General features: G+C 37.0%; 7 protein-coding genes across 9 annotated transcripts in view; 4 read left to right on the forward strand and 3 right to left on the reverse strand.

Moving 5' to 3' along the window:
* pdgfrb (platelet-derived growth factor receptor, beta polypeptide) overlaps positions 1 to 9,419 on the forward strand; it is a 43,941-nt gene extending 34,522 nt beyond the window's left edge. Inside the window, exons 15-23 of the mRNA XM_056252605.1 lie at positions 40 to 196; positions 840 to 1,006; positions 3,935 to 4,050; positions 4,684 to 4,806; positions 4,901 to 5,012; positions 6,399 to 6,498; positions 6,724 to 6,829; positions 7,590 to 7,843; positions 9,116 to 9,419. Of these exons, the coding sequence (XP_056108580.1) occupies positions 40 to 196; positions 840 to 1,006; positions 3,935 to 4,050; positions 4,684 to 4,806; positions 4,901 to 5,012; positions 6,399 to 6,498; positions 6,724 to 6,829; positions 7,590 to 7,843; positions 9,116 to 9,233 (1,253 nt within the window). The 3' untranslated portion in view covers positions 9,234 to 9,419. The remainder of the gene's footprint in view (positions 1 to 39; positions 197 to 839; positions 1,007 to 3,934; positions 4,051 to 4,683; positions 4,807 to 4,900; positions 5,013 to 6,398; positions 6,499 to 6,723; positions 6,830 to 7,589; positions 7,844 to 9,115) is intronic.
* An 8,358-nt stretch (positions 9,420 to 17,777) lies between these two features.
* csf1ra (colony stimulating factor 1 receptor, a) lies at positions 17,778 to 39,568 on the forward strand. The gene is made up of 21 exons (XM_056252606.1): positions 17,778 to 17,945; positions 20,016 to 20,297; positions 20,786 to 21,073; positions 24,241 to 24,377; positions 24,819 to 24,981; positions 25,555 to 25,756; positions 26,043 to 26,158; positions 26,798 to 26,909; positions 27,804 to 27,991; positions 28,073 to 28,164; positions 29,354 to 29,480; positions 29,852 to 29,956; positions 31,002 to 31,112; positions 32,169 to 32,331; positions 33,102 to 33,184; positions 33,624 to 33,733; positions 33,868 to 33,990; positions 34,101 to 34,212; positions 35,366 to 35,465; positions 38,183 to 38,291; positions 39,296 to 39,568. Exons 1-21 carry the CDS (start codon positions 17,897 to 17,899, stop codon positions 39,452 to 39,454), a joined length of 2,931 nt encoding a protein of 976 aa, XP_056108581.1. The 5' UTR covers positions 17,778 to 17,896; the 3' UTR covers positions 39,455 to 39,568.
* A 3,385-nt stretch (positions 39,569 to 42,953) lies between these two features.
* On the reverse strand, positions 42,954 to 97,695 carry hmgxb3 (HMG box domain containing 3). The gene is made up of 21 exons (XM_056252607.1): positions 97,296 to 97,695; positions 95,964 to 96,090; positions 95,717 to 95,891; positions 59,552 to 60,019; positions 59,309 to 59,404; positions 58,367 to 58,498; positions 57,317 to 57,591; positions 56,546 to 56,649; positions 56,381 to 56,464; positions 56,187 to 56,278; positions 54,611 to 54,709; positions 54,231 to 54,377; positions 52,113 to 52,387; positions 51,896 to 52,023; positions 50,294 to 50,425; positions 50,028 to 50,212; positions 49,528 to 49,747; positions 46,339 to 46,472; positions 45,921 to 46,040; positions 45,636 to 45,845; positions 42,954 to 43,620 (listed from the first exon to the last, which is right to left on the reverse strand). The coding sequence occupies exons 2-21, from the start codon at positions 96,086 to 96,088 to the stop codon at positions 43,123 to 43,125; spliced, it is 3,699 nt and encodes a 1,232-aa protein (XP_056108582.1). The 5' UTR covers positions 96,089 to 96,090; positions 97,296 to 97,695; the 3' UTR covers positions 42,954 to 43,122.
* An 826-nt stretch (positions 97,696 to 98,521) lies between these two features.
* LOC130086547 (SLC35A4 upstream open reading frame protein-like) lies at positions 98,522 to 101,236 on the forward strand. Its single transcript, XM_056252608.1, has 3 exons — positions 98,522 to 98,637; positions 99,794 to 99,892; positions 100,829 to 101,236. Exons 1-3 carry the CDS (start codon positions 98,623 to 98,625, stop codon positions 101,027 to 101,029), a joined length of 315 nt encoding a protein of 104 aa, XP_056108583.1. The 5' UTR covers positions 98,522 to 98,622; the 3' UTR covers positions 101,030 to 101,236.
* A 671-nt stretch (positions 101,237 to 101,907) lies between these two features.
* Positions 101,908 to 103,054, forward strand: slc35a4 (solute carrier family 35 member A4). Its single transcript, XM_056252596.1, has one exon. It carries the CDS (start codon positions 101,955 to 101,957, stop codon positions 102,906 to 102,908), a length of 954 nt encoding a protein of 317 aa, XP_056108571.1. The 5' UTR covers positions 101,908 to 101,954; the 3' UTR covers positions 102,909 to 103,054.
* A 4,045-nt stretch (positions 103,055 to 107,099) lies between these two features.
* Positions 107,100 to 112,189, reverse strand: si:dkey-201i24.3 (trichohyalin). Of its 3 annotated transcripts, none has more exons than XM_056252598.1 (6): positions 112,045 to 112,164; positions 111,833 to 111,932; positions 108,635 to 108,750; positions 108,310 to 108,417; positions 108,058 to 108,231; positions 107,100 to 107,309 (listed from the first exon to the last, which is right to left on the reverse strand). In XM_056252598.1, exons 1-6 carry the CDS (start codon positions 112,054 to 112,056, stop codon positions 107,139 to 107,141), a joined length of 681 nt encoding a protein of 226 aa, XP_056108573.1. In that variant the 5' UTR covers positions 112,057 to 112,164; the 3' UTR covers positions 107,100 to 107,138. The 3 variants fall into 3 exon arrangements, with proteins under 3 accessions (XP_056108573.1, XP_056108572.1, XP_056108574.1); XM_056252597.1 differs by having other exon boundaries at positions 108,635 to 108,753; positions 112,045 to 112,160; XM_056252599.1 differs by having other exon boundaries at positions 107,134 to 107,338; positions 108,635 to 108,753; positions 112,045 to 112,189.
* A 4,030-nt stretch (positions 112,190 to 116,219) lies between these two features.
* cd74a (CD74 molecule, major histocompatibility complex, class II invariant chain a) lies at positions 116,220 to 120,203 on the reverse strand. Its single transcript, XM_056252600.1, has 6 exons — positions 119,994 to 120,203; positions 118,345 to 118,514; positions 118,053 to 118,165; positions 117,908 to 117,959; positions 116,593 to 116,688; positions 116,220 to 116,509 (listed from the first exon to the last, which is right to left on the reverse strand). The coding sequence occupies exons 1-6, from the start codon at positions 120,071 to 120,073 to the stop codon at positions 116,235 to 116,237; spliced, it is 786 nt and encodes a 261-aa protein (XP_056108575.1). The 5' UTR covers positions 120,074 to 120,203; the 3' UTR covers positions 116,220 to 116,234.
* Between the last annotated feature and the right edge of the window lie 23,976 nt (positions 120,204 to 144,179).

The following is a 144,179-nucleotide window of genomic DNA, read 5'->3' on the forward strand; positions in this document are numbered from 1 at the left end:
GAGATGTCTTTTCAGACTGTATCTTAATTGTTTACGCAGGTCCATTATACCTGGTGACAGAATACTGTCGCTATGGCGATCTGGTGGACTACCTGCACAGGAACAAGCACAGCTTCCTCCAGTCCTACGCCGACAAGAACCACATCACCAACGGCAGCCTGATCTGTAACGATAGTGACGTGCCAACCGGGAAAGAGTACGAGAATTACAGCCGGATTAACTGCTGTTTTATTTCTCAAATCAATATGTGATTTCATTATTCTACACATAGACACTAACTGTCAAAAGATTGGAATAATTAAGAATTGTTCATGTTTTAGTCTCTTCTGCTCACCAAAGCTACATTCATTTGATCAAAAATACAGTGAAACACTAATACTGTGAAATATTATTACAATTTAAAATATATTTTTTAAATATATTCAGATATAAAACAGTTAATTTATTCACAAATCCAAAGTGACAGTAAAGACATTTCTTCACAAAAGATGTTTATCCCGAAAACACTGAAAAAATGCATCGGTTTCCACTAAAAGGCTTAACGTTGATAATAATAAGAACCATTATTAATAATTAAGCACCAATGATAATTGATCATTATTGAGCACCCGATTAGAAATCAGTTCTTTAAAATTGTAATAATATTTTATAGTGTTATTGTTTTTACTGTACATATAAATGCAGCCTTAGTGAACCTACGAGACTTCTTTCAAAAGCATTAACAAATGTTAATTATTCCAAACTTTTGACCGATTGTGTACATTTAAAAATAACTTAACTCTAACTTAACTTGACTGTAACATTAGATCATGTAAGACAGATGTAAACTTGCTGTGCAGATATGTGTCGTTCGGCAGCGAGTGTGATGGAGGATATATGGACATGACTAAAGACGAGCAGATGGAGTATGTGCCGATGCAGGAGCTCGCAGACTCTATCAAGTATGCAGATATACAGCCATCACCCTACGAGTCCCCATACCAGCAGGACATCTACCAGGAGCAAGGTACACGCCAACACCCATTGTCTACTAGGGTTGGGTAACGAAACCGGGCACCGATATGGAACCGGTACCCAAGTAACCGGTATGTAACCGGTTGATCCTGAGCGCTCATTGTCACAGTTGTAAACATGACGGCGTTCTTCTTCCACGAGGGGTTTCGCGTAAGGCATTTAAAGTGATGCGTTCTAAAATAACGCTCACCTTGTGCAGGACATGCAATAAGTCAGGAGAGGTGTTGTATTTGGCCAGAGAAGGCAAAAAATGTGGAAGAATTGCTGAAATTTAAAGCTGGTTTGTAGCAGAACAAGAATACAGACTGCTTTGCTGTTGTTACTGTAGTGTTAGATTATTGTATTTGGGTAAGGTGGCTTAGATTTTATTGTGAATTTGTTATGTACGTTTTTTGTGTTTTGTATTTAGACTACTTGTATTTATATATTTACTTTACAATTTTAATATATATCAAATTTTAAGAATTTTTTTATTTATTTATTTTTTCAATAAAAAGGCCGTTCTTTAATGTCATTTACCATCGTTTTGAGGCTCTATTTTTTTTTTTAAGTATCGGTTCAGGCACTGTTTAAGGCACCGGTACCGTTTTAAAAGTATCGAAAAAACCCAAAACGATACCCATTCATTCCCAAACCTCGCTGTCAGCTCAACCCCTTAGATGTCAAATATTTATTACAATACCTGTTGAGTTTTAAGGTCATATTTAAATCATTTTACAACACATTTGCATGTTCAGGGTTCTCTGATGTTGGTTAATGGTCACATGACAGATAAAATATTTTATATTTTTTCTGTAAAAGTTTTATTTTGATTTGTTTTTTATTTTAAAAATGATTTAGGGTGGCACAACTCGGACAAAAATATTATTATTATTATTATTATTTTACATAAATGTCAATTTTAACAATGATGTAATATTTAATCTCATATGAAAATGAGACCTTTTCATGTGATATTGCTGTTGCTGATACCAACTAAGACCTCTCTCAGAGTCTTTATTATTATTAGTTTGAACTCTAATAAAAATGAAGACATAAATATTTTACTGTTGTACATTACATTTGGACTGTAAAAAGAAAGATAATTATATTAAAACAAATATTGTACGCTATGTTAACAATATTTTTGTCTTAAATCCTTCACTTTAAAATGTTCAAACCCTCAAGTTTTTTAACATTTCAAATTCTATAGCTTTTAATTTGGGAGAAATATTGGTAAAAATATATATATATTATGTTATATAAAATTGTATATACTGTGTATGTATATATATATATATATATATATATATATATATATATACACACACAGTATATATATTAATTGCATTTTTGCACTTAATTGCACTTTTGCATTTTTAATTGTATTGCATTTATTAATAATGCTAATAATCACAATAAACAATTATTTCAATATTTGCTGAAATGCCAAATGTCGATCACAGGATTTATTAGCAGCACTGCCACATCTGGTTAATCTTCATGACTTTGCATATAATTCATGTAATTAGTTGCATGAAATGTAACAGTTCAGTATGTTTAAACAGTCCTTATTTATACTTTAATTTTAATATTGTAATATTGTGGTGATTCAGAAAGAGGAAGTTCACATCATAATGTAAGACTGTAAGGTTTTGTCTTGTTGTGCAGATGCTGAAACCTTCTATCCTAAAACTCCCATCATGCCTCTGTGCTCGCTGTGTGGTCTTTGGCTCTGTGATGCTGCGAGGCCTTCAGGTTGAGCACAGACAGAGTCTGTGTGACATAGAGATCTCTTTCATAATGCTCATTAATGCTTCACTTCCTCATCTGACAGGATATCCGAAGAACTTAATGAAAGTGAAACGCTTGAGGTTTCTGCGCTATTTAAATCAAGACTAAAAAGTCTCCTTGTATATTTTTATATATATATATATATATATATATATATATATATATATATATATATATATATATATATATATATATATATATATGTATATTTATTAATTGTTTGAGTATTTCTTGAGACGTGTTTTAATTTGAGCTGAGAGGATGAGGTCAGGATGAGTTCAGCTTCTCTTGGACATAGAAAAACCTGATAAAACAGTACAATTTCAAAACTAAGAGTTTATGCTTAAACCAAGAAAAATTTGTATTTTTTATATTTTTTAAAAAAAAATCTTGTTTTAGGCATAAAGTCAAAGTTATCAAAACTTAATTTAGATTTTTCAGCTATTTTTCTTCTCAAGTACCGGTAAATGTATATTGATTTAAAGTGGCCCTGTTATGCTTTTTTTCTGATATTACCTATATTACCTAGAATGTAATAACTGTTTGTGAATGTAAAATGTCTGCAAAGTTTCAAAGATCAAAGTGCAGAAACTAGTCGTCAGTTATTCCAGTCTTACATCCCGCTCAAACATAGGATTGTTACAAATGTGCACATTTATACTGTAGTTGTAGCCGAGACCGGAAGAGTTTGGTTCATGTTGTTGACATGTCGAGAAGACGCTGAGAAAAGTAAATCAACTTTGATGCACTTCCTAATGATGAGGACTTGCATACGGTAAAACCTATGCAGTCGGAAACGAGAGCTTTAGAGAGACTGAATCCTTTATTGAACAGTTTCAGACACTGTGAGAAAAGAGCTGATGCTGCACTGTATATTAGGAGAAAACAAAAGTGTTTTTTGACCTTGAATGCATGTAAACCTATTGTAGGAGACTCCAGAACAAAATTAGGAGCCTTTAAAAAGCAGAATAGGGGCACTTTAAGAATAATTCGATATTTGTACTAGAAAAAAAGACAAAATCCTAAGGAAGAAAATCATTTTTTTGCAGTGATGCTAGAAGCTAATACCATGGTAATGCCATGGCACTACATGTTTGTATTTGCATCATCAAATGAGGCTGTGTGATTTATGTTGTGTGTTTCACAGGTCACAGGGTGGATCATTCTCTGGTCATCAGCGATTCTCCGGTTCTGAGCTACGGTGACCTTGTTGGTTTTAGTTACCAGGTGGCCAAAGGCATGGAGTTCCTGGCCTCAAAGAACGTGAGTATCTGTAATAGTTACAGTACTAAAGCTGTTGACCTGCAAAACATTAGACCTAACATGATAAAATGACATCAGTCCAATTACTCACCGTTCCACTCGGAAGAATCGGTCAAGCATGTTTTAATATGCAAGTAGCATGTTATTTTAGTAGCATTGAGATACTCTTACACATTTTATTAATATTTTGACTTATTTTAATTTGAAATTTTCTTTAATTTTGTAGAGTTTTGGCATTTGTATTAGTTGTTTTTTATGTCTATATAGTTTAACCTTTTTATTCATTTTATATTTCATCAAGTACATCAAGTTAAACTAAATGAAAATGAGAATGTTGCTCTGAGAACTAGCTGACATAACCTTTTTTTTTAAACTTAAACTTAAATTTTAAGTATTTAAAGTATTTCAGTTAGTTATTAAAGTTTTTGCTTGGTTTTAGTTAAATATATTAACCCTGGCCAGTATGAAAACATACATCACCATCTACTGTTGTAAATGGGAAATGCATCCCGTCTGTAAAACAATGTCTTGATAAAGCTTCAACCTGCTGAGTATTTCTTTTTGCTGATCTAGAGAAAGTGTCTCATTTTTTTTCTTTGCAAAGTAAAGCACATCTTTCTGTGTCTCTGTCAGTGTGTCCATCGAGATCTGGCAGCAAGAAATGTTTTGATCTGTGAGGGCAAACTGGCCAAGATCTGTGACTTTGGACTGGCCAGAGACATCATGCACGACAACAACTACATCTCCAAAGGCAGCGTGCGTAGATCCCTCAACACATTCATTCAAACATGCAGTGAATCACTGAAGTCGTAGTTGTGCTTTTAAAATGAAACGGTGTGTTTCTCTGCAGACGTTTCTTCCTCTGAAGTGGATGGCGCCGGAGAGCATCTTTCATAACCTGTACACCACTCTGAGTGACGTCTGGTCTTACGGCATCTTACTGTGGGAGATTTTCACTCTGGGTGAGTCCGTTCACTTATTCTTTCTCCTGACGGTCTATGCAGTCATGTTATTTGTGTAAATAAACATTAAATGTTAATCCCCAAATAGAAATGAACATTGATGAGGTTTCTTATATTATATATTGTACCTGAAATGTGTATTGTGTGAAAAAGCATGGTGTGGCAACGCCACGGTCATGGGTTTGATCAGAGACAATTTATATAAAGACATGCCACTTCCTCAATCCTCAATACAACTATATAGGGAAAACCTGTAACGCCAAAGATGGCGGTTGTATGCACATGCCCCGCCCCTCCCGCTGGAAAGCCAATCGTCTGCTTTTAACGGTCAAGCCGGGAAACATGTAAGCCTATCGTCTGGTTCCACTGACGCATGCACACAGTTGAGGTTTGCGACAGCGGAGACGAGAACCCTTGCGCATGCGTAGTAAACGTATAACCTGTGGGGAAAAAGACCTTTTAAACCTTATTTTGGGGCAAAGTCATCAAACTTTTTCAGCGATTTTTATCATATTTTACTGCTGTTTCTATACAAGCAGTTTTTATGTCCCGGTGACCAGTGAAAGTGCAGTTCTGACTCTCTGCCCATTCATTTAGATAGGAGCCTGGTCTTGTTAGTCCAAAATAGCTGCCCGAGATGGCGGCCGAGTGGCATGACTTGCCTAAAAGGACTTGATTCCCAAGGAAAAAAAATCTAGCTTGAATGCAAGCTTTGGATAAAAGCATCTTCCAAATGCATAAATCTGATGCAATAGTGACTTTTACTTTTGGGCAGCCAGTATCCTAACATAGATATTGTATAAACGTATATTTCCTATAAACAGAAGAAATTTGTCTTATTACTACTTATTCAGGTCTGTGTTTAAAGTGTTTAAACCTATACACAATTGATACTGTATACATGTCACTATTAGCAATGACATCCATTTTATATGATTATAAGAATTCTTTGGCAACACTTTTATTATCCAGTAGGGTCCTATTAGTTAATGTGACTTAATGCATTAACTAACAATTGAGCAATGCATTTGTCATTAGTATTTATTAATCTTTATTAATGTTAGTTAATACAAATTCAACTTTTCATTGTTAGTTCGTCTTATCATTAAATAATATTAACAGATACTTTTGATTTGAAGATTAAAAAAAGCTTTAGAATAATTTTCAGTGTTAGTTCATTCAATGCATTAACTAACAAGACTTTATTGTAAAGTGTTAGCAATTCTTTCATAAGGCATGTTTGCTTTTCTTTTATTAGAGATTTAAAACGATCAATTTTAAGCACATAACTGCTCACTGATGAATTAGCAAAAACTGCTTTGAGTTTTCCTCTTTTATGTGAGTGAAATGTGGAATAATAAGCTCTCTTTATGGCTGATTCTGCAGGAGGAACCCCGTATCCAGACCTGCCGATGAACGAGTTGTTTTACAGCGCTCTGAAGAGAGGTTTCCGCATGGCCAAACCCTCATACGCCAACGAGGACATGTACGTTTGCACCGCTCAATACTGCCGTGAATGGCAATTACATATAGGCTTGCATGCTTATTATTGCATTTATCCTTGTTTTGTATATTCATAGAGTCAATAAGATTGTGCTCAGTAACAGGATAGGTTGTCTGTTTAAATCACAGCCATTGTGCTTGTGGCATCTCTAAATAAATGTGATGATGGTGGGTTCGGATTGAAGGCTGATGGTTTGTTCCTCTGCAGTTATGAGGTCATGAGGAAATGTTGGGATGAGAAGTTCGAGAAGCGTCCAGAGTTCTCCTTTCTGGTGCACACGATGGGGAACATGCTCTCAGACGGATATAAAAAGGTTTCCTTTATGTTCCTTGTTTCGTTTCCATGGTTCAATCATAGATTGCAAAGAAATTCTAATTGTAATATTCCTAAAATGATTTTCTCTGTCATTTTGTGGTAAAGCCCTTCACGCAAGTACTCTAAAATCACACAAAGAAAAGGAACATGCAGAGAATCGCAAAATTTAAGCATTCCTTCAAACTCAAATGCAGAAATAATCCATTTAAATGGGAGCAATTTGTAACTTAAGAATGAGAGAACTTTTCGATACATTTTAAACAAACCATCTTTTAACCTCTTGGATTGCAAATGAATTGTGATTGCAATATTCCTAAATGTCTTTTCTCCATCATTCTGTGGTCACAACTTTTGCTAAAGTACTTTCAAGCATAAAGCAGAATTTAAGCATTCCATCAAACTCAGATGTATGAATAATCTGTTCGAATGGGAGCCATTTTTAAACTTAGAATGAGAGCAAATATTGATACATTTTCAACAAACCTTTGAGTTTTAAGAAATGTTTCTTGAGCAGCAAATCCTCATATTAGAATGATTTCTGAAGGATCATGTGGAGGAACGATGCTGAAAATTCAGATTTGATCACAGGAATAAATGACATTTTAAGATTTAGTCAAATTGTAATAATCCGTAATAATATGTCACTGCTTTTACTGTATTTTTGGCATCATTGGTGAGCATTAGGCGCTTTTAATAATTAAAATATCTTAATTATTCCAAACTTTTTCATGAAAGCATCATCATCATCTCTCCCTCAGAAATACTCTCAGGTGAGCGACAGCTTTCTGAAGAGCGATCACCCTGCGGTGGCTCGTGTGAAGCCGCTGGTCCCCTCTCCGTTCCCGGGTGCCTTCTCTCTTGAGTCTCCCACCTCAGATGAAACCCCAAACCCGAGCCCGCGCCCGCAGGCCGACGGAGAGGCTCCACACAACGAGTACATCATCCCCATCCCCGACCCCAAGCCAGAGGAGGAGCCCCAGTACGAGCCTGTGCTGACGGAAACCCCCTCGAGGTAACGCTGGCTTCCTGTGTGATCACAAATAAATCAGACATTATAAACCACAGAGGATGAAGGAACGATGAGACATTACCTCTTCCTCTTTCATACGGAGAGGATCACTTCTCTTTTTATTTAAAAAAAAACTGCATGAATAATCTATTAATCTATTAATCATCTAAAAATTTTACATTTAAAATAAATACATGCTAGCTAGATGAATACATAAAATTATTTTATATATATAAATACACACACATGCTTGTATATATTTAAGAAATATTTTCATGTATATACTGTATATAGATTTATATATAATTTATATTATATATTAATATAAATATTTTATATATAAATTATATATTTTTCTTAAATATACATGCATGTGTGTGTATTTATATATATATATACAAAATAATTATACACAGTGCACCCACATATATTATGTAAAAAAAACTTTTATTTTGGATGTGATTAATCGTGATTAATCATTTGACAGCCCTAATATATATATATATATATATACAGTATATATATACGCACACACACACACACACATATATATATATATATTAAATGTAAAATAAATACATGCTAGCTAGATGAATGCATAAATAAATGTGTATATATACTGTATATACACATGCACACACACATTTATTATATATAAATATATATATATATTATAATAAATATGTATATGTAATATCATTTAATTTAATAAAATATAAAGGATATATAAAAAATATGAAGGATACATATAATATAATATAAATAATATATAATTTTAATGTGGAGTGTTTATTTATTTATTTATTTTACATATATTCACTTGGCCAAGCCGACATCTGCATTCATGGTATAAATTGGATCAGTATGTTTGTAAATAGTTATATAATATATGATCAAATATAAAGCATATATAATATAAATAATATATAATAGTTTGATGAATTGTATATTTATTTGTGTATTTATTTATTTTACATTTATTACTCGACATATGCATTCATGATATACATTTGTTCAATGTGTATTTAAGATTTTTAATAATTATAATAATATCTATGCATATAATGTGATAATATAATACGATAAAATATAAAGGATTTATAATGTATATAACACAATACAAAACTAATAATTCTTACCTAAAGAATTTCCAAATTGTTAACAGCACCCCCTGGAGGTTCAAACTTATGTGATGTTAATGTCTCTCTCTCTGTCTCTCTCTCTCGCTGTCTCTCTCTCTCTCTCTCTGTCTCTCTCTCTCTCTATCTTCAAAAGCTCTTTAAGTTCTGATGATGAGACGGTCTCCATGGAAACCCCGAGTACTGAACCCGAGCGAGAGGAACTCCTGCCGGAACATTCTGGAAGTCCAGAAGTGGAGGAGAGCTTCCTGTGACACATTCCTACTTCCTGTCACATGAAGTAATTTTAATGTACATTTTGAGCAGATTTTTTTACAAATTGTATGCATCAATTCAAAAGAAATGTTCATAAATACATCAGAATGATATGCTAGATTTCCTCGTGTGCTTTTAAAGGACCGTCTGTGAAGGTTGAGGCTTGAACCAGATCAGTTTTTCATTTTTTTATATTTTTTTTTATGGTACAATGCAGTATTATAAACTGCAGAAGGCAAAGCTGATACTGTACATTAGTTGTGTTATTCAGAAGGTACACAGTTTCAAATCAAACACTTCAGAGATATGATGTTTTACATTATAGATGGTTTTTAATTTTTACTTTGTGTTTAAATCATTCTCAGCCTATTTTGAACATTATTGAAAAAATTAAGTGCATATTTCATTTCTGTATTCAGGCAGCGGCCTGTGACTTTTGATTAACTTTCTTTTTTGTAAAGATTCTTGTAGCAAACTTGCACTTTAATGTTTATGAGTATATTTACACACACGTGATTGTTTATGATTCTGTAAAGTGAAAACAACACAGAACACAAGACTACACTGCAAAAATGATTTTCTTACTTAGTATATTTTCCAGTACAAATATCTAAACATTCTTAAATCAACATTTACTTGAGAAGCAAAATGACTAAAGATATTAAGTCTTGTTTATTTGAGAAGCAAAAAGACATTGTGTCTTATTTTCTGAAAAAATGTATCAGGTGAGTTTATGCTTAAAACAGGAAGAAATAAAATGTGATAAGAAATATAAACTTAAAGGGATAGTTCACTTTGAAATAAATTTTTGGTATGTTTTAGCTTACCTCAAGGGCATCCAAGATGTAGGTGTCTTTGTTTCCGCAGTAGTTTCAATTTTGATATTTTTAGGTCAAACCGTTCTTGTCTGTCAGTCATATAATGCAGGTCTATGGTCACCACCTTAAAGAGCATGCACAGAGAAGTCCAAATTAAACATGATTTAATGACTCGTAAATGTAAGTACACATTGATGGCCTAAGACACGAAACGAGCGGTTTGTGTGAGAAAACGAACAGTATTTATATAGTTTTTACCTCTTGTAACCACAGCCACGTCCAAGTGATCTGAGGGCGCGGGCGCTTCGGTCTGCGCTAGCGCCGGAAGTGATCTCTGGCGCGGTTGCGAAAAAAAATTCAACGTTGTCTGTTGTTGATATATCGAAATTGTCTTCCATTGCGATTTCCTGTATATCTAAATATGTTTAGATCTTCACAGTGAAAGGTAACACTTTCGAAATCTCTGTGTAAACAATGAGTGACGTACACGCGCGAGAGATCACTGCCGCCGCTAGCCCAGACCGAAGCGCCCGCGCCCTCAGATCACTTGGACGTGGCTGTGGTTACAAGAGGTAAAAACGATATAAATACTGTTCGTTTTCTCACACAAACCGCTCGTTTCGTGTCTTAGGCCATCAATGTGTACTTACATTTACGAGTCATTAAATCATGTTTAATTTGGACTTCTCTGTGCATGCTCTTTGAGGTGGTGACCATAGACCTGCATTATATGACTGACAGACAAGAACGGTTTGACCTAAAAATATCAAAAATTTAAACTACTGCGGAAACAAAGACACCTACATCTTGGATGCCCTTGAGGTAAGCCAAAACATACCAAAAATTTATTTCAAAGTGAACTATCCCTTTAATTTAAAGGGAAAGCAAGTTTATTCTGATCCCATTGGCAGATATTTTGTCTTGGTTTCCAGCAAAAGCTTGCTTAATTTTTCATAAAACAAGACTTAAGTCTAGTAATTTTGCTTCTCCAGTGAATGCATCTTGATTTGGGAATGTTTAGATATTTGTACTGGAAAACAAGTCAACAATACTGAAGAAGAACATAATTATTTTTGTACAGAATCAAGCCGTTCAATGTGTCATTGATAATAACAGTATATCTGAATGACTCACGGTACATTAGAATAAAAAAAATAGTCTGTTCATCAAATTAGTACCAGTCCAATAACTCTTCCACACAATGTTTGAGTATGTAGATTTTCCTGCAAACACGTTTAAGAAGGTGTTTGTGTGGCTTCATCTAGTTTATTCTTCATTGTCTTTGTCATTATAGCAATTTAAGTGTTTTTATGTATGCACAAGGCCTTATTAAATTGCACATTTCAACACATATATCACATAGTAAAGTTACACACTCTAAGGTACCAAAGCTATATGTATGTTTACAAGTATATTTTTGTATAGATATTTTGTACATTGCTCTTTTACACAGTCTATGTATGATAAACAATAAAAGCTGTGATAAAGTCTTTAATAATATGTCTGTTGTTCTTTTAAGCCCCAGAACAACAATATAAGCGGTTGCTCTTTCACGGCTCAGGAGAGCTAATGGAGATATTAGTTACACACTAAAGTATCAACTTTGCCCTAGAAACAACAGACTTCAGCAGAAGTGTCCATTCACTCTTAATTTAGTGTTATTACCGTCTCTGAAAAAATAGTTTACCGTAACTCTTTACTCAACATCAGGGTTGTTCAAATTAAACTATTAGAAGTATTTTTGTTAATTGAAACGAAGTTGAAATGTTGCCTTTGCAGCTAACTGAAATAAGTTTCACTTAAATTACTACCTGGAAATAACTGTGGTCATGAAGGGATGGATATGGTCAGCAACAACACTCAGGTCGGCTGTGGCGTTTAATGATGCTCAATTGGTCCTAAGAGGCTCAAAGTGTGCCAAGAAAATATCTCCAAACCATTACACTACTAACAGCCTGAGCCGCTGATCCATGGCAGGATCCGTGCTTTAGTGTTGTTTACGCCAGATTCTGACCCGACCATCTGAATGCTGAAGCAGAAATCAAGACTCATCCGACCAGGCAACGCTTTTCCAATCTTCTATTGTCTAATGTTGTTGAGCCCGTGTGAATCGCAGCCTCAGTTTGCTGTTGGTCTTCTGCTGCTGTAGCTCTTCTGCTTCAAGCTTCAACATGGTGTGTGTTCAGAGATGCTCAGAGTGGTTTTTTGAGTCACTGTGGCCTTTATCAGCTGAACTAGTCTGGTCATTCTCCTCTTAAATTAACAAGTCATTTTCACATACAGAACTGAAGCTCACTGGATATTTTCTCTTTTTCTGGCCATTCTCTGTAAACCGAGATGATGATTGTGTGTGAAAATCCCAGTAGATCAGCAGTTTCTGAAACACTCAGACCAGCCCGTCTGGCACCAACAGTCATGTTCAAAGTCACTAAAATCAGCTTTCTTCCCCATTCTGATGCTCAGATTGAACTTCAGCAGATAATCTTGATCATGTCTACATGCCTAAGTGCATTGAGTTGCTGCAATGCAATTGGCTTATTAGATATTTGCGTTAAAGGGTTAGTTCACCCCAAAAATGAAAATTCTGTCAGTAATTACTCGCCCTCATGTTGTTCCAACCCCGTAAGACTTTCGTTCATCTTCGGAACACAAATTAAGATATTTTTGATTAAATCTGAGCGCTGGATCACTCCTCCATAGGCTTCTTAAGGGATCGAAACTGGCCGGCCCAAAAGTTATGAAAGACATCGTTAAAATAGTCAGAGTGACTACAGTGGCTCAATCTTAAGTTTATCAAGCGACGAGAATACTTTTTATGCGCAAAAAAACAAACAAAAATAACGACTTTATTCAACTATTCATTTCCTTCTCTGTTGGCCTCGAGTGAGTTCACGTAGTGTAACAGCGCGGCGCTTCTGTGTCGAAGGTCACACGCAGGCTCACTATTGGCCGACGCTGGTCATGTGTGATGCGTGTGACGTACAACCTAGAAGCTTTGCGTAGTTTCACTACGTGTATTAAAGACGCCTGATGATGTTTTTTAGATTAGCAGGTGTAGGTGTACACCATAGATATATACACTAGATGTCGCCTTGGCTACGGCAGTTCATTGGAACGAATGCGTCAATAGAGCCGCCATCTTGGAACAGGGGAGCCCGTCCTCTATAATGCATCAGCGTCAATGTAGGAAATAAAATCACCATAAATCGTCATGAATGCGATATTCTAGTTTTTATGGTTCGTTCCAATGGTTAGACATGTATTTATCATTGAGTCCAGAGAAAAAAACAAAACAAAACAAAACAAAACAAAACAAAACACATTCTTTCGTTCGTGTGAACATCCATACGCAGCACAAAAGTCCGAAAATCCATGAATTCGAAGTACAGGCGGAGATAGCAGCGTTACCAAGCTACTTCCTATGCCAAGACCCCTGTTCCAAGATGGCGGCGGTTTTGACGCATGGTTAGAACCCCAAGGCGACATCTAGTGTATATATCTATGGGTGTACACTATGTAAAACTAAGTAAAAAACAGGTGTACACTATGTAAAACAAATCAGGTAAAAACAAGAAAGCTTTAACATTAATAGTTCTCACACATTATAAATAAACAGACAAACAGACAATCATGAGAGCATATGATTTTAAAACTATTCTAAGTAGGCCTATTGTAAGTATTTTTTTTACACATTAAAAAAAAAGAATTTAACATTTTAAACAGCGTTTAATAAATGTATAGCTCAAACAGTAGAGCATGACGCTCGCAACGCCAAGACCATGGGTTCAATTCCCCGTGAAATGAACAGGTAACTGATAACAATATATGCCATCAAAGCAGAAAAATATTTGGATGAAAGCTCCTGCCGAATGCATAAGTGTAGTTTTTTGGTTCTCTGCAGCTCCCTTAATTAAGGAAATTAGTGGGTCAAAGTGACCCAGGAACATCATAATCATAACAGAAATATGGTACGCACATTCCATAACATATCAGAGTGCTGATGCATGTTCATGACACTAAATGAGACCAAAAAAGGTCAGAAAATATAAATCATAGGTTAACCATTATTTCCATATGTGGGTCAAACTGACTCGCCAAATAATAAAAAGGTTAAGTTCTGTGTGTCTGTCTCACCCAGTGAAAAGATCTCCCACAGCAGGATGCCGTAAGACCAGACGTCACTCTGAACCGTATAAACACACTCGAAAATACTCTCTGGAGCCATCCACTTCACTGGAAGACGGGCCTACACACACAGAGAGAGAGAGACACACACATTTGTATTTGATTTAAACTGAACTTGATTTGTAGGTCTATCACAGTGTTTGTGTTGTCTGTTCCCTCACGTTTCCTTTGACCACGTAGTTGGAGTCGTTCATGATGTCTCGTGCCAGTCCGAAATCACAGATCTTGGCCACTCGGCTGTTGGTGAGGAGAACGTTTCTGGCCGCCACATCTCGGTGAATGCACTGTGAAGATTTACAGTCAATCCATCAGATCAACTGATTAACTGTCAGGGGTTTATATATAATATTATATTAAATAATACAAAAAGTATTCTCGTCGCTTGATAAACTTAAGATTGAGCCACTGTAGTCACTCTGACTATTTTAACGATGTCTTTCATAACTTTTGGGCCGGCCAGTTTCGATCCCATAAGAAGCCTAAGGAGGAGTGATCCAGCTCTCAGATTTAATCAAAAATATCGGTAACGCTTTCGATTACAGCCCGGAAAGTACTGTGTAATTAAGAGGAATTTACAGTGTAACTTTCTGTAATTATAGTGTACCTATAAAGTACCTACATGTAAGTATAAGGGAACAATATGTAAAGTTTGGGGAATAAAGGGGTAACAACCAGGAGAATTAAACAAATATTTATACTGTAAGTATTATAGAACTAAGGGGTACTTATTGTTGATATTACTATTATCACTATATTACTATCTAATATTACTTACTATTATGATACAACAATCTTACATTTGGGAGCGATTTAGCAAGAACATACACTGCGTACCTTTTTGTAATAATTGTGTACCAAGGCAACACATACTGTAAAGGCTTTTTTAAAATGATAGGGTACATATCTATGCATTTATATAAAAAAAATATATATATACATTTTTTTATAGCAAAAGTGCAGATGTTTGGGCTAACATGTTTCAATGCAAGAAAAGCTAAGACTATTGCAATATTTTTTATATACTGGGAAATATATCTGGTTTCATGTGGTTACAGGGTAAGTGGTGCTTGTATAATAAATAAAGGTTTCCGAGTCAGTGATATAAGATTGTGTAAGCATTTTTATTGTACTTACCCTGTAACTATGGAACAAGAGGGTAACAAGCACTACTTTAATTTACAGCCCGCAATGTCACACTTACCCTGTAACTACATGAAACAAGAGGGTAACAAGCACCACTACATGAAACAAGAGTATCTTTCCCCAATATTTAAGCAAAAGTTTCAATAGTTTTCGTTTCAGTGCACTTTTGTTAAAAATATTACTTTATAAATGCATAGATATGTACCCTGCAATTTTTAAAAAGCCCATAAAGTATGTACTTGTTCACCATTATTTCAAAAAGGTATGTTCTTGCTAAATTGCTCCCAAATGTAAGACTGTTATATCATAAAAGTAGAATAAGTAGAATAAGTATTATAGAACTAAGGCTACCCCTTAGTTCTATAATACTTACAGTATAAATATTTTTATGTTACCCCTTTATTCTCCAAATTTAAAATATTCTTCCCTTATAGGCCTACTTATATTGTAAGTACGTTATAGGTACACTATAATTACCGAAGGTTACACTGTAAAATCGCTTTAATTACGCAGTAGCCTACTTTCCGGGCTGTAATCTAAAGCGTTACCAAAATATCTTAATTTGTGTTCAGAAGATGAACGAAAGTCTTACGGGGTTGGAACAACATGAGGGCGAGTAATTACTGACAGAATTTTCATTTTTGGGTGAACTATCCCTTTAACAAGCAGTTGAACAGATGTACACAAACTGGCCGGTGGGTGTATATTAGTGGGGGGGGGGGGGGGGGGGGGGTAGAGACGAGTGAGATTTGTTGACGGGGGGGTGGGGGGGCGGGCGGGGGGCGGTCTCGCTCGCGCAAGGTCTCTCGCTCGCTCTACGCGGTTTGGAGCACAATCTCTGTCTCGCATGCACGCTCGCTCTAGATAACGGGAGATTTTTAACGAATTTGCGGTATAACTAGTCGATCAAGAGTGGCTCAACAGGTAGATATATAGATAAACTCATCTTCCAGGCATTTGACCGCCCGGGTTGACACTTCAGCGTAAGAAATCGGGAGTGTGGCGTGTGAGCGTGTGAAACCAATCAAATGCGGGTGTCTCACGGCCAATGCGTGAGAGTTGGCAGCTATGATATTAATAATATATTATGTAATATAGAGTATACTAAAATAACTGCTGGACATTTCCCGAAATTAACAAAACCTGTCAAACTAATACTGTAATGTTTTAGGCAGATATCAGAGGGCAAATACTGGTTTGTCATCAGATTTCAGTAGCCTACATCACACTGAAGAGCTTTCAGTAGCCTACTAAGATATGAGTAACTGAGTGCACTAGAAAATCGTGTAGGCCTTTTTCCTTCTTCAAACCCTCGTAGTCCAAACAAAAGCAACATAAAAAAGCCATAAAGTGAACAAAATCAATTATCCACTCATCTCAGGCAAATACAGCTGCAGTCTTTCTTCATGTGATATTAAAAGAAGCTGTTGATGGCCTGTTTTTCACATGTAAACACTGATGTTCACCGCGCTGATCATGAGGCTGTCTGAACACAGGATGGTTTTGTTCAAGAGGTCACGGACAGATTTCAATAACTCCCGCAGTTCGCAGTGTTCAGGACCCGCATTCGTTTCAGTTGAGTAACGTTACCGCAGTGCTGACGCTGGAGGAGTGTGTGACCGTTCGAGGCCTGTTGAGCTTCAGATTGGAGATTATCAGGACACGCAGCAGAAGGTTTGGTGAAGATCTTCTCATCTGGGTCTTTAGAGCTTCACTGACACTCAGGTAAACGATCCTTTGTTTTTTGTTGCACTTCAAAAAATAAAATCTTAGTATTTTTGTATCTTGTTTTTGTCTTTTTCAGTAAAAATATCTATAGCACAATACGATGTTAAGTCGCGTTTTCCGATAAAATTGTCAAAATTAAGTGAGTTTATGCTTAAAAGATTACGTTTATTTTAAAACAAGAAAAATATCTGTCCATAGGGTAAGAAAAATAAACTTGCTTTCCTTTTTAAACTTTAAATTTATATTTCTTACCCACGTATTTTAAGCATGAACTTAATTCATTTTGATAAATCTAAAAACAAAATGAACATATCTGCCAGTGAGGTCCGTTTAAATTAAGTTTATTTTTTAACCCCATTGGCAGATATTTTTAGAATTGTTTGAAGCATAAACTCACTCAAATTTACCACATTTTTTTGAAAATAATACTTAAAATCTTAAGTTATTTTGCTTCTCAAATAAATGCATCTTGATTTAAAAATGTGTAGATATTTGTACTGGAAAACGAAAAATCTTTTTTTGCAGTGCATGATTTTGATTTTGCGTAATTGGTTTATTTAGATTTTGATGAATGATCAACATTGTTTTTGTACACACCAATAGACTTTATCTTCACAAAATGTTTATTTTTAATACTGTTTCTAAGGATTATCACTTCGGTCAGCTCATTTCCCTCTGTTGTCATATCCTGTGAGACAGAAATGAGAAGTCTGTGTTGAAGGACCAAAGTCCTTATTTCCTCTGAGACACTGAAGACTGATAAACTGCTGAACAGGAGTCGCTCTGAGATGTTTGCGGTCCTGTTCGTCTGTGGGATCCTGTTCGCTCGAGCTCAGGGTAAGAGTCTCAACATTTACAGTATGGTAATCCAGCAGGGAAGAAAAAAAATCAGTTATTTCTCTTACTTATCAGATGTTTCTCCTGTCAAAAGTCAGAGTAATCTCACATTTGTTTCAGAGGAGATCTGATCTCAAATATACAGAGATACCAAACTCTGTATTCAGAAGTCATAATATGAACTCATACATTCCTCATCAATTGATCTGATATGCTTTCTCCACTCATTTAATATCTCTTATACTCATGCTTTTGACTCGTGTTTGTTTCTTATAAGCAATTTTAGTAGAAACATCTGAGACAAATTTGATGAAATGAGACGGAACTGAGATAGATCTCCATTAAATCCTCAGGATTATGAAAAGGCAGCTCTTTTCCCAAAATGTTTGATGCCGTATGAAGAATCTTGGATTGTTTTTGTATTGATGTGAACCGGTTCTTGATCTGGTTCTTGTGTTTTTCACACAATTGTGGATGAAGTCGGTTTTGAGGTGGATTTGAAATGTTGTCTATGGATTGACTCTGTTTATGGTGTCATGTGACCAGCGCTGATGGAGTTTGGTTTACTGTAGCTTTTGAGAATTAGACTTACTCAGTATTTTTGTATTTTTCCCCCAGTACAAATATTCAAAAACATTCTTAAATCAAGATCAATTTACTTGGGATGCAAAAAAAAATTTATTTAATTTTTTTATAAATGTATCAAAATTAAATGAGGTTTATGATTAATTAAGAACAAATATCTAAAAGAATCAGGGGAAAAAAGTGTTTTCCCTTTGAATTGACATTTATTTTTCTTTGTATTTGTTCTCGTTTTAAGCATAAACTCTTAAAAATAATGGCTCTTTATTGGCATTGATGGTTCCATGAAGAACGTTTAACCTCCATGGAATCTTACTATTCAACAAAAGATTCTTCAGATTACTAAAATATATTTTTTAGAACATTTCACCAAAAGATTCTTTGGTGAACCAAAGCACCTTATATCTGAAGTCATTTTGCATCTCAAGTAAATGTTTCTTGATTCAAACTGTTTTGATATTTGCGCTAGAAAACAAGACAAAAAAAACAGTGAACTCCAAAACAACTGGTTTTCAAGAAGATGCAGATGGTAAATTACAAGTTGTTAATTGATGTTAAATTCTCATTGGAATGAGTTTGAATAAAACACACAAAACACAAATATAAGGCTTGTGCCATTAAATGATGGAAAGAGACCGTTTTTCAGTTTTATTGTTAGACCTGAAGATCTTTAACACTCCAGTTCATGTGTCAATGAGGAAAGCAGAAGTGAGAGAAGGATCGGGATGTTTCAGGCCGATTGCGCGATCACTGACTCTTCATCATGTTCTCTCACTGAACACACACACACACACACACTGCTTTCATTTCTCTTCTCATTACTTCACCCCTCATATCAAAAAGGCCTTGTGCTAAGTTCAAATCAAGTCACCTTTATTTCTTTCTGTAGTGCTTTAAACAATACAGATTGTTTCAGCAGCTTCACAGAAATAAACAGTGAATTATTGTGAGTCGTGAAACATCCATTGTTGCAATATGATGAGAGAAGCTCTCGGTTGTTTATTTCTATAGATCGAAATATATAAATCTTATTTTCTCTTCTAAGGGTTTTTGGAGTAACATCTGAAACAAACTTGAAACTCTATAGAGCCATATTTGATACACAATTTTCTAAGGCCTCTAAATGATCAACATGATCAAAACTTTGCTGAAAAACCTGTTGCACACGATCTACTACACGCCTTCTGTCGTCTGAGTGATAGTTTAAACTCATTATTGGAGATATAGAGTGACGACTGATATTTATATGATTGTATGTAGGTAGTTGGTTATTCTGTTATAAAGATCTCATTGATTTACATTACAAGCTATCAGAATTTCATCTTAATTTTGCACTAAATTGTCTTTTCAATAGTCTTTTTCTCCTCAAGTATGAGCTTCGTGTTCTCACTATCATACTATATGAGCCATAAAAGCTTGATGTATCAAAGAGGTTTATTAAACTGTTCCATTTTGAATATTATTTGTCTTCTGCATTTTGATTGGCAGGTTTGTCTGAACCGCGGATCAGACTGAACTCTGGCGCTCTGGCCGGTTCTGATGTGATTCTCAGCTCCGGTTCTCTTCTTCATTTGATCTGTGAGGGCGACGGCCCGGTGACGTGGCATCCCCGACTGGCCAAATTCAAACGTTACATCTCCAAAGATGTCGGAAACATCCGGAGTTTCCGTGTGGATAAAGCCACGCGGGATATTACAGGAACATACAAGTGCAATTATACGAACGGAAATTACACAAACGTGTCGTCTTCTGTTCATGTGTTTGTCAGGGGTGAGTGAACAATCTCTTTCCTTTCTAGTTCTCAACTTAACACTTTATAAATGGACACTGAAGAAAAAAAAAAGAAAAAAAAAAAAAATATATATAAGGGATAGTTGACCATATATAGAACAACTTGAGGGTGAGTAAATTCTGAAAGAATTGTCATTTTTGGGTGAACTATCCCTTTAAATCAAGATACATTTACTTGAGAAGCAAAATTACTTATTTAATTAAGGCTTTGTAAAAATTTTATCAAAATTAAGTGAGTTTATGCTTGAAACAAGAAACAAATTCTGCCAATGGTATCATAAAAGTAAACCTAAATTCAAAGGGAAAACGAGATTATTGGCAGATTTTTAATGGAAAACAAGACAAAAAAAAATGTTTGCAGTGCAGAAGCACGTCATGAGAGTAGTTGTGGTGTAGTGGTTAAAGATCTGGTCACTGGTGAAGTTGAATGTTCAATAACATGTGAAACCGCATCTGTGTTGTTACAGATCCCCAAGTTCTGTTCGTGTCACCGGGTTTCACTCAGACACTGGTGCGGAAAGAAGGTGAAGATCTGTTGCTCCCGTGTCTTCTGACCGACCCCGACGCCACGGACTTCACGTTCCGCATGGATAACGGCTCAGCGATACCTTACGGCATGAACGTGACCTTTGACCCCAGGAAAGGTGTCCTGATTCGCAACGTTCAGCCTGGATTCACCGCCGACTACATTTGCAGCGCTAAAATTGGAGGGGTTGAGAAAGTGTCAAAGATATTCAAAATAAACATCAGGCAAAGTGAGTTTTATTTAATATTATATTTTAAGTGTTATTGTTGTTTTTCAGTCCAATTATCAAGATACATTGATTTGAAAAGCAAAATGATGTGGCAAATTAACTCTATGAAATATTAATGATCAATAATAACTGGTTATAATTGATTATGAAAATTTGGATCAGTTAATATAATTAACTTAATGTAGTAAAATTAATATTACAATCAACCCACCTGTTTGTCCCATTAATTGTTTATTAAATCTAAGAAATATTCATTTCCGGGGAAGGGAAATGTCTTTCTTACTGTACAGTACTAAGAGCCTGTAGTCAAAATCTAAATCGTAAAGTAAACTTAGTTGAAAGCAGAGAATCAGAACCAAATACGTATTTTGCACAAGTTTTATTAACTAATCTACACATATGCATACATGGGTAAAAGGGTGAGTGGAAGAATGGAATCGGAAGCAGGAAATGGAACTATGGGAAAGATCCATTTAACAATGAAAAGAACCATCAGCTTATCATTTTCAGAGCTCCTCATTAAATTGATACTTGCATGGCATTTGCAGTGGAAACAATTCTTGAAGTTCTTGGGAAAGGATGTTGATGGCTCCGAGAGTGTCAAACATTGAAGTTGCAATCGTTTTCTTCTCCGTTGGATGAAGAAGATATGATGAACTTGCCTGGTTAGTTCGACTCTGTTCTGGTTGAAAGCTCTCTCTCTCCATGAGAACATGGCTGGGCACATGCAGCTTGTGACCTGCCGGCCCTGGGCCGGAGAGGCCACGAAGGCAACCAAGAAGCGAGGAAGTCGGAAGAGTTGATGGTTGCACATTCAGTAATGGCAAAGTTGCAGTTTTCCTCTGAGTTGGATTGAAGAAACTACAGTCTGAGTGAAAGCATAGCAAGTGAAAGCATAGCAGACTGTGGTCCCCACAGACATCAACCAGCAGTCGAGAAGCAGAAAACAAGAGAGGGAAGGGCTTGTGGAGGTGCAATTTAAAGCCTGAGAAAGGTCCCACCTCTCAGGATTGGCTCGACCAATAAGAAAGGTGGAGTTTCAAAGGGGGAGAATTTGATTCATGGATCTTTTGTTTTAAGCGTGCTCATTTGCATGTTCAGCTGGATTGGTTGCTGATGAAGAAACTATGAAAGATTATTGTAATACTAATATGTTGTTGTTATCGACATATCATGTACACAGTCATTTCGATCTTCAAAGTACCAATTTATAGAGACCAAACATGGTGTAGGTGAGGCTACAATGACCGTTGGATGTACACTCACCTAAAGGATTATTAGGAACACCTGTTCAATTTCTCATTAACCTAATCAACCAATCACATGGCAGTTGCTTCAATGCATTTAGGGGTGTGGTCCTGGTCAAGACAATCTCCTGAACTCCAAACTGAATGTCAGAAAGGGAAAAAAAAGGTGATTTAAGCAATTTTTAGCGTGGCATGGTTTTTGGTGCCAGACGGGCCGGTCTGAGTATTTCACAATCTGCTCAGTGACTGGGATTTTCACGCACAACCATTTCTAGGGTTTACAAAGAATGGTGTGAAAAGGGAAAAACATCCAGTATGCGGCAGTCCTGTGGGAGAAAATGCCTTGTTGATGCTAGAGGTCAGAGGAGAATGGGCCGACTGATTCAAGCTGATAGAAGAGCAACTTTGACTGAAATAACCACTCGTTACAACCGAGGTGTGCAGCAAAGCATTTGTGAAGCCACAACACGCAAAACCTTGAGGCGGATGGGCTACAACAGCAGAAGACCCCACCGGGTACCACTCATCTCCACTACAAATACAGAATGAGAACATGGATCCATCATGCCTTGTTACCACTGTGCAGGCTGGTGGTGGTGGTGTAATGGTGTGGGGAATGTTTTCTTGGCACACTTTAGGCCCCTTAGTGCCAATTGGGCATCGTTTAAATGCCACGGCCTACCTGAGCATTGTTTCTGACCATGACCATCCCTTTATGGCCACCATGTACCCATCCTCTGATGGCTACTTCCAGCAGGATAATGCACCATGTCACAAAGCTCGAATCATTTCAAATTGGTTTCTTGAACATGACAATGAGTTCACTGCACTAAAATGGCCCCCACAGTCACCAGATCTCAAGCCAATAGAGCATCTGTGGGATGTGGTGGAACGGGAGCTTCGTGCCCTGGATGTGCATCCCACAAATCTCCATCAACTGCAAGATGCTATCCTATCAATATGGGCCAACATTTCTAAAGAATGCTTTCAGCACCTTGTTGAATCAATACCACGTAGAATTAAGGCAGTTCTGAAGGCGAAAGGGGGTCAAACACAGTATTAGTATGGTGTTCCTAATAATCCTTTAGGTGAGTGTATAATAAAATACATACCGTAGTATCAAATACATAATATACATAAAATACAAGACAGTAAATCATTCACAAAAATGTTCTGGGATGCATGTTCATATATAGATCCGTTCATCGATAAATGAAGGCAGGGAAGTCTGTTTGAATGTCTGTAGGTTTTAATGGCAGGGGCCCTGACCACATTATTAACAGCAATAAAACCAACTTATCTGATCGTAGTCATGGTTACTAAGACCTTCTTGCCCTCACTGGGGGATAGACCCACAGATCCCAGAGTGAGTTTTAAAGATTGTTTGGTACATATACCAAATAATTGTCTGATTTGTCTCAGTCGTTACAATGACTTCAAAAATATTACATCTTGCTAGGTCCATATTTTAAGAATAAGAATAAATTGATACATTTTGGAGTTTTGTGATTTCGCAAACTGTTCCAAAGATGAAAAGTTTGTAAAAATCACAAAATTCCAAAATGTTTCAATTTATTCTTAATGCTGAATGAATAATGTAAAACAGGGTTTCCCAACCTGGAGTTGACAAAAAGCTAATAATTAATTAAATCATAAAAATGTAAATAAATAAATTAACTAAAAATGTATAATTTGAAAAAAAAATTTATAGATACATATTATACATGTAGTCTGCTATAATGTTAAAAATCTCTCAGTGATTTACATTAAAAGCTATCAAAATTTCATCTTTATCTGCTCCAAATTGCTAAAGCGTATGGGAATCCCTGATGTGCAACATTCAGTACATCAAAATTGTAACAAAATATCAAAGTTAATAAAAGCTACTCATTTACTATCTCTACTGTATTTTTTAAACAGGGTTACATTTTCCACCGTACGTGTTCCTGAGGAGAAACGAGTATGTGAAACTGGTGGGAGAGAGCTTTCAGATCAGTTGCACCACAAATAACCCAGACTTTTACTACAACGTCACATGGACACACTCCACTAGAAAGGTACAAACTTTGACCTCTGGACTCATGCCTGATTCTGGGTTAAATATTTTCAATAATATATATATATATATACATCAGGCCTCTTTCAATAGACTAAAAATAGTCAATAGTCAATTCTAACACATTTTTGGGAAACGATTGTATTATTCAAAAACCACAGTAAAGACATTTATAATGTTGCAAAATATTTCCATATCAAATAAATGCTGTTCTTTTGAACTTTCTATTCATCAAAGAATCCTGAAAAATCTTGCTGTATCTTGGTTTCCACAACACAATTAAGCATCACAACTGTCTTTAACATTGATAATAATAAGAAATGTTATGATCACAGGAATATTAATTTATTAATAGTAATTTTGATCAAATAAATGAAGCCTTGGTGAGCAGAAGAGACTTCTTCAAGCATGTAAAGCCAGTAATGTTGTTCTTCTCATTCAGCTGCCTCGAGCAGAAGAGAAATCAAAGATGCAGGGGGATCGTTTGGCCATCGAGAGCATCCTCAGCATACCGGCTGTTCAGCTGTCTGATTCTGGCAACATCACGTGTACGGGCCAGAACGAGGCCGGAGCCAACAGCTCCACCACACAACTGCTGGTCGTGGGTGAGAATCATGCTTGTTCAGTCATCGTTTTCAGTCATGTGACTGACACAGAGACCTGGAGGGCACAACATCCATAGAACTGAAGCACGGGCCGGTTCATTTTCATTTTGAATATTTAGATCACCTCTCAAAAGAAAAAAACGAAAATATGTGAACAGTATTGGGCACTTCATCAGATCCATATAAAGCACCAGCTGCAGTATTTCAACTGTTCTGCATTCTTAAAGGCTTAACTTGAAAAACACTTGAAGTGCCTTAATGTAAAGTGATATTAAACGATCAAATTCAGTATACAGCTTATTGATGTTGCACACTATATACAGGCTTGCAGATGAGCCCAGAATGTGAACGACACGCTAAAGGGTTAAGCGTTTTCTTTATAATGCTTTTCTATGGAAAGGCACTTAACGAGAAACTGCGTGATGAGATCACTGACTTTGTGATAGTACAAACCTAATGAAAATAATAGGCGGGCACTGGAGGAAAGCCTTGTTTTTCCCTGCAGGTGGTTGTTTCTATAAGGGTGTAACTGGTGTTTTTAAAACTATTAAAGCACTTTTTGATTTGTGACAGACGAGCCGTACATTCGTCTCTCCCCGAAGCTCTCTTCTAAACTCACTCACCGCGGTCTGTCCATCGAGGTCAGCGAAGGGGACGATGTGGATCTTTCAGTTCTGATCGAAGCGTATCCTCCTCTGACCTCACACCAGTGGGAGACTCCAACATCCCACAATGCCTCGCTCCCAGAGAACAGGTTTTACAACTACAACGACAGGTCAGTAGAAAGCACACATTTAGTGAATAAATGATCTGAATGAATTCTGACTATGTTGTTTCCCACCAGTCACTATTGGGACCGAGTGGATTTATAAATGACAATATATTTATAAAGAATATATTTATAATAGATTTATAAATGACAATATATAGCCAAATGCAATTATCAACCATTGCAAGCAAGATGAATTTTCACACATGCCAGATTCATAGGCCGACTGTGATGTGTGTGTGTGTGTGTGTTTTGTTGGGATATATTGAGCTCAGGGTTTGTGAATGTGTAGGTACGAGGCGCTGCTGTTCCTCAGGAGACTGAACTTCCAGGAGATCGGCAGCTACACACTTCGTGTGAACAGCAGCATGAAAAATGCCTCCATTACTTTTGATATCAAAATGTACAGTAAGTACAGTTAGTCTGTTTACGTCTGCACATCATCCAAATGTGTGTGTTTGTATATATACAGTATATAGTAGAAGTGTGTGTGTATAAAAAAAAAAATCCCCCATTCAGTACCAAATGTCCATGCAAATGCTTGTGGCAGGAGTTAATATACACTACCGGTCAAACATTTGGAATAATTATGATTTTTTTATAAAAAATTTAGCAGAAGGATTTCTGAAGGATCACTTAAGACTGGAGTAATGATGCTGAAAATTCAGCAAAGAATAAATTACATTTTTAAAATATATTGTATTATTAAATTGTAATAATATTTCACGATATTCACATTTTTACTGTATTTTTCATCAAATTTGGTAAGGAATAAATGTGGCAGCTTTGGTGAGCATCAAGAGACTTCTTTCAAAAACATTAGAAGTAAAAGTATTTCATATAACTTTGCACAGGAAAGGACTGTATTTTCAGTGCTGGCCATTTACTTCAATCACAAGCGCAACACAAAAAAACCTGAGGAATGAAATCATTTTCTGTGTAATCAACGCTACTGATAGAACTGAAGTTTATTGAACCCAGAAGAAATCAAGTCAGAGCAGCAACAAAACTCGCGTCTGAGATATTCAAGCTCATTTTGTTTGACAGAGAAACCTGTTGCGACGGTGAGATGGGAGAATGTCACAACTCTGACATGCAGATCTTATGGATATCCAGCTCCCAGCATCCTCTGGTACCAGTGCGCAGGAAGCAGAACCACGTGCGTGTTTGCCTCTTTACTACACGTCGGAAAATACTGACACTGTTATGAGCTCAGAGTGGACGTGATATTAAAATCAAGCCATTTTGCCTACTAAATATATACATTTGGGATTTCATTGTGAATGATTCATTAGTTATCTTCAACAAGAAACTCATAAATACATCCAATTACAGAAGTGAAACTTGCTACTAAATTTTGCTGCCTAAATGTAAGATTTTTTTTTTTTTTTGAGTTGCATGTATTGGAGGTTGTTGAGGAGATTCCCCTCTTCTATGTAAAGTGAGAAGAGTGCCAAGAAAAGCACTATATAAATGTAACAAATTATTAATTATTATTATTTAATCTATTTGGAGTATACAGTTTTAACATAAACTAATAAACTTAATGTGATGCATATTTGTCAGTCATATATAAATAAAACGGGTTTCATATATAAATGAAACACAACATTCATCATTGATAAATGCTCATCATTTTTCATCTCATATACAGTAGTCAACATTTGAAGTGGATCAAAAAAAGTTCATCAAAGCTGTCCTAAGACAAGAATGGGTGTTGTTCAAAATTCATGTATAACTTTGAAGAAAGGTTTTGATCAAATGTTGACTACTGTATTTTAACTAATTGAAAATTGACTGACAAATATGCATCACATTACATATATTAAATCAGTTTTTATTAAACAATAATTGATTCAGATTAAATATTCGAAATAGCCTGCAGCAATTAACATGTTGCCAGAGCCTCTAGTAAATGACATGTTATTTTGTTTAGTTGTCTGTTAAAACGGTGTAATGGATGGACATGTTAGATGCACTTTAAATGGAGAGGTTCTAGTGCCAGTCCTGTGATGATGATGATGATGATGATGGCAGTGTTTGTGTTGAACAGTTGTCCAGAGAACACCACAGACCTTCAGCCGATCCAGACTCAGACGGTGGAGGTCCAGAAGGAGCCGTACGGGTCGGTGGGAGTGGAGAGTGTCCTGACCGTGGGCCCGAACCGCAGGATGACCGTGGTGTGTGTGGCCTTTAATCTGGCCGGTCAGGGCAGTGACGTCTTCTCCATGGACGGCTCTGGTAAGTGTGTTTCTGGAAGGTTCCGGTAGAAACGCCCCAGATTCTCCTGGTTTAGTGGTGATGTGTTTGTTCTGGTCTCAGATCAGCTGTTCACCAGTGCGATGTACGGATGTGGAGTCTCCATGCTGGTCCTGGCGCTGCTGCTCGCCCTCATGTTCTACAAGTACAGACAGGTGAGTTTCGGGATCAGTGAGATCTCTGCTGTCCTGCTGATGGACGTCATCAGAGGATCATGAAGGAGAAAACTCAGCTCCTCAATTCAGTAGAAAACTATAGTTCTCCTACTTGTTTTCATTGTTAGATCTTTCTTTCACTCTTTGCTTTTTTGCTCTTTTTTTACTCTTTCTTTATCTTTCTGTATTTCGCTGTCTCTCTTTCGCTCTTTTGCAAATATATTCTTTCTTTCGCTCTTTCTGTGCTTTTTGCGCTTTCTTTCTGTCTTTCACTTTCGCTTTTTCTTTTCTTTTTTGCTCTATCTTTCTTTTTCTTTCTTTCACTCTAGCTATCTTGTCTTTCACTCTTTCTTTCGCTTTTTCACAAATACAAACTTTCTTTCTTTTGCTCTTTCTGTGCTTTTTTGCTATTTTGTCTCTCTGTCTTTCTTTCGCTCTTTTTTTCTTTATTTCTTTTGCTCTTTCTTTGCTGTTTTGCTTTTTATTTCTTTCGCTCTTTCTTTCGCAAAAATATTCTTTCACTCTTTCTGTGCTTTTTTGCCTTTTTTCTGTTTTTCGTTTTGTCTCTCGCTCTTTTTATTCATTCCTTTCTTTCTTCTTGCTTCCTTTCTTTTTTTTCGTTCTTTTTTGGTTGGTCTATTTGTTTGGTCTATTTCACAAAAATATAATTTTTCGAAAAATATTCTGTCTTGCTTTCTTTCTTTGGCAAACATATCATTCTTTATATGTCTAATTTAATTCTTTATTACCGTATATCTAATTTAAACCAAGTATTCTGAAGATATATGATAGATTTTTAAGGAATAGACAATTTATTATTGAAATTGCTTGTAAATTTCACAATTAATTACAAGGAAACAGCAAGTAACATTGAATTAAATTTGAAATTTTGAAGTTGAAAGAATATAATAGTATTTTCTCTTGTAAAACATACTCCAATAATCTTTGTTTTATTTTCAAGTGTACAGAGCTTGGGTGTGTTTAATATTCTCTTTTGAGTGGTGTGCTTTGTTTAAAACTGTTCCTATTGACTCTATTCATTTATATCCCTGCTCTCATAAACAATTTATCATGTTCTTTTGAAGATTTTAAACCTGTTGATTTCACACACTTTGACTTGCCCGTCAGTATCATGTTTATGTGTATAAAGCCCTTGACTCTAGTTTATGCCTCTCTTGTCTGTTGGTAGAAACCCAGATTTGAGATCCGCTGGAAAATCATTGAAGCCACAAATGGAAACAACTACACCTTCATAGACCCGACACAACTTCCATACAATGAGAAATGGGAGTTTCCTCGAGACAAATTAAAACTAGGTCTGTACTGGGTCACCGACCTCCAACACGCTCATATCATGAAGTTTCATGTGACACCATTAACCTCAGCTATCTTTTCTAGGTCATAAAAGTCAAATAATCTGACATTTTTCAGACACAGTTTTCTCTCTGACGCCATTTTATTTCCTTTATTTATTTATTTATGTATTTATTATCAGTTTGTTAACATTAGTTAACATGAATAAAGAATGAACAACACTTCTACAGCATTTATTAATCTTAGTTAACGATTTTAATTTACTAAAACATTGTTAGTTCATGTGAGTTGATGCATTAAGAAATGAGAGCGTGAAGTGTTTGTTGATGTATTGAGCTGTAAGTGGTGTGTGTGTGTGTGTGTGTGTGTGTAGGGAAGACTCTGGGCGCAGGAGCGTTTGGGAAGGTGGTGGAGGCCACGGCGTACGGCCTGGGGAAGGATGACAACGTCACGCGTGTTGCTGTGAAAATGCTGAAAGGTCAGAAAACATTACAATTACAAAGAGCACTACATTGTTACTATGTTTTTAGTCATTTAGTACAGTGCTAATACTATGGTATGACTATTACTTGTACTTTATACCTTGGAACACCATTTCTTTTCTGAAGCTGCACGATTCACCTTTTTTTGCTTCAAATACAGATCACGATTCTGAACAGACAACTAAACGAAACAATGTCTCATGCCTCATGTCATTTACTAGAGGCTCTGACAGCATGCTAATTGCTGCAGGCTATTTCAACTGTTTAATTAATCTGAAGGAATTATAAAAAATAAAAATAAAAACTGATTGATTCAATCGATTGATTCAAAAATGATGAATTTTGCAACATTCCCAGTTATTTTTCTTCACAGAAATGAACAGAGAAAATAACTGGGAATGTTGCACTATTCATCTCAAGTCAGTTCAATGTTCATTCAGTTCAGTTCAATAACAGTGTTAATATTGCTCCTTAATTATGTAACAAATTATGATTCACCTCTAAAGCAGCTCTACAGAAGACAATAGTCTCGTTGTTCAGCTCAATATTGATTCAGTTCAGTTCAATAAAGGTGTTAATGTTGCAAAGTTCCTTAATTATGAAACAAATTTGATGCAGCTCTACAGAATTATTCCCATCAGCGCCATCTTTGATTTTTAACGGGAATGAAAGTGATGCTGTGAGAGATAGACATATCTCTTCACTGGGTTTGTACTGTTATTTAATGTGTTTTTGGATTGTTCTGTTGCAAAAGAAGAAAACAAGCAATTTCAGTAGACCAAAAAACTTTCCGCTTTATACAGTGGATACCATTGAAAACACAGTCTATCGTTTGAATCCTCGCTTTCATAACCTGAAAAAGGTCTATTCAGTTCAGTAAATACCATTACCATGCATATAATTGGCAACAGCCACTGAAAACCCCATTTTGGTCTAACATTACTTTTCAAATGAACTTCTTGTAATCATGTTTCACTGACAAAACTATTTTACAAAGCCAGTAAGCGTATTGAACTGTGTTGTGTTGCATGCTGGGAGCAGCCAGCGCTCATCGAGACGAGCGGGAGGCCCTGATGTCAGAGCTGAAGATCCTCAGTCATCTGGGACAGCACAAGTACATCGTGAACCTGCTGGGCGCCTGCACACACGGCGGTAAGACCTCTGACAAATAAACCTGCTTCGGATGTCCCATGAAGAACCTTCACATCTATGGAACCTTGGCATTGCACTGAATCTTCTATATAGTGGAAAAAGGTTCTTTAGATTATTGTGATGTTCTTGACACTAAGAGAAAAGGCTTCTTTTAAGAACTGATCACTAAGGGTGTGTTCACACTTTAGTCTTGGTCCACTTAGCGTTCACATTTAAGATACAGAACCTAAAGGCATATAGATGTTCACAACCTGATTGGTCGGCTTTTATTAGGTATGTTTCGCAACGGAACTTACCGAACATTCAAAACAATGCTGATGTGTTCTGGGCTAAGTGCGCTCGCTGTATGTGTGTAGCCTGCATATGATGGTATTTTGACCGTCTGAACTCGTGAAGAAGAGAGAAAATGTGTAAAGGAGTCAAAACAGCGGCAGGAATCCCTCCGTCACACACAAACGAAGATCTTTCACGAGGAGACGCGGTTCTGACACCTAAACTGAACTGATTATGATGAGGAAAAACAGGTATGCTTGAGCATTCTGTCCTTTTTAGAGTTGCGTCTTGTGACATCATGTCCTGTTTTTGGTCGTTTACATGTCTTTGGTCCGTGTTGAGGTCATATTTCATCCGAACCGCACCAGAGTTCGTTTGGAAGCGGATCGAGACTCATCTTTTTAGCTGTGTCAGTCCACTTGTTTGGTGGCACCAGGGTTCACATGGTTCACACTTATTCAAATGAACCGCACTAACAGAGAAAAATCAAACCAGGGTTCGTTTTAATCAAAACAGACATGCCACGTGTGAACACACCCTAAAAGGTTGTTTGGGGAATCAAAAATGGTCTTCTATGGCATCATAGAACCTTTATTTTGAGAGTGGCTGGGAAAAAAATGGTTTTAAATAGTTTTTTAGAGCTCTAATTGGCTTGACCAAGATATTTAAAGCAGGCCTACCAGCCTACCATCCCTAGATAATCAACTACCAGCTCCAAACCATGTAAAGCCATCGAAACTGGTCATGGGTTTGATTTTTGGTTCATTTGCGGTCCATTTGCAGGTCCTGTGCTGGTGATCACGGAGTACTGCTGTCATGGGGATCTTCTGAACTTCCTGCGTAGCAAAGCCGAGAACTTCCTGAACTTCGTCATGACGATTCCGAACTTTCCAGAGCCAACGATGGATTATAAGAATGTGAACACTGAACGAATGTTCATCAGAAGGTCCGTTTAATAAACATACACAAATATATCAATAAAATATCTAAGTAGCTCAAATATATAAATAGATAATAAATGTATATAAATATTCCCATTACTTGCAATAAAATAAATGTAAACTGGATATAGAATAGAAATAAAAATACTTTAAAAGTAAGAATGAACAATATTTCTACAGCATTTATTAATTTTGAACGTTAATTTCAACATTTACTAATACATTAAAGCAAAAGTTGTATTTGTTGACATTAGTTAATGCACTGTGTGAAGTAACATGAACAAACAATGAACTGCTGGATTTTTATTTTCAAAGATTGATAAATGTATATTTCTCATAGTTAGTTAATGTTAGTTTATGCATTAACTACTGTTAACAAATGCAACCTTATTGTAAAGTGTTACCGAATTATTTTATTTTAGCTAGTTGCCAATGCAACATTTCATTTAGTTTAACTTGATGTACTACAATAATTAAACTGGAATAAAGATTAATAAAAACTAGGACATATTTAAGAAAAATGACAAACACAACAAAATTACTAAAAACTTTAGCTAAAATTAGGATGTAAAATACACAAAAAAATGGTAAATGGACTGCATTTATATAGCGCTTTCACAGACCCAATGGCCACCAAAGCGCTTTAAATTTGCCTCACATTCACCCATTCAAAAAATGTTAAAACAAAAACATAATAACATCTCAATGATACTAAAATAACAGTGTTTGTAGTAGCTGTTTTGTTCATTATTTGATCATGTTGATTATATGACAGTGACAGTGGGATTTCCAGCACATGCTCTGATAACTATCTGGACATGAAACCGGTCACATCCAGACCCACAAACTCTGTTCTGGGTGAGTCCACAAACCACTCTCACATCAATTCAAAATTCAATTCAAAATGTATTTGTATAGCAGATTTATTTGTACATCACAGAGAGCTACAAATCTTTAATGAATATCTTATGTTTTGTATGATGCCATATTTCTTTAACCCAATCATTTACTGTAGTTTTTTTTCTTTGTATTTTGTATTTTGTTTCTTCATTTTTGTATTTTCACTTTCTTATTTTTGTGTTGTAATTTATATATATATATTATATTTCCTTTTTGTCATAAATATTCTATATTTTGTATGTATGTATATTTTGTACATACATGTAGAATTATATATCGTGTTTCACAAATGTGTCATGTTACACAAGGGAAATGAGTTGAGAACATAATTTTCATTTTGACTTTAACTCCCATGATAAAAACTGTTGAAATGCATCCGCTTCCTCTTGCGCTCCAGGTTCTTCTTTTGAGATTCAGGCTGAAGATTCGTGGCCAGTCGACATGGACGACTTACTCAGATTCTCCTATCAGGTGGCGCAGGGACTCGACTTCCTCACGGCTAAGAATGTAAATCCCTAAAATAAAAATAGAAAACTAGATCTGTTCAAAGATCTGGAGGAAGTTACGTTCATAAACAATAGATGCAAAAACCCCTGACATTTAATCAGTTGATCTGATGGATTGACTGTAAATCTTCACAGTGCATTCACCGAGATGTGGCGGCCAGAAACGTTCTCCTCACCAACAGCCGAGTGGCCAAGATCTGTGATTTCGGACTGGCACGAGACATCATGAACGACTCCAACTACGTGGTCAAAGGAAACGTGAGGGAACAGACAACACAAACACTGTGATAGACCTACAAATCAAGTTCAGTTTAAATCAAATACAAATGTGTGTGTCTCTCTCTCTCTCTGTGTGTGTGTGTGTGTAGGCCCGTCTTCCAGTGAAGTGGATGGCTCCAGAGAGTATTTTCGAGTGTGTTTATACGGTTCAGAGTGACGTCTGGTCTTACGGCATCCTGCTGTGGGAGATCTTTTCACTGGGTGAGACAGACACACAGAACTTAACCTTTTTATTATTTGGCGAGTCAGTTTGACCCACATATGGAAATAATGGTTAACCTATGATTTATTTCTTGATATTTTCTGACCTTTTTTGGTCTCATTTAGTGTCATGAACATGCATCAACACTCTGATATGTTATGGGATGTGCGTACCATATTTCTGTTATGATTATGATGTTCCTGGGTCACTTTGACCCACTAATTTCCTTAATTAAGGGAGCTGCAGAGAACCAAAAAACTACACTTATGCATTCGGCAGGAGCTTTCATCCAGATCATTTTCTGCTTTGATGGCATATATTGTTATTAGTTCTGTTCATTTCACTGGGAATTGAACCCATGGTCTTGGCGTTGCGAGCGTCATGCGCTACTGTTTGAGCTATACACTTATTAAACGCTGTTTATAATGTTAAATTCTTTTTTTTATGTGTAAAAAAAATACTTACAATACTTAGAATAGTTTTAAAATCATATGCTCTCATGATTGTCTGTTTATTTATAATGTGTGAGAACTATTAATGTTAAAGCTTTCTTGTTTTTACCTGATTTGTTTTACATAGTGTACACCTGTTTTTTACTTAGTTTTACATAGTGTACACCCATAGAAATACACACTAGATGTCGCCTTGGGGTTCTAACCATGCGTCAAAACCGCCGCCATCTTGGAACAGGGGTCTTGGCATAGGAAGTAGCTTGGTAACCCTGCTATCTCCGCCTGTACTTCGAATTCATGGTATTTCCGTTTTTAATTGTTTTTCTCTCTCTCTGGACTCAATGATAAATACATGTCTAACCATTGGAACGAACCATAAAAACTAGAAAATCGCATTCATGACGATTTATGGTGATTTTATTTCCTACATTGACGCTGATGCATTATAGAGGACGGGCTCCCCTGTTCCAAGATGGCGGCTCTATTGACGCATTCGTTCCAATGAACGGCCGTAGCCAAGGCGACATCTAGTGTATATATCTATGGTGTACACCTACACCTGCTAATCTAAAAAACATCATCAGGCGTCTTTAATACATATTAGATGAATATTAAAATAACTTCCAGTCCTGTAGATGTCCAGTCTCATTGCACGCACAGGTCTGGTTTGAGATTTTGACTTGTCTGTGTGTTTCTGCAGGGAAGAGCCCATATCCCAACGTCCTGGTAGACTCCAAGTTCTATAAAATGATCAAATGTGGCTATCAGATGTCCAGACCTGACTTTGCACCTCCAGAGATGTGAGTGAGATGTTCATTATCAGACACAAATATTCATTCTTTATTATGACTATTTCCCACAATTTACAATAATAATAAATCATCAAACCTATGAAATTATACAAATGGAAGTTAGGGAATGACGTAGTGACTTCAACCATCTACGTGAGATCTACATCGTACGTTTAAACTCTTTTAAAGAAGGAATATGTGCAGAAGCCAACTTCTGCCACAAAGAAAAAAAAAAGCATGCTTCAGTAAATCTTAATTATGACATAAAAAAGTAAGATTTATGGCATTCAAAAGCAAAATTATGAGATGAAAAAGTCGAAATTATGACATACTTATTAGTAGTTGTGACTTTTTATGTCACAATGACAAAAGGTTGAAATTATGAGGAAGTCGAAATTATGACATTCTAAATAATACTTATCAGATTAAAAAGTTTAATTTATCAGTTTAAATTTTTAATTGTTCAGATTATAAAGTCAAAATTGTCTTTCTGTAATAATTACGACTTGTCAATTTTGACTTGTTATTATTTTGTCTTTTAATGTCATAATTTTGATTGTCGTAATTGATTGTCATAAAAATAATTTTTATGTCGTAATTATGACTTTTAAGTCAAAATTTCAACATTGTCATACATTTTACTTTTTCATATAATTGTGACTTATCTCATAATTATGAGTTAGAATGTTATAATTTCTACTTTTTATGTAATAATTATAAATGACAAAAGCGTGATTTTTTTTCTTATGTGGCAGAAATGTGCTTCCATAAACATGTGTGATGATGAGGAGGACTTAAATGAGAATGTGTATATTTAATTTTGTATAGACATTCATAACTACAATATTTGTATCCAAAACTAATTTCATGCATTTAATCAAGAAGATTCAGATGAAAATGAACTCAATAGTTGAGGCAGGGTAAAAATAAAGCCATTAAAAATATATATTTTTTCTTTAAAAAAAAAAACCTTAACTAAAATGAAATAAAAGACAAAAAATGTAACTTATTTTATTTCACCTATAGTTGCCAAGGCAATATTTCATATTTCCATTCAGTTTAACTTGATGCACTGCAACAACTGAAACTAAATCTAATAAAAACGACATAGACATATTTTTTTTACAAAAACACACAGCAAAATGACTAAAACTTGAATTAAAATTAAAACCAAAACATAAAATGTACAAATAAAAATCTAATTCAAAATATTAATAAAAACTATAATGATATATCAATGAAATAACAGGAGTTGAGTGTCCAAATCTTTGACTGATCATGTATGTAGTTTTCATTCTCTTGACGTCACGACAAGCTTGAATCTTTCTAGTGACTCGGCACTAAAAATAACGCACAAAAATAGGAAAATAAAACGCATGAAAAATGTGCAATTTTCCGCGAGTGTCTCTGACTCCTCGCCTGCGTATCAGCTCCTGTTTCTGTCGTCCTGCACGGATCTTTAGTGCTAAACACATGATGCGACTGCAAGCCTTTGATTTTACACACATTTCATGCTCGTCTTTTACTCTGCTTCACTGCCAGTGTTCTTACTGGGGACTAAAACTATTACAACTGAAATAAAGCTGGTGGAGAAAAAACTTATTTAAAAATGAACTTATTTAACTTACACTTTTGAAGAATGGAAACGTCTAGGTTACGACTGTAACCTCTGTTCCCTGAGAATGGGGAACGAGACGCTGCGTCGATGACGCTATTGGGGAACGCCCTCCACGTGAACCGGCGTCTGAAAAGCTATCCAATCACGGCAATCTTTTTTTTTTTGATTTTATTGACAAATAATTCCAATTACAGAATTCGGCATACAACAAGAATGCTTCACATGACAAATATCACATGTCCTGAAACAAGGTAAACAAAACAAAACAAAAAGGAACAACAACAAGAGAAGAGAAAAAAGAAAAAGAGAAAAAAAAGCTAAATATTTCTTCCTTTTTCCTATTGACACACTCAATGTTCATAGAGTTTGGTAAACATAGTGGGGGCTCCAATCACGGCAATCGAATTCGACCGGCGACAGTCTATGACGTCACTACTAGTGCGAAATGTTATTTTATTTATTATTCATTTATTTACATTTTTGTTTAAGATTAAGTTTGTTGAAGTACTAAAATTACTAAAACTAAAACAAAAAATGTATTAAAAATATATAGAAATATTCAAAAATCAGAACTTTAGAGCCACAACTATAAACGATGTGTTTATTGCTGAAGTTGGGTGCAAAAAACAATGTGACCCAAAAACAGCAATCAGGAGTTTAGTTCCGCTGAACCGAACCGTGACGAGAGGCAGAACAGCAGAACACACTTCACCTCAAAGTAAAGAGAAAAACTCATGACACTGAAGAAAAAGATTTGCTTTTACATTTTCACTCCGATATTGCTAATCATTTTCACAAATAATTACAAAGAAAAATACTTTCAATTATTTTTTACAAAGTCCACAAGTCTTTTTTACAGTGTATTGTGTGATTTAATCACCATAAAGGCAATATAACACATATAATACAATACATGCGTTATAGTTCATGTCAAATAAGAAATGTGCTAAAATGGCAATAATGTCACAATGCAAAAAAATCAGGATGCCCATAAAAATAAAGGCTTAATTTTCCATATTCCATATTTCATCTTCTGGTTTTGTGGTAAATGTGATTGAGACGTTCCTGACAGGTTTTGTGATGATGAAGCACATGGTCTTGTGTGCAGGTACTCCATCATGAAGATGTGCTGGAACCTGGAGGCCTGTGAGAGACCAACATTCAGTAAGATCGGTCAGCTGATCGAGAGGATGCTGGGAGACACACCTGAGGCGCAGGTAAACTGCAATCATTACATATTCATCACCCGCTACTAGAGGAATAAATAAACCGTACAGCTATTTGCCTGACAAACCAGTGTGCTTATGATTAGGATAATAAATACAATAATATAGGAAGAAATACCAGTTCACAACATCAAGCAGAATAATGGAGTGTTTTTGTTCAGGTAAAATACAAATTATGAATGGCCTCACTTTTTTTGACATTAAAATATGGCCTATTGTTTTTTTAATAGTGAAACAGTACAACACATAACGGTCACATCACATTTATGAGAATACATTTTAATTTTGTATTTTACATTTCAATTTAAAACTAAAATTTAGACACATTTTCGTTTCGTTGCTTGAAATATAATAAACTTTACCTGAAATATAATGTAAAAAAAAAAAAAAAAGTATTTTATTTCAGCTAGTAGCCAAGGCAACATTTCTTATTTTCATTTAGTTTAACTTGATGTTCTAAAATGAATAATAACTGAAATAGAAATGTGTGTGTATATATATATATATATATATATATATATATATATATATATTACAACTTTAAAAGTAAAGTGAGAGTGGAATATACAAAAATAACGATTTCAAAATATATATAAAAAACTATAATAGTGTGTCAATGATACTAAAACAACACTGCATCACCTTAGCACATTATGCATTTCAATTTTGTGTTTTGCATATATTGCATTTTACAACCTTTGCATTTGAATTTTGAATTTCGCATATTTCACATTTTCAAATTTTCTGTAAAAAAAAATCCCTGAACTTTTGTCAGCCTGATCAAATCATGAGATGGGATGTTAAAAATTGAGGTTGATATCACTTCAAGCGCATTAAATCGTGGGTTTCACATATGAAAAATGTAGTCCATCCATGCATATAGTAAAACAGCACACTGTGAGTGTGCACAGTACATACTGCAGTTAAAATAGCATGTTATTTTCAACACAGTCCAGTGTTTGTGAGTAACGAACCAGTCACCTTCTCCTTCACAGGAGACCGAGTACCAAAATGTGCAGTCTGAAGAGCACAGTGACCAAGAACCAGAGTCATGTGACCCTGTGAAGCATGAAGAGGAGTCAAATGAGACGACATGTGACCCGGAAGAAGAAGATCAGCCACTTATGAATGCCAACAACTACCAGTTCTGCTGAGGACATGAACTAACTACTCTCTGTACATCAGACACACACACGTACGCATCATTCATTCATCTTATCTGTGGAAGCTGGTTTCCGTCACAGAATACGAAATAAAAAAGGTAATTGTGACTTCTCACAATTCTGACTTTTCGCGAGTCAATTGTGGGTTTAGATCACACATTTCTGACTTTTCGCGAGTCAATTGTGGGTTTAGATCACACATTTCTGACTTTTCGCGAGTCAATTGTGGGTTTAGATCACACATTTCTGACTTTTCGCGAGTTAATTGTGGGTTTAGATCACACATTTCTGACTTTTTCTGTCGCAATTCCACGTTTATGAGGGAAAAAAGTCTGAATTGTGATCTAAAAAGTCACGATTAACTTTTATTTTTGTATATTCTGTGGCAAAAACAAGCTTCCACAGTTCTCAAACACAGTCCCGGAGTGATTTTACACGCTCTGATTTCGTTGCTCTGCTTCAATGAGGTCTAGTACACTTTGTCTGCTAAGATTAAGAGTGAACCGGTTTCACTTCTCTGCCAAGTGCTCGAGTGGAAAACTCCAAACCTCGGATTGCCTGTTTGGTAAACGTGTGTCTTTTTTTTCCGTTACTTGAACTTCTCGGGCGCCAGGGTTGGAAAGCAGCGTCTTCAGCGTTTTACACGCACTGCATTTGCGAACGCTGCGTGTTTCACTTCCACTTCATTCTTTTGCAATCACTGAAAAACTCACCAAAACAAATAAACAAACATGATGTGCATCTGCATCACACGCACCTCTCCGTATGTCAGCACGGGTTTCATGCAGGACGCAACCAGTGGAGGTCAAAGGTCAGATATGAAATCATTCATCCGCTTTAGTTACTCAATTCTTGTAGGAAAACAGTGTTTTATTGCTTCCCGCAGTGATTACAGGGTTTGGAGTGATAGCGCGAGGTCAGCGCAGGTTTGGAGGACAGATTCACGTCTCCAGCGGGTGAAATATTGACATACTGTTGGCGCAATAATGCAGATAGCTGCGGGTCAAAGGTTAAATGCATTCTCATTAACCCACAACCTTAAATAGCTTTAAAAATAGTGAGGAAAACAACGACTGACCGACCGCACAGAAACCATTTTAGGAAGGAAAACTAACCACTTGCTTTTTCCTGTAACGTAGAATGAAAGGTAGACAAGTTTCATTTCATTTTAATATGCACATTTACACTGCAAAAAAGATTTTCCTCTGTATTTTTGTCTTGTTTACAAGTGCAAACATTCTTAAATCAAGATGCGTTTACTTGAGAAGTTTTTGCTTAAAAAATATCCGTAACACTTTACAGCAAGGTTTCGTTTCTTAACATTAGTATTAGTTAACATAAGAATAAACAATACTTCTACAACATTTTTTCATCTGAACATTTACTACTATATTTTAAAGATCAAAAGTTGTATTATCATTAATGCACCATGAACTAGCATAAACATTTTTAGTAAATGCTATAAAAATATATTGTTCATCGCTAGTTCTTGTTAGTTAATGCATTAATTAACTAGTGTTAACAAATGAGACCTTATTGTAGTGTTTCCGAAATATCCGTCAGTTGGTTCAGAAAAATAATCTTTTCACTTTGAATTAAGTTTATTTTTCTGACCCAAATGGAAGTTATAGACTAATATTTATAGGCATAAACTCACTTCATTTTGATGTTGACATTTTTTCAGAAAGCAAGACTTAATATCATAAATCAAGATCCATTTACCTGTGAATCAAAATGACGTAAGAATTAGATATTTGTAATGGATTTTTTTTTTTCAGTGTAAACTCCTTTTTGATTATTTGGTGTGAATGAAATACATTTATATGGTGGAAATGTTTTAAATTTTCTTACTTTCGTCAAACATTGCGAGTAGTGAAAAATCTGTCGTTTTGTTCTGTAGTTTCTTATTAACGTCTGAATGGTTCTCAGAGCATATATTATCATGGTAGCATCAGACACACACACACTGCCACAGTAACTTCAGGTTGCTTAGAAAATGTGATTAACCTGATGTTTTCTTTCTCAAAGCACAAACTGCCATGTTTATATTATATCTTTTTTTTTACATTTACATAAAGTTGAATTATATGAGATTTCTCAATCAGAATGATGTTTTTTCTCAGTGTTTATCTACATGTATATTATCTAGAAGTATATTAATGGTTCCCTTGATGCTCTCATTAATGAATTCTGCACCTTGGACATCTACAGATCTGTATATTTTTGTTTTGCTACTAATAAAGCAGGAACATGTCAGGTGATCTTGTTTTTATCAGTGAAAATACAGTTTATTGAGAGCGAGTGTGATGTCACTCAATGTCAGCTGCTGCTCCAGTGATCAAGCCAAACACAAACTTCAATATTTGAGTCCGATTCTGTTATGACAGGTCAAAATGCACTCGGAATAAATACTTCAACTTGTCAAAGAGTCTTTCTATGCATGAAAAAAGCTGTCAAAATATGAAATGAAAATAAATACTGTCGGTTTTCCACCTGTAGTGGGTTTCGCTTTTCTGTGGGTAATAAAAAGCTTCTTATTTACAATCATTAACGTGTTAGAAGATCAAGACTCAGAGACACAGTTATTTTTCAGGGAAATTGAAACTGCCGGCATCATTTACTCACCAAACTTGTTTTTTTTAGACAAAAGTACATGTTCACGCTGCTCTTTTCCACACAATGAAATGATTTATATGGGCTTTAAAGCTCTAAAAAGCAACATCCACTGTTATATATGTAGGTGTAAATTTAAGATTATAATTGCATATAAAATATCCATCCATTTGGATTACACCGTTGATCTATTTGATTTGATTTCAATTATCATATTCGCAAAACGCATTTATTAAAATGTATTAGTATCAGCATAAATCTGCTGATTGCGAAAACTATTTAATCCGTTAAAAAGTATCAAGTATAATACGGCAAGCTGTGGAACGAGCAAAATTTAATTAGTTAAAATTTCAGATAGAAACAAACTGTAAACATTGATAATAAATAAATAAATCTTCATATATAAATATGATGATATATAAATACTAATATGGTTATTGTGTATTTAAAATCACATTCACTTACAGAAATGCAGTTTCATTCATGTATGAATGATAAAAATGCATCACATTTTATTAGTTAAACTAATTAACTGCATAAAAAACTATATGTTAAAACTGAAATCCAAATGGATTGAAATTGTATATGTAAATCTTAAAGGGATAGTTCCCCCAAAAGTGAAAAATCTGTATATTTTGAAGAATATGAGTAACTGAACAGTTGTTTGGCCCCATTGACTTATAGTATGGAGAAAAAAAATACAATGAAAGAAGAAATAAACTCATACAGGTTTGAAACAACAGAATTAGCATTTTTGGATGAACTGTCCCTTTAAGATTAGTATCTAGTATCATTACAATACATGAGTGCTATATCAATTTCTTCTGAAATCATAAGAGACTCTTGTTGTATGAAAAAGAGCTGCATGAATCATTTCCAGATTGAACACCAACGACATGTAGGTGAATAAATAAGGACAGAGTTTATTTCTGCATGAATTATTCCTCACAGTTTCTGTTTCTCCCCACACCATCTCTTAAATAAAACCTGAAGTCATTTCCCAGGCACATTTCCAGCTTGTGTTTGTCGAGTAACCCGTCCCTGCTTCAGTCGAGCATCACCTCCTCAAACACAAGTCCATCTGAGTGTTTGTCCAGGCCTTCTTCCTCCGGGTCAGTGTTGATCTGTGCCACTCCGAGCCTGTAGAGGGCGTCCCGGATCATCACCACCTCTCCCGGCTGGCACGCGCTCAACACTTCTGCGATCTGCTGGTTCACGATGTCTCTGCTGCTCAGGAAGTCCAGTAATCTGTTGTAGAGGTAGTAATACGCTGCGTTCTCGAACACTAGAGCCTCACGGCTGTGGTTGTTGCTGGTTTCGCCCTCGGACTGGTCCCACATCTCGGAGACGATGCCGGCGTAGGGCTCGAGCTCTTTGCAGAGGCTCATGGCGTGCTGGGCGTCGTGCTGGGCGTCGTGGGGGGCGTCGGGTCGCACTATCCAGCGAGACGAGGATTTGGTGAGCGGGTGCAGATGAGGGTTTGATTCAGTTGCTGTGAGATCTAAACTGTACGGTTGATCCTGAAGCTCCGAGCACGACACGTACTGAGAAAGAGAAGAAGAACGCTGTGAGACTGACATGTTCAACGCACAATCAGTTGTTTTGAAATCTTTGTACAACAAGTTCACTGCAAGGACAATCTAAATTATGTATAGAAATCAATTACACCTTTTTTTAAGGCATATTTTCATATATTATCAGCACTTATACACTTCCCATCGCCGAAAAACCGCGATACACCCCCCACGATACGTATCGCGATACTCTCATGGCGAACCGAACACGCCCCGCCCCCTGCGGCCCCGCCCAGCCCCGGCTCATTGCACCTCATGTGTTGTGTACACAACGAATACAGGGCTGATGCCTAACCACCCTTAACCACATATAATCCCAATAAGCTCAGTGTTTTGTTACTTTTGATAATAAGCAAGGTGTAATCTTTCAAATTATGTCTATTTGATCACGAAATGCAAACAATAAATGCCGTTTTGGCGCTCTTACATGTGGCGTGACAGATATCACTGTATGCATGCGGCAGCGCGGACCGCGATCATCTCTTCCTCAGTTACAGAATAAACATGAATGGACACCCGAAGGTATGTTGAAAGATACAGTATACTTACTGAAAGGCATCATAACTCGTGTAAACACTCAATCAGTGTTTCAACAGCGGAAATACGTCAATAAAACGCTTAGTTTTTCACATAGCTTTATATTTACCTCAGGCAAGTCATTCAGTGTCCACAGCTTGCTGGTTTGCTAACACTTTCACTAAATAAATGCTATATATTACCCTTTATATTATATTTTACTTAACCTGTTTATGATATCTTGATTATTTAATGTATGTTTAAAATAGTTGTCATGAAAATAACAGCAACTGTGTAAATTATTATATAACAATAACAAATTAGAGTAAAAACATGTTAATGCAAAAATTGCCTTATGTGCAGTTTACATGTTTTCATACAATTTGTTATTTGAGTGTTGATTATTATTATATAATTTAGGCTAAAAGTCTAGGCTTGTTAAGCTTTAATGTTATAGTAATGTGCAAGTAAGGGCTGTAGTTTACAGCATTAGCAGATAATTTTGTTATCCTTGAGAAACGTTTACTTGTAATTGAATTAATTTAAAGACAAGGACACAATTTGTTCATTAAAGCACTGTTTAATAAAAAATAAAAGCAATTTTAGCTTTCTAAACCCCCCCCCCCCCACCCCACCGAAATGAACCGAACCGAACCGAACCGAGACCTCAAAACCGTGGGACGAACCGAACCGTCAGGTTTGTGTGTCGTTACACCCCTAATATATATAGTAGTCAACATTTGAAGTGGATCAAAAAAGTTTATCAAAGTTGTCCTAAGACAACAACGGGAAATTGTTCAAAATTCATGTATAACTAAGGTTTCGATCCACTTCAAATGTGGACTACTGTATATATATATATTAATTCCTAAACCTTTGAAATAAATGCTTAATTATTTTTTTTTAAAAATTTTTTTTTTTTTTGCTTTTTTTGTTTCATTGAAGAAATCACAGCAGAATGACATAAGGATAAATAAATTATAATCATAAAAATAAATGTTTTTTAATAATTATATTAAAAGTAATAATGCATTACGATATTATTATTATTATTATCAAATTATACAATTATATTGATGATAATAATCATAGTCACTCTAAGATGAAAAAAAATTGTGTAGAATTTCTTACAAATGTTAGGTTTTTAAGTTTATTGTTTGGTTTAAATAAGGATGGATATATATATAATTTATTTTTTCCTAAACCTTTGAAATAAATGCTTAAAAAAAGCAAAAAAGAAATTAAAATTGTAAAATAATCTTTGTTTCATTGAAGAAATCACAGCAGAATGACATGAGGATAAATAAATTATAATAATACAAATAAATATGTTTTTAATAATAATTATATAAAAATAATAATGCATTATGATAATATATATATATATATATATATATACACTGTAATTAAAATATAAATTTTTATTATAATTTTTTTTTTTTTGGTTGATCTATTCCTTTATCTGTCACCTGTGGTGTTGTAGTGGGATCAGAAAAACATCCCTGGTTCTTCTCCCACATCTGTGAGGCTAGTTCAGGGTATAACACGTCAGTGCAGAGCGCCACCTTCTGGGCACAGTCTGTGACGTACACCGGCGGCCAGAAGCGCGAGGACAGCAGCAGGTCCAGGTGATCTCGAGCGCTCTCTCTGCGCACCATATACTTGGAGCCGCAAACCACCTGACCAGAGACCAGACATCAGCTCATGTGGAACCAGCATCATCACAAACGTGTATGACAGGGAGTGCTGTGTACCTGATGAGGACACACTTTACTGATTTTGCCCGCCGTCATGAGCGCTTGAGGCTGACGTCCCGTCCAGAGTCCGTTTTGTGTTTGTGAATACAGCAGAGACACCGACTCCAGCAGCCCGTCCTGTCAAACCAAACCAGAAGTCCATTCGCTACATGTTTTACACGCTTATTTGAGCTGTCACTATAAAATAAAGTTCTTTATTTTTATTAGAATCAGTTCTTTATTTTTATTAGAATCAGTTCTTTATTTTTATTAGAATCAGTTCTTTATTTTTATTAGAATCAGTTCTTTATTTTTTTTATTGTAAAAATGCAGAAAGTTTTCTGTTAGGCTTAAGTTTTTATAACTAGCTCAGTTTATGAGCAATAGAAGTTTATGAGATATTCCCATCTAGATAACGAAGTGTTTTGTCATGTACTTTGTCACTGTCTTCTGCAGCAGGAATCCCACATTTCTCCAGCACGTCCCTGAGCTCCTCCTCACTGTGCTGATCCATCTGATCGGGAAGCAGAAGACCCTCGTGGATCAGACGCACCAGGACCGACGGGTCCCCTGAAACACACACACACACACACACAGAGAATGATGCTTAAATCAAGCCATAAGCTTTCAGGTCACAGCTTTCAGGAATCAGAAACTTCACCTTTCGTCTTTATTTTTATAGCGCTTTATACAATATTTGATTTTTTCAAATTAGCTTCACAGAAATAAACAGGAAAATAGCCAAATTAATGATGCAAACTTCAGTCGTTCTGGACCGAATGTTTTGTTGTTGTTTTTTTTACTTTATCTGAATGGTACGAAACTTGGTGAACTTGCTATGTGAACATGGACATGATTTGAAAAGGTTAAATGGTTGAAGAAATAGTCACATCACATTGGAAATGAATGGGAAACATTTTCATCTAGTGGAAACGCTTGGTACTGCGCCCAAACCAAATCTCACTGAACCATATCAAGCTCAAATTTGGAAAACAACTTGTTTAGATTTATGGCTTTGAATTTCTCGCAGTTTTAGAGTAAAACTTGTTTTGGAAAATATATATTTCACAATAAAATTTTAAATAGCATTTTTCATAACAATAAATGTAAAATTCTATTACTTTTTACTTTAATTTTTTAAAAACTTTTTTCACTTTAGCAATAATCTGCCAAGTGTCTGATAAAAAAAAAAAAAAAAAAAAACTTAAAATGTTAATTTTTGGGTGAACTAACCCTTTGTCATTATTTACTCCCCCTCACGTCGTTCCAAACCCGTAAGACCTTCGTTCATCTTCAAAACACAAATCTTTTTGATGAAATCTGAGAGCTTCCAGTCCCTCCTTTGACGCAATTTACACATTCAAGGTCCAGAACAATAGGAAACACATCATTAAAGTAATCCAGTGGTTTAACCTATATAGAGGTAAATTATGTTTTTTTGCGCAAACAAAGCACTTGCGTCGCTTCATAAAATGAAGGTTAAACCGTTGCTCCTGATGGAGGGACTGAAAATTCTCAGATTTCATAGAAAATAATAAACAAAGGACTGACGGGTTTGGAACGACATGAGGGCGAGAAATTAATGACAGAATTTTCATTTTTGGGTGAACTATCCCTTTAAGTCTGCGCTCCAAAGCATTCAAGATTTATGAAAGTTTAAGTTGAAAACCTAATTTTCGGCTCTATGCTCAAAAAGTGAATAAATGGATTGTAAATATAATTTAGTACCATACAATATTAAATAAATAACATAATCGAACTACAATATAGTTTGTTATATTATAGTACATATATATTCGTTAAATATTAGGGCTGGGTAAAAATATCGATTTCTCGATATTAATCGATTCTCATTTTTACAAACCGATATCGATTCTTAAATCTCAAGAATCGATTAGTCATCCTGTTTTCATTTGATGAATGAATGGAACATTGTAGCGCGCATCCCATCCAATAAATCGCAATAATCTTTGTGCTTTGTTACTATTGATACTAAATAAAGTCTCAGATTTCTGAATACGTCCATTTTCTTACGAAATTAAAAAACATAAATAGTGTGTTGACGCTGTGGCGTGAGATCGCTCTGGCTCAGCTTAGCTCAAGAGAAGCAGCAGCGCGGAGCGCACATGATCTCCTCTTCTGCCTTAATAATACCAGTTACAGCGCGAAATAAACATGAATGAACGTCTGAAAGTGTTAAAAGATAGAGTACAACTTATCGAAATCCGTATCATGTCACATGGAATCGCTCAATCAGTGTTTCAACCGTGGAAAGACGTCAGTAAAACAACTCGTAAACAATGTCATGTAACGTCACATTTACCTCAGAAAAACCATGTGACCATAAACTCGTTAGTCAGCTAGAAAAATTAACTCTAAAGAGGAGCATTTTGCTAAATATATGCACCATATTACATATTCATTATAATTTTTAATGTTCTTCGATATTGCATGTTTGAATAAATCTGGCAAGTTTTTATGACAGCCAAAAAAAAATTTATATTTCGTATAACTTTATTATTATAAAAATAAATAAGTGTAATTTAAGTGTTTGTATAGCTACAAATCAGTTCATTTTTACCTTCAATATTATAGTAGGCTAATGAAGCATAGTGGGCTACAACTGACTCCCATAGTTTACAGCATTAGTTAACTCTTTAGGCGCCAAGGTTTTTTTTGAAAAAATGCTGGATTTTGACATCAACATTTCAAAAGCTTGTGGCTTGAAAGGGTTTAAAGATAGAGATCTACTGTAAATTAGAAAAATGTTGGGGATGACTAAAAGTTTATGAAGGGTGTAAATATACTCATCTAATTTGCATATTATGACGCCATAAGGGGGCGGCCCTCTTGAATTTCATAATATTCAGGAAATAGTAGATATTGAACTGATGTTTAAACTTATTTGCATGTTTTATTTTTGCGCGTCAAAGATGTACCAGGAGAAGCGCACGCGGCAAAGTACCGGGAAAGGCGCGGGCGGCACCATTGCACGGCAAAGATGAACCGGGAGAAGCGCGATCATTAGACGGCCGATCGTCATTTACAAAAGGCAAATATTCCCCTTCAGAGTCAGAATCGGCGAATAACATTTGCAACACATCCTCACGGTACAAGTTTTTATTAGCCATTTGACTATTTTCTCTCACAAATATCACAATTTACTCCTCAGACGCTCTGAACTGAACTGCTTCCGCATCAATGACACGATCGCTCACTTGCTCTGCTGTTTCCTCCAACACTTTGAATAGGAACATGACGTCATTTTGATCTTGAATCGAAGTATTACATGTCTGCCATCTAGTGGTAGGGAATACAAATTAGATATTACACCATATTAGGACCCACAGCCTGTTTTATTAAGTATGACGTCTTGTCGCAATTTTGCGACTTTGGCGCTTAAAGGGTTAAGAGATTTGTTTTCCTTGAGAAAATTTGCCATGTATTGATGATATCCAAAATAATCAATATCGAATCGAATCGAATCGAATTGCAAGCTTGTGAATCGAAATCGAATCGTGAAATTTGTGTCAATACCCAGCCCTATTAAATATAGTACATTAATTTCATTTAAATACTTTTTTAACAGGAGTCGCACCAGAGGATTAAAGGCGTGTATCTGCACCTGTGTGTTGAGTGTCAGGGGTGATCTTGTCCTTCTCCGTGTTGATGGCGAGCGTGTTCCTCATGAGAGGAGGGATGAACGGGGCGATGATGGAGGCGTCGAAGCGTGTGAGAGGAACACTGGAGGGAAACACCGCCTGCTCCAGCGCCTCGTTCTCCATCGTCAGCCAGAACTCATCGACGTGCACCTCGTCCGGCGCCGGGACATCAGGCCACGTGAACTACAGAGAACAACACCCGGGACACCACTGTTCATTTACTGGGAGTTTTATACTATTACAGTATTTATTCACAATTTTTTTTAAAATTGTCATTTTATATGCTTTTGTCATTTTTATTAGTTTATGTTTTTTAATATTTCTATTCAGCTTTAAGTTATATTTATTTTAGTTTGAGTAATTTTAGTGCTTCAACAAGTTAGTTTAGTTCAGTCAGCAGCATTTCTAATTTTCATTTTGAGTTTTAAATGTTCCTTCCAGCTGATGGTTCACTGGTTCATACCTCCACGTTTTTGAGCAGTAAAGTGTTGTTGGTGTTGCGTTGCGCGATCTCCAGTTTGGGTGCGATGCCACACACACCACAGATCATGTCGTTATAGTCTCGAACCGTCAGACACTCAAACGCCCAGTAACCGCTGCAGAACAGATCCTGAACATGTGACTCCTGCTCCGAGCTCAACACAGCGTCTGCAGCACGAGACACAAAGAGGCCCGGTAAACTTCACACACGCGTTCAGTGTGTGAGAGATGAAGATGATGATGAAGCACCTGTTAGCATCTGTGAGTGTTTGATGAAACTGAGAGCAGCGTGTGCAGGATCGTCTCCCAGTCGGATCTGATGTCTCATCTTAAAGAACAAATCCAGCGTCACCAGCAGTTTATTGCCAACATTAAACACACCTGAGAAAAACACAAACACACAACCTGCAGTGATACATGTTGCATTTATCATGTCAGTGTTACGAGAGATGTTATTTTAGTGTCATTGAGATAACATTATAGTTTTTATTTTGATTCATTTTCATATTTTCTGTTTTCATTTTAATGCAAGTTAAACTTTTAGTCTTTTTTTAGTGCATTTGTATTAGGTTTTGGTTTTTAAAATGTCTATATAGGTTTTTTTTTTATAGTTTATTTTTTATTTTAGTTATTTTTCATTTTATTTTTAAATGTAGTTAGTTATTAATTTTATTTAAATATGTCTATATAGATTTATTCATTTCTATTGTATTTTGAATCATTTTTATTTTACTTTTCAGTTGAAAGTTTAGCAATTTTGTGTGTTTTTGACATAATTATTTTTAATTGTCTATATAGTTTTGTTTATATATAAATTTGTATTTTATTTTGAATGAGTTTTTATATTATTTTTCATCTTAATTTTAGTTAGTTTTGGTAATTTTGCTGTTTTGTCATTTGTATTAGTTTTTTTCCCTAAAAAATATTTCTATATAGTTTCATTAATTTTTATTTTGAATTAGTTTTTATTTAAGTTAATAAAAAATTTAGGAAACATTTTGTTAATTTTGTTGCGTGTTTCTGTCATTTTTATTATTATTTTTAATTGTCTATATGTTTTTTTATTAATTTTTATTTTGTTTTGAAATGAGTTTTTATTTTCATATTTTCTGTTTTTATTTTAATTCTAGTTAAAGTTTTAGTAATTTTTTGTTTGCCATATTTATTAAATTTTTTAATGTCTATACATAGTTTTTATTAATTTTTATTTCAGTTTTAGTTATTTTAATACATAAAGTAAAATGAAATTGAGAAATGTTTCCATTAGAAATGTTTCCATGGCAACTTTTGTGCTTAAATATGCATTTACACAAAACAATACCCCAAACCGTCATATTCTATGCTCTGTTACTAAGACAAAAGCTTAAGATAAAAGAGTCTGGTCTGACAAATGCATAAATGAACATGACAAACTACTTTCATGGCAAAGTAACAGTTTTAAAATAATCTTTCAAATCAAATGAGTTTAAGTATATTTAACACATTTGGTATAATACAAAAAAAAAAAAAGATCTTCCTTGTTGCGGTAAGAGTGTGTGTGTGTGTGTGTGTGTGTACCTACTTAACTATATTTTGGGGACAAATTTGTACCTAGAAATGACCAAAACCTGACAAAATCTCCAAAAACCTTTAGGGACGTCCTCATTTGTAAATCTGGTATAAAAAATAAAGTTATTAAAGTTTTTCTAAATGTAAAACTGCAGAAAGGTTTGTGTGATGGGAAGGTTTAGGGGTCAGGTTAGTGTAACGGGAGAGAATATACAGTTCGTACAGTATAAAAACCATCACGTCTATGGAATGTCCCCATTTAGATAGCTAAGTAAACGTGTGTGTGTGTGTGTGTGTGTTTACCTGGATGTAGGTCTGTGAAACTGTGTATCGCCAGACACTGGAGATTGGTACAGACCTTCAGCTGCAGAGTGACGGGACGAATTATACGATCAGTCAACAACCAGCAATCCTCCAAACCTGCAACTGAACTAAACGACACAACACACCACAACATGAGAATCTCCCACGATTACACCCGTCCCGCCAGCACATGCCCCCGCGGCCCGGCTCCTCTCACCTGCGGTCTCCTCTGAACAGCGAGCACTGACACAGACTGCAGTGTGTGGCCGCAGACTCGTAGAAGCTGGGCCAGCCGCTGCTCTCCTCCTCTGGGCTGTTGAGCTCGTGTATGAGGCTGAACACGTCCTGCAGTTCACTCTCGCTCTCGGGGAACTGCAGACACGAGCGCAGCAGACTGACGGTGGAGTGACGCTGATGCTCTTTCTGAGACCCGCTCAGAGCTTGAGACCAGTCCAACAGAAGCGCAGAACTGGACACATCCTCAGCACACGGCTGGACAACACACACACACACACACACACACTCATTAGTGTGGGACTCATCAGGGAAAACACCATTTTAGTTGCTCTTTTTGTGCGCTGTATTATGTAGACATACAGTCAAACCAAAAATTATTCATTTTTGATATTTTTTTACTAGTGTGTGCTGGACACTATAGTTCATTTATGTAAGTGAGGAGAGCAAACAAACTGTGAAATATTATACTCAAAAATTCTTCATACAGTGACTACCAGTAAAATTTATAACAATTTGAGACCAAAAATTGAAGACACTTTGAGCTGATCATGTTTTGCTGAAGTTTTTTTTCTTGAATTGCTAATGCGAGCTTTTTACACACAGACTGAACATCATGAAGCAATGCTTGGTAATCGGTTGAGCTAAACTGGTATTATCTAATTGTGTAGTTAAATTTAAAGGGACACTATGCAGCTTTTTTAGCTTAACTGAACAGCTTCAGAGTTATTGAAATGGTTATATAACTTCTTTCGGGTTGAATGGTGGGCGTCTCGACCCCCCCTGGTGCCTGTGAGCGAAAAAATCTCACTTGCAACTTCGGTGCGGCGGGCCGCATCAGGAAGTATCGCGTGATATCAGCTCTCGCGATGTAACATATTCCTTTACGGCAACTGCACACATACACACAGGAACAAGGTATAGATGGATGGAGTTTGTCACACTATCGTCATGGCTGAGCCGGCATATAAGATGCAGAAAGCTAGGAAAGCATTGTCGGAGGAACAGAGAAAGAGGAAACGGCAGACTGACCGAGCGAGGAGTCGGACACGAGCATAGGGATAATTTGCTGGTGTGTTATGTCCCCATTGAAACTTCTCGCGGCACGGATGTAACGTTACCATTACAAACAAATAAAACATCTCCAGGTAACTCTAGTAGAGCATTCATTTCGTTCGTTTGTTAAATAAGAGGCGATCTGAAATGTGTTACTTTTGAAATCAAGTGACCAAAGTGCTCGTTGCCTCTGCGATCAGTGGTGCAGATAAGTTACAGTGTTCTGTTGTGACGCGCGCCTGAATCAGTTGCGGGGACTGAGAGACTCTATATTTTGTTATGGTGAAATCACAAAATCTAATGCACAAAAAACATGTCCCTGCTTGAAATACAACCACTAATAAACAATCGGTTTTGATGAGGAAAATAAACTATACTACTACTACCGATTAGAACCCAGAACCTCTGACACACTTGGCAAAAGTTCTGCCTCTGGACCATTAAAATTGTCGGATCTATGCATTTAATCACGTGAAAATTCTCACCACTAACAACATATATTATATCTCATTAAACGACAAATTAAACACAATGTACTATTGTATACTATGTAACAGGGCATGTCAAGCTCTGAGTGAGTGGTATTTACGACAGTAACATTAAATTCAAGTACTCCACAGTAACTCTAGGGGTCGCTGTTTGACAAAAACGGGATTTCTGCATAATGCCCCTTTAACAGCTGACAGTTATTCAACATAATTCATGTGTGAGTCAGTCTAACAGAAGGACGGACAAAACCAGTGAAATATCAACTGAGTTCTTGTCATGTTTTATTGCCATTTTCTAAACTATAGCGAATAAACTGTGATGATGTGAGAAATGTTGAAGGTGTCTGAATAAAGTTTAGTTTGACTGGACATTTACAGTGCAAAACTCCAACAGTCCACCAAGAGCGGAGCTGACACTAGGCCTAAACTAAAACTAATAACAAACATTTACACTTCTTGGAATGAAAGAAACATTTACAAACTCTTACTGCAAACAATGCATTAGTTAATGATATTAAATAAGTTTGTTTAAGTTGATTTGGTGTGCTGAAACGGACCGTGAGTTTGTTCTTCTTGACGTGTTTGTTGGCGAGCTCGCAGCCGCAGGTCGGGCAGTGTTGAGGTTTGTGTCTGTTTTTATAGACGTAATCACACGCCGGATTCTTACAACGACCTCGACCTCTCGCTGTAGACAAACCCAGAGCCTGAAGAACACACACACACACACACATACAGCACTAGTCCACAATCTGATGATCATTAATCATAGGAGAACACAGAAGAACACACACACACACACACACACATACAGCACTAGTCCACAATCTGATGATCATTTATCATAGGAGAACACAGAAGAACACCACACACACACACTCTCACACACACACACACACACACACACACACACGTGTTGTATATGCTTGTGAACACTAACCAGGGAGGATCCAGCGGTCTTCTTGAAGGGCACCATGGAGAGGATCTTCACACCGTTGTCTGTGATGATGTACTGGTTACTGCCGACCGTCAGGGGCTTCTACAATCACACACAGCTTTTACATTCTATCACACACGCTAATTATGCTAATTATTTCCCATCTGCCTTTCTGCCGTTATCTCGGGACGCTTGTCCCGAGAAAAATGGCGTTCGTAGGCTCCAGTTTGGTATCCTGCCTCTCACGGGGATTTCGGATGCCTCAACGCCTGTGATGAGAAGACCAACGCCTGTGAAGAGACGACTCAACGCCTGCGAAGAGACGACTCAACGCCGGCGATATGTTATCCCCTAAATATTACATGATTAACTAAATGTATTTTTTCCAGGTACTCTCTGATATGGACTTACTGTAAAGCTTCTTTAAAACCCTATGATTGTTAGCCAGAGGAGAACTGGCCCCTGACTAGCCTGGGTTCTCCCAAGGTTTTTTTCTCCATCCAATCTGATGGAGTTTTGGTTCCTTGCCACTGTCGCCTTGCTTTTGGCTTGCTTAGTTGGGGATATTTAATATTCAACAATATTATTGAACTGTGTTGTACTACTTTCATGTTATCACTGTGAAGCTGCTTTGATGCAATCTGTATTGTGAAAAGCGCTATATAAATAAATGTGACTTGACTTGACTTGACACACACCAACTTCAGATGATTATCATCATCATCTCAGATTATTATTATTATTCTTTCTGTTGTAGTTGTTTTTATTATTATTATTATCTTAGAATATTTTAATTATTATTTTGTATGGTTACTCAGATTATTTTTATTATTATGTATTTTACTATTATCATTGTTGTTGTTTAGTATGGAATTGTTACTATCATTATTGCTATTTTTATTATCCTAGATTAAAAGTATTATCTCAGATTATTATTATTATTATTATTGGGGTTTTTTTGTTTTCTTCCAGGTTATTTTATTGTTGTTATTATTATTATTATTATTATTATTCACTCGTATTATTATTATTATTTTTAATGTTACTGTTGTTATTATTGTTCATATTTTTCTTTGTCTAAGATTATTATTTATCCTTGTTTTTCTTGTTATTTTTATTACTTTATTCTTTCAGAATATTTGCATTATTATTATTTTGTATTGTATTCTGTATTAATATCATAATTATATTATAATGATAATAACAACAACAACTAATAATTAATATTAATATTACTATAATATGTTTTTTCTTCTCTCAGATTATTTTTATTCTTATTGTTTATATTATTATTACCATTTTGTACTGTTACTGTTGTTATTATTGTTAATATTTTTCTCTTTCTCAGATTATTATTTATTCTTGTTCTATGCTGAATACTTAATATTTGTATTATTATTATTTTGTATAGTTTTGTTGTGTTTTTTTTGTTAATTTTATTATTAATGTTATTTTTATTATTTTCCTTGTTGTATTTATTACTTTATTATTCTCTCAGATTATTATTATTGTGAACATTACTATAGTTATTATTACAATAATACTATTATTATTATTGTGTTGGGTACAGTAATCTCACCTGTTCTAAGGCACTGGGTGTGATCATGTGACCCAGCTGTTTGAGGGTGCTGGGCTTCAGACCGGTCATGTGTTCACTGGGTGACGGTTTCACTAGAAACACAACATGTCACAACTAAGAGAGTCAACAATGAAGATAAGATGAATGAAACCCAACAGATATATTATAAGATCTCTCCTTGGTGTTTGACTCACCAGCTCTGATGATATTAGTGTCAGTTTTGGCTTTATCAGGGGGAACCGTGATCCACTGCACCACTGCGGACTGGCCAGACGCATCTGTGAGAAACAGGCCACATGTAAACATCAGATGCAGTTCATTTACAGTTTCATTAGTGCTTTAAACAACGGCCGACTCACTATTCTGGGCGGGCGCTGGAAGAATTGCTCGTATCCGGCGTTTCTGTAATACACTGCTGTTTTTCTCTCTCGCGACAACCTGAATTTGCCCAGCACCCAAAGCTCTGAAGCACACGACACCAAACACACACATTAGAGAGTCGCAGTCGAATGAGGAAGACAAAGATGATCAAATGTGCATTACTTCATGCATATTGTGCAGTACACACAGTATGCAAACAGTACGCACTGATATACATTTCATACAGTAATATCCTACACTGTAGTCAAATCATCTCATTATATTGCAAGTTCAATTTAGCAAGTGTCCAGTTATCAGTTATTTAGCATTTTTAATCCAATTTTGTTGTGTAAAAATTGATTAAATAATGAGTCAAGAAAGAGATGCTAATGTTCATGCCACACTCAAAAACTTTTAAATATTGTTTTCGGTAATTGCAATGAAGCAGAGATAAAATAAAATATAAATATTAGATGAAAAACGTATTATTTATAGAAATAAATCATTTTATGAAATAAGTAATTTTACGTTGAAAGAATAAAATGATTAAAAACTAAAACTGAAATCAATTTAGTCTAAATAATATAATAATAAAAAATCTAATCAATTCAAGCTAAATAGACATTTTAAAAACTAATAAAAAATGACAAAAGCACAACAAAATCGCTAAGATATATAAAGAATATGAATAATGTTGTAAACTGCAGATTTTGTTCAGTATTGTCCAGGTATTGTGCAGTTAGCGTGTGTGTAGCGTGTGAGTTTCTCACAGGACAGCAGTGTGTTCAGCATCAGACCGGTTGACACCAGCGGCGTCAGACGCCGCACTCATCCGCTCTCTCTTGCGACGGCTCACCCTGCGGGCAGCTGTGGTCCTGCCGTCCTGAGCTTTATCTAGACAGCTTTTCTGAGGAAGAATGGCAGCGCTTGTCTGTTCTGAGTCTTTAGACGACGTCTCATCAGGGTCTGTCACATGATCTGGAGGCTTGGAGTCGTCACACTGTTTTGCTGAAGACGGGTCTCTTTTAACTGAGCTTCTCTTAGCCTGTAAAACAGGGAAATACAACTTGTTTTATATTCCTCTATTTTTAGGATTATAATAAGACATGCATATTTAAGCAGAAAAGCCACATTTTTCAATTCAGGAAGTTTAAAAGAACTGTTTTCTATTATAATATATTTAAAAATGTATTCCTGTGATGCAAAGCTGAATTTTCGGCATCATTACTCCAGTCTTCAGTGTCACATGATCCTTCAGAAATCACTCTAATATGCTGATTTGCTGGTCAATAAACCTTTTATGATTATTATCAATGTTGAAAACAGTTGTGCTGCGTTATATTTTTGTAGAAACTGTGAGACACTACCATTCAAAAGTTTGGGGTAAGTAATAGAAATTAATACTTTTATTCAGCAAGGATGCATTAAAAATGTTTGAGCAGCAAATCATCATATTAGAGTGATTTCTGAAGGATCATGTGACACTGAAGACTGGAGTAATGATGCTGAAAATTCAGCTTTGATCACAGGAATAAATTACTTTTTCTTTTTTTATATATATTCACATTTTTGCTGTAATAAATGCAGCCTAAGTGAGCATAAGAGACATTAAAAAAAAATCTCAAGACAAGTCAACAATACATGTTTTCAAGAAGTAAAAAATGCATGGAAAGATGGTTCTTTCCTTCCTGAGAACCACAATATGGATGTTTATGATTGCTTTAATCATCTATTGTATGGATGTATGTGAATGAGTATTGTCCACGACTAAGCTTGACGGAGTAACACAGGATGACAGTAGCACAGGTTTGAGGACTCACGGCTGCGACCCACTTCCCCCCGAGGTGTTGTCCGCAGTCAGGGCACTGGGGCGGTTTGTGACGGGTGACGTATGAAAACACACACCCGGGTGTGCTGCAGTTGCCCCGTCCTCTCCGTGTGTATTTGATGGGCTGAACACAGAACACATGTGCGAGTTACAGTAAATAAACTGAGCTTTTCATGCATTGTGCACAGAAAACTGGAATGCGGGTTTATTATATATGAACAAAACGTGTTTAAAAGGCAGTGGATTAATATAATGCTTGTGAGGAAGAGTTTGTAGTATAAATATTGTATTACTTTTTGTTTTTGCTGATGCAGTAATGTGATCAGCTAAGGACAATAAAGGAAAAACACTTTCAATGTGTATACACAACAACAACAACAAAACAAGCTTTTTTTTAATTATTATAATTGTTTATTTATGTATTATTATTATCATTATTTTGTTCTTATTTTATTAATTTAAATTATACAAATTAAATCAATAAAGAAATATATTACTATTGGATTAATAGTACTATTACTGCAAGATTGTAAAAAGAAATTGTTTTTATTATTTAAATTATAAAAAATAAATCAATAAACCTAAAAATTAATATTATTACTGCAAGATAAAAACGTGTAATAGTTATAATAATTATATTTATTATTATTACAATTATAATTAAAATTGCAATTAAAAATCAATAAAGAAATATATTGCTATTGTATTAATACTATTACTGTAACAAGTTTTTTTTTATTATTAATAATTATAATAATAATTTTAATTTCCTGAACAACAATAACATTACAATACTAATACTTTATGTATTTTCAAATGTATTTTAAATGCATTTGAAAAAGCCATTTTTTCCCTTTCATTACTTCTCGGGTAAGAACAGACGGAAATCTGTATGAATACGGAAACATCACATCTCTGCAGGGGATTTACTGACCAGTTTAAAGGAGGGTTTGGGTTCTGATTTCATCGCGCTCATTAATGGAAACATCATTATTGAGCTGGCCGTGCTGATCACTTTATTCTCCAGGCCCTGAGAAACACATGGCACAGAATAAAAATGAATAATTTTGAAAAAGTGAAAAACTAAAGCTGTACATTCATTAGTTTAATTAATCAAGGCACCATTCATGTGCTTTATGTTTTAATGTGAATGTTGCAGTGATGATTGACAGCTCACCTGATTGGGTATTATGGCAACTAGATGAGTGGCGTCTGCTTTGATCTGAGGCATCAAAGCCCCACCTTCCATTCCATTCTCTATCGCTATGGCAACATCCCCATAAGATACTCGAGACTCCTCCCTCTTCATAAGCAGAGTAACAGCTTTGTGACCGTCCTGCCCAAGACTCGTCAGTCTGTCACTGGGATTGTGGGACGCGGTTGCGTCCTCACTGAGCGCCTCGATGGCGATGCACTGCTCCGAGAGCTCCACCTCACTGCCCAGAGTCATGGGGGACGCCAGAGGCTCCTGAGCGGGGGCCCGAGGGGCTCCATCCACCGCCCCGTCCGTGAGGGCATCCATGTCGCTCTCGCCCTCGGCCCGCTCTCCTCCCGAAGTCTTGGGCAGGAGCACATAATTCGCCCTCGGGAGGATCTTGCGGAAACCTGGGACGTCCTGAGACGACGCAGCTGCTGATTGGCTGCTCTGTGAAAAGAGACTTTTAAATTAATTCAAACATTTAATTTTCTTTATATTTTTATTATATGTATAATATTTATAAACTAGAAAAAGTTCGTCGAGACAAACTTTAAGTTGGCTTGTGAAAGTTTGGACCGCAAAGTTTGAAGAAGTATAAAGTAGTTTGAAGTTTAAATTAGTTTAAAGTTTAAATTAGTTTGAAGTTTAAATTAGTTTAAAGTAGTTTATAGTTTAACTTAGTTTAAAGTTTAAAGTAGTTTAAATTAATTTAAAGTTTAAATTAGTTTGAATTTTAAAGTAGTTTGAAGTTTAAATTAGTTTAAAAGTTAAAGTAGTTTAAAGTTTAAATAAGTTTGAATTTTAAAGTAGTTTGAAGTTTAAATTAGTTTAAAGTAGTTTAAAGTAGTTTAAAGTTTTAAATAGTTTAAAGTTCAAAGTAGTTTAAAGGTTAAAGTATAGTTTCAAGTAATTAAATGTTGCTAGGGTGTTTCTAGTGGGTTGCTAAGGTGTTGTGGGTGGTTGCTAGGTGGTTTCTAAGGTATTTTGAGTGGTTGCTAGGGTGTTCTAAGGTATTTTGGGTGGTTGCTAGGGTGTTCTGGGTGGTTGCTATGGTGTTGCTATGGTGTTCTAAGGTATTTTGGGTGGTTGCTAGGGTGTTGCTAGGATGTTCTGAGGTATTTTGGGTGGTTGCTAGGGTGTTGCTAGGGTGTTCTAAGGTATTTTTGGTGGTTGCTAGGGTGTTGCTAGGGTGTTCTAAGGTATTTTGGGTGGTTGCTATGGTGTTGCTAGGGTGTTCTAAGTTATTTTGGGTGGTTGCTAGGGTGTTCTAAGGTATTTTGGGTGGTTGCTAGGGTGTTGCTAGGGTGTTATAAGGCATTTTGGGTGGTTGCTAGGGTGTTCTAAGGTATTTTGGGTGGTTGCTAGGGTGTTGCTAGGGTGTTCTAAGGTATTTTGGGTGGTTGCTAGGGTGTTGCTAGGGTGTTCTAAGGTATTTTTGGTGGTTGCTATGGTGTTCTGGGTGGTTGCTAGGGTGTTCTAAGGTATTTTGGGTGGTTGCTAGGGTGTTCTGGGTGGTTGCTATGGTGTTGCTATGGTGTTCTAAGGTATTTTGGGTGGTTGCTAGGGTGTTGCTAGGATGTTCTGAGGTATTTCGGGTGGTTGCTAGGGTGTTGCTAGGGTGTTCTAAGGTATTTTTGGTGGTTGCTAGGGTGTTGCTAGGGTGTTCTAAGGTATTTTGGGTGGTTGCTATGGTGTTGCTAGGGTGTTCTAAGGTATTTTGGGTGGTTGCTAGGGTGTTGCTAGGGTGTTATAAGGCATTTTGGGTGGTTGCTAGGGTGTTCTAAGGTATTTTGGGTGGTTGCTAGGGTGTTCTGGGTGGTTGCTAGGGTGTTCTAAGGTATATTATGTGGTTGCTAGGGTGTTCTAAGGTATTGTGGGTGGTTGCTATGGTGTTGCTAGGGTGTTCTAAGGTATTTCAGTCGGTTTCTAGGGTGTTCTGGGTGGTTGCTATGCAGTTGCTAGAGTGTTCTGGGTGTTTGCTATGGTGAACTATTTATGAGTTTAAAAGTTCATAAGTGTATGAATTCATGAGAGTTCATACGTGTATGAATTAATGCATTTATAAGTTCATGAGTTTATAAGTGTATGAATTTATGAGTTTAGAGTTTATAAGTTTAAATGAGTAAGAGTTCAGAGTTTATTAATTTATGAGTTTGAGTTCATAAGTGTATGAATTCATGAGTTTATAAGTGTATGAGTTTATAAGTGTACGAGTTTGAGTTTAAAGTTTAAATTAGTTTAAAGTTTAAATAAGTTTGAAGTTTAAAGTTTAAATAAGTTTGAAGTTTAAATTAGTTTGAAGTTTAAAGTTTAATTTAGTTTGAAGTTTAATTTAGTTTAAAGTAGATAGATAGATAGATGGATAAGTGTCAGAGATAGATGAGTTTATTAGTTTGAATGAGTCTCATTGGCTCATATAGTATATAGAATGGCAGTTTGATTCAGTCTAGGGTTTCAAGGGATTTACATTTGAATTTTTGACAGTTGGGGAGTTTGAAAATCTGAAGATTCCGCAATGTAAAGTCAATGGGAGTTTTTTCCGAGTTTGATCGTAGTTTTTAGGAAAACCGTAAGTCCGATCAGTTAGAAAAGATATAGCACACCGAGTCAGAACAGTTTGAGTGTCCGTGCCGAGTTTGGAGTATGTGGAGTTAAAGCTCTAGGAGGAGATAGAGTTGTAAATTTTAGTCTCAGAAAAAGAATAATAATAATAATAACTAGAAAAAGTTCGTCGAGACAAACTTTAAGTTGGCTTGTGAAAGTTTGGACCGCAAAGTTTGAAGAAGTTTAAAGTAGTTTGAAGTTTAAATTAGTTTAAAGTTTAAATTAGTTTGAAGTTTAAATTAGTTTAAAGTAGTTTATAGTTTAACTTAGTTTAAAGTTTAAAGTAGTTTAAATTAATTTAAAGTTTAAATTAGTTTGAATTTTAAAGTAGTTTGAAGTTTAAATTAGTTTGAAAGTTAAAGTAGTTTAAAGTTTAAATAAGTTTGAATTTTAAAGTAGTTTGAAGTTTAAATTAGTTTAAAGTAGTTTAAAGTTTTAAATAGTTTAAAGTTCAAAGTAGTTTAAAGGTTAAAGTATAGTTTCAAGTAATTAAATGTTGCTAGGGTGTTTCTAGTGGGTTGCTAAGGTGTTGTGGGTGGTTGCTAGGTGGTTTCTAAGGTATTTTGAGTGGTTGCTAGGGTGTTGTGGGTGGTTGCTAGGGTGTTCTAGGGTATTTTAGGTGGTTGCTATGGTGTTGCTAGGGTGTTTTAAGGTATTTTGGGTGGTTGCTAGGGTGTTGTTAGGGTGTTCTAAGGTATTTTGGGTGGTTGCTATGGTGTTGCTAGGGTGTTCTAAGGTATTTTGGGTGGTTGCTAGGGTGTTGCTAGGGTGTTCTAAGGTATTTTTGGTGGTTGCTAGGGTGTTCTAAGGTATTTTGGGTGGTTGCTATGGTGTTGCTAGGGTGTTCTAAGTTATTTTGGGTGGTTGCTAGGGTGTTCTAAGGTATTTTGGGTGGTTGCTAGGGTGTTGCTAGGGTGTTATAAGGCATTTTGGGTGGTTGCTAGGGTGTTGCTAGGGTGTTCTAAGGTATTTTGGGTGGTTGCTAGGGTGTTGCTAGGGTGTTATAAGGCATTTTGGGTGGTTGCTAGGGTGTTATAAGGCATTTTGGGTGGTTGCTAGGGTGTTGCTAGGGTGTTCTAAGGTATTTTGGGTGGTTGCTAGGGTGTTGCTAGGGTGTTCTAAGGTATTTTTGGTGGTTGCTAGGGTGTTCTGGGTGGTTGCTAGGGTGTTCTAAGGTATTTTGGGTGGTTGCTAGGGTGTTCTGGGTGGTTGCTATGGTGTTGCTATGGTGTTCTAAAGTATTTTGGGTGGTTGCTAGGGTGTTGCTAGGATGTTCTGAGGTATTTCGGGTGGTTGCTAGGGTGTTGCTAGGGTGTTCTAAGGTATTTTGGCTGGTTGCTATGGTGTTGCTAGGGTGTTCTAAGGTATTTTGGGTGGTTGCTAGGGTGTTCTAAGTTATTTTGGGTGGTTGCTAGGGTGTTCTAAGGTATTTTGGGTGGTTGCTTGGGTGTTGCTAGGGTGTTGTAAGGCATTTTGGGTGGTTGCTAGGGTGTTCTAAGGTATTTTGGGTGGTTGCTAGGGTTTTCTGGGTGGTTGCTAGGGTGTTCTAAGGTATATTATGTGGTTGCTAGGGTGTTCTAAGGTATTGTGGGTGGTTGCTATGGTGTTGCTAGGGTGTTCTAAGGTATTTCAGTTGGTTTCTAGGGTGTTCTGGGTGGTTGCTATGCAGTTGCTAGGGTGTTCTGGGTGTTTGCTATGGTGAACTATTTATGAGTTTAAAAGTTCATAAGTGTATGAATTCATGAGAGTTCATAAGTTTATGAATTCATGAAAGTTCATAAGTGTATGAATTCATGAGAGTTCATAAGTGTATGAATTAATGAATTTATAAGTTCATGAGTTTATAAGTGTATGATTTTATGAGTTTAGAGTTTAAATGAGTAAGAGTTCAGAGTTTATTAATTTATGAGTTTGAGTTCATAAGTGTATGATTTCATGAGTTTATAAGTGTATGAGGTTATAGTTTATAAGTTTAAATGAGTAAGAGTTCAGAGTTTATTAATTTATGAGTTCATAAGTGTATGAATTCATGAGTTTATAAGTGTACGAGTTTATGAGTTTAAAGTTTAAATTAGTTTGAAAGAGAGAGTTAGAAAGAGATGGATAGAGAGTTAGATATAGAGTTAGAAAGAGAGAGTTAGAAAGAGATGGATAGAGAGTTAGATAGATAGTTAGATAGAGAGAGTTAGAAAGAGAGAGTTAGAAAGTTAGATAGATAGTTAGATAGAGAGTTAGATAGAGAGTTAGAAAGAGAGAGTTAGAAAGAGAGAGTTAGAAAGAGAGAGTTAGAAAGAGAGAGTTAGAAAGAGAGAGTTAGAAAGAGAGAGTTAGAAAGAGATGGATAGAGAGTTAGATAGATAGAGAGTTAGAAAGAGGGAGTTAGAAAGAGAGAGTTAGAAAGAGTTAGAAAGAGAGAGTTAGAAAGAGAGAGTTAGAAAGAGAGAGTTAGAAAGAGAGAGTTAGAAAGAGAGAGTTAGAAAGAGAGAGTTAGAAAGAGAGAGTTAGAAAGAGTTAGATAGAGAGAGTTAGAAAGAGAGAGTTAGATAGAGAGAGTTAGAAAGAGATAGATAGAGAGTTAGAGATAGATAGATAGATAGATAGATAGATAGATAGATAGATAGATAGATAGATAGATAGATAGATAGATAAGTTCATTAGTACATATAGAATGGCAGTTTGATTGAGTCTAGGGCTTCAAGGTGTTTAGATTTGAGTTTATTCAATTTAGTTTGAAGTTTAAAGTTTCATTTAGTTTAAAGTAGATAGATAGATGAGTGTCATAGATAGATGAGTTTATTAGTTTGAATGAGTCTCATTGGCTCATATAGTATATAGAATGGCAGTTTGATTCAGTCTAGGGTTTCAAGGGATTTACATTTGAATTTTTGACAGTTGGGGAGTTTGAAAATCTGAAAATTCCGCAATGTAAAGTCAATGGGAGTTTTTCCGACTTTGATCGTCATTTTTAGGAAAACCGTAAGTCCGATCAGTTAGAAAAGATATAGCATACCGAGTCAGAACAGTTTGAGTGTCCGTGCCGAGTTTGGAGTATGTGGAGTTAAAGCTCTAGGAGGAGTTAGAGTTGTAAATTTTGAGTAAGAAGAATAATAATAATACTAGAAAAAGTTCGTCGAGACAAACTTTAAGTTGGCTTGTGAAAGTTTGGACCGCAAAGTTTGAAGAAGTTTAAATTAGTTTAAAGTTTAAATTAGTTTGAAGTTTAAATTAGTTTAAAGTAGTTTATAGTTTAACTTAGTTTAAAGTAGTTTAAAGTTTAAAGTAGTTTAAAGTAGTTTATGGTTTAAAGTAGTTTAAAGTTTAAAGTAGTTTATAGTTTAAAGTAGTTTAAAGTTTAACTTAGTTTAAAGTAGTTTAAAGTAGTTTAAAGTTTTAAATAGTTTAAAGTTCAAAGTAGTTTAAAGGTTAAAGTATAGTTTCAAGTAATTAAATGTTGCTAGGGTGTTTGTAGTGGGTTGCTAAGGTGTTGTGGGTGGTTGCTAATGTATTTTGAGTGGTTGCTAGGGTGTTCTGGGTGGTTGCTAGGTGGTTGCTAAGGTATTTTGGGTGGTTGCTAGGGTGTTAAGGTGGTTGCTAGGGTGTTGCTAGGGTGTTCTAAGGTATTTTGGGTGGTTGCTATGGTGTTGCTAGGGTGTTCTAATGTATTTTGGGTGGTTGCTAGGGTGTTCTAAGGTATTTTTGGTGGTTGCTAGGGTGTTCTAAGGTATTTTGGGTGGTTGCTAGGGTGTTGCTAGGGTGTTCTAGGGTATTTTGGGTGGTTGCTAGGGTGTTCTAAGGTATTTTGGGTGGTTGCTAGGGTGTTCTAAGGTATTTTAGGTGGTTGCTAGGGTGTTGCTAGGGTGTTCTAAGGTATTTTGGGTGGTTGCTAGGGTGTTCTGGGTGGTTGCTAGGGTGTTCTAAGGTATTTTTGGTGGTTGCTAGGGTGTTTTGGGTGGTTGCTAGGGTGTTCTAAGGTATTTTGGGTGGTTGCTAGGGTGTTGCTAGGGTGTTCTAAGGTATTTTGGGTGGTTGCTAGGGTGTTCTAAGGTATTTTTGGTGGTTGCTAGGGTGTTCTAAGGTATTTTTGGTGGTTGCTAGGGTGTTGCTAGGGTGTTCTAGGGTATTTTGGGTGGTTGCTAGGGTGTTCTAAGGTATTTTAGGTGGTTGCTAGGGTGTTCTAAGGTATTTTAGGTGGTTGCTAGGGTGTTCTGGGTGGTTGCTAGGGTGTTGTTAGGGTGTTCTAAGGTATTTTAGGTGGTTGCTATGGTGTTGCTAGGGTGTTCTAAGGTATTTTGGGTGGTTGCTAGGGTGTTCTAAGGTATTTTGGGTGGTTGCTATGGTGTTGCTAGGGTGTTTAAGGTATTTTGGGTGGTTGCTATGGTGTTGCTAGGGTGTTTAAGGTATTTTGGGTGGTTGCTAGGGTGTTCTAAGGTATTTTAGGTGGTTGCTATGGTGTTGCTAGGGTGTTCTAAGGTATTTTGAGCGGTTGCTAGGGTTTTCTGGGTGGTTGCTAGGGTGTTCTAAGGTATTTTTGGTGGTTGCTAGGGTGTTCTGGGTGGTTGCTAGGGTGTTCTAAGGTATTTTGGGTGGTTGCTAGGGTGTTGCTAGGGTGTTCTAAGGTATTTTGGGTGGTTGCTAGGGTGTTCTAAGGTATTTTAGGAGGTTGCTATGGTGTTGCTAGGGTGTTCTAAGGTATTTTTAGCGGTTGCTAGGGTGTTCTGGGTGGTTGCTAGGGTGTTCTGGGTGGTTGCTAGGGTGTTCTAAGGTATTTTGGGTGGTTGCTAGGGTGTTGCTAGAGTGTTCTAAGGTATTTTGGGTGGTTGCTAGGGTGTTCTAAGGTATTTTTGGTGGTTGCTAGGGTGTTCTAAGGTATTTTTGGTGGTTGCTAGGGTGTTGCTAGGGTGTTCTAGGGTATTTTGGGTGGTTGCTAGGGTGTTCTAAGGTATTTTAGGTGGTTGCTAGGGTGTTCTAAGGTATTTTAGGTGGTTGCTAGGGTGTTCTGGGTGGTTGCTAGGGTGTTGTTAGGATGTTCTAAGGTATTTTAGGTGGTTGCTATGGTGTTGCTAGGGTGTTCTAAGGTATTTTGGGTGGTTGCTAGGGTGTTGCTAGGGTGTTCTAAGGTATTTTGGGTGGTTGCTATGGTGTTGCTAGGATGTTCTAAGGTATTTCGGTTGGTTTCTAGGGTGTTCTGGGTGGTTGCTATGCAGTTGCTAGGGTGTTCTGGGTGTTTGCTATGGTGAACTATTTATGAGTTTAAAAGTTCATAAGTGTATGAATTCATGAGAGTTCATAAGTGTATGAATGAATGAATTTATAAGTTCATGAGTTTATAAGTGTATGAATTTATGAGTTTAGAGTTTATAAGTTTAAATGAGTAAGAGTTCAGAGTTTATTAATTTATGAGTTTGAGTTCATAAGTGTATGATTTCATGAGTTTATAAGTGTATGAGGTTATAGTTTATAAGTTTAAATGAGAAAGAGTTCAGAGTTTATTAATTTATGAGTTCATAAGTGTATGAATTCATGAGTTTATAAGTGTACGAGTTTATGAGTTTAAAGTTTAAATTAGTTTGAAGTTTAAATTAGTTTAAATTAGTTTGAAGTTTAAAGTTTAATTTAGTTTGAAGTTTAATTTAGTTTAAAGTAGATAGATAGATGAGTGTCATAGATATATGAGTTTATGAGTTTGAATGAGGAGCATTTGAATGTCTCATTGGCTCATATAGTATATAGAATGGCAGTTTGATTCAGTCTATTTAAATTAGTTTGAAGTTTAAAGTTTAATTTAGTTTGAAGTTTAATTTAGTTTAAAGTAGATAGATAGATGAGTGTCATAGATATATGAGTTTATGAGTTTGAATGAGGAGCATTTGAATGTCTCATTGGCTCATATAGTATATAGAATGGCAGTTTGATTCAGTCTAGGGTTTCAAGGGATTTACATTTGAATTTTTGACAGTTGGGGAGTTTGAAAATCTGAAGATTCCGCAATGTAAAGTCAATGGGAGTTTTTTCCGAGTTTGATCGTAGTTTTTAGGAAAACCGTAAGTCCGATCAGTTAGAAAAGATATAGCACACTAAGTCAGAACAGTCTGAGTGTCCGTGCCGAGTTTGGAGTATGTAGAGTTAAAGCTCTAGGAGGAGTTAGAGTCACAAATTTTAGTCTCAGAAAAAGAATAATAATAATAATAAGTTTAAATAGGATTTCAGTAAGTTGGCTCTCACAAGCCAACTTAACTAGAAAAAGTTCGTCGAGACAAACTTTAAGTTGGCTTGTGAAAGTTTGGACCGCAAAGTTTGAAGAAGTTTAAAGTAGTTTGAAGTTTAAATTAGTTTAAAGTTTAAATTAGTTTGAAGTTTAAATTAGTTTAAAGTAGTTTATAGTTTAACTTAGTTTAAAGTAGTTTAAAGTTTAAAGTAGTTTAAAGTAGTTTATGGTTTAAAGTAGTTTAAAGTTTAAAGTAGTTTATAGTTTAAAGTAGTTTAAAGTTTAACTTAGTTTAAAGTAGTTTAAAGTAGTTTAAAGTTTTAAATAGTTTAAAGTTCAAAGTAGTTTAAAGGTTAAAGTATAGTTTCAAGTAATTAAATGTTAATAGGGTGTTTGTAGTGGGTTGCTAAGGTGTTGTGGGTGGTTGCTAGGTGGTTGCTAATGTATTTTGAGTGGTTGCTAGGGTGTTCTGGGTGGTTGCTAGGCGGTTGCTAAGGTATTTTGGGTGGTTGCTAGGGTGTTAAGGTGGTTGCTAGGGTGTTCCAAGGTATTTTGGGTGGTTGCTATGGTGTTGCTAGGGTGTTCTATGGTATTTTGGGTGGTTGCTAAGGTGTTGCTAGGGTGTTCTAAGGTATTTTGGCTGGTTGCTAGGGTGTTATGGGTGGTCGCTAGGCGGTTGCTAAGGTATTTTGAGTGGTTGCTAGGGTGTTCTGGGTGGTTGCTAGGTGGTTGGTAAGGTATTTTGGGTGGTTGCTAGGGTGTTCTAGGGTATTTTGGGTGGTTGCTAGGGTGTTCTAGGGTATTTTGGGTGGTTGCTAGGGTGTTCTAAGGTATTTTGGGTGGTTGCTAGGGTGTTCTAAGGTATTTTAGGTGGTTGCTATGGTGTTGCTAGGGTGTTCTAAGGTATTTTGGGTGGTTGCTAGGGTGTTCTAAGGTATTTCTGGTGGTTGCTAGGGTGTTCTAAGGTATTTTTGGTGGTTGCTAGGGTGTTCTAGGGTATTTTGGGTGGTTGCTAGGGTGTTCTAAGGTATTTTAGGTGGTTGCTAGGGTGTTCTAAGGTATTTTAGGTGGTTGCTAGGGTGTTCTGGGTGGTTGCTAGGTGGTTGGTAAGGTATTTTGGGTGGTTGCTAGGGTGTTCTAGGGTATTTTGGGTGGTTGCTAGGGTGTTGCTAGGGTGTTCTAGGGTATTTTGGGTGGTTGCTAGGGTGTTCTAAGGTATTTTGGGTGGTTGCTAGGGTGTTCTAAGGTATTTTAGGTGGTTGCTATGGTGTTGCTAGGGTGTTCTAAGGTATTTTGGGTGGTTGCTAGGGTGTTCTAAGGTATTTCTGGTGGTTGCTAGGGTGTTCTAAGGTATTTTTGGTGGTTGCTAGGGTGTTCTAGGGTATTTTGGGTGGTTGCTAGGGTGTTGCTAGGGTGTTCTAGGGTATTTTGGGTGGTTGCTAGGGTGTTCTAAGGTATTTTGGGTGGTTGCTAGGGTGTTCTAAGGTATTTTAGGTGGTTGCTAGGGTGTTGCTAGGGTGTTCTAAGGTATTTTGGGTGGTTGCTAGGGTGTTCTGGGTGGTTGCTAGGGTGTTCTAAGGTATTTTTGGTGGTTACTAGGGTGTTCTGGGTGGTTGCTAGGGTGTTCTAAGGTATTTTGGGTGGTTGCTAGGGTGTTCTGAGGTATTTTGGGTGGTTGCTAGGGTGTTCTAAGGTATTTTTGGTGGTTGCTAGGGTGTTCTAAGGTATTTTGGGTGGTTGCTAGGGTGTTCTAAGGTATTTTAGGAGGTTGCTATGGTGTTGCTAGGGTGTTCTAAGGTATTTTGAGCGGTTGCTAGGGTGTTCTGGGTGGTTGCTAGGGTGTTCTAAGGTATTTTTGGTGGTTGCTAGGGTGCTCTGGGTGGTTGCTAGGGTGTTCTAAGGTATTTTGGGTGGTTGCTAGGGTGTTGCTAGGGTGTTCTAAGGTATTTTGGGTGGTTGCTATGGTGTTGCTAGGATGTTCTAAGGTATTTCGGTTGGTTTCTAGTGTGTTCTGGGTGGTTGCTATGCAGTTGCTAGGGTGTTCTGGGTGTTTGCTATGGTGAACTATTTATGAGTTTAAAAGTTCATAAGTGTATGAATTCATGAGAGTTCATAAGTGTATGAATGAATGAATTTATAAGTTCATGAGTTTATAAGTGTATGAATTTATGAGTTTAGAGTTTATAAGTTTAAATGAGTAAGAGTTGAGAGTTTATTAATTTATGAGTTTGAGTTCATAAGTGTATGAGTTTATAAGTGTTTGAGTTTATGAGTTTAGAGTTTATAAGTTTAAATGAGTAAGAGTTTATTAATTTATTATGAGTTGTTTAAATGAGTCTAAGAGTTCAAGTTTAGAGTTTATTAATTTATTATGAGTTTAAGAGTTTAAGATTAGATAGATAAGTGTCATAGATAGATGAGTTTATTAGTTTAAATGAGTCTCATTGGCTCATTTAGTATATAGAATGGCAGTTTGATTCAGTCTAGGGTTTCAAGGGATTTACATTTGAATTTTTGACAGTTGGGGAGTTTGAAAATCTGAAGATTCCGCAATGTTAAGTCAATGGGAGTTTTTTCCGACTTTGATCATCGTTTTTAGGAAAACCGTAAGTCCGATCAGTTAGAAAAGATATAGCAACTCGAGTCAGAACAGTTTGAGTGTCCGAGCCGAGTTTGGAGTATGTGGAGTTAAAGCTCTAGGAGGAGATAGAGTCAGAAATTTTTCCGCTCAGAAGAATAATAATAACTAGAAAAAGTTCGTCGAGACAAACTTTAAGTTGGCTTGTGAAAGTTTGGACCGCAAAGTTTGAAGAAGTTTAAAGTACTTTGAAGTTTAAATTAGTTTAAAGTTTAAATTAGTTTGAAGTTTAAATTAGTTTAAAGTAGTTTATAGTTTAACTTAGTTTAAAGTTTAAAGTAGTTTAAATTAATTTAAAGTTTAAATTAGTTTGAATTTTAAAGTAGTTTGAAGTTTAAATTAGTTTGAAAGTTAAAGTAGTTTAAAGTTTAAATAAGTTTGAATTGTAAAGTAGTTTGAAGTTTAAATTAGTTTAAAGTAGTTTAAAATAGTTTAAAGTTTTAAATAGTTTAAAGTTCAAAGTAGTTTAAAGGTTAAAGTATAGTTTCAAGTAATTAAATGTTGCTAGGGTGTTTCTAGTGGGTTGCTAAGGTGTTGTGGGTGGTTGCTAGGTGGTTTCTAAGGTATTTTGAGTGGTTGCTAGGGTGTTCTGGGTGGTTGCTAGGGTGTTCTAGAGTATTTTAGGTGGTTGCTATGGTGTTGCTAGGGTGTTTTAAGGTATTTTGGGTGGTTGCTAGGGTGTTGTTAGGGTGTTCTAAGGTATTTTGGGTGGTTGCTATGGTGTTGCTAGGGTGTTCTAAGGTATTTTCGGTGGTTGCTAGGGTGTTGCTAGGGTGTTCTAAGGTATTTTGGGTGGTTGCTAGGGTGTTCATATGTATTTTGGGTGGTTTCTAGGGTGTTCTGAGGTATTTTGGGTGGTTGCTGGGGTGTTCTAAGGCATTTTTGGTGGTTGCTAGGGTGTTCTGGGTGGTTGCTAGGGTGTTCTAAGGTATTTTGGGTGGTTGCTAGGGTGTCGCTAGGGTGCTCTAAGGTATTTTGGGTGGTTGCTATGGAGATGCTAGGGTGTTCTAAGGTATTGTGGGTGGTTGCTAGGGTGTTCTATGTGGTTGCTAGGGTGTTCTAGGGTATTTTAGGTGGTTGCTATGGTGTTGCTATGGTGTTTTAAGGTATTTTGGGTGGTTGCTAGGGTGTTGTTAGGGTGTTCTAAGGTATTTTGGGTGGTTGCTATGGTGTTGCTAGGGTGTTCTAAGGTATTTTGGGTGGTTGCTAAGGTGTTGCTAGGGTGTTCTAAGGTATTTTTGGTGGTTGCTAGGGTGTTCTGGGTGGTTGCTATGGTGTTGCTATGGTGTTCTAAGGTATTTTGGGTGGTTGCTAGGGTGTTGCTTGGATGTTCTGAGGTATTTCGGGTGGTTGCTAGGGTGTTGCTAGGGTGTTCTAAGGTATTTTTGGTGGTTGCTAGGGTGTTGCTAGGGTGTTCTAAGGTATTTTGGGTGGTTGCTATGGTGTTGCTAGGGTGTTCTAAGGTATTTTGGGTGGTTGCTAGGGTGTTCTAAGTTATTTTTGGTGGTTGCTAGGGTGTTCTAAGGTATTTTGGGTGGTTGCTAGGGTGTTGCTAGGGTGTTATAAGGCATTTTGGGTGGTTGCTAGGGTGTTCTAAGGTATTTTGGGTGGTTGCTAGGGTGTTGCTAGGGTGTTATAAGGCATTTTGGGTGGTTGCTAGGGTGTTCTAAGGTATTTTGGGTGGTTGCTAGGGTGTTCTAAGGTATTTTGGGTGGTTGCTAGGGTGTTCTGGGTGGTTGCTAGGGTGTTCTAAGGTATTTTGGGTGGTTGCTAGGGTGTTCTAAGGTATTGTGGGTGGTTGCTATGGTGTTGCTAGGGTGTTCTAAGGTATTTCAGTTGGTTTCTAGGGTGTTCTGGGTGGTTGCTATGCAGTTGCTAGAGTGTTCTGGGTGTTTGCTATGGTGAACTATTTATGAGTTTAAAAGTTCATAAGTGTATGAATTAATGCATTTATAAGTTCATGAGTTTATAAGTGTATGAATTTATGAGTTTAGACTTTATAAGTTTAAATGAGTAAGAGTTCAGAGTTTATTAATTTATGAGTTTGAGTTCATAAGTGTATGAATTCATGAGTTTATAAGTGTATGAGTTTATAAGTGTACGAGTTTATGAGTTTAAAGTTTAAATTAGTTTGAAGTTTAAAGTTTAAATAAGTTTGAAGTTTAAAGTTTAAATAAGTTTGAAATTTAAATTAGTTTGAAGTTTAAAGTTTAATTTAGTTTGAAGTTTAATTTAGTTTAAAGTAGATAGATAGATAGATAGATGGATAAGTGTCATAGATAGATGAGTTTATTAGTTTGAATGAGTCTCATTGGCTCATATAGTATATAGAATGGCAGTTTGATTCAGTCTAGGGTTTCAAGGGATTTATATTTGAATTTTTGACAGTTGGGGAGTTTGAAAATCTGAAGATTCCGCAATGTAAAGTCAATGGGAGTTTTTTCCGAGTTTGATCGTAGTTTTTAGGAAAACCGTAAGTCCGATCAGTTAGAAAAGATATAGCACACTAAGTGAGAACAGTTTGAGTGTCCGTGCCGAGTTTGGAGTATGTAGAGTTAAAGCTCTAGGAGGAGTTAGAGTCACAAATTTTTCCGCTCAGAAAAAGAATAATAATAATAAGTTTAAATAGGATTTCAGTAAGTTGGCTCTCACAAGCCAACTTAACTAGAAAAAGTTCGTCGAGACAAACTTTAAGTTGGCTTGTGAAAGTTTGGACCGCAAAGTTTGAAGAAGTTTAAAGTAGTTTGAAGTTTAAATTAGTTTAAAGTTTAAATTAGTTTGAAGTTTAAATTAGTTTAAAGTAGTTTATAGTTTAACTTAGTTTAAAGTAGTTTAAAGTTTAAAGTAGTTTAAAGTAGTTTATGGTTTAAAGTAGTTTAAAGTTTAAAGTAGTTTATAGTTTAAAGTAGTTTAAAGTTTAACTTAGTTTAAAGTAGTTTAAAGTAGTTTAAAGTTTTAAATAGTTTAAAGTTCAAAGTAGTTTAAAGGTTAAAGTATAGTTTCAAGTAATTAAATGTTAATAGGGTGTTTGTAGTGGGTTGCTAAGGTGTTGTGGGTGGTTGCTAGGTGGTTGCTAATGTATTTTGAGTGGTTGCTAGGGTGTTCTGGGTGGTTGCTAGGCGGTTGCTAAGGTATTTTGGGTGGTTGCTAGGGTGTTAAGGTGGTTTCTAGGGTGTTCTAAGGTATTTTGGGTGGTTGCTATGGTGTTGCTAGGGTGTTCTACGGTATTTTGGGTGGTTGCTAGGGTGTTCTAAGGTATTCTGGGTGGTTGCTATGGTGTTGCTAGGGTGTTCTAATGTATTTTAGGTGGTTGCTAGGGTGTTCTAAGGTATTTTTGGTGGTTGCTAGGGTGTTTAAGGTATTTTGGGTGGTTGCTAGGGTGTTCTAGGGTATTTTGGGTGGTTGCTAGGGTGTTCTAAGGTATTTTTGGTGGTTGCTAGGGTGTTCTGGGTGGTTGCTAGGGTGTTCTAAGGTATTTTGGGTGGTTGCTAGGGTGTTGCTAGGGTGTTCTAAGGTATTTTGGGTGGTTGCTAGGGTGTTCTAAGGTATTTTTGGTGGTTGCTAGGGTGTTGCTAGGGTGTTCTAGGGTATTTTGGGTGGTTGCTATGGTGTTCTAAGGTATTTTAGGTGGTTGCTAGGGTGTTCTGGGTGGTTGCTAGGGTGTTGTTAGGGTGTTCTAAGGTATTTTTTGGTGGTTGCTATGGTGTTGCTAGGGTGTTCTAAGGTATTTTGGGTGGTTGCTAGGGTGTTCTAAGGTATTTTGGGTGGTTGCTATGGTGTTGCTAGGGTGTTTAAGGTATTTTGGGTGGTTGCTATGGTGTTGCTAGGGTGTTTAAGGTATTTTGGGTGGTTGCTAGGGTGTTCTAAGGTATTTTAGGTGGTTGCTATGGTGTTGCTAGGGTGTTCTAAGGTATTTTTAGTGGTTGCTAGGGTGTTCTGGGTGGTTGCTAGGGTGTTCTAAGGTATTTTGGGTGGTTGCTAGGGTGTTCTGGGTGGTTGCTAGGGTGTTCTAAGGTATTTTGGGTGGTTACTAGGGTGTTGCTAGGGGGTTCTAAGGTATTTTGGGTGGTTGCTAGGGTGTTCTAAGGTATTTAAGGAGGTTGCTATGGTGTTGCTAGGGTGTTCTAAGGTATTTTGAGCGGTTGCTAGGGTGTTCTGGGTGGTTGCTAGGGTGTTCTAAGGTATTTTGGGTGGTTGCTAGGGTGTTGCTAGGGTGTTCTAAGGTATTTTGGGTGGTTGCTATGGTGTTGCTAGGATGTTCTAAGGTATTTCGGTTGGTTTCTAAGGTGTTCTGGGTGGTTGCTATGCAGTTGCTAGGGTGTTCTGGGTGTTTGCTATGGTGAACTATTTATGAGTTTAAAAGTTCATAAGTGTATGAATTCATGAGAGTTCATAAGTTTATGAATGAATGAATTTATAAGTTCATGAGTTTATAAGTGTATGAATTTATGAGTTTAGAGTTTATAAGTTTAAATGAGTAAGAGTTGAGAGTTTATTAATTTATGAGTTTGAGTTCATAAGTGTATGAGTTTATAAGTGTTTGAGTTTATGAGTTTAGAGTTTATAAGTTTAAATGAGTAAGAGTTTATTAATTTATTATGAGTTGTTTAAATAAGTCTAAGAGTTCAAGTTTAGAGTTTATTAATTTATTATGAGTTTAAGAGTTTAAGATTAGATAGATAAGTGTCATAGATAGATGAGTTTATTAGTTTAAATGAGTCTCAATGGCTCATATAGTATATAGAATGGCAGTTTGATTCAGTCTAGGGTTTCAAGGGATTTACATTTGAATTTTTGACAGTTGGGGAGTTTGAAAATCTGAAGATTCCGCAATGTTAAGTCAATGGGAGTTTTTTCCGACTTTGATCATCATTTTTAGGAAAACCGTAAGTCCGATCAGTTAGAAAAGATATAGCAACTCGAGTCAGAACAGTTTGAGTGTCCGAGCCGAGTTTGGAGTATGTGGAGTTAAAGCTCTAGGAGGAGATAGAGTCAGAAATTTTTCCGCTCAGAAGAATAATAATAACTAGAATGTACATTTCCAGAAGAAAATGTGAAGTGGTGCTTGCAGTGGCAAAACTCGCCGCTCGGTTGCTAGCGTGCGGTTAGCTAGTTTTTACCAAGATGCTAGCATGATTAGCATGTTGCTATTATCATGCTAGCATGATTAGCATGTTGTTAGCATTATGCTAGCATTATTAGCATGTTGCTAGCATGATGATTAGCATGTTGCTAGCATGATGCTAGCATGATTAGCATTTTGCTAGCATGTTGGTAGCATGATTAGCATGTTGCTAGCATGATGCTAGCATGATTAGCATGTTGCTAGCATGATGATTAGCATGTTGCTAGCATGTTGCTAGCATGATTAGCATTTTGCTAGCATGTTGCTAGCATGATGCTAGCATGATTAGCATGTTGTTAGCATCATGCTAGCATGATTAGCATGTTGTTAGCATCATGCTACCAACATACTAGCATGATTAGCATGTTTACTAGCATGATGTTAGCATGATTAGCATTTTGCTAGCATGTTGCTAGCATGATGCTAGCATGATTAGCATGTTGCTAGCATCATGCTAGCATGATTAGCATGTTGCTAGCATCATGCTAGCATGATTAGCATGTTTGCTAGCATGTTTGTAGCTAGATGCTAGCATGATTAGCATGTTGCTAGCATCATGCTAGCATGATTAGCATGTTGCTAGCTTCATGCTAGCATGATTAGCATGTTTCTAGCATCATGCTAGCATGATTAGCATGTTGCTAGCATCATGCTAGCATGATTAGCATGTTTTTAGCATCATGCTAGCATGATTAGCATGTTGCTAGCATCATGCTAGCATGATTAGCATGTTGCTAGCATCATGCTAGCATGATTAGCATGTTGCTAGCATCATGCTAGCATGATTAGCATGTTGCTAGCATCATGCTAGCATGATTAGCATGTTGCTAGCATCATGCTAGCATGATTAGCATGTTTGCTAGCATGTTTGTAGCTAGATGCTAGCATGATTAGCATGTTGCTAGCATCATGCTAGCATGATTAGCATGTTGCTAGCATCATGCTAGCATGATTAGCATGTTGCTAGCATCATGCTAGCATGATTAGCATGTTTGCTAACATGTTTGTAGCTAGATGCTAGCATGATTAGCATGTTGCTAGCATCATGCTAGCATGATTAGCATGTTGCTAGCATCATGCTAGCATGATTAGCATGTTTCTAGCATCATGCTAGCATGATTAGCATGTTGCTAGCATCATGCTAGCATGATTAGCATGTTGCTAGCATCATGCTAGCATGATTAGCATGTTTGCTAGCATGTTTGTAGCCAGATACTAGCAAGATTAGCATGTTGCTAGCATCATTTAGCACTTAACTAATCGATATTAGCATGTAGCTATTCACAGCTAGCATGTTTAGCATGTTGAAAGTCCTGTGTGTTAACATGAGTCAAAAGACCCAACCCCCATCGCGATACAATGTTCTGATGCTGAGATATAGCTGTTACAAAATGGTTGCTAGGGTACTCTGTTTGGTTGCTAGGGAGTGGCTTGGCAGCTGCCAATCATGAAACTCCAAAGGCTGCTTGTCAGTATGAATGATATAAACCAACCCCCATCGCGATACAATGTTCTGATGCTGAGATATAGCTGTTACAAAATGGTTGCTAGGGTACTATGTTTGGTTGCTAGGGAGTGGCTTGGCAGCTGCCAATCATGAAACTCCAAAGGCTGCTTGTCAGTATGAATGATATAAACCAACTCCCATGCCTCTGTGACATTCAGAATGGAAGATATCCCTCTTTGGATTTTGGTTGCTAAGGTGCTCGACAATGGTTGCTAGGGCGTGGCTAGGAAGTGTTGAGGTCATTCATGATTGGCTGTTTGCTACCCCGAGTCAAACGAGACCACCCTCGTGTTTCTATGACACTTCTATCCGGAGATATCCCTTCCATCTCTTTCAATGGAAGTCTATGGAACTTGTTGCTAAGGTGCTCTAAATGGTTGCTAGGGCGTGGCTTAAAAGCTTAACAATGATCCTGAGAGACTGATTGGTCGTCTGAGTAAAATGAGCCCGCCCCTTTGTCTCTACGACACTGGGATCCAGAGTTATGTTCAATATAAAAGCGGTTTCTATGGTGTAGGACGGCCCATTTCATGGGCCGTCCTACACCATAGTAAGTCAATGGGGCAACTTTGGGCCCCTCCTGCCCCCCAGGGGTGCAACTTTTACCCCATTGTGTGGTATGTACTTACAGAGCCTGTCAGCCTCTTCAAATGTGGTAAATTACAGGTTTCTGCGACATCCTCGTTCCGACCTACGACTCGTCAAAGTTTGACGCAATGTTAAGTCTATGGGATTTTTCGGCCGGTTTTTCGCCCCTGGGGCGAACATCGTACCCCCGATCGCTTATAAAAGTCATAGCACACCATTCCCGAACAGGCCGCACGTTTTGACACCTCATTCATGGGTCTGTGACAAAAACTGCGGGAGGAGTAGCGCGTCAAAAAGTGGCCAGAAGAATAAGAATAAGAACTAGAATGTACATTTCCAGAAGAAAATGTGAAGTGGTGCTTGCAGTGGCAAAACTCGCCGCTCGGTTGCTAGCGTGCGGTTAGCTAGTTTTTACCAAGATGCTAGCATGATTAGCATGATTAGCATGTTGCTAGCATCATGCTAGCATGATTAGCATGTTGCCAGCATCATGCTAGCATTATAAGCATGTTACTAGCATGTTTTAGTTAGATTCTCCCATTATGCTAGCATGTTGCTAGCATGATGCTAGCAAAAATAAGAATGTTGAAAACATGTTTTAGTTAGATGCTAGCATTATTTGCATCATGCTAGCATGATTAGCATATTGCTAGCATCATGCTAGCATGATTAGCATATTGCTAGCATCATGCTAGCATGATTAGCATATTGCTTGCATCATGCTTGCATGTTTAGCATATTGCTAGCATCATGCTAGCATGATTAGCATATTGCTAGCATCATGCTAGCATGTTTAGCATGTTGCTAGCATGATGCTAGCATGTTTAGCATGTTGCTAGCATGTTGCTAGCAGGATGCTAGCATGATTAGCATGTTGCTAGCATGATTAGCATGTTGTTAGCATGATGCTAGCATGATTAGCCTGTTGCTAGCATGTTTGTAGCTAGTTGCTCGCATGATTAGCATGTTTCTAGCATCATGCTAGCATGATTAGCATATTGCTAGCATCATGCTAGCATGTTTAGTATCTTGCTAGCATGATGCTAGCATGTTTAGCATGTTGCTAGCATGTTGCTAGCATGATGCTAGCATGATTAGCATGTTGCTAGCATGATTAGCATGTTGCTAGCATGATGCTAGCATGATTAGCATGTTGCTAGCATATTGCTAGCATGTTGCTAGCATGATTAACATGTTGCTAGCATGATGCTAGCATGATTAGCATGTTGCTAGCATTATGCTAGCATGATTAGCATGTTGCTAGCATGATGCTAGCATGATTAGCATGTTTCTAGCATATTGCTAGCATGATTAGCATGTTGCTAGCATGTTACTAGCATGATTAGCATGTTGCTAGCATGATGCTAGCATGATTAGCCTGTTGCTAGCATGTTTGTAGCTAGTTGCTAGCATGATTAGCATGTTTCTAGCATCATGCTAACATGATTAGCATGTTGCTAGCATTATGCTAGCATGATTAGCATGTTGCTAGCATGATGCTAGCATGTTTAGCATGTTGCTAGCATGATGCTAGCATGTTTAGCATGTTGCTAGCATGTTGCTAGCATGATGCTAGCATGATTAGCATGTTTGCTAGCATGATTAGCATGTTGCTAGCATGATGTTAGCATGATTAGCATGTTGCTAGCATGATGCTAGCAAGTTTAGCATGTTGCTAGCATGGTTGCTAAGGTATTACTAGGTGGTTGCTAGGGTGTTGCTAGGTGGTTGATAGGGTGTTCTGGGTGGTTGCTAGGGTGTTCTGGGTGGTTGCTAGGGTGTTGCTAGGTGGTTGCTAGGGTGTTCTGAGTGGTTGCTAGGGTGTTGCTAGGTGGTTGCTAGGGTGTTCTGAGTGGTTGCTAGGGTGTTGCTAGGCCGTTGCTATGGTGTTCGAGGGTGGTTGCTAGGGCGTTGCTAGGCAGTTGCTAGGGTATCCTGGGCGGTTGCTAGGCGGTTGCTAGGGTGTTCTGGGTGGTTGCTAGGCAGTTGCTAGGGTGTTCTGGGTGGTTGCTAGGCGGTTGCTAGGGCGTTGCTAGGCGGTTGCTAGGGTAATCTGGGTGGTTGCTAGGGCGTTGCTAGGTGGTTGCTAGGGTATCCTGGGTGGTTGCTAGGCGGTTGCTAGGGTGTTCTGGGTGGTTGCTAGGGCGTTGCTAGGGTGTTCTGGGTGGTTGCTAGGGTGTTGCTAGGGTAATTTGGGTGGTTGCTATGGTGTTACTAGGTGGTTGGTAGTTGTCAAAGATGGTTACTGTTGAGTTTGTAGCATTTTATTGGCATGATTTAGCACTTAGCTAATCAATATTAGCATGTAGCTATTCACTGCTAGCATGTGTAGCATGTAGCAAGTCCTGTTTGCTAGCATGAGTCAAAAGAGCCAACCCCCATCTCTATACGATGTTCTGATGCAGAGATATTGGTCTTGCAAAACGGTTGCTAGGGTACTCTGTTTGGTTGCTAGGGAGTGGCTTGGCAGCTGCCAATCATGAAGCTCCAAAGTCAATGTGAATGTATAAACCAACCCCCATCTCTATACGATGTTTTAAAGCAGACATATAGGTCTTGCAAAATGGTTGCTAGGGTACTCTGTTTGGTTGCTAGGGAGTGGCTTGGCAGCTGCCAATCATGAAACTCCAAAGGCTGCTTGTCACTATGAAAGATATAAACCAACTCCCATGCCTCTGTGACATTCAGAATGGACGATATTCCTCTTTGGATTTTGGTTGCTAAGGTGCTCGACAATGGTTGCTAGGGCGTGGTTAGCAAGTGTTGAGGTGATTCATGATTGGCTGTTTGCTGGCCCGAGTCAAACGAGACCACCCTCATGTTTCTATGACAATTCAGTCCAGAGATATCCCTTCGATCTCTTTCAATGGAAGTCTATGGGAGTTGTTGCTAAGGTGCTCTAAATGGTTGCTAGGGCGTGGCTTGATAGCTTCACAATGACCCTGAGAGACTGATTGGTTGTCTGAGTAAAATGAGCCCGCCCCCTTGTCTCTATGACACTGTGATCCAGAGTTATGTTCAATATAAAAGCGGTTTCTATGGTGTAGGACGGCCCATTTCATGGGCCGTCCTACACCATAGTAAGTCAATGGGGAAACTTTGGGCAGCTCCTGCCCCTCAGGGGTGCAACTTTTACCCCATTGTGTGGTATGTTCTTACAGAGTCTGTCAGCCTCTTCAAATGTGGCAAATTTCACGTTTCTGCGACATCCTCGTTCCGAGCTACGACTCGTCAAAGTTTGACGCAATGTTAAGTCTATGGGATTTTTTTGGGCCGTTTTTCGCCCCTGGGGCGACCATCGTACCCCCGATCTCTTAGAAAAGTCATAGCACACCATTCCTGAACAGGCCGCACGTTTTGACACCTCATTCATGGGTCTGTGACAAAAACTGCGGGAGGAGTAGCGCGTCAAAAAGTGGCCAGAAGAATAATAATAAGAAGAATAATAATAAGTATGTGAGATAACAATAGTGTTGCTTCGCCATAGGCAAGCACCACTAACTAGAATGTACATTTCCAGAAGAAAATGTGAAGTGGTGCTTGCAGTGGCAAAACTCACCGCTCGGTTGCTAGAGTGTGGCACATTATTTCAAACGAGCCAACAACCATGTCTGTACGATGTTCTGGTGCTGAGATATGGCTTATTTGTGTGTTCAGGTGGTTACTAGGGTACTCTAAATGGTTGCTATGGTGTGCTTATACAGTTTATGAGATGATATTTAAAGACTAGTTGACAGTCTGAGTCAAAAAAGCCAAACTCCATGTTTCTACCATTTTCTGGAGCTGAAAAATGACTTAGAAATGTAGTTTTATGGTTGCTAGGGTGGCATAAGTGGTTGCTAGGGCGTGGCCATGAAGTTGTTATGTCCCTACTTATTGGCTGCTTCATAAGCCGAGTCAAAAGAGCCCAACCCCAAGTCTCTATGACCTTCTAGTCAAAAGATATGATCTCACAAATTTTGTGCCAATGTTAAGTCTATGGGACTTTTTTACCCAATGATTTGCCCCTGGGGCGAACACCGTACCCCTGATCGCTAAGAAAAATCATACCACACCTCTCCTCAATAATCCGCACAATTTGACGCCTCAATCAGGGGTGTGTGATGTCGGCGTGTATTTTTTAACAGATAATTACTGTGGAGTTTTTATTTGGAGTTTTTATAGAGTTTTATAGAGTTTTTATAGAGTTATTTAGTATGGCACGAGGCCTGCGGCCTCGTGCCTATCACCCACGGTTGCTAGGGTGCTGTAACTGGTTGCTATGGTGTGGCTTTGAAGATTTAGGGCCATTACTTATTGGCTGCTTGATAAAATAAATCCTCCTAGGGAGAGAGAGGGGCCTGACAGCAGGGCTGTCAGGCCCTTTTCTGTGGGTGTGTGTGAAAGTGGCAGTTTGGATTTGAATTTTTGAAAATTCCGCAATGTTAAGTCAATGGGACTTTTTTGGCCGCTTTTTCGTCCGCTGTGCGAACATCGTACAGCCGATCGCTTAGAAAAGTCATACCACACCTCTCCTCAATGAGCCGGTCGATTTGACACCTCACTCAGGGGTCTGTGACAAAAGTTGTGGGAGGAGTAGCGCGCCAAACTTTTGTCCAGAAGAAGAAGAATAATAAGTATGCAAGAGAACACTAGTGTTGCTTTGCTTTCAGCAAGCACCACTAATAAGAATAAGAATAAGAAGAATAAGAATAATAAGTATGTGAGATAACAATAGTGTTGCTTCGCCATAGGCAAGCACCACTAATAAGTTTAAATAGGATTTCAGTAAGTTGGCTCTCACAAGCCAACTTAATAAGTTTAAATAGGATTTCAGTAAGTTGGCTCTCACAAGCCAACTTAACTAGAAAAAGTTCGTCGAGACAAACTTTAAGTTGGCTTGTGAAAGTTTGGACCGCAAAGTTTGAAGAAGTTTAAAGTAGTTTGAAGTTTAAATTAGTTTAAAGTTTAAATTAGTTTGAAGTTTAAATTAGTTTAAAGTAGTTTATAGTTTAACTTAGTTTAAAGTTTAAAGTAGTTTAAATTAATTTAAAGTTTAAATTAGTTTGAATTTTAAAGTAGTTTGAAGTTTAAATTAGTTTGAAAGTTAAAGTAGTTTAAAGTTTAAATAAGTTTGAATTTTAAAGTAGTTTGAAGTTTAAATTAGTTTAAAGTAGTTTAAAGTTTTAAATAGTTTAAAGTTCAAAGTAGTTTAAAGGTTAAAGTATAGTTTCAAGTAATTAAATGTTGCTAGGGTGTTTCTAGTGGGTTGCTAAGGTGTTGTGGGTGGTTGCTAGGTGGTTTCTAAGGTATTTTGAGTGGTTGCTAGGGTGTTCTGGGTGGTTGCTAGGGTGTTCTAGGGTATTTTAGGTGGTTGCTATGGTGTTGCTAGGGTGTTTTAAGGTATTTTGGGTGGTTGCTAGGGTGTTGTTAGGGTGTTCTAAGGTATTTTGGGTGGTTGCTATGGTGTTGCTAGGGTGTTCTAAGGTATTTTGGGTGGTTGCTAGGGTGTTGCTAGGGTGTTCTAAGGTATTTTTGGTGGTTGCTAGGGTGTTCTAAGGTATTTTGGGTGGTTGCTATGGTGTTGCTAGGGTGTTCTAAGTTATTTTGGGTGGTTGCTAGGGTGTTCTAAGGTATTTTGGGTGGTTGCTAGGGTGTTGCTAGGGTGTTATAAGGCATTTTGGGTGGTTGCTAGGGTGTTGCTAGGGTGTTCTAAGGTATTTTGGGTGGTTGCTAGGGTGTTGCTAGGGTGTTATAAGGCATTTTGGGTGGTTGCTAGGGTGTTATAAGGCATTTTGGGTGGTTGCTAGGGTGTTGCTAGGGTGTTCTAAGGTATTTTGGGTGGTTGCTAGGGTGTTGCTAGGGTGTTCTAAGGTATTTTTGGTGGTTGCTAGGGTGTTCTGGGTGGTTGCTAGGGTGTTCTAAGGTATTTTGGGTGGTTGCTAGGGTGTTCTGGGTGGTTGCTATGGTGTTGCTATGGTGTTCTAAAGTATTTTGGGTGGTTGCTAGGGTGTTGCTAGGATGTTCTGAGGTATTTCGGGTGGTTGCTAGGGTGTTGCTAGGGTGTTCTAAGGTATTTTGGCTGGTTGCTATGGTGTTGCTAGGGTGTTCTAAGGTATTTTGGGTGGTTGCTAGGGTGTTCTAAGTTATTTTGGGTGGTTGCTAGGGTGTTCTAAGGTATTTTGGGTGGTTGCTTGGGTGTTGCTAGGGTGTTGTAAGGCATTTTGGGTGGTTGCTAGGGTGTTCTAAGGTATTTTGGGTGGTTGCTAGGGTTTTCTGGGTGGTTGCTAGGGTGTTCTAAGGTATATTATGTGGTTGCTAGGGTGTTCTAAGGTATTGTGGGTGGTTGCTATGGTGTTGCTAGGGTGTTCTAAGGTATTTCAGTTGGTTTCTAGGGTGTTCTGGGTGGTTGCTATGCAGTTGCTAGAGTGTTCTGGGTGTTTGCTATGGTGAACTATTTATGAGTTTAAAAGTTCATAAGTGTATCAATTCATGAGAGTTCATACGTGTATGAATTAATGCATTTATAAGTTCATGAGTTTATAAGTGTATGAATTTATGAGTTTAGAGTTTATAAGTTTAAATGAGTAAGAGTTCAGAGTTTATTAATTTATGAGTTTGAGTTTATAAGTGTACGAGTTTATGAGTTTAAAGTTTAAATTAGTTTGAAGTTTAAAGTTTAAATAAGTTTGAAGTTTAAAGTTTAAATAAGTTTGAAGTTTAAATTAGTTTGAAGTTTAAAGTTTAATTTAGTTTGAAGTTTAATTTAGTTTAAAGTAGATAGATAGATGAGTGTCATAGATAGATGAGTTTATTAGTTTGAATGAGTCTCATTGGCTCATATAGTATATAGAATGGCAGTTTGATTCAGTCTAGGGTTTCAAGGGATTTACATTTGAATTTTTGGCAGTTGGGGAGTTTGAAAATCTGAAGATTCCGCAATGTAAAGTCAATGGGATTTTTTCCGAGTTTGATCGTCATTTTTAGGAAAACCGTAAGTCCGATCAGTTAGAAAAGATATAGCACACCGAGTCAGAACAGTTTGAGTGTCCGTGCCGAGTTTGGAGTATGTGGAGTTAAAGCTCTAGGAGGAGATAGAGTTGTAAATTTTAGTAAGAAGAATAATAATAATAAGTTTAAATAGGATTTCAGTAAGTTGGCTCTCCAAGCCAACTTAACTAGAAAAAGTTCGTCGAGACAAACTTTAAGTTGGCTTGTGAAAGTTTGGACCGCAAAGTTTGAAGAAGTTTAAAGTAGTTTGAAGTTTAAATTAGTTTAAAGTTTAAATTAGTTTGAAGTTTAAATTAGTTTAAAGTAGTTTATAGTTTAACTTAGTTTAAAGTTTAAAGTAGTTTAAATTAATTTAAAGTTTAAATTAGTTTGAATTTTAAAGTAGTTTGAAGTTTAAATTAGTTTGAAAGTTAAAGTAGTTTAAAGTTTAAATAAGTTTGAATTTTAAAGTAGTTTGAAGTTTAAATTAGTTTAAAGTAGTTTAAAGTTTTAAATAGTTTAAAGTTCAAAGTAGTTTAAAGGTTAAAGTATAGTTTCAAGTAATTAAATGTTGCTAGGGTGTTTCTAGTGGGTTGCTAAGGTGTTGTGGGTGGTTGCTAGGTGGTTTCTAAGGTATTTTGAGTGGTTGCTAGGGTGTTCTGGGTGGTTGCTAGGGTGTTCTAGGGTATTTTAGGTGGTTGCTATGGTGTTGCTAGGGTGTTTTAAGGTATTTTGGGTGGTTGCTAGGGTGTTGTTAGGGTGTTCTAAGGTATTTTGGGTGGTTGCTATGGTGTTGCTAGGGTGTTCTAAGGTATTTTGGGTGGTTGCTAGGGTGTTGCTAGGGTGTTCTAAGGTATTTTTGGTGGTTGCTAGGGTGTTCTAAGGTATTTTGGGTGGTTGCTATGGTGTTGCTAGGGTGTTCTAAGTTATTTTGGGTGGTTGCTAGGGTGTTCTAAGGTATTTTGGGTGGTTGCTAGGGTGTTGCTAGGGTGTTATAAGGCATTTTGGGTGGTTGCTAGGGTGTTGCTAGGGTGTTCTAAGGTATTTTGGGTGGTTGCTAGGGTGTTGCTAGGGTGTTATAAGGCATTTTGGGTGGTTGCTAGGGTGTTATAAGGCATTTTGGGTGGTTGCTAGGGTGTTGCTAGGGTGTTCTAAGGTATTTTGGGTGGTTGCTAGGGTGTTGCTAGGGTGTTCTAAGGTATTTTTGGTGGTTGCTAGGGTGTTCTGGGTGGTTGCTAGGGTGTTCTAAGGTATTTTGGGTGGTTGCTAGGGTGTTCTGGGTGGTTGCTATGGTGTTGCTATGGTGTTCTAAAGTATTTTGGGTGGTTGCTAGGGTGTTGCTAGGATGTTCTGAGGTATTTCGGGTGGTTGCTAGGGTGTTGCTAGGGTGTTCTAAGGTATTTTGGCTGGTTGCTATGGTGTTGCTAGGGTGTTCTAAGGTATTTTGGGTGGTTGCTAGGGTGTTCTAAGTTATTTTGGGTGGTTGCTAGGGTGTTCTAAGGTATTTTGGGTGGTTGCTTGGGTGTTGCTAGGGTGTTGTAAGGCATTTTGGGTGGTTGCTAGGGTGTTCTAAGGTATTTTGGGTGGTTGCTAGGGTTTTCTGGGTGGTTGCTAGGGTGTTCTAAGGTATATTATGTGGTTGCTAGGGTGTTCTAAGGTATTGTGGGTGGTTGCTATGGTGTTGCTAGGGTGTTCTAAGGTATTTCAGTTGGTTTCTAGGGTGTTCTGGGTGGTTGCTATGCAGTTGCTAGAGTGTTCTGGGTGTTTGCTATGGTGAACTATTTATGAGTTTAAAAGTTCATAAGTGTATCAATTCATGAGAGTTCATACGTGTATGAATTAATGCATTTATAAGTTCATGAGTTTATAAGTGTATGAATTTATGAGTTTAGAGTTTATAAGTTTAAATGAGTAAGAGTTCAGAGTTTATTAATTTATGAGTTTGAGTTTATAAGTGTACGAGTTTATGAGTTTAAAGTTTAAATTAGTTTGAAGTTTAAAGTTTAAATAAGTTTGAAGTTTAAAGTTTAAATAAGTTTGAAGTTTAAATTAGTTTGAAGTTTAAAGTTTAATTTAGTTTGAAGTTTAATTTAGTTTAAAGTAGATAGATAGATGAGTGTCATAGATAGATGAGTTTATTAGTTTGAATGAGTCTCATTGGCTCATATAGTATATAGAATGGCAGTTTGATTCAGTCTAGGGTTTCAAGGGATTTACATTTGAATTTTTGGCAGTTGGGGAGTTTGAAAATCTGAAGATTCCGCAATGTAAAGTCAATGGGATTTTTTCCGAGTTTGATCGTCATTTTTAGGAAAACCGTAAGTCCGATCAGTTAGAAAAGATATAGCACACCGAGTCAGAACAGTTTGAGTGTCCGTGCCGAGTTTGGAGTATGTGGAGTTAAAGCTCTAGGAGGAGATAGAGTTGTAAATTTTAGTAAGAAGAATAATAATAACTAGAAAAAGTTCGTCGAGACAAACTTTAAGTTGGCTTGTGAAAGTTTGGACCGCAAAGTTTGAAGAAGTTTAAAGTAGTTTGAAGTTTAAATTAGTTTAAAGTTTAAATTAGTTTGAAGTTAAAATTAGTTTAAAGTAGTTTATAGTTTAACTTAGTTTAAAGTTTAAAGTAGTTTAAATTAATTTAAAGTTTAAATTAGTTTGAATTTTAAAGTAGTTTGAAGTTTAAATTAGTTTGAAAGTTAAAGTAGTTTAAAGTTTAAATAAGTTTGAATTTTAAAGTAGTTTGAAGTTTAAATTAGTTTAAAGTAGTTTAAAGTTTTAAATAGTTTAAAGTTCAAAGTAGTTTAAAGGTTAAAGTATAGTTTCAAGTAATTAAATGTTGCTAGGGTGTTTCTAGTGGGTTGCTAAGGTGTTGTGGGTGGTTGCTAGGTGGTTTCTAAGGTATTTTGAGTGGTTGCTAGGGTGTTCTGGTGGTTGCTAGGGTGTTCTAGGGTATTTTAGGTGGTTGCTATGGTGTTGCTAGGGTGTTTTAAGGTATTTTGGGTGGTTGCTAGGGTGTTGTTAGGGTGTTCTAAGGTATTTTGGGTGGTTGCTATGGTGTTGCTAGGGTGTTCTAAGGTATTTTGGGTGGTTGCTAGGGTGTTGCTAGGGTGTTCTAAGGTATTTTTGGTGGTTGCTAGGGTGTTCTGGGTGGTTGCTAGGGTGTTCTAAGGTATTTTGGGTGGTTGCTAGGGTGTTCTGGGTGGTTGCTATGGTGTTGCTATGGTGTTCTAAGGTATTTTGGGTGGTTGCTAGGGTGTTGCTAGGATGTTCTGAGGTATTTCGGGTGGTTGCTAGGGTGTTGCTAGGGTGTTCTAAGGTATTTTTGGTGGTTGCTAGGGTGTTGCTAGGGTGTTCTAAGGTATTTTGGGTGGTTGCTATGGTGTTGCTAGGGTGTTCTAAGTTATTTTGGGTGGTTGCTAGGGTGTTCTAAGGTATTTTGGGTGGTTGCTAGGGTGTTGCTAGGGTGTTATAAGGCATTTTGGGTGGTTGCTAGGGTGTTCTAAGGTATTTTGGGTGGTTGCTAGGGTGTTGCTAAGGTGTTCTAAGGTATTTTGGGTGGTTGCTAGGGTGTTGCTAGGGTGTTCTAAGGTATTTTTGGTGGTTGCTAGGGTGTTCTGGGTGGTTGCTAGGGTGTTCTGGGTGGTTGCTATGGTGTTCTAAGGTATTTTGGGTGGTTGCTAGGGTGTTGCTAGGATGTTCTGAGGTATTTTGGGTGGTTGCTAGGGTGTTGCTAGGGTGTTCTAAGGTATTTTTGGTGGTTGCTAGGGTGTTGCTAGGGTGTTCTAAGGTATTTTGGGTGGTTGCTATGGTGTTGCTAGGGTGTTCTAAGGTATTTTGGGTGGTTGCTAGGGTGTTCTAATTTATTTTGGGTGGTTGCTAGGGTGTTCTAAGGTATTTTGGGTGGTTGCTAGGGTGTTGCTAGGGTGTTATAAGGCATTTTGGGTGGTTGCTATGGTGTTGCTAGGGTGTTCTAAGGTATTTCAGTTGTTTTCTAGGGTGTTCTGGGTGGTTGCTATGCAGTTGCTAGAGTGTTCTGGGTGTTTGCTATGGTGAACTATTTATGAGTTTAAAAGTTCATAGGTGTATGAATTCATGAGAGTTCATACGTGTATGAATTAATGCATTTATAAGTTCATGAGTTTATAAGTGTATGAATTTATGAGTTTAGAGTTTATAAGTTTAAATGAGTAAGAGTTCAGAGTTTATTAATTTATGAGTTTGAGTTCATAAGTGTATGAATTCATGAGTTTATAAGTGTATGAGTTTATAAGTGTACGAGTTTATGAGTTTAAAGTTTAAATTAGTTTGAAGTTTAAAGTTTAAATAAGTTTGAAGTTTAAAGTTTAAATAAGTTTGAAGTTTAAATTAGTTTGAAGTTTAAAGTTTAATTTAGTTTGAAGTTTAATTTAGTTTAAAGTAGATAGATAGATAGATGGATAAGTGTCATAGATAGATGAGTTTATTAGTTTGAATGAGTCTCATTGGCTCATATAGTATATAGAATGGCAGTTTGATTCAGTCTAGGGTTTCAAGGGATTTACATTTGAATTTTTGACAGTTGGGGAGTTTGAAAATCTGAAGATTCCGCAATGTAAAGTCAATGGGAGTTTTTTCCGAGTTTGATCGTAGTTTTTAGGAAAACCGTAAGTCCGATCAGTTAGAAAAGATATAGCACACTAAGTCAGAACAGTTTGAGTGTCCGTGCCGAGTTTGGAGTATGTGGAGTTAAAGCTCTAGGAGGAGATAGAGTTGTAAATTTTAGTCTCAGAAAAAGAATAATAATAATAATAAGTTTAAATACAATATCAGTAAGTTGGCTTTTCCAAGCCAACTTAACTAGAATGTACATTTCCAGAAGAAAATGTGAAGTGGTGCTTGCAGTGGCAAAACTCGCCGCTCGGTTGCTAGCGTGCGGTTAGCTAGTTTTTACCAAGATGCTAGCATGATTAGCATGTTGCTATTATCATGCTAGCATGATTAGCATGTTGTTAGCATTATGCTAGCATTATTAGCATGTTGCTAGCATGATGATTAGCATGTTGCTAGCATGATGCTAGCATGATTAGCATTTTGCTAGCATGTTGGTAGCATGATTAGCATGTTGCTAGCATGATGCTAGCATGATTAGCATGTTGCTAGCATGATGATTAGCATGTTGCTAGCATGTTGCTAGCATGATTAGCATTTTGCTAGCATGTTGCTAGCATGATGCTAGCATGATTAGCATGTTGTTAGCATCATGCTAGCATGATTAGCATGTTGTTAGCATCATGCTACCAACATACTAGCATGATTAGCATGTTTACTAGCATGATGTTAGCATGATTAGCATTTTGCTAGCATGTTGCTAGCATGATGCTAGCATGATTAGCATGTTGCTAGCATCATGCTAGCATGATTAGCATGTTGCTAGCATCATGCTAGCATGATTAGCATGTTTGCTAGCATGTTTGTAGCTAGATGCTAGCATGATTAGCATGTTGCTAGCATCATGCTAGCATGATTAGCATGTTGCTAGCTTCATGCTAGCATGATTAGCATGTTTCTAGCATCATGCTAGCATGATTAGCATGTTGCTAGCATCATGCTAGCATGATTAGCATGTTTTTAGCATCATGCTAGCATGATTAGCATGTTGCTAGCATCATGCTAGCATGATTAGCATGTTGCTAGCATCATGCTAGCATGATTAGCATGTTGCTAGCATCATGCTAGCATGATTAGCATGTTGCTAGCATCATGCTAGCATGATTAGCATGTTGCTAGCATCATGCTAGCATGATTAGCATGTTTGCTAGCATGTTTGTAGCTAGATGCTAGCATGATTAGCATGTTGCTAGCATCATGCTAGCATGATTAGCATGTTGCTAGCATCATGCTAGCATGATTAGCATGTTGCTAGCATCATGCTAGCATGATTAGCATGTTTGCTAACATGTTTGTAGCTAGATGCTAGCATGATTAGCATGTTGCTAGCATCATGCTAGCATGATTAGCATGTTGCTAGCATCATGCTAGCATGATTAGCATGTTTCTAGCATCATGCTAGCATGATTAGCATGTTGCTAGCATCATGCTAGCATGATTAGCATGTTGCTAGCATCATGCTAGCATGATTAGCATGTTTGCTAGCATGTTTGTAGCCAGATACTAGCAAGATTAGCATGTTGCTAGCATCATTTAGCACTTAACTAATCGATATTAGCATGTAGCTATTCACAGCTAGCATGTTTAGCATGTTGAAAGTCCTGTGTGTTAACATGAGTCAAAAGACCCAACCCCCATCGCGATACAATGTTCTGATGCTGAGATATAGCTGTTACAAAATGGTTGCTAGGGTACTCTGTTTGGTTGCTAGGGAGTGGCTTGGCAGCTGCCAATCATGAAACTCCAAAGGCTGCTTGTCAGTATGAATGATATAAACCAACCCCCATCGCGATACAATGTTCTGATGCTGAGATATAGCTGTTACAAAATGGTTGCTAGGGTACTATGTTTGGTTGCTAGGGAGTGGCTTGGCAGCTGCCAATCATGAAACTCCAAAGGCTGCTTGTCAGTATGAATGATATAAACCAACTCCCATGCCTCTGTGACATTCAGAATGGAAGATATCCCTCTTTGGATTTTGGTTGCTAAGGTGCTCGACAATGGTTGCTAGGGCGTGGCTAGGAAGTGTTGAGGTCATTCATGATTGGCTGTTTGCTACCCCGAGTCAAACGAGACCACCCTCGTGTTTCTATGACACTTCTATCCGGAGATATCCCTTCCATCTCTTTCAATGGAAGTCTATGGAACTTGTTGCTAAGGTGCTCTAAATGGTTGCTAGGGCGTGGCTTAAAAGCTTAACAATGATCCTGAGAGACTGATTGGTCGTCTGAGTAAAATGAGCCCGCCCCTTTGTCTCTACGACACTGGGATCCAGAGTTATGTTCAATATAAAAGCGGTTTCTATGGTGTAGGACGGCCCATTTCATGGGCCGTCCTACACCATAGTAAGTCAATGGGGCAACTTTGGGCCCCTCCTGCCCCCCAGGGGTGCAACTTTTACCCCATTGTGTGGTATGTACTTACAGAGCCTGTCAGCCTCTTCAAATGTGGTAAATTACAGGTTTCTGCGACATCCTCGTTCCGACCTACGACTCGTCAAAGTTTGACGCAATGTTAAGTGTATGGGATTTTTCGGCCGGTTTTTCGCCCCTGGGGCGAACATCGTACCCCCGATCGCTTATAAAAGTCATAGCACACCATTCCCGAACAGGCCGCACGTTTTGACACCTCATTCATGGGTCTGTGACAAAAACTGCGGGAGGAGTAGCGCGTCAAAAAGTGGCCAGAAGAATAAGAATAAGAATAAGAATAAGAATAAGAAGAATAAGAATAACTAGAATGTACATTTCCAGAAGAAAATGTGAAGTGGTGCTTGCAGTGGCAAAACTCGCCGCTCGGTTGCTAGGGTGTGTATAGCTAGTTTTTAATAAGATGCTAACAAAATAAGCATAATGATAGCATGATTAGCATGTTGTTAGCATTATGCTAATATGATACGCATGTCGTTAACATCATGCTAGCATGATTAGCTTGTTGCTAGCATCATGCTAGCATGATTAGCATGTTGCTAGAATCATGCTAGCATGATTAGCATGTTGCTAGCATCTTGCTAGCATGATTAGCATGTTTGCTAGCATGTTTGTAGCTAGATGCTAGCATGATTAGCATGTTGCTAGCATCATGATAGCATGTTTAGCATGTTGCTAGCATGTTGCTAGCATGGTTGCTAAGGTGTTACTAGGTGGTTGCTAGGGTATTTTGGGTGGTTGCTAAGGGGGTTGCTAGGCGGTTGCTAGGGTGTTCTGGGTGGTTGCTATGGTGTTGCTAGGCGGTTGCTAGGGTATTCTGGGTGGTTGCTAGGGTGTTTTGGGTGGTTGCTAGGCGGTTGCTAGGGTGTTCTGGGTGGTTGCTAGGCGGTTGCTAGGGTGTTCTGGGTGGTTGCTAGGGTGTTGCTAGGCTGTTGCTAGGGTGTTCTGAGTGGTTGCTAGGGTGTTGCTAGGCGGTTGCTAGGGTGTTCTGGGTGGTTGCTAGGGTGTTGCTAAGCGGTTGCTAGGGTGTTCTGAGTGGTTGCTAGGGTGTTGCTAGGTGGTTGCTAGGGTATTCTGGGTGGTTGCTATGGTGTTCTGGGTGGTTGCTAGGGTGTTGCTAGGCGGTTGCTAGGGTGTTCTGAGTGGTTGCTAGGGTGTTGCTAGGGTGTTGCTAGGCGGTTGCTAGGGTGTTTTGGGTGGTTGCTAGGTGGTTGCTAGGGTGTTCTGGGTGGTTGCTAGGGTGTTGCTAGGGGGTTGCTAGGGTGTTGATAGGTGGTTGCTAGGGTGTTTTGGGTGGTTGCTAGGGTGTTTTGGGTGGTTGCTAGGGTGTTCTGGGTGGTTGCTAGGGCGTTGCTAGGCAGTTGCTAGGGTGTTCTGGGTGGTTGCTAGGGTGTTGCTAGGGTAATTTGGGTGGTTGCTATGGTGTTACTAGGTGGTTGGTAGTTGTCAAAGATGGTTACTGTTGAGTTTGTAGCATTTTATTGGCATGATTTAGCACTTAGCTAATCAATATTAGCATGTAGCTATTCACTGCTAGCATGTGTAGCATGTAGCAAGTCCTGTTTGCTAGCATGAGTCAAAAGAGCCAACCCCCATCTCTATACGATGTTCTGATGCAGAGATACTGGTCTTGCAAAACGGTTGCTAGGGTACTCTGTTTGGTTGCTAGGGAGTGGCTTGGCAGCTGCCAATCATGAAGCTCCAAAGTCAATGTGAATGTATAAACCAACCCCCATCTCTATACGATGTTTTGATGCAGAGATATAGGTCTTGCAAAATGGTTGCTAGGGTACTCTGTTTGGTTGCTAGGGAGTGGCTTGGCAGCTGCCAATCATGAAACTCCAAAGGCTGCTTGTCAGTATAAATGATATAAACCAACTCCCATGCCTCTGTGACATTCAGAATGGAAGATATCCCTGTTTGGATTTTGGTTGCTAAGGTGCTCGACAATGGTTGCTAGGGCGTGGCCAGTAAGTGTTGAGGTGATTCAGGATTGGCTGTTTGCTGCCCCGAGTCAAACGAGCCCACCCTCATGTTTCTATGACTCTTATATTCTGAGATATCCCTTTGATCTGTTTCAATGGAAGTCTATGGAACTTGTTGCTAAGGAGCTCTAAATGGTTGCTAGGGCGTGGCTTAATAGCTTCACAATGATCCTGAGAGACTGATTGGCCGTCTGAGTAAAATGAGCCCGCCCCTTTGTCTCTACGAAACTGTGATCCAGAGTTATGTTCAATATAAAAGCGGTTTCTATGGTGTAGGACGGCCCATTTCATGGGCCGTCCTACACCATAGTAAGTCAATGGGGCAACTTTGGGCAGCTCCTGCCCCACAGGGGTGCAACTTTTACCCCATTGTGTGGTATATTCTTACAGAGCCTGTCAGCCTCTTCAAATGTGGTAAATTACACGTTTCTGCGACATCCTCGTTCCGAGCTACGACTCGTCAAAGTTTGACGCAATGTTAAGTCTATGGGATTTTTCGGACGGTTTTTCGCCCCTGGGGCGAACATCGTACCCCCGATCCCTTATAAAAGTCATAGCACACCATTCCCGAACAGGCCGCACGTTTTGACACCTCATTCATGGGTCTGTGACAAAAACTGCGGGAGGAGTAGCGCGTCAAAAAGTGGCCAGAAGAATAAGAAGAATAAGAAGAATAAGAATAATAAGTATGCACAATAACACTAGTGTTGCTTTGCCATAGGCAAGCACCACTAATAAGTATGTGAGATAACAATAGTGTTGCTTCGCCATAGGCAAGCACCACTAATAAGTTTAAATAGGATTTCAGTAAGTTGGCTCTCCAAGCCAACTTAATAATAAGTTTAAATAGCATTTCAGTAAGTTGGCTCTCCAAGCCAACTTAATTATATAGATTTATATATATATATATATATGCACACAAACTTAAAAATGTATTATAAATCTAGAAATGATATAGGCTATACGCATAAATGCACAATGACATAAGTTGAATAGGCCTAATTTTCAATAATTACTTTAGTGAAAACATTTTGATGAATTAAAAACAAAATAGGATTTTATTTTTATTAGCAGGAGACTGAAGCACTTAAAGTCGCCATGAAATCAAAATTGACCAATCTGATTTTTTTATGGAACATTGCAGTATTTTTTATAAATGATCTGTGCACATTATTATTATTATTTTAATTAATGCACCTACTAATCTTGAATCAAAATGACTTCCCCTCCCTCTTGCAACATCTCTTCTCTTCTCTGATGATGTGTTTACTGGCATGAGGGCGGGGCAACCTGTCACTCACATGAGATCCACCAATAGCAAACCATCCGATCAATTCCCCACGGACAAAATCAAGTCCCGCCGACATTTATTCTTGACCGTGTTTTCATACGTCATAATAGGGAAGAAAAGGCATCCATACATCTTCTCAAAGTGACAGACTTACAGGGTCGACGCCGTCTTTCTCCATGCGCGCTCTCTCCAGGTAATAACCTCGATCCGCCACGTTCAGCCTCTTCCAGCTGTCGCTGATGCATTTGTTGATCTCAGACTGGGGCAGATCGGGATGCTCCTGCTGAACGCTCTGATGCACGTCGAAGTAGTAGAGCAGGTACGCTGACCTGTGACAGCAGACAGGCTGTTAGTGCAGCTCAAACAAGCACAGATGTTAACGCTTCTCCATGAAGGTCTACCTGGGCTTCTTGGGTTTGTCGGAGTTCTCCATGCTGCTTTTGCTCTTGCGTTTCTTCTTGGGCGAAGGAAGTTCCAGAAGCGTGTAGCAGCTCTCCACCTCCATCTCTCCATAAATGGCCTCCATCTCTAAGAGAAATAGAGAAAGAGAATGAAAGAAAAATGTCAAAATGTTTCACTTCAAGCCGTAGAGAGGTATCATTTAAAACTGTTCACCAGATTTATCCTGTAGGCCTACGACTGGTGATTGCAAGGCTTTTTGGCTTTTTTTTTGTAAGGAGGAAAACATAGCACTGTACATTTATTTTATGATTTTATTTTATATTTTGGTGTGATTTGACTTTTTTTTTTTTTGCAAAATGCAACTCAGGGAAAATATGTATTATGTTCCTATGATATTGATGTTGAATTTAAAATGTGGTATATTATAAATGTATGCATTATATATGGAAAATTATTTATCCGGCAAGGTAAATGGGCATCACAAAAACCTTCTTTTACTTGTTTTAAAATAAAAATAGGTCATTAACAGCAACAAGAAATAACGCAATAAAGATTGTAAATGTAAGATTGTACAATTTAATTAATGTGAATTATGCAATTCAAGGTGTGTAGTGAACTTTAATAATTAGTGTGAGTCTGAGACGATCATGGAAATAAAACAGAAGCAGATCAGCTGTAAGGATTTTTTCATTATCAGCCTTCAGGAATCAATATTTTATTGCCAACCATTTTTTGGTTGGAAATGTGTTTGCACCATCCCTATAACAAGACAAAATAGACAGAACATAAATTAATTAATTAATATTTAATTTTAAAAAGACAATCATTGTATAAAATATATACAATGTATATTTGTAATCAAAATATATTTTATTCAGTTTTATTTTTCATTTTGGGGTGAAATATCCATGTTTACATGCTCTTTACGGGTATCCTGACATTCCTTACATGATACTAACGGACTTCGGAGAATACTAGGCTATAGTATTATTAAAGTACATATACATAACATGGTGCTACCACGGTACTTGTATAGGCTATGCACTGTTTGTTAGCATTAGTTACACAGCTGGAACAGATGCAGGTAAACAACAAAAACGTTTGAACAATATCACGTGACACTCGTCAACAGCTTCATACGCATATATGATTTTAACTGCAGTGTGCAGTTTATTTACATAAAGCCACGGCTAAAGTGCAGAGTGTATGCACACATGTCAGAGTGTGTTTTATTCCCTCCCGTCACCGTGTGTGTGTGTGATGTCGGTTGTTGTTGAGTGCTGATACTGACTGTCTGCGGCCAATGAGCGCGTGTCTTATTGAAGCCTTACCTGAATGAGCGCAGGATCGGTCCAAATCTTGCCGAATCTCTCAGCATAACACCGGTAAAGCCGCGGGATCGAGGATCTGGATCATGTGTGTGTGTGGTGTGAAAGCTCAGAGCTGAGCCGGTGTTTTAGCGTGTGTTTCCTGCAGAATAGTGCCGTAAAAATGGCGGAGGAGAGATCAGATGAACGACTGGAGGCCCAATGAGAGTTTGATCTACAGCGCTTCCAACTGAATAGAGTACGAGCATTATTTTGCCCTTGTGTTTAAGCAGTATTTTTACACTATTTCAGTTCTGTTACATATATGTAAAAACTAAGACGCAAATAGAAATCAACCCCTACAATCTCTATAGAATGATAACACAAAACTGAATTTTGCCGTAAAGAGGAACGACAGTGATTGGTCAATCATGAACAGCGATTAGAAAAGTAACAAGTAGCACGTGTCAACCGTCGTTCTGAATCATAACAGAGAATCTTGAATATTGATTTTTTGTTGTTGTTGTTGTTGCACAGTTTAGTTGTTCTGTTTGTAGAAACCATATAGTGGCAAATATCTATGGTAAATATCTGTTTCCCAGGAGACAACGTTTTTTGACGGTTTATAATTTATTAACAGAACACCGATTGCTAATTTTTCATAACATGCAGTTAAAAAATAAATTTCAAATAAGATATTTATTCGTTCTCTCACCATTTTTTTTATTAATGCAAAAATTCAGAGGTTACATGTTTTTTTCTGTCGTTAGAAAATGTTTGCTAACGACAGAAAAGGGTAAATAAAAAAAAGATATGAGGAAAAAGAATAAGAGATTAATTTATACATCAATTAATAATATTTATTTCTCAGGCGACATAAAGTAGTTGTCGCTCTGTTGCTCAGGGAGCCGAATAATGCGTTTAGTCGTATTCAAATCTTGTTTTTGTCATAAAAAAAAAAATATATATCATTTAAGTCTTTCCAATACAGGCATGTTTTAATAAGACGCAAATAGAAATCAACCCCTACAACCTTGATAACACAAAACTGATAACGTAATGAAGAACGCCAGTGTTTGGTCAATCATAAACAGCGGTGAGGAAAGTAACAGGTAGCACGTGATATTGCCGTTTACCCCAGATCGGTCTGGACAATTATTTGCACCTGAGTAATGATAGTAAGAAACTTGAATAAACATTTAGTGGAAAATATGCATTTAAAATGTGATATTTATTATTTCGGGCCATTCTACTAAAAATAAAACAGCGTGAGTAGTTGAGTTCGAGCGAGTCGTCATTCATTCAGGGCAGAGAGTCGAGCGCACATTGAATCGATCATCATTTCTGCAGTATGGCGGAAGACAAGGTGAGAATGAAACAACGGTCTGTCTAAAATCAACGCTTTTTTATAAATTATTAATGTACAGATAGAAACAAATCGGGTATGTCGTGTATATTTAAGTATTGTGCTATCAATGGCACCTGCTGTTTGTTTATTAGAGCTGTTGTGACGCTTTTTTGGAGTAATGTAAAGTCACTGCTGCCTTTCTGAACTCTTGTCATTTGACGGCTGTCATCACACTTGGATCTGATTAACTGTAATTACTAGAAATAACAAGAAATGTATAGGAACACATCTTATTTTGACAAATGTTATTGTAGAATTTAATGTTTTCCTTGTTCCTGATGTGTGATCAGGATAAAATAATGTGTAATTTGTGTGATTTACAATATCAATAAATATGTTGATATTATAAGTCTATACTGTCTGTCTATTACTGTTCTTAAACAGAAAATACATCCACTAAATTGCATTCATGTAACATTATTTAAGTCAAATGATTTATTAAAACATTATAATATATGGAAAAAAAAAAATTTAATAAATGAATTATGACATACAAAAATGGCCACTGATATAAATTACATCTCTTTTACTTAATTAGCTTGTACCTCCATTATATCATAGTTTTAATGCTAAGGACCCCTAAACACAATAGAAGATCTGTTATATGTATCCTCCTCTATTGTTTGATGTTAAGAGTCTTTGCATGTTTTCTGAAAGTTAATTTAAAAAAAAAAGATCTCATTAATCAGATTGAAAGTGAAAGTGAAACGTAATTATAATGGATTGTTCCAGTCCTTGATTCCGATTGGTTGAGCTTGAGCTGTGTTCAAAGCCATTTTAAATGAATATACAAACACACACTTGTGACTGTATTACTGTGTGTTGCTTGGCAAACATCCTCCTTCTGAACTACATTGCTTGGTGGAAGAATAATATTTTTTTTATCAATAACATTTAATTTTGGTGTCTTTGTTGTTTATTTTATGAAACCTTGCAGGTATGTGGAATAACTGTGTTATGAAAGCAATAAGCCATGATGTGAAGCCGTGATTAACAGTGAATTTCACTGTACAGTAAATCACGCCGCCACGGCTTCTTAGGGTTTATTACTCTAATAACAGCATGTTGTTTTAGTGCATTGATCTGGATCTGATGTGTGTCGGGTCTGTTTCAGGATCCAGTGACCCGACTGAAGGATCTGGCTCAGCTCAAAGACCAACTGGAGGAGATCCAGAAGAAGGTGGAGAATGAGGTTCAAGCTGGAATCCCACAGGTACCACAGACCCACGACTGATCCGGCCCCGTCCTAACATACTGACGAACACCTACACACACTTTGGTTCTGTGCTGTTTATTAGTTTTGCTTTAGCCGATAATAAATATGTTGATATTATAAATCGATACAGTTTTGCCTGTTCTTAAACAGAAAATACTCACACTAAATTAAATTCATGTAACATTAGTCAAATTAAATGATTTATTAAAACATTAGAAAAAGAGTCATGGAAAAAGAGTGTGTGTTTGAATCGGAAAGATGTAGTTATTTAATTTGAATTAAATTTAATTAATAATGTCTGATGCAAATATGCTGATATATGTATATATATATTGCATCCCTATTACTTAATTATATCCTAGCGCAAGCGTTTTCAAATTTTTCTCATGGTAAGGACCATGAGAGAGCTTATTGATAAATATAAATGCAGCTGAATACTTTTATGTATAAAAATCAATTTATACTGTGTGAGGAAAATATTAAATCTAATATTATGACAACAAAATTAAATAATTTTCCAATATTAAATAATTTCCTTTTCATTATTATTATTATTATTAATATTATTATAAAACAAATGAACATAATTTCTCCAAAAAAAATTTTTACTTTTAAAGCATAGCTGAGATTTTTCTTCCCACAAATATTTTTATTTTAAATTATTGTAATTAATGCCAGTCTTTAGAAAGCAAAATTAAATTATTTATTTTAGTGAATGAAAAAAAAAAAACGTTATACATACTTGATTTATGCTTTTAGTGAATTTTGTGAATTCTCCGTTTGAAACCCCTGTCTACTGGTTAAAAGTGGGCTGGTAAGCAAAGATTGTATGTTATATAGATGTTGCTCTTTATAGACTGTAATACTGACAGCTCAATGACTGCACACTTCCAGCCAGCAGCTGACACCGTCTGTCCTGTTTGTGTTTCTTAGGGTGGCTCATTATTAGAGTCTCCTTTCCTGAAAGGATTCCTGGCTGGGTATGTGGTTTCCAAAATGCGTTCGTCTGCCATCTTAGGAGTCGCTCTGGGAACGCTGACGGGAATCTGCGCTGTTCAGAACTATCAGGTGCCCAACATTGAGGAGACCGTACGAGACTTCCTGAACTCTCTGAAGAAAGGACCCAGTGACTGAATTCAGACTGAAGAGGAGAGCATGTCATTCAACGTCACATCCCTCCTTCCCTCATGAACAAAACTGTTGATTTAGAAAAAAACTGTGTTTTGAGGTTTATATGTGAGTGTGGGTTTGGACTTTATAATGAAGACTGTTGAAATGGGCATCATGTAGGGCTGCACGATATGGCGTAGTGCGATTATCAAAGCGCAAAGACTGTGATTTAACTAATTATATATATACATTTTTCAGAGTGAAGCGCAGCATTGTGTTTATTTACACACACACACACGATTCACAGTCTGCATCTGCATTGTGCAAAAGAGAAGCTTTATGGTTGGTTTTTCGCCAAGTTTGATGCTTTAATGTTTGAAGATGAAGAAATGAAGACAGCCATAAATATTAGGATTGTAATTTTACAGTTGTACTGAAGAAAAAAAAAATTTTATTTTTCCTAAATTCTTAATTCCTTACAGTAAAATATTACAATAGTTTTTTATTTAATAATAATCATCAAAAATGTTAGTATTTTAATTTTACAGCTGTACTTATTTTTCTAGTTGTACTGTAAAAATATTATATTATGTTTCTTAAAAAGTCATTTTTTATTTTACTGTGAAATATTACAACAGTAGGTTTAATATTTTTTATTTAGTAATTATTATTATTTTATAATTATATTGATATATAATTACTAAATCTTTGGCCAAATTGTGCAGCCCTACAAACAAGCACAGCAAACCTCAAAACGTTTTTTAAATCGCAAGTCCAATTTTTAGCAGGAAAATCGCAAAGCGAACGTTTTTCCCAAGCCCTAACATCATGTCCATTTTATTTCATACTTTGCTGTTCAAGAATCAAGTTCGTCCTAGTGCTTTTTTTTTTTTTTTTTTTTTTTTTTTTTTTTTTGTAGGGTTTGTACATTCAAAAGCAGATCGCGAGCATGATTGCGGTAGATAATGTCGGTTCTCCTGAAGCAGAACCTCCTCTCAGAAGACGCTGGGTCCTTCTCCTGCTTCTCCTGGTTCTTATTTACGGTTCCCACGCTCCCCTCATCTCGCTCACCAAAGTGGATGGTCAGGTTCCCTTCAGCCCGTCGTCATGTGTGGTTCTGATCGAGTTGGCCAAGCTTCTGGTCTCATTCGCCTCTCTGTTGGCATCTGGGAATCTTTCCGCCCTCAAAGTGTCAGTGTCTGTGACGACGGTGACGCCGTACGCCGTTCCTGCCGTGCTCTACGCTTTCAACAACAACCTGGTGGTGTTCATGCAAGCCTACATGGACCCTAGCTCCTTCCAAGTGCTCAGTAACCTGAAGATCGTGTCCACCGCTCTCCTCTACTCGTCCTGCCTGGGAAAGCGTCTCCGGCGCGGGCAGTGGTTCGCTCTCGGGATGCTCGTGGCCGCCGGCGTTTCTCACAGCTACTCCGGTTTAGATCGGGAACCATCGGAGGAGGACGAATCCACCGGCAGGCTTCACGTCACATCCTGGGGTTTGCTGTTGGTGCTTGTGTACTGTTTTATCTCAGGATTGGCTGCCGTCTACACCGAGCGGGTGCTGAAAACCCAACGGCTGCCTTTGAGTCTCCAAAATTTGTTTCTGTACGTCTTCGGCGTGGCCATCAATCTGGCGTCGCATGTGTCCGGCGGCGGGCGGCAGGGCTTTTTGGAGGGTTTCTCCACACTCGTTTGGCTCATTATCGCGGGACAGGCCGCTAACGGGCTCCTTATGTCCGTCATCATGAAACACGGAACGGGAATCACACGGCTCTTTGTCATATCTTCTGCTATGCTGGTAAATGGTGTGTTGTCTTGGGGGCTTCTGGGAATACAGCTCACACCTTACTTCCTGTTTCCTGTTGTGCTGATTGGATGGGCTGTGTACCTGTATTACAGGTAGAGCTGACGACACCAACAGCAAAATTAAATAAATGGCCTTTACATTGTCAGTTTACTAAAACAAATTGTTGAAATATTTTTTTTGGAAGGTATGTAATTTTATTAAGTTGACAGCATATCTGAGATTAACACTTCACACAAATATTTTTATTTAAAAAAAAAAGATGTAAAAATTAGGGATGTCCCGATCCGATACTCAGGATCGGTATCGCTCCGATACTGCCATTTTTTGCGGGATCGGGTATCGATCTGACATCGATCAGACGAGGCCGATCCAAATCCGATATTGTGGTATTATGTGTTATTGTTAAGCCCCACAAAATGCACAAAAACATTCTAAAGTACCATAACGTTTTCGTGCACTCTATTATAAGTGTTCTGAAGCTATTATGTGAGATATAAATTAATATTTAAGTAATTAAATTCAAGATCACGTAAATTTTTCCCTCTCGCGGCTGTCAGTCATTCTCCATTCAGCATTCAAACAGCGCGTCGCGTTCGGTTGCAGTCAATGATGAAACTATCTTCAAGATGATTCAATGTTAATACTATTATACTTGATCTGTAAGATAAAGGTCTATGTTTTCGCATAAAACAACTTTATCTTGCTGGACTTTATTGCTGTAACTCAATCGTGTTACTCTCTACCGGGTGTCGGACGCTGTCAGTTTGATCACAACACTAGAGTCAGAGCACTATAATTGTTCTTCACGCGCACAGTAACTGAAATTTAAAACTGTTAAAAGAAAAGGCTCAATAAACGATTGCATAGATAGATACTGTATAATACACTGTCCATCAATATGTATCTCCGTTGTGCTTTGAACTTTTCAAAGCGGACTCGACGCGCTGCGTGCTGGAACTCCACGTGGCTTCAAGCGCATCATTCTCCGCTCGGGATGCGCATAAGCGCTTTGTGCCGCACTGTATTGGAGCCTTTCATATCATAATGCATTGACGCAATTAAAGCTTATTAACATTAATAATTATTAATGTTGCTGCCTCATTAAATAGCTGTGCAATACACTTAAAACATGTCTCAATTTTATAGCAGATTTAGCTATATCTAAAATAATTATCTTTTTCATTTTTGTTATCTTGTTTTTCATGAATGTATTTTACAACAATAAAAAGAGCAATGTGTATTATCCACTAATCTAGTTTATAATAGCATTTTTGTCATAGATTATGATCATATATTTTGGGGATTTGTTGTTTATCTTTATAATGAAGCTGTCTGTATTAAGTAGATTGTGTTTAACACACACAAGAGTGATAATCAGTTTAACACACAGTTATAGAAATTCTAATTGATTTAAAAAACAAAAACTGTACTGGTATTTACAATGTAGAATGCTGCTGTTTAAATTGTTTTAACTTTAAACCTGTTGGTAGCTAGCTAGCTTTAAGTACTGAAGTACCTGTATTTTCTTTCATTTATATATTTCTTTATTTTTTTGTAGTGTTTGAATAAAGGGTGGCAATCTTTCATAATCAACTGTTGTTGTGGACTATATAGGAGGTATATTTTAGGTGGCTAATTGAGAAAATTGCTATATTTTTTATTAGTTTAAGAATAAAATAAAAATATCGGATTAATATCGGTATCGGCAAAAGCCAAAGCTGCGGCATCGGTATCGGTATCGGAAGTGAAAAAGTGGTATCGGGACATCCCTAGTAAAAATGTTAAACATTCTTCATTAATATCTTGTGAATTTTGTAAAAAGTAATAATAAATAGAGTGTACGCCACTGAGGACAACCACAAAAGACGTATATCATTGCATTTGCTTTTTTATCGTTCTTTATGTATGAACCACAGCTCTCATTATTTCATTTCCCTCTTCTGTTTTTTTATTATTATTATTATTATTTTCTCAGCATGTGCCCTAAAATATCTCTGTTGCCTTTGTCCTCATTCTAGAAGTGCATTTTACTGTGAATGGACATCATCTCATGAAGACTGTGTGCGGATTTGTTGTTGTTTTTATTCATATGCATCTGTCAGTATTTATTTTGATTAAATGTGTTGAAATGAATATGAATTGTACAGCGACTGATTTATGCAAATAAATATATATGGACTTGGTAAGTGATTAACATGTCTAATGGTTTTACTTGTAAAATATATACTTTCAATTTTAGACTTTTTCATTTAGCAAAATACATACTGAGCAAAAAAAAAAACAGCCAAGCCAAAAATGGAAAAATATTTTTTTAATGGTTTTAACCATTTTAATTACAAATCACTGGTCAGGAAATGAGCAACAATCGCACAAATACTGTAGATAAAGTAGTTTAGCATTAAATAACCTTCCCATTGGTTTTCTTTAAATGTTTAAACTCGCAGACAGCCTTTTACAGGAAGAAGAGTCAGTGTTGTTCCACTCAATGTTAATGTCTTCAAACAGTTTATTTGAAAAATGACTTGCAGTTCGTTTGAGTTTAATGTGAGACCAAATATCCACTATAAGGTTCAAATGTGGACTCTGACCAGGTCAAAACATGAGCTTGATGGACTTGATCTTTGGGCAGGAGCGTCTTGTTGAAAAATAACGTCTGATTATTCCTAGATAACAACTTTCCCTCTGTAGGAAGCAAGCCATTCTGCAATATTCTCCTGTTAAGCATTAAATGACTTTCCACACAGTGAAGTAGCTCACCAACACCAGCAGTTAACAATGACACTCTTCCTCCGTGCTTCACTGTGATAGAGATGCATTTATTATTATATTTATCACCATGTCTTCTAGACACCGCTCTGGAGCTTCACCAACTCGTGTTTCATTGTCACATAACTTTGTTGAACCGGCCGAATAAAACTTCCCATATTCTTCCAAAAACTTCATTCTCTCTTTGATGTTTATCTGAGACAGCAATGGTGTTTTAAGTAGTGCATTTGCTTACATTTTTATAATTTCCTGACCATTGATTTGTGGTTGAGACAAATAAAAGTTTAGTGGTTAGCCATTTTGGGCTCTCCCCTTTATATTATCTTATTACATTTTTTTCTCAGGAGTGTTTAATGCAACATTTTACTACCAAATATGTAATCTCTAGGTAACTGAACTTATACTGTAAAGTTTTCATCGACATCTCACGATTCCACTAGTGTGGACAGACAAACTGCTTGACATGTTACTCCTGGTTAGTTTAACAGTTTTACTCACTGAAGCCCTCCATGGACATTAAAGGGTTAGTTCACCCAAAAATGAAAATTCTGTCAGTAATTACTCGCCCTCATGTTGTTCCAACCCCGTAAGACTTTCGTTCATCTTCGGAACACAAATTAAGATATTTTTGATTAAATCTGAGCGCTGGATCACTCCTCCTTAGGCTTCTTAAGGGATCGAAACTGGCCGGCCCAAAAGTTATTAAAGACATCGTTAAAATAGTCCGAGTGACTACAGTGGCTCAATCTTAAGTTTATCAAGCGACGAGAATACTTTTTGTGCGCAAAAAAACAAACAAAAATAACGACTTTATTCAACTATTCATTTCCTTCTCTGTTGCCCTCGAGATTTCACGTAGTGAAACTACGCAAAGCTTCTAAGTTGCACGTTACACGTAGGCTCACGCTGGTCATGTATATGATGCGTGTGACGTACAACCTAGAAGCTTTGCGTAGTTTCACTACGTGAAATCTCGAGGGCAACAGAGAAGGAAATGAATAGTTGAATAAAGTCGTTATTTTTGTTTGTTTTTTTGCGCACAAAAAGTATTCTCGTCGCTTGATAAACTTAAGATTGAGCCACTGTAGTCACTCGGACTATTTTAACGATGTCTTTCATAACTTTTGGGCCGGCCAGTTTCGATCTCTTAAGAAGCCTATGGAGGAGTGATCCAGCGCTCAGATTTAATAAAAAATATCTTAATTTGTGTTCTGAAGATGAACGAAAGTCTTACGGGGTTGAACAACATGAGGGCGAGTAATTACTGACAGAATTTTCATTTTTGGGTGAACTAAAACTTTAAGTTGAAAATGCCTCTTTTATTTGCGATTTATACAATTCAGATTGTTTCAAAGCAGCTTCCCAGTAATAATAACAGAATCAACGATGCAAACTTCATCAAAAATGAGACAAACTCAAACTAATAAGTCAATAGTGTCATTATTCAGCTCGAGTCAGTTCAGTGTTGATTCAGTTCAGCTCATCAATTATGAAACGATTTCCATTTATTTTATAATCTCTAAAAGTTACTTGTTGGGAAACCATGTTGTATCAGCGGTGTCATTGAGTGGGAATGTGAGTTTTCCGGAGCTGCTGAACTTCCTCCTGGAGCTGCAGGTTTTGTGAGGACAGGTGAACAGCGTCCTGGATGGTGTCTATGAGAAGAGCCCTGTACCTGCTCTCGGACATCCTCCTCTGCTCCTCCAGAACCTCACGAAACGCCCTGAACACCTGAACGCGTGCAGAACACAGGCCTGACACTAGATGACAGTATTCAGATAGGAAATGTAGCTATATAACTTGGGCACTATATTAAAACAAAACTTTAGCACACTAGTCATGCTTAGTGTTCGCATTCAGAACAGGAAGAAGACAGATATGACAATTTCTTAATTTGGTTTTCCAATCATTAAAGGCCTAGTTCACCCAAAAAATGAAAATTATGTCATTAATGACTCACCCTAATGCCGTTCCAAGCCCGTAAGACCTCCGTTCATCTTCGATATTTTCGATTTAGTCCGAGAGCTTTCTGTCCCTCCATTGAAAATGTATGTACGGTATACTGTCCTTGTCCAGAAAGGAAATAAAGACATCATCAAAGTAGTCCATGTGACATCAGTGGGTTAGTTAGAGTGTTTTGAAGCATCGAAAATACATTTTGGTCCAAAAATAACAAAAACTAGGACTTTATTCAGCATTGTATTGTTTTCCGGTTCTGTTGTGTCTTACCCACTGATGTCACATGGACTACTTTGATGATGTCTTTATTTCCTTTCTGGACAAGGACAGTATACCATACATACATTTCCAATGGAGGGACAGAAAGCTCTCGGACTAAATCTAAAATATCTTAAACTGTGTTCTGAAGATGAACGGAGGTCTTACGGGCTTGGAACGACATGAGTGTGAGTCATTAATGACATAATTTTCATTTTTGGATGAAGTAACCCTTTAAAAGCCGTAAATGGGCTGTTGTCACCTGTAGACTCTCCTCTCTGAGCTCATGGACCTCCTGCTGGTGGTGTTGGTTCTGCTCCTCCAGGTCCACATACGCTTGCTGGTTCTCCCTGCGCAGCGCCTCGATCTGAAGAACCAGGACGTGTCTCTCTCTGCGCAGGTACGGCATCTCCCCCTCTACACCTACACCTCTCACCTGCGGACGGGACAGAGACGGTCACATGATCCGAACGGCCCGTTGTGCAGAACGGTCTTCTTGTTCAACTGCTCTCACCTGCTCCTCTTGTAGTTCTCTCTCCATCTTCATCAGTTCATCCTCGATCAGTCTCTCGTGAGTCTCTCTCAGTCTCGTTCTGCGCTCCAGGAGTTTCTCATGAACCCCCTGAGAGACAAACACATTCACACACACAGTTAAAACACCTGCTGTGCTGCGTTACATCAGCCTTTTATACGTTTTGGTGCAATATGGTAACACTTTACAATAAGGTCCCATTAGTTAACGTTAATGCATTTGATAAAATGACTGCTGGTTGAATGCTGGAATGTGTTATCAGGTATCAGCACAGGACTGAGCTTCTGTCTCCTGATTGGCCACTCACCATGCTAGTGGCGTGTGATTGGTCGGATTCTCTGTGTGTCTCCTGTAATCTGATCTCCTCTTTCAGTTGTCTGATTCGGTTCATTCTCTCCTGATTCCTCTGAATGCTGGTCCTGCCTTCTGGAACCATCATCAGCATCATTAGCATCATCATCAGCATCATCATCAGATCATAATCAGCAGCATCATCAGCAGCAGCAGCAGCATCATCAGCATCATCAGCAGCATCATCAGAATCAGCATCAGCATCATCATCAGCATCATCAGCAGCAGCATCATCATCAGCATCAGCATCATCAGCAGCATCAGCAGCATCAGCATCAGCATCATCATCAGCATCATCAGCATCATCATCATCATCAGCATCATCAGCAGCATCATTAGCATTAGCATCATCATCATCAGCATCATCAGGATCATCATCATCAGCATCATCATCATCATCATCATCATCATCATTATCATCATCATCAGCATCATCAGCAGCAGCATCATCATCATCAGCATCATTAGCATCATCATCAGCATCATCATCATCATCATCATCATCATTAGCATCATCATCATCATCAGCTTCATCAGCATCATCATCATCAGCATCATCATCAGCAGCATCATCATCATCAGCATCATTAGCATCATCATCAGCATCATCATCATCTTCAGCTTCATCAGCATCAGCATCATCATTATCATCAGCAGCAGCAGCATCATCAGCATCATTAGCATCATCATCAGCATCATCAGCAGCATCATCTTCATCAGCATCAGCATCATCATTATCATCAGCAGCATCATTAGCATCATCATCAGCAGCATCATCTTCATCAGCATCATCATCATTATCATCAGCAGCAGCAGCATCATCAGCATCATTAGCATCATCAGCAGCATCATCAGCAGCATCATCATCATCAGCATCATCATCATCCGCATCATCAGCAGCATCATCATCATCATCATCAGCATCATTAGCATCATCATCAGCATCATCATCATCTTCAGCTTCATCAGCATCAGCATCATCATTATCATCAGCAGCACCAGCTTCATCAGCATCAGCATCATTAGCATCATCAGCATCATTAGCATCATCAGCATCATTAGCATCATCATCAGCATCATCAGCATCATCATCATCATCAGCATCATTAGCATCATCATCAGCATCATCAGCATCATCAGCATCATCAGCATCATTAGCATCATCATCAGCATCATCAGCATCATCATCATCAGCATCATTAGCATCATCATCAGCATCATCAGCATCATCATCATCATCATCACCATCATTAGCATCAGCATCATCATCATCATCATCATCATCATCAGCATCATTAGCATCATCATCAGCATCATCATCATCTTCAGCTTCATCAGCATCAGCATCATCATTATCATCAGCAGCACCAGCATCATCAGCATCAGCATCATTAGCATCATCATCAGCATCATCAGCATCATCATCATCATCACCATCATTAGCATCAGCCTCATCAGCATCAGCATCATCATCATCATCATCATCAGCATCATTAGCATCATCATCAGCATCATCATCATCTTCAGCTTCATCAGCATCAGCATCATCATTATCATCAGCATCATTAGCATCAGTATCAGCATCATCAGCAGCATCATCATCATCATCATCAGCATCATCATCATCATTAGCATCAGCATCATCATCATCAGCATCAGCATCATCATCATCATCATTAGCATCATCATCAGCATCATCATCATCTTCAGCATCATCATCATCATCATCATCATCAGCAGCATCATCATCATCATCATCATCATCAGCATCATCATCATCATTAGCATCAGCATCAGCATCATCATCATCATCAGCAGCATCATTAGCATCATCATCAGCATCATCATCATCTTCAGCATCATCATCATCATCAGCATCATCATCATCATTAGCATCAGCATCATCAGCATCATCATCATCATCATCATCATCATCATCATCATCAGCATCATTAGCATCATCTTCAGCTTCATCAGCATCAGCATCATCATTATCATCAGCAGCACCAGCATCATCAGCATCATTAGCATCAGCATCAGCATCATCAGCAGCATCAGCAGCATCATCATCATCATCATCATCATCAGCATCATCATCATCATTAGCATCAGCATCATCAGCAGCAGCATCATCATCATCATCATCAGCATCATCATCATCATTAGCATCAGCATCATCATCATCAGCATCATCATCATCATCATCATCATCATCATCAGCATCATCAGCAGCATCATCAGCAGCATCATCAGCATCATCAGCATCATCATCATCATCATCATCATCATCATCATCATGTTAGTGCAAGGATGTAAGTTCCCTCCAATAATTAGATATGGACAAATTGTCCCCCAATATTTGATATTATTTATGTTGCTCTGCTGCACTGCATGTTTCTTTGTGTTGTTGACAGCAAGTTTTCAAAGTTATGTTATTAGGCCGATCCACCTCTGAGGTTTAAAAGTGCTCATCAATGTCAAAATTACTTGAGATGGCCAATCAGATGAAAGAAGGCGGGGTTTAATGTTCATGAAGCGAATATATATTCCAGCACAATGCTTCCGTTCAGGGCTATTGTTAACTACAACTTAAACTATTAAAAGCATTTTGTTAACTGAAATCAAGTGGAATAAAATTCAATATAAATATTAGATGAAAAACTTAGAAATAATAAAACACAAACTAATCAAATGAAAAAAGCACAAAACAAAATTACTAAAATAAAAAAGAAAGCTAATTAATATTTTTATAAAACTTATAGTATATAAATAATACTAGAATAACACGGCTTCCATTTTAACGTTAAAGAATGTTATGTAACTGTTATGACAGAAATGCAAGTAGCTAATATCTAGTATCAACAAACTATATTCAAGGTATTGAATTATATCATTTATGTAAGTAATGTAATGCAATTTGTAAATGAATGAGAGACAAGACACTTTAACAGAGCCATTTACATAGGCATAAGAAATATTATAAACTGCATATTTTAAAATACAAAATATGATTTGCAGATAGTTCAAATACTTTACAATAGAATCTAGTTGATTTTCTACTTTTTTTTTCTTTAATCCCTTAATCCCTAATTTATATATTTGTCAAATCTAGCACTTGTTAATCATGGTTATGATGAATATGTAAGTGATGTACCAGTAATATGCATCTCCATCTCCTGTCTGAGGAGCTCCTGCAGATCTGTCTTACTGTCCGCTGTCTCACACACCTCTTCAGCTCTGCCTCCATCAGCCACCTACAACACACACACACACACACGGTGTCAACTCCATCAGCATTAAACTCATATTTCACACAACACGAGCAGTTATGTAGCAGATTTATCTTATTACTCTTTTGTTACTCACGGATGTGTCCATGTTCTTGTGTTGAGCTGCTCTGAACTGAAGCTCTCTCTCTCTCTCTGTGTGTGTGTGTGTGAGGGAGAGAGAGAGAGAGAGAGAGAGAGAGAGAGAGAGAGAGAGAGAGAGAGAGAGAGAGAGAGAGAGAGAGAGAGAGAGAGAGAGAGAGAGAGAGAGAGAGAGAGAGAGAGAGAGAGAGAGAGAGAGAGAGACTGTGTGTGGTTGTGTTTCACTCTCTTGAAATATTCATTACTCAGTGTTCACTTTCACCTGTGTCTGTGTGGGACTGTTTAAATGTTGCATCCAGGGCATAATAACCCATTATTATAGGGTTATAACAAAGAAAAATTGTTACTTCAAATAAAATACATTAACTGAAATAAAATAACATATTCAAAAACTTAAACTTTATTTCACCTATAACTGGCAAGGCAACATTTCTACATTTCTCACGTTTCATTTAGTTTAACTTGATGTACTAAAATAACTAATACTAAAGCTGAAAAATTAAAAAAAAATTAAACTATATAGCCATATTAAAAATATAATAAAAATAACTAAACGTGCAAAAAAATACTAAAACTTTAACAAAACCATTCAAAATAACAATAAAAAGTAAATTAACGCTGATTAAATTAATCTGTATGAGTCATAATCATCCGCTCAGTTTATTTTATTTCCTCACGTCACTTTGGTCATCTCTCAGTTGCAAATGCAGCATTTTAAGGAAGTCACAATGTTTTTGAATCATGTTACTTGAAATAAACGTAAATGAAACTGAGCATTTCTGTTTTGAGAAAGAGAAGGAAGGTTGAGATATTTAACAAGAAATGGATGTTTTAGCATCAGCTAAACTGAGCAAATCATTTGACAAATCAGTTTAACTGTGTCCGTTTAGTGATTTCAGAGACATCACTGATGATTTCAACCATGACTTGAGCTGTGTGTGAACTTCAGGAGAACTGACTTAAAAACCGTCAAAACACCTGATTCACACAACAAAACTTCAGATATAATGAAAGAAAGTGATGTTAGTGAAGCAACTATATTGATTTATATATTATTATTATTATATTATTTATTTATATACTTTATAATATTGTATATTTATATATTAACTCATGTGTGTGTGTGTGTGTGTGTGTGTGTGTGTAGCATCATACACACATGTTTTTTTATTTTATATTTTCAGTTTTTTTTATTTAGTTTACATTTTAGTTTGTCATCAATTTTCAATTTATTTTTATTAAAATATAATTTTTTTCTATTTGCATGCGTCTTCTTTAGGTTGCAACACGTCGAGCTCTCTCGGCCACCGTATATTTTATTTTAATTCATCTTTATATTAACTAATTTTATATTAATTATATACTTAATTAATAATAATAATTTAGCTTTAATTCAATTTTTATTTCTATTTAGCTTTAATTAAATTTGATTTGTTCATCAACTTAAATATACACACACACACACACACACACACACATATATATATATATATATATATATATATATATTATGTATATATATATATATATATATATATATATATATTATATATATATATATATATATATATATTAGTTATTATTTTTTAATAGGCTTTATTTTTATATTTATATATATTTTATAATATATGAACTTAGATTGTAACAACACATCAACACTGAGCAGACAACAGAAGATCAGTGATGGCAGGTTTTCAGGCAAGTAGAGCGTCAACACAACAGAGATGAATACATTACTCAGTCTTTTCATCAACACACGGCTTTAAGCGTCCACACATCAATAAACATAAACTGATCACGAAGAGAAATCCTCCTGACATCGCAGGTAAACAGTTCTCAAATCAGAAGGCAATCTTTATATCTCTATCAATCTCTTTATCTATCTATTAAATCTATTATTTAGTGAAAATGATCTGAAAGAGGAAGTGCGGGATATTTAAAAACCCTAAGCTTCATGTTTTTCACATAACTGTTCATATTTACATCTCTATGTGCAGCTGTTTTGCACAATGATTGAATGAGGAAATCATATTTTTGCATATATGATTGATTATTACATTGTTCAACATGCTGATTTATCTGAATCCAACACAGTCTCATGAAAGTGCGTATCTATACCACGAATGTCATTTCTCGTGCCATTTATACGCCAAAAATGTTTTTTTTGCGTGCATATGATATACGCACTGAAAACCCCTTGGGTAGGTTTAGGGGGAGGGGGGTGTGCGTGCGTATTACACGCCATAAAGTGCGTATCATATGCAGGCGAAAACTGCGTGTCATAGACGCAAAAACTATTTTTAGCGTATAAATGGCACGAGAAATAACATTCGTGGTATAGATACGCACTTTCTTGAGATCGGGCTGCTGAATCTGGTATTTCACATCATATATGCGATCTGAAAGGCACTTTCTATACCTTTTCCTGTTATTTTACTGTATTGCAAAGATTTATTGTCTTATTTTATTACCATGTGTGATTTATTTATAGTTTGTTCAGACAGCATAATATTATTGAGTATATTTTAACCTCCGGCTGTGGTTTCATGCATTATGTGCATATGATTTAATGCAGAGATCATTCAGATAGAACTGAAAATATTCCTGTTTAATAAATAATATTCTTTCTTACACCCTTTTCTGTTGTTGTTTTTTATAGTGTAAACAGTCTTTAAATAAATAAACCGTCACCGTTTCACAGATCACACACACACTCACATTTGGAAACAGCATGTGTTTATTAAAGGCCTTTTATTTACACTCTTACAATCACTCTGATATTCATCCGCCTCAAACAACATGCCTTGGGTTAAAAATTAAAACAAAGAGATGATATCACAGTCACACAGAAAACTTACTATAGATATTATTAGAATAAGGGTTAGGCCAGCGTTAACATCTCTTAGAAATATCATACTTATGTGTATCTATATTGTGAACGCAGATAATTGGAGATCTTAAGTAGAAAGGTTATTGGATTATTTCCATTGAAGTACGTCCAAATGGACTGATTGATCCTCAGGAGCTGCAATAGAGACAGTATAAAGATTTGAACTGTTCTTCTTTATTGCTGGAGAAGATGGTCCTGTTGTGGACGTTCTGGCTTTACTCTGGAGAGAGAGAGAGAGAGAGAGAGAGAGAGAGAGAGAGAGAGAGAGAGAGAGAGAGAGAGAGAGAGAGAGAGAGAGAGAGAGAGAGAGAGAGAGAGAGAGAGAGAGAGAGAGAGAGAGAGAGAGAGAGAGAGAGAGAGAGAGAGAGAGAGAGAGAGAGAGAGAGAGAGAGAGAGATGGACATTAGTACTGGTATTTGAACACATTATCACTACATGAGTGTTTTGGGGCAAAGCAGTAAATTACACACACAGAGACTCACCCATAATATCAACAACAGCTGTGATGGACCATCATCAGAGGAGCGCACAACACAGAGAGAGAGAAGGATGTCAATAATATTTACATTACAGGTGATTGATTCATTTTGATTGACTATTCATTTCTAGTTTATGTTCCACTGGTTGTTCACAAATGGTAACTACAGTAAACTGTATTTACCATACTACTTTGCATTTAATTCAACTTTTTCATGACTAATTATATTAGCAGACAATGTTGCTTTCCGGTTTTGAAATAAAGCTGAAATAAAATAAAATATAAATCTTAGATAAAAAACTTAAACTTAAAAAACTTGTTACACTGACTAAAATAAAATAAGTTGAAGTTTAAGTAATTCAATTTAAATAAATTAAATGATAAATTAAATTTAAATAGAAATATTTTAAAATCTAATAAAAATTACACAAGCACACACCAAATTGAATAAAACTTAAAGTAAAATGAAAATGGAAAATTAAAAGCTAATTTAGAATATGAATAAATATCATAATAGTATATAAATAATACTAAAATAAGTCCATATTTATTTTTCATTTTTATGACACAATTAAAAACAGAGATAAATAAGCTGAAGTATTAATATTACCAATACAAATAAATTAAAGCTAAATAGAAATATGTAAATTATGTGTAGGCTACACTAATAAAAAAGTAGAAAAGCACATAAAAAAATGAATAAAACTTAAACTAAAATTAAAAAAGTAAAAAAAATGATAATATAGTATATAAATAATTATAAAATAAAAGCATAATATAATATAGTCATAACATAGCAATTTGAGTGAGTGCAGATTTATTATTTTGCTGTACTGGGTACTGGTTTCTCAAAGGATAACATTTCTATTTGCGCACCTAAAGCACATTTACACACACCTGAGTCACACTGGGGTCGCCCGCGCATGCGTGTGCCCGAGATCTCCTTGCCGTCTGTGTCCACACACCAGCAGTATCCGGTGCTGTGCCAGCACTGCATGGGCTTATAGTTGCCCTGCTCGTCACACTGAGGCTTGAAGTACCCGGGTCTCACCTGGCCCTCAGAATCCAGCTCACACTTGCTCTCCACCTCGACAGCTGCAGAGAGACATGCGGGTCACGTGGAGATCTGCGTGAGGTGTGTGTGAGAGTGTGTGAGTGTGTGTGAGTGTGTGTCTCACCTGATTGAGGTGTGGCCTTCATCTCCTCATCTGTGTTCACCAGCAGAGGCAGACTCCTCATTGGCAGATTCATCCTCTTCGGCATCATTTTACCACCTTGTGACAGAACATGAAGAATTACTTCAACAATAATGGACAAGAGCTTGTGATACAGTACGGAATTGAGAATGTGGCCACAGGTGTTGCTACGCAAGAAAATTAGAAAACCCCATTTCCATTTCATTTCATGTGTTTTATTTTTTATTAATATTGTCAATTATGTGCTTTTGTCATTTAAAATTTTTTTTTAATATATTAATATTTTTTTTAGCTTTGATTCAATTTAATTTTTATTTGTAATTCTAATACGTCAACTTCAAAATTTTATTTGTTATTTTTTCATCTAATATTTGTATTTTTTTTATTTCAGCTCAAATACCAAAAATGCTAGTTTATATATATTACATTTTTATTTAGATTAGATTAGAACTTATGTATTTAATATATAAATAGTGTAATATATTAGATTACATTTATTTTTCATATTATTTATTCTGTACTGATGGTGTTGGTGATTTTCAAACATTATATATTTTTTTAGTTTTCGGTTTTTAGTTTAATTAATACATTTTTAGTTTATTTAATTTTATGTGCTTTTTTTAAAATAACTATAATATATAATATATATTTTAATATTGAATATTAATATTTCTATTTAGCTTTAATTCAATTTTCTTTTTCATCAACTTAAACATATTTTATTTCAGTTAGTTGCAAAGGCAACAAGTTTTTCCACCTAATGTTTATATTTTATTTATTTCAGCTTTTTTTATATATATAATTTTAATTATATATTTTATATATTATATTTTTATATTTATATATATTTTTATAATATGTTAAATAGTGTAATATATTATATTACTTTATTTTTCACATTATTTATTTATCTCTGTAGGTTGATGTTTTTCAAATATTGTATTTTAGCTTTATATTTTTGTTTTTATATTTTTGTATACTTAGTTTAAGTTTCATTGGTTTTATGTGCTTTTTCATTTTTAAAATATTTAAATATATGAATATTTATTTTTGTAATATTAGTACGAAGTTAGTTGCGAAGGAAACCTTTCTAAAATCTAATATTTTTTATGTTATTTCGGCTTCATTCAATCACCAAAAATGCTGCCAATATATTATTATCATTATTATTTTCGTTTATAATATATTAACGTATATATTTAATATATAAATAATGTAGTATATTATATTACTTTACATTTATTTTTCATATTATTTGTTTATTTTTCTCTTGTGTTGTGTATGTTGCTGACTGTACCGTCCAGTTGTCCGCTGCCCTCTCTCTGGTTTGTGAAAACTGGTTGCAGTTTCTACAGAAAAGAATAAGAACCAGATATTCAGAATTGAATGACCAAAACCCCACGCAGCGCTACTGACACCTATCATCTGCTGTTCTTCCTCACCAGGAGCGGAGAGCTCTTCTTCTTGTCAGTGGTCGGGTCAGAGGTTTCGTCAGAGAAGTCCTTCAGCAGGGCCATGCTGTTCATGGGAAGGTGCATCGCTTTGGGAGGACCAGCTGACAGACGAAAGATGAACATGATATGCATATAAGTCTCGTTTGCCTTTTAAACAAATATTTTAGAAAAGTGTGAGCCCTTTATTTAATGAGAACTGGGATTTATAAGCCCGGGACAATATGCATGAATCATTTGATGGTTGTATTTCTGTAAATGAATGGCATATAAAGCGATATACCTGACATCTTTCGGGTCAGCTCAGTCTTCAGCTTCTCCTGGCCGCTGGTCAGAGCACTGAGGTGCTCCTTCTGACCCCAGACGAAGTAAGCGGTCAGCGCCTGTCCCGCCAGCAGAAGACAGGCCAGAACCGTCAGTCCGGCCACCTTCAGGGCCTTTCCATTGGGGTTCCTGAGACACAGGACAGCACACACACACACACACACATTAGGGGAGTTTCCACACACTGACGGTCACTGCTGTGGGTGTTTATCTGTAATAACACCGTCTCTGTCCGACAGAAGTGTATTCCCCTTCAAGTAAAAGGGAATCTTTCTATGATTCACGCCACTATTTTGAATAGTTTGAGATCCTGGGAATTTTTTTGTGGGTAATTTCATTTGAATAAAAAAAAAAACAGAGGGAGAAACAAATCCTGCTTCTATTTTTGGATTATTTCATTTTAAATAATCCTCTTTTGTAACTCACTTTGGAGTCTGCTAATTGAACAAATGTAAATCGATATGGTTTAAATTCTCAACTAAAAATAAGATTGACTGATTCAGGGTTTCAGGACGACTAAGAATAAGCAACAGTGAATGTACAATGCAGGGATACTTTAGTTAGTCAGAACTCAAATTAAAACCATAAATAAACTAATATTTTAGTTGCTTGAAATAAGTAGCGTTAATTAAAATCAAATAAAATATAAAAAAGTAATCTTTTTTTTAATTTCACCAAGTTGCCAAGGCAATATTTCTCATTTTTATTTAGTGTAACTTCCTGAAAAATAACTAAAACTGAAACAAGTTTTAAAAATAACTAATATACATAAAAAATATATATATATATATATACCTATATATAAAATGACCAAACCAAACTACTGCTAAAACGGCTAATTAAACATTTGATATGATATTATATATGATTTGTTTGGGTATTTTATTTGCTATTAAAAAAAATCTTGTATAATTATTAGTCTACTACATTAAGATTCATGGCATCATATTAATTGAGACTACATAGTATATTTGTCATTTTAAAAATGTATTTGTCACACCACAGGACTTTTTAAAATGTAGGCTACTAGTGAAGGCAAAACAAAGTGATTAAAACAATGCAGCTCCTAAAATACAGAGTTAAACATTCATAAAATTCCATTAAAAAGGAAAATATTTAAATGTGCATGTTATTTGTCAACAGCTCATTTTTATAAAACGTGTGTCCAATATATAAACAACCAATCAATAACGGCAGCGCGTGTGACGTCACGGGTAGCTAGGCAGAGTTTTATTTCCATCTTTCCGATTTCGCCTCTATTTTGGGAATTTTAGAGTAGGCTAAATAACTTATGTAAGATATGTATCGAAATGAGTTTATACTTGTTGCGTAGCCTACCTTTTGAGCCACGGAATAAATTTTTTTAATGATACATTACATTGTCATTAATAGGCCTAATTAATGCTTTTAAATTTACACGCACAATAAGCTACTGGAGTTTTGCATGCAAGAAAAAGTTAAACGGAGCATCAAAGCATGCATTCTTTAACATTTACCCTCACAAATGCTATGTTATAATTGTTATCATGCACTAATTTAATAATATATAGCCTACTGAAACTAACAATTTATTTAATTATGTCCCAAAAACAAATACATAAACATCACCGTGTTGGTCCGCGGCTCAGGATGGTCTCTTGGCTCGGCACGCGCTGAATCAGCGCATCGTTCTGATCATGCTCATCCATCACTGCTGTTTCTAGTGTGTGTGAGTGAGTGAGTGTGTGTGTTTATTCCGAATGAAAGTCTCTGTGTCTTCCAGAAGGTTTTATGCACAAGCGAAACCCGCTTTTCAGGATGTCTGTGGCGGAAAGTCCCTTATTCTACAGATGTGAACCTGAACCTGATTCGGGCATCTTCACATCTGAAATGTGATTGGCTGATGAGAGCAGCGTCATTAGTTGATGGAGAGACTGAAACTTCAACTAATAAATGGCCACGAGAAAGTGCTTGATAAAAACAAAACACTGAACATAAATATTCCACTTTCATTTTTTGGAGCAAAGTGATTAAATATTTCAGAGAGGGATTTGACATCAGGGTGACACTTTCTAATAATTCCCTTAAATCACTATAAATATCATGTTTAGATTAAATGCATTCAGGTCCTTGTGAAAAAATATGCATCAAAGTGTGACATTTAGATTTCTATCTTTCTGTCATGTATAGACTATTATATAGCTACAATATTATATTACTATACCCTTTTTGAAATTAATATTAATCACTTACATACACTTTAAAAAGGTTGCCTTAAATTTTAAGTATCAACTTGGATACTTAAGTCATTTCAACTTAAATTAGGCCTAGCCTACATTAAATTGACTTAAAAATGAGTTGAATCTTGTGTAACTTATGAAAAAACGTTTAAAATTGCTTAACTTATTTTGATGAGTTAATGCAACAAACATATGTTGTCCTTTTTATGTAAACTGCATAATGAGTAAAGTTTTATAGGCGAAGTAATGCAAGTTATTATAAAGTTTTATAACAGTCTCTGCAGGGCTATAACATGTTAGGCAACATCATGGTGAAATAAACACATAAACATGGTCAAATGTGAGTGAATTACTGCAGGTTCTGCCGAGATACAACTGATTCATGCGTCCAGTTTCTCTGATTGGTCACCGCAGAACAAAACATTATGACATACAACATTCCTTTTGCAGAAACATTATTTCTAAAACACAGAACTGAGAAATAAAGAATCAAGTCCGCAAAACTCCACCATCCTTTCCAAGTAGAATGTCAAACATGAAGTGAAATCAGCGAGTATAATCTTTAGATCTGATTTATCAGAAATGTGTTGTGGAAGCCGTGTTGTGTGTTGTGTTGTGGAAGCCGTGTTGTGTGTTGTGTTGTGGAAGCCGTGTTGTGTGTTGTGTTGTGGAAGCCGTGTTGTGTTGTGTTGTGTTGTGGAAGCCGTGTTGTGTTGTGTTGTGGAAGCCGTGTTGTGTTGTGTTGTGGAAGCCGTGTTGTGTTGTGTTGTGTTGTGTTGTGGAAGCCGTGTTGTGTTGTGTTGTGTTGTGTTGTGTTGTGGAAGCCGTGTTGTGTTGTGTTGTGTTGTGGAAGCCGTGTTGTGTTGTGTTGTGTTGTGTTGTGGAAGCCGTGTTGTGTTGTGTTGTGGAAGCCGTGTTGTGTTGTGTTGTGGAAGCCGTGTTGTGTTGTGTTGTGTTGTGGAAGCCGTGTTGTGTTGTGTTGTGTTGTGTTGTGTTGTGGAAGCCGTGTTGTGTTGTGTTGTGTTGTGTTGTGTTGTGTTGTGGAAGCCGTGTTGTGTTGTGTTGTGGAAGCCGTGTTGTGTTGTGTTGTGTTGTGTTGTGGAAGCCGTGTTGTGTTGTGTTGTGTTGTGTTTTGGAAGCCGTGTTGTGTTGTGTTGTGTTGTGGAAGCCGTGTTGTGTTGTGTTGTGTTGTGGAAGCCGTGTTGTGTTGTGTTGTGGAAGCCGTGTTGTGTTGTGTTGTGGAAGCCGTGTTGTGTTGTGTTGTGTTGTGGAAGCCGTGTTGTGTTGTGTTGTGTTGTGTTGTGGAAGCCGTGTTGTGTTGTGTTGTGTTGTGGAAGCCGTGTTGTGTTGTGTTGTGGAAGCCGTGTTGTGTTGTGTTGTGGAAGCCGTGTTGTGTTGTGTTGTGTTGTGTTGTGGAAGCCGTGTTGTGTTGTGTTGTGTTGTGGAAGCCGTGTTGTGTTGTGTTGTGTTGTGTTGTGGAAGCCGTGTTGTGTTGTGTTGTGTTGTGTTGTGGAAGCCGTGTTGTGTTGTGTTGTGTTGTGGAAGCCGTGTTGTGTTGTGTTGTGTTGTGTTGTGGAAGCCGTGTTGTGTTGTGTTGTGGAAGCCGTGTTGTGTTGTGTTGTGGAAGCCGTGTTGTGTTGTGTTGTGTTGTGGAAGCCGTGTTGTGTTGTGTTGTGTTGTGTTGTGGAAGCCGTGTTGTGTTGTGTTGTGGAAGCCGTGTTGTGTTGTGTTGTGGAAGCCGTGTTGTGTTGTGTTGTGGAAGCCGTGTTGTGTTGTGTTGTGTTGTGGAAGCCGTGTTGTGTTGTGTTGTGGAAGCCGTGTTGTGTTGTGTTGTGTTGTGTTGTGTTGTGTTGTGGAAGCCGTGTTGTGTTGTGTTGTGGAAGCCGTGTTGTGTTGTGTTGTGTTGTGGAAGCCGTGTTGTGTTGTGTTGTGTTGTGTTGTGGAAGCCGTGTTGTGTTGTGTTGTGTTGTGGAAGCCGTGTTGTGTTGTGTTGTGGAAGCCGTGTTGTGTTGTGTTGTGTTGTGGAAGCCGTGTTGTGTTGTGTTGTGTTGTGTTGTGGAAGCCGTGTTGTGTTGTGTTGTGTTGTGTTGTGTTGTGGAAGCCGTGTTGTGTTGTGTTGTGTTGTGGAAGCCGTGTTGTGTTGTGTTGTGTTGTGTTGTGGAAGCCGTGTTGTGTTGTGTTGTGGAAGCCGTGTTGTGTTGTGTTGTGTTGTGTTGTGTTGTGTTGTGGAAGCCGTGTTGTGTTGTGTTGTGTTGTGGAAGCCGTGTTGTGTTGTGTTGTGGAAGCCGTGTTGTGTTGTGTTGTGTTGTGGAAGCCGTGTTGTGTTGTGTTGTGTTGTGTTGTGTTGTGTTGTGGAAGCCGTGTTGTGTTGTGTTGTGTTGTGGAAGCCGTGTTGTGTTGTGTTGTGGAAGCCGTGTTGTGTTGTGTTGTGTTGTGGAAGCCGTGTTGTGTTGTGTTGTGGAAGCCGTGTTGTGTTGTGTCTTAAATGGTGTTTAAGCAAAAATAACACTATTGCAAATGATTTTCTGTTACTGCTGGTAAAAATAATCACTGAAGGTCATTTTTTGGGTAATCTGTCCATAATCAAATGATGAGATTTCCAAACACAGTTAAGTCAAATCTCAGTTTGAGGATCACTAAAGCAGAGCATATGAAGGCTGACACACATATATATATGTAGGCCATATCAATTGTTTTGCACATAAAACATATTTTTAAAATATATTTTAAAAAATTATCTACTTTATTAATATATTTCCCAAATGGAGATGTCAGATCTAGTAGGGACACACACATAGTAAACATAAACACAACACAATGGCAAAAGATTAGCAGATTTTAGTTTTGTTTCAAGGAAGCAGAGGAAGACAACAAGATCTGCATACAATACTTTCACTTTTATTTTTCATTAATCAGAATATAAATCGAACTTCACCGTTATTGAGAACTAATTTAACTCTTAAATCACCTTTCCAGTTCAATAATTTAACAACCAACTCATGTTATAATATTACTGAATACATACTAAACAAACATCTGATGATTTTTTTCCATGAATGAGATTATCTAATATTTTATAAAGAGAGAGGAACAAAACAGTTGAATTCAGATTTGCTGATGTCACATGAGAGACTGAATTCAGAAGAATCCAACAAGGAATGCATTTCATCATTTTAAAGACGACTGAAAGGCACATAAACACAATCAAAGTACTAACAGTGAGCGCTCCTGCTGTTAAACTGTAAAAAACAAACACACTCACAAACAAACACATTTATTCTCCCTCTCACATAATAATCTTTTTCTCACTGTCATATCAGACACATAATTCAGGCAACATCAGAAGAAATACATATTAAACTGAAGTCATTGCAAGCATTTGAGGGTTTGTAAGGTTTTGGATAGTAATTCTTTCCGATGGATTTGGTAACACTTGAGTCAGTTAATCATATTATGCATTATTATGTATAGTACAGTATATAGTAGTCCTCTGGGAGGTATACAAAATAGTGGTTATTGATTAGAGAACCACATTCAAGTGAACACTAAGTTGTTCATCAAAGATTCTTGTTAATTAAAAGTATACGTTAATAGTGCGTTACTCATTTGTTCCTGCAGTTATTCATACTATGTTATTCATGCATTTATTCAAACTCAGTTTTCAAATCTATCTGGATTGATGAAGGCCTAGACGTAGCAGATCCTCATATATTGTTCATCTCAGACAATGGACAAACTTTCCCTCGCCGCTTCCTGTTCTGTTCTTCCTCAATGCTGGATCCTCTCAGTTTCCAATATTACACTGACAAACAAACAAATAACTTCTTTGGCTATAGCTTTTTAGGTTGCATGAAGAAGATGGACATAATCAAACCCCACACTACATTTTTTTCTTATTTGAGAATCCGTTTCACTCAGAGTTAGTGGCAGGTTTTCACTGTGACCAAGTTCAAGCTCCCCAAAATTGTCTACATATCAAATTGCCCCTGATATTAACTGTAAAAAGTATAACAACTAGCCTACTCCTTTGCCTAATTAAGTTTATATTAATGTAGATACATTCCACCATATAGCCTATAATCCACTGTTAGCTATTTCATATTCAACTTTTTGTTATGTTCTGGCCGTCACATGTGGCATTGTAACATTATAGGACAGGGTAAACATCACCAAACCTCCCACAGATTATTAATCATAGTAAAGACACTTGTTTTGTGTTATACGTTTTCTGAAATGGTATGTTTAAACTGAAAATGTGGCATTATTAATTATTATCATTATTTTCTAAAATTATCGGTTCATTTTGTTAAGGTTTTTGCAGATGAGATTTCTCTTTTATCACTCTATAAATCAGCCAGACAAAAAAGTTTTCTTCCAATAGTCTGAAAGAATACATGTTAGGAGAGCAAAAACAAATAAAAAATTCTGTGATTAATAAACTGGGGAAGGTATGGGGATGTTTACCCTTTTCACCAGAGTCTTCTTAATGTTACCTGTATGAAAAAACGATGTTTTTGCCTAGTGTCTTGCCTTAAATTGTGCATGTGGTCATTTAGGCCTATGTAATTTTCAAAACTCACAATTTTCCTAACTGTTTTATGGAGTTTTGCTATAATGAATGTTTCTGGAAAGATGTTTTGTCAGCTGAGCATCAATCCATTGAACCTAGTCTACTATCACATCCTATGTTTCCATCCACTTGTCAATCGAATTATCTGAAGTTCGGTAAAAAAAACCTCATGCGAATAAAGCTGCATCCCAAGTCTCCCGGAAGTTCCGGGAGTCTCCCGCATATTGCTAGTGTCTCCCTGATGCCCGCAAATTAGTTAAAATCTCCCGGAATCTAGAGCGAGATAGAACATACTGCGCGCAGAGCTTTGAAAAACTCATATTTAACGGCTCTGACTGCGCGCATAACATAGCCTACAAAGCGCGCGGCGCGTGCAAGGCAGAGAGGGAGAGAGACCTTGCGAGTGTGCCTCAGGAAAGCTAGGCACAACCCGACACACCATACCACATTAATGCACACGGATAAAAACGTGTGGATGGAAGTGTCTCTATTTTACTCGTATGTATTTTACTAAGCTCTGGTAGTTTGGCACCAGATTGTATTATCGCTCTCTGACCGTTAGTCGTCGCTCTATAACCCATTAATATATATATGTGTATGTGTGTGTGTGTGTGTGTGTGTGTGTGTGTGTACCGTAAATGTGTGTGTTTGTCGCCCTCTATTAGCCGAATGCTTGTAAGGCGTCAGTTCAGCGCACATGAGTTTCAGTCAGCTGGTGTCTCTCTGCGCTCGAGGCGCGCTCCGGACCGGAGGAGAACCGGAGTCACCAGACAGCCGAATTTACCGGAACCGCGTGAGAACAGCGTCACAGGACGAGCGTTTCTCCGGGTGAGCGGTGAAGGAGTGACGCAGGACACGCGCTCGGACGCGTTCAGCAACGCTTCTTCTTCTGCTGTGTGCGAATCAGGTGAGAGAAAATCTGCTGCATGTTCTGACACTAAACAACGGCCTTATATAAAGACAGTCTGTGCATTAGACACTACTGTACCAGTGATGGGTTCACACCGCACCTGTTGTTCGTACATCAGTCAGTCAGTGTTCAGGATGTTTACAGTCATATTTAGTATGTTGTTCTGTAGTTTGGTGATTTTTAGTGGATGTATGAAGTCAGGTCCCCTCAGATTTTTGTGTAAACCAAACAATAATTTCTGGACCCTTTCTGTATTTGTGATGTATTTCAGCTGTGGTAAATCATGGTGTATTTGATGTTTTACTGTAGTACTGTAGCATTCATGTGTCTTCAAACAGTCCTGATTGAATAACTCATCACATGATGGGTAAATTGCTTTTTTGGGGTTAATTGAACTGTGTGTGAAATCTGTTTTACAGTAGATTCAGTGGACAATCACATGACAGAAAAATTCAAATGGAAAAAAGTGCATCTGTGAAAAATAAAACCGATTTCATACACTCTTCATTCAAGACCTTGTACACGGCTCATCAGTGTTATAAAGAGCGCTGATCGTACAGTGAAACCTTTTTAGTAATGCATGGTTTTTAATTTTGTGTATTGAATCTAGTCTGTTAACACTCATAAATCACATTAATGTAATTTGTAAGGTTCTGATAAAAAGTGCATTGTCTACAGGGTTCTTCACACTTGCGAGGGCAGAGTCTTTGAAGAAAAGTATATACTAAATGTAAGGTGGGAAAATTAGTTTTGAGGATGTTTAGCTCCTCTGTTTGAAAGACTCTTGAATTATAATTAAATAATTTTAAAGGATTAGTCCACCCAAAAATTAAAATTCTTTCATTATTTACTCACCCTCCTGTCGTTCAAAACCCGTGAGACTTTCGTTCATCTTTGGAACACAATGAAGATATTTTTGATGAAATCTGAGAGCTTTCAGTCCCTCCATTGACAGCAATATCATTGCAACTTGCAAGGCCCAGAAAAGTAGTAAAAATATAATTAAAATAGTCCATGTGATTACAGTAGTTCAACCGTAATATTATGAAGCGACGAGAACACTTTTTGTGCGCAAAAACGCCAGAACGCCAGAACGCCGGCTCACTATTGGCCAGCCTCACACACATGACCAGCGTCAGCCAATAGTGAGCCGGCGTTCTGACATAGAACCCAGAAGCGCTGCACTGTTTGCACTACTTCAACAGTGTAGGAGAATGACTTGAAGAGAAGCGATTGTTAAATAAAGTCGTTATTTTAGTTTTTTTTTGTGCACAAAAAGTATTCTCATCGCTTTAAGGTTGAACTACTGTAGTCACATGGACTATTTTAACGATGTTTTTACTACCTTTCTGGGCCTTGAAAGTTGCAATGATGTTGCTGTCAATGGAGGGACAGAAAGCTCTCATATTTCATCAAAAATATCTTAATTTGTGTTCTGAAGATGAACAAAGGTTTTACTGGTTTGGAACGAAATGAGGGTGAGTAAATAATGACAGAATTTTAATTTTTGGGTGAACTAACCCTTTAATCTCATATAAGCAGGTATGAGTAACTAATTACCATAACCATACTCAAATTGTTGAGTGTGGTTAGGTCGAGCGGTTGGTTTGGGTTTGGCTTCAGCAAATATCACCTCTGTATACAAAACGAGTCTGTGAGATGTTCTAGTTAATGTGTGTGTGTGTGTGTGTTTGCATGTGACCCATGAACTCCATCCACTTCACAGCTGTCGTGTAGCGTAAAGTTTATTATTAGCCGAACTGACGCCTGTTGTGTCTTTTCCTGATTTTTGGGGGTCTTCAGAGCTGATGTTAGGGCTTATTGTCGATTTGTCTCTTTAGCGTAAGAAAGTCCTGATTGATTAGTTGATTGATTGTGTTTCCAGTGGCATCAGAGTCAGAAAGATTCAGTCTAAATCAGATCAGATACGTTCCTGTAGGGCTGCAGGCTTAATTGAAATAAAGCTGATATTCAGTGACAGAAATAGAGCACTGAAATGAATTTTTCATAACATTATTTTTATTTTAAATTATTCAAACACACGGTCTGTTTCCTTTTATGATTTGTGTATTTCACAGTGAAATTTTTAATAATTTATTCAATTCTTTTAGCAGTTATTTATTTGTATTATTTATTTATAATTTAGCATTTTTATTTATTTTAATTTTAATTATAGCCATATTGATAAAAAAAGCACAGCAAACCTGGAATTTATTTTTAAATTCTATTTTAAATCACAATTTTTATCAGAAAAATTGCAATTCGATTTTTTCCCTAAATTGTGCAGCCCTAGTTGTTTGTATTAAAATGCACAAAAGCCCATTTAAACTGACTGCAGTGTGCATAATGCCTACAAATTAGGCATCATTTTTTATTTAATTGCACAATTTTGGAGGGTTGGTAATTTAATGAATGACTTTGTGCATGTAAATCATCATTGTTCTGTCTCGTCTTTATGATAAAGTGGCTCATAAAACAACCGTGTGTATGTTTCAGAAAGTCTTTCTGTCATCTCATGTCTTTGAGATGGAGATTCAGTGAATCAGGATTATGATCGTCCTGCAGATCGTGAGCTTCTTTAACCCTTTAAATCACTGCTGCGTAATGAGTTACCATCTGTGTTGAAATACAAACACTGGCATTTGTCAGGACACAACAAACCGTTTATTTATTTTGTCCTGAGGAGAGGCAGGTTGGCAGCTGTCGTTTGGCAGAGAGTGATGGATTGTGGGTAATTTGACTCTGAAATCTTCATCTGCTCAGTGGGGTCTCATTTTGGATGAGGTCATCACTCAAACTGTTTGCCCTTAAGGTGAGCAGGAGGAGGAACCCCAACACACACACACATACATATATGTATATGCATATACATAAAAGAAGCCAGAAGCCTTCAAAAAGTCTGTGGTTGGCAATTCATTTGGCATCTTTCTGATTTAATACATTTATTTGTTCATGCAAATTGTATTATCAGCAAAACAATCTGAGTGTAAGGTTAATTTGAGCATTTTGAGCTTCAATGGAAGAACATCTGATCACACATGAGTGATATACATTTACTTACATTTGATTAGTCATATAGTAATATTGATAAATAAAACTTAGCTTATTTCCTAGTTTATACCAAAAAAATTCAATGTTCATTGAATAAATACTGTAAATATATATATATATATATATATATATATATATATATATATTAGACGGAAGGAGTGAGAAATGTGTGTGTGTGTATATATAGATATACACAGTATGAGCTCAGAGAGAGATTTCTTTCATTGTTGTTTGTTTTGCATCCTTTTAATTAAAATTTGAATTTTTAGTTTTGTGGATTTAGTTTGTTAATTGTAAAATGTCTTTGACATTTTGATCATGTTTTTACATATTTCTGGCATGAGGTAAACACTTTGTATATATGCAGTGTGTCATTCTGAAGAACGTGTCATTTTGCACTGCAAAAAATGTTGTTCCTCAGTCGTTGTCTTGTTTTTCCAGTTCAAATGTCTAAACATTCTTAAATCAAGATGCATTTAAGTGAGAAGCAAAATTACTTCAGATATTAAGTCTTGTTTTCTGAAAAATGAATCAAAATAAAGCAAGATTTTGCTTTAAAAAATATCTGCCAATGGGGTCAAAAAAATAAAGGGAAACTAGACTTTTTTTCTTACCCCATTGACAGTTATTTATTCTTGTTTCAGCATAACTCATTTCATTTTTATCAATTTTCAAGACTAAAACACTGGTCGGTTCCGTGTAATGTGTGTGTTGGAGCGGCACAGAACAGACATTAATCAATCTGTCGGGCAGGTGGAGAGAGAGAGAGAGAATCATGGGAGATGTGTGTCTTCTGCAGAGCTCATTCATCATGCAGTGCCTTGTGGGATATGTGAGGTTACGTGTGTTGTACGTCTCGCATCAGAGAGCAGGACGTTACACGCTCGCTTACACACGAATGGCTGATATCTCTCTTTCTCACGTCCTTCTGCCTGACTGACACATTTCCCTCTGATATATTCCTGTCAGTGTCACTGTGAGTCTGTTTGGAGTCGATATTGATGTTATTGTTTTGAAAATGATTATGGCTTTGCACCAAATGGCTTGATACGTCCAGTTCTTCTACCTGTGTCGACATACTTCCTCTTCAGACATGAAGCTGGGGTGGGACATTTCAGAGACTTCCTTAGTTTAATAAATGGACAATAGATTTTAGTTTGTCTTAAAAATAAGTCAAATTACAAATATTAATATTTTTGGCTGTATTAATTTGTCCATTTTCAAACATTAAACCATCAATCCCCCAACAGTTCGTTCACAAGTTTAGGAAGTTGCTTTTCCAAATGCTCATTAAAGCGACTCAAACTTTGATGATTTCATATGCGGCCGCATATACTGTGATTCGATTAATAGTGCAGCCCTATCATTATTTTTGATCCATTTTTCTGGAAGATAAAGATTTCAGAAATGCGTTTGTATCCCTGTCATGAAGACCAACAGCAGTTGAAACAAACAACTTAAGTAAGAGAACCATTATTGACAAGTTGTTGATAATCGAGGGTTTCTTACCTAAAGGTTTTACTGCAACGGAACCCAAGCCCCGCCCCTTATGCATATTTGCATATCATTACCGTCACTTAATGTAATAATGGTACATCACTGAAGTTGTGTTTAGTCAGCGACACTACAGCCTGGAGTGAGCAAAGAAATTTCAGACCCAACAGGTCAGAGGTCACCACACTTGAACTTTAGTAGTCAGCAAAAGACAAAAATTGGCGTGAGGGCGGGGCAACCTGTCACTCACATGGGATTAACCAATAGCAAACCACAACCATCCAATCAATTCCTCATAGAAGTCATGTTTAAATGCTTCTGAAGGGAATTTGAAGTGCACTTTTACTCAAGACTGTGTCCTGCTCTCAGAGGTGTCAGACGACACGGGAGTTTTCAGGATCATGTTACATCATCTGACCCGTTATGAGCTCTCGGCCAATCCAGATGCAGGCTTGGAATCATATTTAGGTGAGAGGTCACAGGCCACAAGAATCATCTACCCTCCGGCTCAAATCTCCAGCCGGCGAGTGTGTGCCGATCTCATTACCCACGTGCCCTGTCATTTAAAGAGCAGTCTCACTCTTGATGGTCTCGTGTGCTCAGAGTTTCACGACCCCTGTTGAGGTTCCTTAAATGTCAGCATGTTGTTCCTTTAGTTTAGAATGAGTTTTTATTGTAAGTTTTTAGTTTTCATTTTAATAAATTAATAAGTTAATAAAATTATTAAATCTGATTAAGAATTAGTAGTGTTTGTCATCTTTGTTGGTTTTTGTTTTTCAATGCGTCTATGTCGTTTTTATTAACTATTTCAGTTTTAGTTATTTTTTGGACATTAAATTAAACTAAAAGATGAGAAAAGTTGCCTTAGCTGCCAGATGAAATAAAATGGGTTTACACTTTTTCAAAATTTCTTTTCAGTTAAGGTTTCTTTAATTTCAAGTGACAAATAGATTTTAGTTTTAGTTAACTATAATAACTCTGGTAGTGAAGCTTTTATTTCACATTATACCATAACTATAACATCAGCGAGAATGAGAAATGAAAGATTGCTTGAAAATGTCTTTGCTCAGAACAGAAGTTTCTCTTTCATTGCTCAGGAGGGGTTTATGTTTTAAGTATCAACTTTGTCTCAAATTCACTATAAGACTAAAAGCTTTAAATAGTTTGCTCTTGGATGCATTTAATGAGAAACGTTTAAGTTCATTGTGAGATCTCTGACTTTTGATTGCATGAAACACCCGAGAAGCAGGAGACTGGAGCTCCAGTTAGTTTTCGGTAATCAAATATTAATATACTGTACGTATTACATGAAAAACTTGCATAAAAATGGGAAAAGTCCTTGGAAACTGAAATAGGTTTAAGTTGACATACTTAAATTATTAAAACAAACTGAAATAAAAAAAAGAATGCTATATAAAAATATAAAAAAAAACATCCAAAACAAATAAAAATGACTAGAACAATAAAATTACTAAACCTTGCAATCAAATTAAAATGAAAACTAAAAATATAAACAAAAGCTAATTCTAAATGAATTCTATAGCCTATAAATACTAAAATAACACTGGCATTTAATATACATGAAAAGAAATTGAGGTGTAGGCTACATTATGTACATTTTTCTTCATCAGATGTTTGTGTGTGTATGTGTATGTGTATGTGTATGTGTATGTGTATGTGTATGTGTGTGTGTGCGTGTGTGAGAGCAGTGTTGAGTTTCTCTCAGCTTATAGAGCAAACACTCATGTAGTTTTTGTAAGCCTGAAGCACATTGTTGTCGACTCAGCGGAGAGAAGCGTGACGTGACCTGCTGATCCTCTCTCTGGAATAAAGACTAGATGTTTCACTATTTCTGATTGGCTTTATATCAAAATCAAGTGAGCTGTCTATAGGCAGTATTTGAAGACATCATACGTGCTCCTTGCTCCTTTTTGGTGATTTGCAAGGAAACCAATGGGGCTCAATTTGACCCAACAACACAAAAGTTGAACCCAGTTTTTAACACAACAGGAGTTAAATATTGGATAAACTTCTCTCTTTTTCCAGCATGGGTTATTTGACCAGCTTATAAAAATTGCTTCCATTTTTTTTTTTTTTTTTTTTGTGGTGCCACTTCTGGTACTGTAAGTGTGTTTAGGAAAGATTTGCTCATATGGTTTGAAATTAAAGAGTCGTTCAGTTCTAGCTCATTTTCCATCTGAGGGATTCATTTTTCAACTGTAAATTGTGCGTACAAAGCTGATGTTCAGCACAAAGGCTCTTGATCTCGGGTTAAATCAATCCCGTACAGTCATCGGTGAACACGTGTAATACCGCGCAGCACGGCGTCCGTCTCAGCGGGGCTCATTATCTCATATTAAGCTGAGGTCATTACTGCGCCTCATACAGCACTTCATTAAGAGGTTTCACTCACTGGAAGTGTTTGACCACAGGCACAGGCCTTTATTTGACCGAGTTCTTCACTGGCTTTTTTATTGCATGTGCAATAAAATGCATATGTTGCTTATCAAGCCATTTATTGCATGTGCAATATGCATGTTCACTGCCATTCAAAACTTTGGAGTCGGTATACATTAAAATTTTTTAAAGAAGTCTCTTCTGCTCACCAAGTCTGCTTTTATTTGATCAAAAATGCAATAATGTTGTGAAATATTATTACAATTTAAAATAACTGATTTCTCTATATTTTAAAATGTTATTTATTCCTGTGATGCAAAGCTTCAGTGTCACATGATCCTTCAGAAATCATTCTAATATGCTGATTTGCAGCTCAAGAAACTTATTATTATCATTTATTATCATTATTTAATTATATTTTGGGATTCTTTGATTTATAGAAATTTAATAGAACAGCATTCATTTAAAATCTTTACAGTCACTTTTGATCACTTGCTGAATAAAAGTATTAATTCCTTTAAAAAAATTCGTACTCACTCCAAACATTTGAACGCCGGTAGTGTATGTAATATCTGCAAATATTATATGTAAATAATAATAGCTGAATTTAAGGATTAAGGAATCATCTAAAGGTAAATGCTCCATTAGCAGCATACGTGACATCGATTCCTACAGAAAATAATTCCCTACATTTATAAAAACATGCACAAATTGCATTTCTATATGGGGAGTGTGAGTGAAGGGTTTAAAAGCGAAAATGTTAAAGCAAAATGTATTTTTGTTAAAAGACGCATAGATTCTAGTGGTGCACTGAAATTCATTTTAATCCCCAAAATCCTGAAGGACTGATTTCTGTTTAGATTACCTTTTCTTTCTCTTCTAAAAGCAAAAAATAGCATTTTCAACTGAATATTTTGGTTGGCCTAAATTTAGCTGCATCCCTAATGAATTCTTCAGTAGATGTGTGTTATTTGAGTTGTAAAGTTGTCGTTCTTTGGAGGAACTCGCTAGTGGATTTTTACTCAATTAAAAAGTGTTTTGTGGATATTTACTTTATTTTCCTCTGGTGTTCATTCGCTTTTCAAGTCAGTCAAGTCAAACTTAATTATAGCACTTTTTCAAAGCAGCTTAAAACTCATGGTGTTAATGTTTATTATATCTTCACTTCATGCCTTATATTGTCACATTTTGCAGATTAGAGCTGGATGATAATAATAGTTACATTTTGAGATGATACTCTCAAAGCAATCAGCTAGTTGAGATTTGCTGTATAGTAAATATCAATTTACATGAGTGTACTGTATGTATATTTGTATGTGGATATACTTATATCAACTATACACTCACCGGCCACTTTATTAGGTACCCCATGCTAGTAACGGGTTGGACCCCCTTTTGCCTTCAGAACTGCCTCAATTCTTCGTGGCATAGATTCAACAAGGTGCTGGAAGCATTCCTCAGGGAGTTTGGTCCATATTGACATGATGGCATCACACAGTTGCCGCAGATTTGTCGGCTGCACATCCATGATGCGAATCTCCCGTTCCACCACATCCCAAAGATGCTCTATTGGGTTGAGATCTGGTGACTGTGGAGGCCATTTTAGTACAGTGAACTCATTGTCATGTTCAAGAAACCAATTTGAAATGATTAGAGCTTTGTGATATGGTGGAAGTAGCCATCAGAGGATGGGTACATGGTGGCCATAAAGGGATGGACATGGTCAGAAACAATGCTCAGGTAGGCCGTGGCATTTAAACGATGCCCAATTGGCACTAAGGGGCCTAAAGTGTGCCAGGAAAACATCCCCCACACCATTACACCACCACCACCAGCCTGCACAGTGGTAACAAGGCATGATGGTTCCATGTTCTCATTCTGTTTACGCCAAATCCTGACTCTAACATCTGAATGTCTCAACAGAAATCGAGACTCATCAGACCAGGCAACATTTTTCCAGTCTTCAACTGTTCAATTTTGGCGAGCTCTTGCAAATTGTAGCCTCTTTTTCCTATTTGTAGTGGAGATGAGTGGTACCCGGTGGAGTCTTCTGCTGTTGTAGCCCATCCGCCTCAAGGTTGTGCGTGTTGTGGCTTCACAAATGCTTTGCTGCATACCTCGGTTGTAACGAGTGGTTATTTCAGTCACTGTTGCCCTTCTATCAGCTCGAACCAGTCTGGCCATTCTCCTCTGACCTCTGGCATCAACAAGGCATTTCCGCCCACAGAACTGCCGCTCACTGGATGTTTTTTCTTTTTCGGACCATTCTCTGTAAACCCTAGAGATGGTTGTGCGTGAAAATCCCAGTAGATTAGCAGTTTCTGAAATACTCAGACCAGCCCTTCTGGCACCAACAATCATGCCACGTTCAAAGTCACTCAAATCACCTTTCTTCCCCATACTGATGCTCGGTTTGAACTGCAGGAGATTGTCTTGACCATGTCTACATGCCTAAATGCACTGAGTTGCCGCCATGTGATTGGCTGCTTAGAAATTAAGTGTTAACGAGCAGTTGGACAGGTGTACCTAATTAAGTGGCCGGTGAGTGTATATGTAGAGCTGGGAGATAATATGCTTAAAGAATAAAAACTAAAATATATTTGTTTAGTTAGTTATTGGCTCTGGGTGATTGACATGTCATAGACGTTAATTTCTATAGTCCTTCTAATATATTAAAGGATATGAAATGTATTAAAAAATATTTAATAATATTTTTAGTGACAAGGCCATCTGTATATTTTGCTGCTGTAGTACTTCTGTTCATCAATGAGACGAGTATTTGTCATCAGGTGTTGTTGATGTCGAATAGCTCAATGTTAGCAGATAAATTGGCCTGATCAACATATTTATAGTCATAATGGGTTTGATTTATTCTTAGATTATAGATTGATAGAATTCAGTTATTCTTCACCCATTAACTTTAAATCATCTGTGTTAAATGCACTGCTGATTTGAAGACATGTAACACTGCAGATCTGATTGAGGTTGTTTTCTGTGATGGGTTGAGGGAAGAGAATAATATACAGTTTGTACATTAAAAAAAACATTGCGTCTATGGAAAGCCCTCATAAAACATGGAAACTCACCATGTGTGTGTGTGCTCATGTGTGTTTGTCACATGTGTCCTGACAGCTGCTGAATGATTTATGGGGTGATTTGTGCTTGATGTCCTTCTGCTGTAGGATCAAACTCCTTTCCTTTCGTTATTCACTGAATAAAAACTGTTTCATGACGGATCAGGTCTCATATCATCATACAGTCAGTGGAAAATCTGACCGGCTGCGACATCAAACACGACCACACACTCACTCCTGAGATCCACATCTCTATAGTATCTTACAGATCGCTGAATCAAAACGGCTCAGATGCTTTACTGCACTGTAAAACTCAAGTAGAGTTGCTTGATCGATTTTAAAGATAAAATGTATAGATTCAAAATATACATTTTACCTTGATTAGATTTAAAAGTGGCATTTTCTGAGGCACATGCACTCTAAAAAATGCTGGGTTGTTTCAACCCAAATTTGGGTCAAACATGGAGAAACCCAAATGTTGGGTTAAAAATGTAATTTAAAATTTTAACCCAACTTTCACTTTCAACTGTACATTTTTTAATTACATTTTTTAACCCAACATTTGGGTTTGTCCATATTTGGGTTTGCCCAAATGTTGGGTTAAAAATGTAATTTAAAATTTTAACCCAACTTTCACTTTTAACTGTACATTTTTTAACCCAACATTTGGGTCAAATATGGACAAACCCAAATGTTGGGTTAAAAATGTAATTTAAAATTTTAACCCAATTTTCACTTTCAACTGTACATTTTTTAACCCAACATTTGGGTTTGTCCACATTTGGGTTTGCCCAAATGTTGGGTTAAAAATGTTATTTAAAATTTTAACCCAACTTTCACTTTCAACTGTACATTTTTTAATTACATTTTTTAACCCAACATTTGGGTTTGTCCATATTTGACCCAAATATGGGTTGAAACAACCCAGCATTTTTTAGAGTGTGTGGTGTTTGCCAGCGCAGAACTCAGTGGGATGTGGATCATTACCAGCAAGATGCTTTAATGTGCTTGCTACATATGTTTATCATTTCACATCAACAACATCTAGTTCATATTGTCATAAACACCGTAAAAGCACTCTTCAAAAACATATTATATCGGTAAGAATCAAATTTTTGTCACGCCTGCTCAGAGCAACTGAAGTGATTATTGACTTGGTTTTGATTGCCGTTGAAGTCTGGATTGTGATTGCTTCTAAATGCATGGCTGAATGAGCCGGCTCGTCATTGTGTTGTTCAGAGAAACCCACAAACCCCGGAGCTGCCAAACGTGATAAACGAGCAGCCGCTCTGCCCTTCAGGTCTCTCATTGGCTGTCTCCAGGGGAATCTGCGCTGTTTGTTCCTGTAGCATATCCAATAAAATAAACACGTGTGTGTTGGTGAAATAGGAGTTCATGTGTGTGTGTGTGTTTGTGTCGATGGGGTTGAATTAAGCGTGAGGTGTGTCGTACATGGCCTGAGGTGTTACTGTTAATTCTCTCATCATGGACGTGTCACTCATGATTGTGTTCCCGCTGATGATGTCTGATGACCTCGTCCTCTCGAGCTGCTCTCTGGGGTTCTGCTTCAATCATCTATCCCACTTCTGACTTCATAATGGAAGTCTTTTATGTCAGGGATCCGTAACAATCTGAATGTTGTTCCCAGAATGAGGTCATGAGGCAGAATATGGGTTAGAGAAGAACAGGTTTATTCATTTCATATTTAATGGGAAGTGAGAGAAGAATTGAGATGTTGCAGGGTAACAGGAATTGTCCAGGATCCAGTGTTGGAATCTGCTCTAGAATTAGAGTTTTTGAGTTCTCTTTCGCTGGTTTTTGAACATGGTTTAAGTCAGAGTTGACTTGGGCACCCAAGGCTCATGGATGCACGAGGGCAATGAAGGCCTGTAGCACAAGTCACACACAATTTTAATGATGGTTATTGGAGGAATGTGTCACAAAAGTGCATCACACTGAAGCTAAATGATGCTAAAATAATGGTACACTCTCAGAAAAAAAGGTACAAAAGCTGTCACTGGGGCTGTACCTTTTCAAAAGTACCTAAAGGGTGCAAATTGGTACCTTAATGGTACTTATTAGCACCTAAAAGGGACACAAGTTTACCTTTTGAACAGGTACAGCCCCAGTGATAGCTTTCATACCTTTTTTCTGAGAGTGTAGGAGCAGGGTGACCGTGGGTCCTTAAAGGGATAGTTCACTTTGAAATAAATGTTTGATATGTTTTAGCTTACCTCAAGGGCATCCAAGATGTAGGTGTCTTTGTTTCCGCAGTAGTTTCAATTTTTATATTTTTAGGTCAAACCGTTCTTGTCTGTCAGTCATATAATGCAGGTCTATGGTCACCACCTCAAAGAGCATGCAAAGAGAAGTCCAAATTTAACATGATTTAATGACTCGTAAATGTAAGTACACATTGATGGCCTAAGACACGAAACGAGCGGTTTGTGTGAGAAAACGAACAGTATTTATATCGTTTTTACCTCTTGTAAACACAGCCACGTCCAAGTGATCTGAGGGCGCGGGCGCTTCGGTCTGTGCGTTACAAGAGGTAAAAACGATATAAATACTGTTCGTTTTCTCACACAAACCGCTCGTTTCGTGTCTTAGGCCATCAATGTGTACTTACATTTACGAGTCATTAAATCATGTTTAATTTGGACATGTTTACTCTGTGCATGCTCTTTGAGGTGGACCCCATAGACCTAGCCTCGTGAGACCATCCTGATCTCGCGAGCTTTCAAGGTTTCACTCGCAGATCAGTCTGGATACTTTCCGTTAAAGAAAATTTGGGAGCAGTTCACCAAACGAACGTCCAATCAGCGTTGGCTTTGAGGCGGGTTGAGGTGTAACGCAACGAGAAGCGCGACAGTTCAGTCTAAAGAACATGTCGGCTTCAGCGGATGAAACTAGCATCAGCGTGGCTATCGAGCAAGTTTTATCGGAATTACAGAGTATTTCTTCACTGAAAGAAGAGCAAAACACTGCTCTGGAGGCTTTTCTCAGAGGAAAAGATACGCTCTGTTAGTACGTCATATGCTTCGTTGATCTGATTGGTTGGTTTGGCCCGTCTATCACCAACATAGGCCAATCAGCTAACCAGTATTTTCGCCCCTTACCAAAACTACTTCAACGGAAGGTTTCCAGATGGATATGCGGAGCAAATCCATCTGGCGGAGTCAGGTTACCATAGACCTGCATTATATGACTGACAGACAAGAACGGTTTGACCTAAAAATATCAAAATTGAAACTACTGCGGAAACAAAGACACCTACATCTTGGATGCCCTTGAGGTAAGCTAAAACATATCAAAAATTAATTTCAAAGTGAACTATCCCTTTTTAAAGGTCCTAATAAAGTTTTCCTAAGAAAAGGCCTTAAAAAGCATTACAATTTCTTAAATTTAGATTCGATGGGTCTTAAATATTTCTGGTCACATTACTGCCAAAATTCCTCCAGTTTGACGGACCCAATGTCCGTCAAATAACCAGCGAAGCATCGAATTGCGAAAATGATTCTGATTTTATTTCATAAACAGCGATTGATAATGATCATGTATTTCTGGTAACATTGTTGAGACTCGCGCTGCCTGTCTCTGTGAGAGATTTTATAGTGGGAAATCTAAATAAATGAGCATAATCGCACACATAAAAAAACTCACAGAAGAAACATACTGAGGTAAAAATTCTAAATGTTGAGTTTTTTTTATTTATAACATACACTCACCTAAAGGATTATTAGGAACACCATACTAATACTCTGTTTGACCCCCTTTCGCCTTCAGAACTGCCTTAATTCTACGTGGCATTGATTCAACAAGGTGCTGAAAGCATTCTTTAGAAATGTTGGCCCATATTGATAGGATAGCATCTTGCAGTTGATGGAGATTTGTGGGATGCACATCCAGGGCACGAAGCTCCTGTTCCACCAGTTCCCAAAAATGCTCTATTGGGTTTAGATCTGGTGACTGTGGGGGCCATTTTAGTACAGTGAACTCATTGTCATGTTCAAGAAACCAATTTGAAATGATTCGAGCTTTGTGACATGGTGCATTATCCTGCTGGAAGTAGCCATCAGAGGATGGGTACATGGTGGCCATAAAGGGATGGACATGGTCAGAAACAATGCTCAGGTAGGCCGTGGCATTTAAACGATACCCAATTGGCACTAAGGGGCCTAAAGTGTGCCAAGAAAACATCCCCCACACCATTACACCACCACCACCAGCCTGCACAGTGGTAACAAGGCACGATGGATCCATGTTCTCATTCTTTTTATGCCAAATTCTGACTCTACCATCTGAATGTCTCAACAGAAATCGAGACTCATCAGACCAGGCAACATTTTTCCAGTCTTCAACTGTCCAATTTTGGTGAGCTCTTGCAAATTGTAGCCTCTTTTTTCCTATTTGTAGTGGAGATGAGTGGTACCCGGTGGGGTCTTCTGCTGTTGTAGCCCATCCGCTTTAAGGTTGTGCGTGTTGTGGCTTCACAAATGCTTTGCTGCATACCTCGGTTGTAACGAGTGGTTATTTCAGTCAAAGTTGCTCTTCTATCAGCTTGAATCAGTCGGCCCATTCTCCTCTGACCTCTAGCATCAACAAGGCATTTTCGCCCACAGGACTGCCGCATACTGGATGTTTTTCCCTTTTCACACCATTCTTTGTAAACCCTAGAAATGGTTGTGCGTGAAAATCCCAGTAACTGAGCAGATTGTGAAGTACTCAGACCAGCCCGTCTGGCACCAACAACCATGCCACGCTCAAAATTGCTTAAATCACCTTTCTTTCCCATTCTGACATTCAGTTTGGAGTTCAGGAAATTGTCTTGACAAGGACCACACCCCTAAATGCATTGAAGCAACTGCCATGTAATTGGTTGATTAGATAACTGCATTAATGAGAAATTGAACAGGTGTTCCTAATAATCCTTTAGGTGAGTGTATGATATAGTTAAGTAACATAACATGACGGGAGCTACTTTGCCGAATATTCTCACGATTGCAAATGTAACATTTGATTTTAGTTCAACAAACAAGTAGTTTAAATTAAATTACTTCAATTACTTCGGTTAAACATTAAATATTACATATAAGTATGTAATATAATGTGTATTTCCAACACAAGGTTTGGTCAAGTGGCATTAAAAAGGTCTTAAGTCTTACATTTAACTTGTTTATATCTGTAGACACCCTGAGGAGTCAAAGTTGACAGTAACTTAAGCCACTTTTGTGTCTCTAGAACTAAGTTCTGACTAATCTAAAACAGGGGTTGGAGACAATTTTGTCATTGGTTGTTGCGTTAAATCTTACCCAGATACAATTGTGCTATTTTCTGATTGGCTATTGTGTAGCTCGACGAACAACACCAGAGGAAACGCGCTTGATTCATGCTGTTTCCACAGTTGGGCGCTGCGGCATATTAAATATATTACAAATAGTTTTTCAGCGTGAGAAATACAATGTGTGGCGGGAGAGCGTGACAAAAGACTGAAATGAGTGACACTTGAGAGCCCTGGATTTATTTATAAAAAAACTCGATTTACCATTCGATTCGATCCCCCCCTTCCATTTAAAACAAAATAACTGCAAACTGTAAATATATTTTAAATATATATATTTATTGTATTTAATTAAAGTGCATCAAACAAAATTGCAAAGGCAAACCCTTTCTCTAACTGAAAAGTCACTGTGCAGTGTGCAACAAAGATTGTTAAACATCCAAATTATTTATACTGTATTTGGATTGAGCTAATAAAACAACAAAAAATTCTTAGTTGAATTGAACATGTAAACCGTAACACCACTCGCCATAAAAAATGTAATTGAGAGGGGGAGAATTTTTAAAAAAAAAATCGATTTTTGGAAAATATGTATCGATTTGACCTACCAACCGGATTTTTAAATCAAATCGATTTTTTTCCCAGCCCTATCTGCAGTTGTAGATTTCATCAGAATCCCGCAGTGAACTCTGGTTGAATCCAGGCCGGTTGAGTCCCAGGGAAGGTCTCCATTCTGTCTTCATGCAGCGTTTCCATGGAGAGCTGGCGGTTGCTACGGAGCGTCGTTTGTTAGTGTCAGTGTGAGGCTGCGTGAGGATTCCTGGTGACCCGAGGGTTCGGCTGGCCCCTTCTCACAATGGGCCGACCCGTTCCAGAGTCCCAGCGCTGCTTTTGTTGCCACACTCATATATCAAATGCATTCTCCTGCCAGCGGCTCCAACAATGCTTCTCAAACTCTCACACACTCACATCAAAGGCCCAGTGGGGACGTTCTGTGAGTTTGACACATGCAAGTGCTGCAAAACGAGAACAAGCCCCACACAACTTCTGTTCTGTGTGTGCTTGTATCTTTCTTCTCCTATCTGTCTGAATGAGAAAAATCATAATTTCCCTTAAATAATTGACATCAGAATATTTATTTTTAAATACATGTCAGTGATTGGTTACGACGCTAAACCGAAATATTGAATTAATTGTTCTAAAAGTTGTAATGTGCATTTGATTATGCATGTTCACATGATTTATTTGGTAACACTTTACAGTAAGGTCCCATTAGTTAATGTTAGTGAATGCATTAGCTAACCTTCATGTCAGCTCAGGGCCATTAATTAATATTAACACACAACTTTTGATTTGAATAAAGACTGATTAAATTATGAAATTGCCATTACTAAAGATTAATAAATGCTTTAGAAGTATTTTTCTTGTTTACTAATGTAGTTTACTAATGTTAACAAATGGAACCTTATTGTAAATGTTACCGTTTTTCTGTTGGATTTTGCTGTTAATGTTTTGTTGATTACATTAAATGACAAACTAAAAAGCTTCAGACTACTTGTGTGCTAAATACACTGCAGGTTTTATCAAACGGAATTAATATAGACTTCTAGTCTACATCAGACATGTGTTGCGAGTTGCAACACATCACAAATTAATTGCTCTCTTTATAATCAACACTTGATGGGCCGGTACAGTTGATGTGGTATAGTCTCCTCCTCGGTTTATGAAACACACCAACTTGTTTTATTCACCTAGTCGTTCTTCAATCAAATGAATTTATTTAAATGTCATGAATTAATTACATTGAGTGTTTATTTGTTTTTAATTTAAATAAGATTCTGGTTATTAGAGCAGCTCATGTCCAGCTAATTCAAGCCATCTTCTGTTTCTGATCATAGCACGTTCATCCATTGACATGCTTGATCATTTGTTTTCATCGCCTGACTGCAGCTGAAACTTCTCTCTGAGTTTGTGGAGGAATCTGATGGGTTTTTTTAAACCCACTGAGAATCAGGACACAATTTCACAGCCCCGTTGAAGCACGCCCTGTCAAAAGACAGTGTGAAATCTATGCAAATTCAGCCCAAATAGTTTCTGAAACCCGGCGAGAACAAACCCATCATCCATAGCGAGCCACTGCCGTCCAGAACCGCTTCACTCCTGCTGCGTGTCTGAGATCACTGTCTCTAATCTGACTGTGATATTCCTCCTCCTGCCCTGAGCCACCGGAGGTGTGTGTGTGTGTGTGTGTGTGTGTGTGTGTGTGTGAGTTACTGAGAGGAATACACAAACACACACACACACGATTTATCTTCTTACAATGAGGGAATCGTCCTCATCAGGGAGGACACACAAAAATCAGTTTTTCTCTTTTATTCATGTATATACATATATAACGTGTATATGTGTTGTCTAATCGTGTTTTTCCCCCTGATGCAATTATGATTAATTCAAAAATAAAAATGTTGTTATTATTATTTTAATGTTTTATTATTATTTAAATATCAATCCAAATAAGACATTTCATTATTGTAATATTATTTAGCTGTAAATTACTAAATTAGTATTTAATAAAAATGATGAGTATTATTATTAAAAAAATATTAAACAAAATAAGAAATAACTATTGTAATATTATTTTACTGTTAATATTATTTTATTATTAATATAATAATATCATATTATTAATATTTAATAATAATAATATTATTATTTAAAAATTAAACAAAATAAGCTATATTACTATTGTAATATTTCACTGTAAAATAAAATGAGTATTCAATAATTTGATTGACTAT

Source organism: Rhinichthys klamathensis, unplaced genomic scaffold (assembly GCF_029890125.1).
Source record: "Rhinichthys klamathensis goyatoka isolate OS25496 unplaced genomic scaffold, OSU_Roscu_1.1 h1tg000097l_1, whole genome shotgun sequence".
Taxonomy (NCBI): Eukaryota; Metazoa; Chordata; class Actinopteri; order Cypriniformes; family Leuciscidae; genus Rhinichthys; species Rhinichthys klamathensis.

What these genes read in the sequence shown, in the direction of transcription:
- csf1ra (XM_056252606.1), top strand. Translation starts at nt 17,897, where the DNA reads ATGTTTGCGGTCCTGTTCGTCTGTGGGATCCTGTTCGCTCGAGCTCAG. An exon ending in CTTCTCCATGGACGGCTCTG is followed by an intron (nt 27,992 to 28,072) that starts GTAAGTGTGTTT and finishes TTCTGGTCTCAG; the next exon opens with ATCAGCTGTTCACCAGTGCG. An exon ending in TGCTGTGAAAATGCTGAAAG is followed by an intron (nt 29,957 to 31,001) that starts GTCAGAAAACAT and finishes TGCTGGGAGCAG; the next exon opens with CCAGCGCTCATCGAGACGAG.
- hmgxb3 (XM_056252607.1), bottom strand. Translation starts at nt 96,088, where the DNA reads ATGGAGGCCATTTATGGAGAGATGGAGGTGGAGAGCTGCTACACGCTT. An exon ending in CTGTTCAGAGGAGACCGCAG is followed by an intron (nt 52,024 to 52,112) that starts GTGAGAGGAGCC and finishes TGTGTCGTTTAG; the next exon opens with TTCAGTTGCAGGTTTGGAGG. An exon ending in ACACTCACAGATGCTAACAG is followed by an intron (nt 50,213 to 50,293) that starts GTGCTTCATCAT and finishes CTCGTGCTGCAG; the next exon opens with ACGCTGTGTTGAGCTCGGAG.
- LOC130086547 (XM_056252608.1), top strand. An exon ending in TTCAAGCTGGAATCCCACAG is followed by an intron (nt 99,893 to 100,828) that starts GTACCACAGACC and finishes TGTGTTTCTTAG; the next exon opens with GGTGGCTCATTATTAGAGTC.
- slc35a4 (XM_056252596.1), top strand. Translation starts at nt 101,955, where the DNA reads ATGATTGCGGTAGATAATGTCGGTTCTCCTGAAGCAGAACCTCCTCTC.
- si:dkey-201i24.3 (XM_056252597.1), bottom strand. An exon ending in GATGGAGATGCATATTACTG is followed by an intron (nt 108,754 to 111,832) that starts GTACATCACTTA and finishes TGATGGTTCCAG; the next exon opens with AAGGCAGGACCAGCATTCAG. An exon ending in TCAGAGAGGAGAGTCTACAG is followed by an intron (nt 107,310 to 108,057) that starts GTGACAACAGCC and finishes GCACGCGTTCAG; the next exon opens with GTGTTCAGGGCGTTTCGTGA.
- cd74a (XM_056252600.1), bottom strand. Translation starts at nt 120,073, where the DNA reads ATGGATGAGCATGATCAGAACGATGCGCTGATTCAGCGCGTGCCGAGC. An exon ending in AGAAGAGCTCTCCGCTCCTG is followed by an intron (nt 117,960 to 118,052) that starts GTGAGGAAGAAC and finishes TCTTTTCTGTAG; the next exon opens with AAACTGCAACCAGTTTTCAC. An exon ending in GAAGGCCACACCTCAATCAG is followed by an intron (nt 116,510 to 116,592) that starts GTGAGACACACA and finishes GTCTCTCTGCAG; the next exon opens with CTGTCGAGGTGGAGAGCAAG.